This window comes from Botryllus schlosseri, chromosome 11 (assembly GCF_051294905.1).
Source record: "Botryllus schlosseri isolate E-star chromosome 11, Bs_hap1, whole genome shotgun sequence".
NCBI classification, from domain to species: domain Eukaryota; kingdom Metazoa; phylum Chordata; class Ascidiacea; order Stolidobranchia; family Styelidae; genus Botryllus; species Botryllus schlosseri.
In genome coordinates, this window is record NC_137246.1 from 26,909,584 (window position 1) to 27,032,204 (window position 122,621).

The 122,621-nt window shown below is 40.2% G+C and overlaps 2 protein-coding genes across 3 annotated transcripts; one reads left to right on the top strand and one right to left on the bottom strand.

Moving 5' to 3' along the window:
- The first annotated feature begins 3,070 nt into the window (after positions 1 to 3,070).
- On the top strand, positions 3,071 to 76,501 carry LOC145450037 (uncharacterized). Its single transcript, XM_080328496.1, has 14 exons — positions 3,071 to 3,155; positions 18,979 to 19,121; positions 21,205 to 21,287; positions 25,363 to 25,511; positions 49,702 to 49,917; positions 69,488 to 69,609; positions 69,830 to 69,959; positions 70,016 to 70,156; positions 70,224 to 70,303; positions 72,833 to 73,073; positions 73,139 to 73,231; positions 73,292 to 73,396; positions 73,460 to 73,498; positions 75,979 to 76,501. The coding sequence occupies exons 1-14, from the start codon at positions 3,092 to 3,094 to the stop codon at positions 76,041 to 76,043; spliced, it is 1,671 nt and encodes a 556-aa protein (XP_080184622.1). The 5' UTR covers positions 3,071 to 3,091; the 3' UTR covers positions 76,044 to 76,501.
- A 2,420-nt stretch (positions 76,502 to 78,921) lies between these two features.
- On the bottom strand, positions 78,922 to 101,880 carry LOC145450036 (GMP synthase [glutamine-hydrolyzing]-like). 2 transcript variants are annotated; one of them, XM_080328494.1, is made up of 12 exons: positions 101,563 to 101,880; positions 100,453 to 100,653; positions 98,735 to 98,927; positions 97,281 to 97,438; positions 95,938 to 96,107; positions 95,067 to 95,203; positions 91,388 to 91,592; positions 89,806 to 89,953; positions 85,113 to 85,220; positions 84,297 to 84,458; positions 80,059 to 80,169; positions 78,922 to 79,293 (listed from the first exon to the last, which is right to left on the bottom strand). In XM_080328494.1, the coding sequence occupies exons 1-12, from the start codon at positions 101,734 to 101,736 to the stop codon at positions 79,039 to 79,041; spliced, it is 2,022 nt and encodes a 673-aa protein (XP_080184620.1). In that variant the 5' UTR covers positions 101,737 to 101,880; the 3' UTR covers positions 78,922 to 79,038. The 2 variants fall into 2 exon arrangements, with proteins under 2 accessions (XP_080184620.1, XP_080184621.1); XM_080328495.1 differs by lacking the exon at positions 85,113 to 85,220.
- Positions 101,881 to 122,621: the final 20,741 nt, after the last annotated feature.

A 122,621-nucleotide genomic window follows, 5' to 3' on the forward strand; every position in this document is an offset into this window, starting at 1 on the left:
ATCAGAACTTGAGCATCACGCTCGGTGAAAAGCTTGCCCTTAACTCATCCACTCAAGCTTGATGCTGACCGATCGAAGGCAATTAATTATGCAATCGGCAAACATCTGTTGGATAATCCGATTTGTGCGAATAATTATAGAGACGACAAATTCCATGTTATTGGGAGGGGTCGTTCACACTCCCATTTGTGTGCCTTGGAGTCGACTTTAATCAAAATACACCAACCAAAACTCTGTCAACAGAAGGAGTTCGTGTACCCCCTGGGAATAGTGCACTGAATGCTCTCTCATTCGAAATTTCATGCTGGTGACGTCATATTTTGTGATACGATTGTTGATATACAATCAGTGGCGTATCCAGGGGGGATGGGTTTAGGGCAGGGGTGGCCAACCTTTTCAGCCAAAGGGCCACATTTGATTGACGAACTATCGCGCGGGCCACTAGCCGCGTTAAGCGCGAAAATTTTTGGAAGTTCATAGGTCAATAATATTGTCACTTGACTATATTGCGAGCCTGCTGTATATCGCTGGGCTCAGTTTGCAAGGAATGGACTATTCGGCGCCTGGACATATCGATATCAAAAGCTTCGACCAACATGCGTCAATCATTTTGTGCCTATGTTTCATGGTCGCATAGTCGCAAGTTCGTATACGTTGAACGACACTTTGTCTCGTAATCGCGAATATAGTTAGACTCAATCTGATACATTAGGCATTCTTTCATTTTCAGAAAGGGGTAACAATATTAAAAGCAAGAAATCAAGTGACAAAATGTTGCGCGAAACATGCAGAAAATTTTTACTTTCGATAAATCTATCGCAAATTATTCTGCTTTATTGTAGTGTACGAAGATCTACCAAAATGTGACCGGCTCATCCGCTCATGGATCTGCCAATGCGTCGGAACTGATATTTTTGTCATCACATTCAAGTGTTGCGGCCAGACTAATCAAATTTTTGGTTGGTCTTGCAAGTTCACAATCTGTGCAATCCAGTTTCAATAATATTACTAATTTCGGAAATTACCTCGCGGGCCACTCAAAACCACATGTGGCCCGCGGGCCATGGGTTGGCCGGCCCTGGTTTAGGCGGTCGGACCCCCCCTTTTCAAAACTTAAAAATTGATGTCAAATATAGCCTCTAATATTTGCTAATTCATTAGGTAATTAGTCAAAATATTCGTTTTTACATGTGAGAAGGCGAATATGGTGTCTTGATGTTATTCGAGGGGACACCCCTACAAAATATTGGAATTACGCGCTGAATTAGTCAAAAGGATAAAATAAGTCATTATATTTCGCTAATTCCCTACGAATTCTGCGCTTGTTCAGCTACATTTCAGCTGTGGCAGTTGCTGACGTTCTCAACTTTCTTCCCTCGATTTCTCTCTTGCCTTGCTAAAATGAGAGACGCATTTTAGGAAAATCCAATCTAATTGGCCGACGCGATACGTAATTGCAAAGACGACGTTGTCGGCAATCAACATCGCCCGCGAATTCGCTGCACCTGCTTGCCTTGAAATCCTAATTAAGACTTGCACGGCGTGTTGATTGATCAGCGAGACGCAGACGCGGCGGCACCAGTACAACAATGCTGTTCTCAAATCCACATTGTTTTTGCGATTATATGCGAGAAATGGCCTACGATTGACATTCACATTTCAAAATACAAGCCTAGCAATCCACGTTCCCGATTGTTAGATGGCTTGCTGTCGTCCAAATACAGGCCTATGTTGTCGCTGAATGGGAGAATTGAGTAGGCCTAGTAGTAAAGTTAACCTAATTATATCGGCTGACCAGTTTCTCTGTCGATCAAGTTATTATCCCAGTGTGTACTCTGTATGAATTGACTGACTTGCGTGCTTGCAATTAATGTCTAATGATCTTCTTCTTCGCGCGTACTACACGCTCAGCCATACGGCTAGTAAATCCATCGAAAAGCACACATTCGTGTACGATGTACACTGTTAATACCGCATCTCTCTGTGGCTATCGCAATCGCCCTCGTTTATGCTACTGCCCTATTCCGCTCTTGTTCGTCCGCTGCGATACTACCGGCCGTGCGCATAATATCGTCAAAACCCAACAAAATCGTGCATTTATGGCCGGAACTAGGCGTTTGGAGACGGGCGGCGTTAGCCGGCTCATGACTAAATGTGAGCATTTACGAATTTCTTTCAATCATACCGAAAAAGAAAACGCAATTTTCAGGCAATGTCTGTATCGTATTCGTACATCTCCCACTCACCGCAAATCTCTTTATTATTAAACTCTAATATATCGTAAATATCCGCCATGGCGTGGAGACGAGTAATCGTAATCATGACGTCATAATAGCCAATTTCGTAACATAAAAACCCCCCTTTTTCGCGCCCTGATACGCGCCTGTATACAATGTTCTTTCTTATTCTCGGTTGCCAGTAAATTACATTACTGTAGCTGGTTGAGTGCAATATTAGCAGTGTAATCATGCACTTACCTCGGAAAAGTAACGGACAGAAATTTTTTTTTCAAGTTTACACGATAAGTTAGCTGTGCGGTAAGATGAGACAAAACCATGGGGGTAAGTTGAGACTTGGGTATCAGAGGGCTTTTCTATTGAAGGCCTCGCAAGATTAAAAATTTACTGTTGAAGGCACACAAATTGTATCATTTATCTAGTAGTTGACCAGATATGACATTACAAGATAAATAATAACGAACTCTTATTGTTGCTGGATCCCATGGATAATTGGTGTTCGGTGTCATTTAAATTCGTATATGATGTACAAATTCTTTTTAGAAGTGAATTATTTCATGATTATTATATTTTATTCACGATTTTGCTAGTTGATTCATCATTTGGTATGAATTGGTGGTGTAATGAGCAAGAATTGCTTGGTGTCTCATCTTGAACACAGTGATAAATAGTACAGATCACACAGGCTTTCCATTGGTACCAGAATTAATCCTCAGAAGGCATTACTCTTTGAGTGTCGTTGAATTATCAGAAAAGTGTCTCATCTTACCCTCCTCTCCCCTGCTATTCAAATTTATGATTTTTATACAGCTATGTTTTTCTGTCAGGGCAGGTTAAAATTAGTCTGTACCAAAATGAATTGCTGGAGTTGCGGAACCTTGCTGGTGATTAGCATCTTTCAACTTACGTTCTGCCAAGGTAAGTTCTGTGGATTGGTTGTGTAAATATTGTAATTTTAGCAAAATGTATATATGCTTGATTGCTTGCATTAGTAGAGGGCAGACATGCTACTTCTGGGTTTTGCCTCCCAAATCTTGGTTTTCCCGTTCTCTTCCGAGAATCATCCGGGTTTCTGGGTTTTTGTCCTTGAAATCTGTTTTTCCAACATCATGTTACGCATTCCATCATCATTCTACGCTAGAAAATTAATTATATTAGTAAGATCATAATGTTGTAAATGAGCATACTTCTATTCGCCATTGTTGATAGATTTTGGTGTTATTGCGACGTCAGAGTCTTGGAGCACTTTCACTATGGCAGTAAAATGACATGCTTTGACTTGATGCGATGGAGCTTCGATGATTACCGACGTACTGACTTCCCAGGTTGCTGGAAGTCATGAATGCTAGTATCAGTCCAATAAATTAGTCGTTTTTCAATAAATAACAGATATAACTGTATATTATGTACATGGGTTGGGTATCTATCCGAGTATATTCACTTCCAGCAGCAGAGACATTCAGTCACTCAGAAAGACAGTCGGACACCCCACGCTATTAAAGGGGCGCTGCACTCTAGGGTGGAGTGAAAAATGGAAAATTTTGAATTTCAAAAAGGACACTTGATATGTGGTGCCAAAGATCAAAAAAATAATTTCTACAATAATTTTGGGCTCGTGCACCCTCTAGTGGTCGTGCAATTTCACCAAACGAGCCAATGCCTAATTTTGCTATATATTGATGACCGCCTACGCTAGAAAGCTGATTTTGGGCTTAAAAGACGCAGAAGCATCAAGTTTATATCTCACTTCCACAGAACTTTGTCTTAAAAATAAGAAGAAAAAAGTATTAGTCTGCACAAACTTTGAAATCGTGTTTCGTATGAAAATGATTTCATCTGCTTTCGAGACTCAAGATTAAGCCATCTATACGTTTAAATCAGGGGTTCTCAACCTGGGGGGCACATCTGAAGGGGGCACGAAGAAGCGGTCACCTAAAAAAATTTTCAGCGCGATTTACCTACAATGCAGGCGTGTTTCTCTCTATATGTAGACCCAATTTCATATATTTTTATTCTCTCATCAACATTCATAACCGTCCATACCACCAAACAATCTGTTGGGGTTGCTAGCATCCCAGTTGGATTTTGTGATATGACGATAAGGGGGGGGGGGGGGGGGGCGCGAAATTTTTCACTTTCAAAAAGGGTGTCGTGTCTAAAAAGAGGTTGAGAACCACTGGTTTAAATCCTGACACATGGGCAGATGCTGAGAAATGCTCCTGCTCGAGAAATGACAAACTTTTGATTGCTGATGGCTGTTCCATATCTTTTAGATTCAAGTTGACAATTTGGTGGTATGATTTGGCCTTAATGTTTATAATTGGGATTTTTAAACAATTTGATTCTAGTGTCAACATCGTTTTATGGTTTCGGTTCATTAACATATCATGGAATTGCAATTTATGTGCTTTCAATGTGGAGTTTTCAGTCAAAAGATCAATCACTACACGCCTTTGGTATCGTATCCACTCATAGGCGCCGACTTTTATTTTTTACGAGGTGGCGAAGTCTTGTGAAGTCAGAATTGTTTCATATCGAAGACGTCATTGTCGCACTAAAATGCTCTTTACAACATGCTGCTGGTGTACGTGCAGCGTTAAACCATTCGCGAGACGTTTTAAGATCAACCTTGCACTCATTAATATCAAACCATGCAGTCGAGTTATTAAATGGAATCTTAAAACGGTACAAAAGTCTGACTGCAGCTTGCGCTACCAGTCCGTACGACGGAATTCATCAAACAAAAATCAGAATTTACGTCACTGAGAATCACGAGCAACACGCCGTGTGAGTAACGAAATACACTACGCAGTGGCCTGCCATGTAACACACGACGACTCTCGAATATTTCAAGCAGACAATAATGATGATTACAAACAGGGATATCTCTGAATACAAACCCGCAATCGCGCAGCCAATCAGCAATTGTCTCTTGTGGTTACTTGCTTCGCGTTGCTTCGCAACGCGGAAATTATTTGCAGATTAAAAGAGCGATTTGGGTGACATTGGTGCATTTCTCGATTTATGTTCGTGAGGCATTTTAGGAGTACATCGGTCAATTCGTAAATCCAATTTGCATATCGATGGCCGCCAGCACATACTAATCGAATTACGTGTTGACGGCCGCACAAATTTCCTTCTGTGGCCGCAGCCTGGCCACTCCTTGGCAAGAATTAATTCCACTTCCGGGCGCATGCCGCGATCTTATCAATAGAAATCCACTGTCTTCCTAATACTCGATATTGTTGTTCTCGATACGAGTACATCCAGCAATCAAGTTTACCGGAATGTAGAAGGTTCCCTGTTCAAACGAATCAAATAAAATAAGAATTTGTGCCACCCAGAATCTTGTGATTCGTCAATATTTGACCATGGCATGGCCTACTGCACGTTAGTAATGGAAGGAACACTGAAAATGACTTCGTGCGACAATTTCGGAGTACGAATGTATCAAGCTGACAACAAGAAAGATAGATGATGGTAAATGAGAAAGCGTGTATTCTAATCAGTATCGCCACGAATGGGTTTTTAGTCTGACACCGTATTTAGTAGCTTTCGTCGCGACAATTGTTTTCTCGTTATATATGTGTTTAAGCTGTATTGCTACATTTCCCAGATAATGTCACTGACAAACCCTTGTTAAAAGAAACTAATCTGCGCAGAAAGGAATTCCAATTTGCAGCCACACACCAGTACACTTTATATTCTTTTCCTCCATTTTTCCTAACATATGCTCTTACATTTATCCTGTCAATCTTACAATTCACTGTTGCGTTACGATGTATGAAATTTATCGCCAATCTACTTCGATCAACTGCAGTAGACTCGATGATCAACAGATCACTTCGCTGCAGCTTCATCTTGCAATCGTAAAACATATTGGCCAATCCTATGAACTGTAAATCGTATTCGTACACATCTCATTTGCTTTGATATTGACACTGTAACCATTTTTTTTGTATGTGTCCGTGATTCTGAAGTTTATGCTATTTTGTTGCCTGTTTTGTTATTTTGCGATGATGAATAAAAAATTCTCTCTCTCTCACACCAACACACCCTCCAATTTCGCGCTCCGATTACCAAGACTATCACGAAGCTACCTATAGCTCACTAATGGTTTTGTAAACGAATATGGGCGCACATAATTTAGATTTCAGAAAGCAGAACGTCTATTTGGGCACCTGATCGGGAGAGGAGATCTAGGATGGTGCTTCTCATCAGACGCTAGGCGCGTAGCCAGTCGAAAAATTAGTGGGATTTGGATTTTTTACCAATATAGCATCAATTCAATTCGGGTCAAGTACGTGTGTAAATGGTGATCATATAGTCTCTTCGTGTTGACGAGAGTCAGGGAGTGCTGTCAATTAGCGAATCCCTGATCTCTGGTGAACAATGAAATATGTGGGTGTATTACGCAGTCTTGGCGACAGTTTTCGGAAATCAAAATGTCCGCGAACTTGATGGCACCGATTTCAAACCTTTGTCGTCCTCAAGCCATGATACACATCTTTAGATCGTTACATTCAAGTATTAGCAGTCAGGGCGGGCAACATAGAGTCCGCGGACCGGATCCGGCCCTTGGACAGTTTCCCGTCTTACATGATAATTTGGCCTGCAGCCCCAGTCTGCCGAGATTCCCCACTACTTGCTTAAACGTATTATAATGACCATATGTTATTATATACATGCGAAAAGACTTGCATTATCGGCATTTACGATGTACTCAACCCTAATAAATTGATATCTTGGTAAATTTGGAGTACCGGGCTTACCGAACGCCTTGGAATCATAATTAAGGATTGCACCGTGTGTTAATTGATCAGAGAGAAGCAGACATAGCGGCGCCTGTATGACAATGCTGTCCTCAAATCCACATTGTATTTTTCAATATCGGCGAGGAATGTCTTTGATGTGGCATTGCTGTCATTAAAATACATTCATTAAATACGATTGATTCCGTGTATCTGGGGATAAATGGGCGAATAATATATTGATTCAGCAATCCGGCCCGCCAAAGTACTAAAGGTGTGGCCCAATTCTTCTCCTCAATCAAGTAATGCTCAAATGCGTATCTCCACTCAACTAAGTATCGATCGATACTCCGCGTTGAGTGCGCGCCAATTCTCGCTGCTCAGTTAACCCTTTGCGACCGGCGTACCAGTATACTGGACCGCGATTGTTTAACACGGAGGAGTCGTTATTTATTCTAAGATAGCTCGACCGGCATTACTTTCTAAACTGTAACAATCGATTTATATGGATAGCTATTATGAATACGCATACATAAGACCATGTACAACCTATTATGTCAATGTATATCCTGCTTGAAATGCAGATTGCACACGCAAAACGTTTCCCGCAAAATTGAATTTGTAATGATGTTTGCGTGAATGAACGCCTGGAAACCATTGTATCTTCCGTGCTAGACGTCATATAACCAATTACAGTTATCTTCTATGGCTTGTTGTTGGTCATACTATTCTATGAAAGTCCTTATATCGAAGATTAGCACATGTTTCAAATCGACGTGAAAGAAAGCAATACCTTATTCCGTGAAAATCATGGCTGCGTAAGTTCATCCGACTCGTTGCGGCTTCAAACAGATGTACAATTGCTTCAGGCAATTGCAAATTGTACATATGGTTGGCCATTATCCTGGCATATTCATCAATATTCCTATCATGGGGTTTAGTATTGTGTAACTAAGCCGACACCAGCCCTAACACTACACAGATAAGGGTGAGAGTTAGGCTATTTTGGTACCAGAGCCTGTAATAACAACATCATATAGAGGCAGTTATATATCTGTTTAGATGGCACACGGTACTGTTGGCTTCTATGACTACTGTTGATCATACATGAACATTAGCCGTGTAGAATACAGTGATAATCGATGTGAAATAAAGCAATAATGTATCACATGAAATGACTTCTCGAGCGTATATGGGCACTGGGCAGTGTCGAGTAAGCCAATACGTATATACTTACGAATCCATCATGCAGTTGCAAGTTACATATAACAAGCCACTGGGGTTGATACCACTTCAATAGCATCAACCCCAGTGGCAAGTTACATATAACAAGCCACTGGGGTTGATACCACTTCAATAGCATGAAGATATATAAAATAGTTACTATGTTATGTAGAATTGGAAGTGAATTGCCTTCCGCGAGATTACGCGATTACATAATCGATTACCCATCGGCGGCGGCCGCGTGATTCGTGCTTATCATGTCTACCTTTCCAAGATTGTAGCGCTGGGCTATGAAGCGCTATAGTAGTGTCATAGTGTGTAATGTCTCCTTGGAACATAGAGATTCATGCGGAACGCAATCAGGTGGTCATATACCGAGAGAGGGCCTAAGTATGACGTGAGGAGATATAGAAAAACAAAATTGTATTTTATTTTCAAGAAATCGAGAACATTTCTCGCACACTGCTATCTCCTCTGGCGTCTGAGCCGTAAGAGTATCTCAGACCCCTAGGCGGCTACTTCAGGTTTACGGCAATATATTGGGCGTCGATTTAAGCCATATGGATGACATTTTATCGTCTTTTTTGTGGATGCAGTAGGTCAGTAGGCCGGCCGATTACAAAGGGTTGAGTATCGATTTCCAGACGTCATTTTCCGAAAGTGTGTTGCCATATTTTTTCAACTTTGACCCAGACATGCGTGGATTATTTTGTCATGACAACGGGACGCTTTCCTCGTTAATTCGTCACAAAACCTACTACGTACACGTTGATCTGATTGATTCGGGGTCCGTAGGTTAGTTATCTATTGATTTACCTCATCCAGACCCTTTCAAGATGGCCCAATAGAAATAATAGTAATCCTTGAAGATAACCAGAACATTCCTTTGCCCCACGGAAGTTTATTTGCAAGATGTTACAAACCCATTAGAAATTTAAAAGATAAGTTTCACAGCAGGTGACAACGCAAGTGCAGGCCTCAAAGAACAAAATAATGCAATCATATCGTGTAAATAAATTGAAAATTCACATATCTCAAGGGTTTCTATCCAATTGAAGGTCCTCTATGAACGATTCACTTAGCTCCTCTACGATTAAACTTTGCCATATTCGCCCTACATTTTCTCCCTGATATATTCAACATTTCTTGTTTCCATAAAGCTTACTGCTGCTATGTTGGGGAGAGTCTCGTCTAAATATTGAAAGGCCATAAGGTATAGTGACTCAATCCCAACACTGATATGTGATATCACCAAAAACTCTATCAACTCAGATTCAAGATGAGATACTGCAGCTACTTGAATTGTGGGAGGACCATTCGTAAAGTACCGGCAGCGTTAAATTCAATAGCTAGCAGCGACACCAAACTTTTCGATTTTGCTTGACGATCGCCCTTTGCCGCCATTTCTGTAAGGCAGTTGACATGACTTTTATATAATAAAATTACATGGAACGAAATCCATCCAAGCGCCATCTCACTCATTCACTCAACGGAACTTTACGCTAGCGCATTTGAGAAAGTATAAGTTATCATTCCGGTATACCGAGATGCCGTACGGTACGGCAATAAGTCGAAAGGGTACAGAAGAGAATTACAAATACAATTATAAACACAATATTCACCAAAGCGCCACTGATTTCATATGCTCAGCAGAATCTCACATCATGTGTTATCGGCGATTTACCTATACGACAATACCGATACTCCGGTATTTTGCGGGTGTTGCTTACAGTTGGCTTCTGGCTGGTGGAAATTGACACTTAAGTCTGGTGGTGCGCTGACTTGAATTTGACTGCTGATTCGAACGCTTTTGAGCGTGAGTATACTTTTTGATGTCAAGTTGAGTAACGGAACATTTCCCCTTGCTCTTCACTCTAATCACCTAGGTGATCGTGAAATATATCCAGACGACTGAACAGAAAACGTACTTTAAAATGCTCATGTTTGCTTCAAGTGCAACAAAATTTATAAAGAATATCTGTAATTGTTAATGCAGGGTGTGATCAGACTGGTTGACCCTACCCAGTACCCAGAGTCATATCGATTATACCCTGTCCTACACCGTTAAGTTTCTTTTTATAATTGCATGCGGCAATGTTATTTTCGTTTTAGTTCGACGAATCAATAAATATTTCTCTCTCGTTCTTCAAGTTTTCCACATGCAGATACCAATTTTCGGACCATCTGTTTGTAGTTAGGGTGCTTTGTGATCTTCCAAAAAGTTTTATTAGCTACATCCAAGGACAGTGCTTCTCATTCTCAACCGCGAGTCCGCGGACTCAAATGAGTCTGTGGTAGGGCCTAGATGAGTCCGCGAGCACAGGGATTTTAGGTTTTCGTTTGAATCTCTTTTTGTGCGCTTCTTATTGTGCCGTTCACTCAAGATTGATAAGGGGCATGCGAAATGCCTTCAAGTTTATAAATTATACTGCAATGAATGAAGTTTTGAAAGCAATATACCTCAAAAAGCGATGTTTTGCCATGTATATTTCAAATGCAAGAACAGCGAAACATAGAGCACTACAATTAATGGCTCAGCATTCCAAGCAATAATAGTTCTTCTGAAGTTTTCTGTGTCTTGGGCAAGCCAGTTGATTGCTAGTGTCAGGGACGTATTCAGGGGGGGGGGGGGTAATGGGTGTCCAATATCCCCCCTTCCCAAGCTCAACTATCCCTCCTCTTGAATTCAAAATCTAGCTCTCTGTTATTATCTTAGTATTAATTACTTGATGCTCATTTGTGATTAGATGCCCAATTAGCGTTTTCACCGAACAATAAATGCGATGATACCGGTACCCCCTTTTCTCCTATTCTTCTCTCGTCTGTGACAGTGTATCTTGTTACATTGCCGCCGAAGATCTCGTTCTCGCCGTTGTGTGTTCAAATAAGCACGCGACCTACGCTTGTATCATTAGAGATAGTAGATCCCTACAGTACCAAGACAGATTGTACTAATGAAATGTCCGGTATGGAATCTATCATGTATTGATCCAATTTGCGATGATTTAATTCAGCTGTTGTGTAGGTTTCCAGATTTCCAGTCTTTTCGGATGTCAGGCCTCTGGCGCATCTGCTGATTGTCCTGTTTTAACGCACTTGGTGTGACAAGAGAGCATGCGGCAGATAAGCATGTGACATTTCAGCATGCGACTATTCAGCATGGGGACACCTGAGCATGTTACCACGTGAGCATGCGACACATCAGCATGGTCACAGGTTAACAAGGTGTGAAAAGAGAGCATGCGGCAGATAAGCATGCAACATTTCAGCATGTGATGCTTGTCTGCCTCAATCTCAACGTATGTCACTGCCTATACTTCGTCGTCACATCTTTCCTGGATATTCCCTAACCTTTTCATATGACGTATGACCCTGTATACCAGGGGTTCCCAACCTTTTTGGCTTCATTCCCCACTTCAGATTTATTCCGAGCCTTCATTCCACACCAGGACCGTAAACGCGCGAAGCGCTAAAATATATATATAATTCATGTTTGAATCGGTCAATATGATCGGGAATTGCATATATTTTGCTTTCAATTTTTTAGCCCCTCTCTGCCCACGTAATCAGCTTTACCGGTAGAGCTGAGTGAGGTGTGTTGGAAAAGGTAGGACACCTAAATATGAATTGAACATCTTCAAGCAGACCCGTTGATATATTGACTTTGTTACATGATGCTATTTCGTGACCTATGTCTGCTATGTTAAAAGATACGGAAATCGCCAAAACTAAAAGGCACACTCGTTTTCAAATTGGTATTGCTTTAATGGCAAATAATTTTTTCCCTGCGGGATGGCATTTGTCCTGTGGGGTTCAGATCGCCAGGACAGGAACATTCGGCGCCAGCCATGTAGCCGCTTATGGACAATTAAACATATATGTATATTGTATAATTTGTATATATATCGAAGTTTTCGGTCACCACAAGGGCATTGCTTCTCGTCCAAGGTCTTCTCGCTGCTGATCGTTCTTGCACACTTCTCGGAGTCACATGTTACATGGTCCATGACTTCATATGTCTTGGTACGTCGTTGCGCAATACTGGCCGACGCCAAAGTCTCCATTTCTATAAATTCTACATATTTTCGTCAGGGGAAGGGTACCGAATATTCAAAATATTAGGCAATATTAAATCATGCACCCAGCGCAAAATTTTTTTTTGAATAAGTGACATAATAATTTATGTTGAATCACGAAATCATTTTGGGTCCCTTCGAGCTCGGGTTTGGGGTGCGGCAGTTACGGTCCTGTTCCCCGCTACCCAACACATTTGTCATCATAGAGCAGCTATTTGGTAGTTCGACTACACAAGATACACAGCCACACCAGTACGCAAGACAATTGCCTATAACTGCAACGTAAAACGTAACCAGTAACACTCAAATTTCGTGAAAGCGTTATTTCACGTCAAAACTAGTCGTGCTGGATGCGTTTGTGACGCCTTCATCGGCAATCCAGAGTTAAACATGATGTTTTGTGAACGCCGAGCAATATAATTTTCGGTAAATACATTCCAGACCAGTTAACTGGAAACGGTAATTGCGCATGTGTTTCCGTGAATATGAAGACTGTCATGTAGATAATTTGGAACAAACGGGTCTATTCCCCACCAGAAACCATTGAATTCCCCACCGTTTGGGAACCACTGCTGTATACGATGTGACTTGTGAGCTTCCTTCGTGATCATGGTCATGGGTAAAGGCAGACAACGCATCACGAATGACTGATAATGCTGTTTATCGTATCCCAATCTAACAATAAGGATTGCGAACCTCTGTCCGAAGTAAATGGATAATTGTCTGAATTAACAGGATTTTTACGAGCAAATTCAACTTTTATGTTTCGTTACGACGATGTCCAAATGCAGCGAAGTAGCATCAATTTACTCGTGTAAATGCCAAATAATGCATGGGTTAGATAAACTTGTTGCTGATGACGAAGTGATGCGTATGGTAGATATTAGCCGCCGCAAGCTACACTTTCTACGTCTTGGTCTGTAACGAGTTCGGTTATGCTATCAATTAGCGAGTCCCCGCTAATCCATATGAACTCTTATTATAACGAATCAGGTCGATGTCCAGTCGATGCTCGTTAATTGGAGGCACTGGTACTAATAATACGAGTAGCTGAATTGCAAATAATTATTGGAGATGCGATTGTCATTTCATACAGACGCTTAATAAACCAGATTAATAATGTAAATGCCATTTTACATTAGTCTCTTCCCAACAAGAAACCCCTAAATTCCCCACCAGTCGTAATGCTCAATTGTGGCATGCGAAGGTGTTACAAGCAGAAGTGTCGCAATGCGCAATTTTTGCATGATTAAATGTCGCATGCGGAAGTGTCGTGATGCTCAAGTGCCGTATGCCAAACTGTCACCATGCTTAAGTGGTCCTGTGCTCTTGTGTAACCATGCTCATATGTAAACATTGTCAAATGTCCCCATGTGGATATGTCCCCATGTTCATGTGTCCCCATGCTCATATGCTCCAATGCCTATGTGTCACCATGCTCAGGTGTCCCCATGCTGATATGGCACCATGCCGATATATCCCCACACTAATGTGTCGTCATGCTAATGTGTCCCGACGCTCATGTGTCTCCATGCTCATATGTCCAAACGCCAATGTGTCACGATGCCGATATATCCCCACACTAATGTGTCACCATGCTCAGGTGTTCCCATGCTGATATGGCACCATGCCGATATATCCCCACACTGATGTATCGTCATGCTAATGTGTCCCCACGCTCATGTGTCCCCATGTTGTTGTGTAGTATGCTCAACAGTCGTTTTTCATTTTGTCGCATGCTCAAATGTCGGGCAACCAGTGAAAACATCGGAGGGTAGGAAAATTTGGCCGCTCCGTGACTTGCGGCGAGAGATAGTGCTACATCAATGTTCGATGTAATGTTGTAATGACGAGAAGTTATAGTCTTGAGCTGGACAATTCCCAATTGTCACTTTTGCACCACAAACGCATTTAGGAATTCATTTTGATTGCAAGCCTAAGCTTGCGCCGGGCCACTGTTATTCACGTGATGCAATCACACAAGCTCGAGCGTTAATTGGTCTTTACCATACGCCATCTTGGCAGGTAGTAGATATCATATTGATTTAAAACAAAATTAATCCAGATCATGTGCAAAAACAGTTTGAACAATTGACACAAACGGCAACAGACTATAAATCATTTGTGTATCTTAACTGTTCGAGTGATCGTATTTGAGCTCAAAATAGAGAGATCTCCCGCTGTGCTGTAATATGATCTTGATAACATCCTCGCTCCGGTAATTAAGGTCAAGATAGGTATCTCTGTCTCTCTTTCTGCTGTTATCTTAGCTTAAGGGGTCACAAACACGAGTAAGATTATCTGACCGTTGTAATATCTGCTTTGTGCATACATTTAACCCGATCAATCTGTTAATACTAGGAACATCCTCTCCTTTAAAAAATACCCCCCCCCCTTTTCTAAAAATACTCCCTTCCCCGTATATTTTCGGCTAGATACGCCCCTGGCTATTGTCACAGGCAAAACATGTATGCTTTGCACACCTGTAGCATCTCAAGTTCAAGTTTATTCATAAAATTTCATCTCTTCAAAACATCACAAGACTGCAATGCCATGAAGTATAGGAAGATGCCAAAACTAGTAGTCTGACTAGTCTTCGAGATCAGACACCCACCTGGCTTTGACATCAAACATGTCAAGTATAAACAGCCTCATTGCCAATCTATAGTTGTCTATTATCAGTAGAACTTGAGATATGGACCGCATTACTGAACCGTTGCTTGAATTACAAAGCCGACAGATGTGGAAAGACAAGTTTAAGTGGCTTCTTTGACTCATTTTGGGCACATGTTCAGTCAATCGAGCGAAATCTTTCAGATCTTTGTGAGCAAGCTGCAACAGCTCTTTTGCCATCTCCAACCACATACCTGTGTGAATCTGGCTTTTCAACTATGACGATGATCAAAAGAAGTACCGCAATAGACTTCAACCAGAAGATGACATCAGATGTAGGCCTTGACAACCATAATTCTAGAATTCGAAAACATGTCAAGCAAGGACAAGGACTGTGTGTTGAGTGAAAAACAGTGCTTGCTTTTTTCCTCGATAACGTATTAAACTATCTTGGATAGAAATAAAAAAAACTTGTACTATTTCTTATCTGTGCTTTCCGTCATTAGTTGATTGATTCACGGTGATGACGCTCCCTCTCCTCACGTAGTGCTGCGAGTGTGTAATTCGTTGTCAGTTGCTTTAGGTGTTCAGCCTTGCGTTGTCGTATTTGAACTGTTACTACTGTGTATCTCATTTGTCTTCTCTCTAGGCCAGAACAAAACAATTTTTTGTTGATATATAGCTTGAGTCCGCGGATACATATACGCGAACTTGAGAAGAGTGCAGGGGTCAAAAAGGTTGAGAACCACTGGCATAGAACAAGAGTGAGCAATTATTTTTCTCCAAAGGAGAAGCAAAAAAGGCGTTCGCGAGCCAAGTCAAAACTTTTAGCTATGTTCTCCAGTGCATTAATTTCATATCTAAATTGAGAGCAGTGAATTACATTGTTTATAAATGCTGCTCAGTGCTCCGGGCTCAGTTGATGTGTGTTGATATTATGTAATGAGAAAGTCACAGTTGATAAGGTGGAGTGGAAATAACTTTTTTTTCTAAATCGAAAAAAGGGATTCTTAAATCCAGACAAATGACCTAAAACTTCAAGAAAAATTGATTTTAGGGGATTGCCCCTATATTCCAGGCGGCAACCCCCCTAATTTCTGCGCAAGGGGGGATAAAATTGCCCATCTTGACAACTGCTGGCCGTAGAGTCATGATATATAGCTCAAAAGCTGCCAAAATATAATGTTTCTATCTGTCTTAAGAAGCAAGCTTTCGCTATTGTGAATTCAAAACGAGTTACAGCCAAAAAACACTTAAATTTTGAAGCGGGTAAAAGCGGGAGTAACTAAGTTGAATGCTAGTGTGATTAAATATCAATCTCATTGTGTAAAAGCTCACTGGTGAGGGCTGTTATTCCATCTATTTTTAGAACAGACTCGTTGGCTATTCATCTGGTCCTTGTGGGCTACCTGGGGGCCTTGGGCACTGCATTGGCAACCCCTGATCTAGAACTCTCAAACTCCTATCCACGTTTTGAACATAAAAATGTATTTTGGATACTATAAAGCTCCTAACAGTGTGCCTCTTTGTTAGATTGCATTGTTATTGAGCAAGCTTGGAGTTATTCTGGTGTTGTTGTCACGAGACCGACTTACATCATATTTCTTGAACACGGCGACCTGCTCGGCACAAACTAAAAGGCGGGTTTATCCCCGACTCCTGTAAACAAATAATTAGTGCTCCAACCCTTGAAAATTTACTTACATTCAACATTTTTGTAGAAATGTTCCGACGATGTAAGCAGTATTTCAAAAAATTACAGTGGTTACTAAAATTCATTTAAAATGTAGATTTTATGCTTCATGTGTGACCTTTTAGATTGCAAAGTCTCCCTTTCCAGTTCCATCATACTAAATGAGGGTTTTCCCGACAAAATGTTTCGAACTAGGTATTGTATCTTGCCCGATGTATGAACCCGTACCAAACATTGCTGTTACTCATCTGGTCATGGGTGAATCAGACATCTGAAGCTTCGACATTTTCCAGGCGATGTCGTTATTGATGAATTCCGGGAGCAGCGAATTCAAACGGTCTTTCTTGAAATTCCACCTTCTCTAACTGACTTCTTGGCTTTAGAGCTATTCCAAGCAACGTTATTGCCTCGAAATATCGATTGCTGGGCCTGACAGTAGCAACGTTTTTTTTCCTAAGATCAGGTGAACCAGGTGGGTATTTATTCTTGAACTCCAGATGGAACTGTCAGTGGTGTGGTTTTGAAAAAATCTGCGAAAGCAAACCCTGTTTTCGCTGTTTAATTCCACTCTCGTCACGATTTGTTCAAGCCGGTCGCGGTGAATGTAACTCTTTTTAAAAGTGTACTGCTAAGTGAGATTCTCTTGAATCAAAGTTCAGACGAACACCGATTATCGAAACAATAACAATTTCAACTCGAGCATATTAAGAAACCAAAACACATCAAAGAATGAGTGATCAATTAGAAACACTATTGGAAACAGCAATATCTCTAACAGTAAAAAAAATAAACATATATTCTAGGACACCTACCGTGATTTTCCATGTATAATCCACAAAAGTTTCACGATTCTTTGCCCTAACAACACGCTTGAAAAAAATCTCCCCCGCTAAAAAACTTGAAATCACAGTTTTCTTCATGTTTGTTTCCAATAGCGCATCACTTTCAGTCATCGTGCCCAGTAATTTATATTATCAGTGTAACGCGCTACCAATTAGCAAAAAGCGTGTTGCCAATTAACGAGAGTCGTCTGCACAACACTCAATCTCCTGCTGAGTTGGTTTGCCGTTCGCAGGGAGCAAAATTAGGTCTTTCATTGATTGCTGAATGCGCGCGCGGCAATCCTCGCTAATTCATCGACAGGCCATGTGCGCAAAATGTAATCGCTTGTGTAATCAGTCGCACCTGCAACAGGCGTGGTGTGCACGACATATCCGTTGGCCTGAGAAATCGCATCTGACCTTGTGCACAAGATGTCGCGTCGCCAGCCTCGTAGGCTTTGGCTACTATCTACTATCGTATAGAGCCAATACCGTTACTTGTATAATGATTAGCAATGGCATTTGTAATAGGCCTCGTGTGCAAGACGTCGCGTCGCTGGCCCGAACTATCGCGTCGCTAACCTCGCAGGCTTAGGTTGCTCTCTACTATCGTTTAGAGACAATGCCGTTAATTGCATAATGATTAGCGATGGTTATGTCATGATTGTTCCACAGTGACATCGCAAAACAGAACACCATCGTGTACTAAAACACAGCTGTTCATGTACTGCGAATGCAGGGTGCGTACTATACATGGGTACAGGGTTTTTCCCAGAATCTGCATACCATGTTAAGGGTGAGTATTATACATGGGGGCGTACTATACTTGGAAAATTATGGTACTCCGAATTTCAGTTTTTACCGATTTTTGATCTCTCGAAACCATGAGATGATTTCATTCCCCCTCCATGCCTTTTACCGTCATAGTTTTGACTTTGAGACATATATAAAAATTGTTCACTGCAGCGTGGTAGCAACAAGGAACAATTTCAGAGCCTCTTAACTTTGAGCTCGTTGAGAATTTGGCAGAGAAAATTTGGATTCAGTATATCGTCGCAGTGCTATCAAGGTATAATTACACATTAACTTTAGGTTAAGTTTTCATCTTCTTTCAGCCATATATTGACCCCAATTAACTATATTATACTGAGACAGGAATATATATCTATGGCCAAGATGTGACCTAAAAAAATTTTGAAAATTTCGAAAAGTTGATTTTTTTCAAGTTTTACACATAGATCTTCAAAATTAGAAAACTGGGCATAAATGCTACTTTGATACCACTGCGACGATTTATACTATGGGCATCTCTCGCTGTGCCAAGTTTTATACACCTTCCCCAACTTTGGTGCAACCCTCTTGTTCATTTGGCGTCGAATTACCCCGCATTATCTGCTGTACACCAGTGCGGGCAACATGTATTAAGGTTTCAAATCGGAAGTGCTGAGTCAGCATCGTTCTTGTAAGTTTGAATTTCATGTCACAAAGATTTCCGGTCCTCAGTTTGGACGAAAATCATGTAAACTATGAGGTCGTATCATTTATTCAAGCCCATTTCTTCAGATATCATGGATGTTAGCATGTACCAAGAGGATCCAGGGGTTCGTTCGATCGGATCAAATGTTACTGTGCGTTCTGTAATATCAAACATGTCTGAAATAACGGACGCTGTGTCAATTACTTTATATCAAAACGGTGGATCAATGGTATGTATTTCTCATAAATGGAAATTGATTCATAGTGAAAAATTTACCTAAGTAACTATCCTATCTCTCTCTATAGAATCTAGTCATCCTTTTCCTCACCCTTACTTGAAACTGTGAAATACTAGGGAGAAATGGACAGCAATTTCCAGTAATACGTTTCTTTCTGCGCTGTGATATTTATTTCCCTTCAAGGCTTTTGGAAAAGTATTTCATCCTTTTATTTGCTCAATAAATAAAGATGACCATAGATGTTTGTTTATGACCAGCGATATTGTGCTACATCTTCCTCTATAGATGTTTACTGGAAATCGCTGGATTTTAATGAAATTAATCGCAAAATCAGGATCAGTCAAACTATAGTGGTTGTAAGCCTGGGATTCCGGGATAGGGATGTCCACGGGTCCCCACCTTGGTAATTGATAGCACCATGTAACAAAATTTAGTTGAACCGATATTTTGATATTTACTATACCATATTCCCCAGTGAAACATATTTCTGGCATTTATTTGCCTCAAGTGTCGTTTAAAAATGTGTTTTAATCTTTTTGAGCTGCCCGCACCATGTTTTTCAAGTTCCTTTATTGAAATTCTTATTACTGTGATGTCACATTGATCCATCATTCAATTCATAATAGTTGGTTGTTAGCAACAATCATCTTCTCAGTCTCAGTTACTCAGTATTGGCTGCAGCAAGCTAGCTCAAATTCCTTTTCGTTTTGTTCTGATTGTGGATCTAGTGAGTATAATCTTATCATTAATGTCAACATCACAAATGTAATCTGCCTGCTGGTCGATTTTGATATTTCTGTGGTCTGTATATGAGTTTGAAACAGGTTGAACATAAAATATAGATAGAAGTAAGGTTTATATGCTTATTAACTTTACTTTGGCATGAAGATTGGGGACAATGATAAAAACTGGGCATTTCATGCGCTTTGCGAAACATGTGGATGAAATATGGACGGATGTCTAAAGGGAGATCAGCATGCAATGTCATTTGTTATTAAAGAAGCTGAGGGGGAATTCGAAACCTTATAGAAGACTGTTATTTCTGCATGGGTGACATTCCAAGGTTCAGAATAACTAAAAATGACTTGACGTTGCACATCCTTCTATGCCATCTACTCTTAAGCACCTGTTCCGTATTGCAGTAAGTTATCTCTGCCAAAACTATCAGGCAAAAAAACGCTCCAGAAGACTCGACAGGGCTTAAAGATACAGAAAATGACTCCGATGACGACTTCAACATCTCCCTTATAGATATAAATCTAAAACCACACATTCGCAACCAACGCAAACTTGATTATTTAGTCGGGAATGACTAAATTAAACGCGAAAATTCTGACTCCAAGGTTGAAACTTCCTTTTGTTAGTGGATTTGAACGTCCAATAAGGAATTATTCGTATTATTACAGGGCAATTTTGAGTAAAACGAGAAATCACAAAAAGTGACATTTCTCAAAGACTAGGGACATTTCCAAAGAAATTTTTGTATTTTAATGGTTGGTTTGGACTAGCAAAACACAATACATAAGAATTTTTACTCAAATAACATTTTGCAAAATTTTGGTACATGATGTTAGTTTTGGTCCATAATAAGAGAAGTTTTCTCATTTCACAGACGCAAGTCACACAAACAAAACCACTTCTGACGAGTTTTAGCGTGTTGATTTGTTACTTATGCATGTATAAGTTATATCTGTTCATATTAACCTTTTCATTAGCGTTTTTTTTACCTCCAATAAATAATTATTGTGAATAATACGGAGCAATTATGAGTAAAATAAAAAATTAGAGAAATTGCATTTCTTCAAAATTTGGAACATCTCAGGAAAAATGTTGGTATTTTTGTGATTAGATTGAAATACAAAAACACAATACCGGTACATGAATTTGTTTAGTCAACTAAAACTTTTGCAAAATTTTGTTACATGGTGTATTTCGCGACTGCATTTATTCTTTGCGCATGTTTTTCTTTCATGAACTATGCCGAATAAAATATTGAGACACAAAATTGTATTTCAAGTTATCCTACTAAATTGCTTATTCATCAAGTCTAAGTTTTCCGATAATTTATCACCAGGGATTCATTACATATAGTGACTGGGAGAGCACGGAGCCTCCACAGGATAATCTGGATGCTGTTCCTCTGGATCTCAAAATAAGGTGAGAAATATTAGATGGATTGCATGTACCAGAGAGATACAATTAGAAAATTCAAAGTTTGAACCGTCACACAGGTTGAAAAGCACTGCACTAAAGCATCCCAATGGCCTCAAGCGATACTCTCATAATTGCGAATACAGTCAGATTTAATTCTGTAAAATTATGCGCATCTTTTTTGAGAGTGCACATTAAGGTCATGACTAGAAAAAAAATTTCGCCTGTAGCAGGAATTGCTCAGCATTTTGGTATAAATTAGAAAGATTATAATCATTTTCTTCAAATCGGAAAAAATGTCCCGCACAAACCAACTTCAATTTTCGACACTGGTCCAAATATAGATAAAATTTACAATTCAATGGTATTCTTTGCTACAAATTTAATCTTCATCTATGTCCTTTTGTACTGGTAGTAAAGTTCATACATCGATTTGACTTCTCTTTCTGTTATTATGTTATTGCCAGGGACATCTACAACGGAAATATCCGACTTCCAATGGGATTTTAAGGCACTTTATCGCTGCAGGACATTCGAGCGCAAAAATAGCAGCAAATAATCTTTGGTATACTCTAGAGCCCGATCGATATTGGATTTTTGGGTCGATACCGATGAAACCGATATCTCACACCTTGACCGAGAACCCCAATACATTCAGCCGATATTCAACAAAAGAATTGGATATACATAAGCACATTTTCAAAGCCTCATAGCATTTATTTGAACATCTTTACAGCCATTGTTATATTTGAACATGAAATAAGCTAGAAAGGCTACATCTGGACACCTGTTAAGTGTAACCTTGTAACATGTATCAATATTCTCAATCTAGCGGTCAAAGATTATAGTTTTCTGACTTCCTACCGCCATGTTATGACGTCACGAGAATTGCCGATAATTTTGCAGCTTCAATGGCTGATACCGATAATTCTGTCGAAGTGTGATATTGTCCCGATATTATCGGCGAACCGATAAACGGTTGGGCTCCAGTATATTCCATCTATAGACAGACATCTGGTTTGAATACCAGGCTTCCTGACACGCATTTGCGAGGAATAAGCATGATATATGAAGAGATACTCTTCATCTGGGGACTTGGAAGTACCAAATTATAGCCCTTGAGCTCCATCTCGCATTGCGTAGAGATGGAAGTTTATGCCAACGGCTTAGTGGTAATCTACCATTTCCTTTGAAAGAGCGACATGCTCTGCACAACACAGATAAACTTGAAATCATCCCTCCATCCTCAGTTTTCTAATATTTTCATTTGAAATCCTGGCTTGATGGATTGTACCAAGTTTTCGTAGCATTTTACCATATCATCTCCAAATTTGTAGCTGAGAGTTGGATTGACGAACTCTGATATATGCTTTAAAGAATCGATAATATTATGTTGGCAACCAATGTATTGTGGTTTATGAAAACCCTTGCTCATCACTGCAATTTGCAGTTTCACAACAACGCCATTCCGCCGCCCAGTATCAACAGTCACACATATGATATGACATTTTCAAATTTTCAGCATATTCCTCTAATCGGTTTTCTAGACCGCTGAAAATATGTTGAGTTGTTCTACTTTCGCCTTTTCGAGCTCCCAGTTCGATTTGTGTCAGACAAGTTGAAATTATATGATCCATACCGTCTACATCTAAAATCGAAATTAATAATTATTTAATAATTGTTTAATTTTGTCTGTAACAAGAAAACGATAGAAATGATTCAATCTGAGGGATCAAATTTCACCAAAATACTATTTTAAATCTTCGCAATTGGAAATGTGTCAGTTAAATTCAAATCAGTCGGTGTATATATTATATAGTCTGTGTCTACAAAAAAACCTATCTTTCATACCGTGAAAACTGAAAAATTTTTGTGCGGGAGGTTTTTGTTTAACCAGTCTTAACTTTTGGTAACTTTGCAATCAGGACACAAAAGTTCATCGTTTGTGTCTACAGGAAACACAAAATTTCGAATTTTTTTCTAGTCATAACCCTAGTGCGCATGCGTACAGTATATATACATTATTCGAGAAATGTAGTGACAATAAATCACGCGAAGCGCGACAAAAATTTCCATCTTAAGAACTCCAACCATATTCAATATACTCTACTTTATGTTGATTAACGAAATACTTTTGGTTCGGACAATAAGCTCTCTGGATTTTTTTATATTTCAGAAATCCAAAATTACACGAATTTGTGAATTTTTGGAAGGGGCTTCGCGGTCCCCAGTTTGGGGACCATTGATTTATAGTATTGTCGGCATATTTTTTAACGACCAGTTGGTTAATCCTTACCCACAATACAAGCTACAGGAGATCCACTATGTCTAGACTTCAACTGTCAGTTGGAAATCTGTCTTTATTTATAACAGTTACTCCAGTCCAGTTCTACGGAAGAACTGATCCCATGCAACTGTGTGCCACTTTGGCTGATGGGACTGTCACATGATGGTAGATCATTCTACCCTCAAACGGAGATCATTAAAGGGAACAATTTTTGAGTTCTGATTATAACAACCTCTAAATTTCAAGACAGAAATATTTCAATATAGGATAATTAAAATAAATATTTATCTCGTGAGTAATGTAACAGAAACAGAATGTGAGAAATGTGATCGAAACAAAATGACTCCAGGTTCGAATTCAGCACCCTCAAATTAGGGTAAATAAATCAAAAATAATCTGCAGCAAAAGTTGTGTATACTATTGTAATTTACCTCTTAGTGAAAAGGGGCATATAATTACAGTAGGCTACGGGTACACTAAAAAGTCATATCCTATTACTGGACTCGAATGAAAATATCAATTCTGGATTCGTATTTGACTAGTCGAATCATTTTGCCCAGCACTACTTATGAACAAAAAAATCATTCCGCAAATCATGGGCACATAGTCTGAATTTGATCTTGCACAGCAATATACTTCCCTGAATTTGGTGTTAACTGTAAATAGGTACCTTGCAGTGTTGGGATGACTCGAGTCATGACTTGACTCGAGTCACTTTTTCGTATGACTTGACTTGACTCGAGTCACTTTGCTAAAATGACTTGACTTGACTTGACTCGGCGTATCAGAAATGTTCATTGACTCGTGACTCGGAGCAAAATTCACGAGTCAATTTCAAGTCATCAAGTAATCGGTGTCGATAAAAATCACTATATCTTACATATGTCCGGATTGTTCGCGCAACGCTGGTGTAACCCGTGAGAGCGACCAATCATTCGTGCGTTTTGCTCTATCTTCAATGTTATCTCACAAATATATTGATCGCAAGCGAAGTGATCGAAGCTGACATCATACGTTGTCGTAAACTATAGTATAGTAAAGTAATTTAATAGCAAAATGTCTATTTCTGTTCTGTGTTGTCAACTTAACCATACCTCTGGTTTTATCGAAATTCAATTCGCAAATAGGTCATATAGTCCTCAACCATTGGCGCAGGCTCGAATTGTATCATATCAATTTGCAAAAAGGCAATGTATTGTCAATCAATCTTGTCAATCCGTTTCTCTTTTCTCTATTTTGGATGGTAACTGTAAACTGAGGCTGTGCAATTACTTACGTACTTCGTTAGTTCTACTTATATGTGAGCGATACAGCGCCTTACTTGCGTGTATATTTAACTCTAACTCGTTTGTCAGTTCAAAATCAATGACCACTCAATCTGTATTTTAGACAGCAAGCAAAATACAATGACGTAATCACGCTTCATACCTCGAAAAGCAATTTGACTTGAATTGTGACTTGACTCGTGACTTGACTTGACTTGACTTGACTCGCCTTGACTCGAGTCACCTCCGAAAATTGACTGACTTGACTTGACTCGAGCCACTTTCGAAAATCGATTGACTTGACTTGACTTGAGTCAAAATGTGCAATGACTCGATTTGACCCGTGACTGGAAGGCAGTGACTTGATCCCAACACTGGTACCTTGTCGCCTCCCACACTGGTACCTTGTCGCCTCCCAGTCCATACCGATTTTACTGTTGTGTTTGTTGATGTATAATTATTGTTATCCCATACCCTTTTGCCTTGACCCTATCTATTCATAATGCAATATGCATGATGTATTTTTCAGTTACTCCACAGATGCAAAAAGCTTCACGCGAATAATTACCTGGTTCTTCAATTCTTTGAATCATGATGACAATGGAATTGTATTGCTGACTGAGGTGTTTGCGAGTATTACATATACCGGTACTGCTAATCTTACGTTAATTGTCTTGCGTGAGTACAAAACTTTGTTTCATTATGCATTGCTGTCTGTGTATATCTATTGGTGTGGCAAATTGAAGCCACCAGTACTAGAAGTGTTTCAGCCAGCATATGGCGTCAACTGTGATGCCGTGAATTCTACAACTAAAATCAGTTTATGCAACTAAAGCAAATTTCTTGAAAAGCGATTAATTTGATGAATGGAAAGTCCAATATGCCCGATTCATATCTACCATACCTTAATTCCCTCAAGGCTGTATCAGGCACTTCAAAATGGTTATTAAAGTTCTGTCAAGTTTGATCAGGCTAGACCAGTGGTGAGTGGTTTCCAACCTTTTTCGACTCATCACCCCCTCATCAACCTCTACACAAATTTTCGTCCCCCTTATTTACGGATCTGAAAAAGAGGACATATAATCAGGAAAGTTATTCTCCCATGTCTGATCGCTGATGAATGTACTGGAAAAGGCCATTTTTCAGAGATGGTAGGAGCTCGGGAAGCCTGTTTCCGCGTTTACTTTTTATTGAGCTAACCTTTTTTCGCGTCATATCGTCACAGTGGAATCAAAGTGACTTATGTCCATTTTACACATTTTGAGAAAATGGACTTTAGTTTTGATCTTCTTTCATCCACATATTGAACCTGATTGAGTTTGAATCAATGAAATAGACATAACCATGGTCAAAATTGAAAATTTTTCCAAAACTTGACTTTTTTCAAGTTTTAAAAATGGACCTTGAAAATTTTTCAACTGGACATAAGTCACTTTGATTCCACTGCGACGATATGCAGAATAAGCCGTCTTCACATGCATTTTTGTCCATGTTAAATAAATATAGGCATTGTCTACTCATCCGGTACTGGACAAACAATTTCTCGGGCCATTCGTCCGGCACTGTGTGCCGTGTCCGTAACTGAGCGTTGGGACAGGTTGTCCGACACATGAGCGTTAGCATGCTACTCATGAAAAACGACAGATCAGCATGCTTCACTTTGGCGTATGACTTAACAAACCTTATACCAGCGGTCGGAAACCTATGGCTTGCGAGCCATATATGGTTCTTTTGAGTATAAAATATGGCTCTTTTTGCCAAATATTTAGTTTCTACTGAATTGATCAATATTGCAGAAAGTTGTTCGTAAATTTTCATCACGACCGGAATAATTATTCTCGTGATCGCAGTGGCGTATTCAGGGGGGGTAATGGGTGTCCGGTCCAAGCTCAAATATCCCACTTCCTAAATCTATTTCTATTGATCTAATATTTCTCATCGGTAATCCCCGTATTGCCACGTGGCACCATCACGCCATCGATCGAGCAAATAATGCAGTGCGGTGATGTTTTTTTTTCTTGTATTGTTCTCTCGTCTACGGAAGCCCGAAAAGCGCATCGTCGCATGGCGCTCTCGCCTCATCTGAACGCTATTATCCAGTTACAATAACACTCGCATTAGACGCCACGAAATTGCGGTACTGTGCGAGTTGGTTTTCATGCTTAACATTTTATTATCAACAAACGTTTAGAACATGCGTGCTAGGCTTTTATCATCATAGATAGCAGATCCCTACAGTACTAAAACAGAATGTACTAATCAAATGTTCGATGTGGAATCTATCATGTATTGATCAAATTTACAATGATTTAGTTCTGTTGTTGTCCTGTTTTACTCATAGTAAGGGCATTTTATGAAATATTTCACAAATCTGTGAACTATATTGTTACCAAACAATTTCTTCACCAATATGTCTGTCAAGGTCTCTTATAACATGTGTTAAAATGTTGAAGTTCGACTCTTGTGGGAAACCCAGAAAAAAAAGCTGTTAAATTTGACAAATTTGAAAAAATAAAAATAAAATGGAAAAAATATCTTCATCGGCTATAAGTAACTAAGGATAGGTTTAATAATGGTTTTTCATGTTTCTCAATTGATTGTTATAATTGACATTTTACTTCTGGCTTTGTTGTAAAAATATATGTAAAAGTAATGGCACTGATGGCATAGTTATACCGTCATAAGTACACCGTTCAGTACTTCTATACCGAACGATTCCACAAATTCTGTATACTGTAACACTGGGTAACACACACATATATAGGCTTAAAACCAGTTCAGTAATTCCTTAAATACAGTACTATAAGCCATGCAGCAAGGTCTAAAACGGTATTTTCTGTATTATTCCGTTCTATAAGATCGACACAACTGTACCGAAGTAGAAAAGCGGCTATGAACGCAGCGCGGCCTCGTGTGAGTTCATTGTCAATTATTACTGAATGGTGTTTCACCATAATTTCTGATCCTTGGCATATGGATCAGCTTGGATCAGACGCTAATCTATCCAGGTAACACACTAGGAGCAGTGGTTTGGGTTATTAAATCCAACAATCCTGAATTTCAACATTTCAACTGGAATGGCTGGATGAAGAGAATCGGTGGTAATGATGCAAAACAGCGCACACAGATCGAGTTCCTTCCAGTTATTGAAGGAGACCCTGATGACCTCAAAACCTTCTTCAAGAGTCGTAAAGAGTGCACACAGCGCGTTGGGTAGCTATAGTGACCGTCGATCTTCCGGTTCGACTGAGGCAGAGAAATTTACCAGTCATTCCAAGGTTGAGTGGTTTTCACCTATTGAGATCTCATCTTGGACCAATTGGTGACAACATGGAATATTCTGGGCTACTAGATGTGATCCAGTTGATCTATGCTGGAAGCACAACAACCATCCACATCATGGATGGAGGATGTTTTGACAAGGCAACCCCTCCTCACCTCCTCGTCGATGCAGCTATCTTTCAACATACCATGGAAATTGCCTTAACTGAGGATAAGCGTGGGGACATGAAGTCCTCCATGGAAAAGGTGACTTGGGGGGAAATGGGAGCCAGACACTGAGACCCAGTAGTGCGAGTCTTTATCAGAACCGAGTGACTCGCAGACCACAATGGGAATCTGTACTGCATTGTTACCAAGATGCTTCACACCTGCAGGCCATCATCAGTGGTTCTCAAACTTTTTTCGGCACGCCCCTTGATAAAAAATTTCGCCCCCCCCTCTTATCGTCATATCGAAAAGTATTAAAAAGAGCAACATATGTTTGCAACCCCAATGCATTGTTTGGTGGCACTGGAGGTATTATGGCTGTTGAGACACTTCTCAAATATGTATTTGTAGTTGATTACTTTATTAAACATAACCATGTGCAATGATAACATGTAACACATAGATATTTTAGCGATTTTGGTGCCTAACGCCTTCTATTACCCCACTTGATCTTAGCTGGAATGGACCTGACCACAACCTAAATCAAAAACCAATGCCAGCTGCACGCATTTACCAGTCACACTTCATTCAGGGACATCTTCTGATTAGTGCAAGGTTCGGTATCACTCAAAATCTAGCATCAGTCTGTGGATGGTACGGCGGAATTATGACATTTCAAATCGAAAGGCCTAATTAGGATTATTTCCATTGTTGAAACTTCGAGGTTTCAGCACAAATTAAACTCATTCCGCGTTAAAGAAAATCATTTCTCTCAAGCGGCTTCGCGCCTCCCCTCAGATGCTTTCTCGACCCCCCACCCCCAGTTTGAGAACCAGTGCATTAGAACGTCTGCCGCCTACGGGAACCACGTTGGTGAACCCACAGAGGAAGAATGAGCAACAGCTTTTCTGGCAACAGATGTTGGGTGCTCACTCTCAGTCATCTATCAGATATCAACCGGCGAATGGAGGAGGACGTCAGTGGATATGTACCCGTTCACAGAGAGCTTACCAAGACACAGATGAAGCGAGATGCAGGGGCCATTGAACTTGTCCTAAAATGGTTTGAAGAAGTGAAGCCATTCGTCAACGATGGATAAAAGGGGTTGCTCGCGTATTTCTCAACCGGATTCACAAGTATTAGGGTGATGACGTAGTCGAGATGCTGATAGAGCAGCGAAGTTAGGATAGCCATTGGCCATGCAGATAAACCTTGATGAAAAGTCAGTGACGCCGACCATGGTTGTCATGTCAAAGGTCCAAGCAGGGTTGTAATGACTCGAGTCTCGAGTTTTTTGACTCGACTTGACTCGAGTCATTTTCTAAAAAAAAAAGGATCTGTGTATTGATTCGACTTCTCGAGTCATTACGCATGACTCGAACCAAGTCATATGACTCGAGAATCAGAAGTAATTCCGAAGAATAGTAAAGTAACCAAACTATTGGGATATCGTCTAATAGTACTTGTACTTGGAAATGAGACCAGAAACTGCTAAAAGTGAGGCAAACTAGTTTATTATAAATGCGAACTAGTTTATTATAAATGCGAACCACTCGATATCACCAAACAAAGTTATAAAAAAGGGGATTTAACATGGCTTTAACTGGAAACTGAGCAGTCAACACAATGACTTGGACTCGGACTCGAGCCATAATACCATGACTCGGACTCGACCCTCTGCTTGCCGACTTGGACTCGGACTTGACTCGGTGGTGAATTGAAAATGAATCGACTTGACTCGAGTCAAAACTATAAAATTGAGATTGACTTGTAACTCGGAGCCTTATGAGTTGGTTACAGCCCTGGGTGAAAGACCTGTCATCGCAAAGAAAATGTCCTAAGGTTTACGAGTAAAACATTGACATTGACTCATTGAAGTTGTTCAACCGACTGATCATTTTCTCCCCGCGGGATATGGATGTTGCGACAAGCTTGCAGTATGAGCTCGCTCCTTTCCCGCGGTCCCTGTTCAGCAACCAAGATCAGAAGATGAACAAGACTACCAAGACCAAATTTTCGAATACAACCTTGTAGGCCTGTAAGACTAATCAACTATGCTGGACCCTCATAATTGATGGTGGATGGCTTGGCTTCCTGACATGGTGAAAGGAGGTCAACGTCAGACATGACAGGGAATTGCCAACAATTACCCAAACTACGTGCAGTATCTGGGCCGTTGCTTTCAGAATGTCATTGTGGTCTTTGATGGTTACAGCAGTTCACCAAAACATACAACATGTTCTCAATGAAGACAGCGACAGGGGTGATCAAACCAGAGACACTACCTCTAACAGAGGGTGCAGCTTCATAACGTCCACTCCGCGAGTACCTACAGACCTGGGATTGGATTCTTTTACAGAACTTGTCTCCGAACCCCGGCGATTACGGGTGGACAATAAGCGTGCATAGATAGGAGCCTGATGAGCTATTGTAGTTCAGAAGCTATAGTTGTCATAAAGATTGCAACAACCGAATATCCAGCTGCAAGAAGAATGAGGCCACGTGCATTTCAGCCTGTGGAGTATGTAAAGACCCTATAACGCAATAATTGCAGTTACGATGATGTTGAGTCCGTAGAAGGCATAGGCAATGCCTGTTGAAATGTCTGATATTGTGCATGTGAAATAGGCTACCTCTTCAGTGAACATAGCTTTGCGAAATATAAAGACGATTTTGTGCATGAATATAAAAGTAGGCGTGGCGTTTTTTTTACAAAGCAGAGCCTGTAGTGAATTTTAAGTGTTAGCAATCAATTGAGAATCATGGAAAACCATTATTAAACACGTCCTAAATTGCTTGTGGGCGATATAGTTTTTTTTTATGTATTTTTTTTTAATTCGTCAAATTTAACAGCTTTTGGGGGGGTTTCCCACAAGAGTTGAACTTCAACATTTTAACACATGTTATTACACACCTTAACAAACATATTGATGAAGAAATTGTTTGGTAAAAATATAGTTCACATATTTTCATAAGTTTCCCTTACTATCACTTGGCCAGTAGTAAAAACATTGGAGGCTAGGCCGCTCCGTGACTTGCGGCTCGTGATAGTTCTACATCACTTACAATGTTATGTTTAGTTGTACTTAGTTTTGTATATGCGAATGAAGATACAAACACGAGTAAGATTATCTGACCGTGGTAATATCTGCGTTTGTGCACACATTTAACCTGATCAATCGGTTAGAACTAGAACACCCTCTCCTTTTGCGGTAGATTTATCTAAAGCAGGGGAGGCCAACCTTTTCGGCGGAAGGACCACAAGAGATTCACGAACCATTGCGCGGACCACTAGAATGTCTATTTTTATTCGTCTGATAGAAGCGAACCAAATTAGGTAGCGTTGAAAACAAGACTTATATTACTACGCTTTAAAATTGATAACAGTTATGTCATGAAACTTTATGTGCAAGCGTGCATCAATGTCCTGTAGGGTTGTTCAAAATTTGGAGAATGTTTGGAATACTGCGTATCCATGCCTTACTCAGTAGATTATTGTTAAAAAACAATAATGGGCCTTAAAGAAGCTCGCAGGAAAGCCGGTAAGATTTGTCTAAATGTGTTTGACAGTAGCCGTCAGTGAGTAGGCGGGGCATGAACAAAGTGGGCTGGCAAACAGAGGCCAATAATCTTGATTGGTTGAAGCCGGTAATAATAAGCTACTGATTGGCTGAAAGACTGACTTTGTGAAAACTGCTGGTAACGATTTCTGTGTGCTGTTGTGCTGTCGTTTCTGTTAGGGGCATTGCAGACCAGACATGGGGTAATCGCGATTAGTAATCGTGATCGATAACGACGATTACAGCATTTTGAAGTAATCATAATCGCAATCGATTACATTCGAAAAAAATCCGAAGTAATCGTAATCGACTACTTCCCATATCTAATCGATTTTTTGTGAAAGAGCGATTACTTTTTGTTTGTACAAGGACTATGACATAAACTGAATATTCGTGAACAAGAATGAGATAATATACCACGTTAGCGCTTAGCGATAGCACAAACGTATGTTTTCAAACGCCACTGACTCATTATTACGTCAGAAGTATTAGCTCCGTACTTAGTAAACAGACATGCGATGGACATTGTAGTGTGATTGTAAGAACACCTCCCGTGGTGTATATCAGGTTATCAATACACTACAGAAGCCGCCACCTCTCAGCAAGATATTGATCACCACTCTGCCTATAGTTTCAAATAGTAACTTATGTATTGATGTTTGGTTGTGCTTAGTTAAACGCAGTTTACCATTGCTGCTTGGCGAGCAGGAGGCCTACGTACGCACTTGCACCTGACGAAGATTCGGAATTTTGTACTCGTCGAATAAAACATTGCAGTGTCCACAACGAAGCATTACAAATAAACAGCTGCTGACATATACCTAGATATGCTTAGCCGTTCCTCGTAACAGCAGCTCGCAGTATTAATATGTATTAAGTTGAAGGCAGAATTTTTATGTTAACTATATCTTATTCTCATATAACTACTTGAAACGGGCGTCAATTGTTATTTCACAGTTCGTTACTTAGCATTTGGACCTGCCGCCATAACCATCCGCTTATATAGCCTGACATGTTAGCGTGTGTTGTAGCTAGAATCAGCAATTCCCCTATCTAACCGTTGGTCAATTTTCAAAACTGAATTTTGTCAATAATATTGGTAATTGCATTATATTACTATTCATTTATAACCTCTCTGAGCCCCGAGTGTCAGATTGACCTGTAAAGCTGGGGCACGTAATTCATATTCATAGCATCTGGTATGTTGTTATAATTACTGTATGTTGTTAATTCGCGACCTCCAGTCCGATGTATAATCAAAAGATATTGTACTCGCCCAAACGTAGCAGACTAAAAGAATATCTTTTGTGAGACGCACAATCCGTTTTCAGTTGGATTTCTTCACTTGAAGTAAGACAATCAGAGCACTGGGCCGGGTTTCCGCCCCTTACCAAGAACAAAAAACGCTCACTCGCAGGGACTCACACCAGCTCCTCCAAGCTCAGGTGCGTTGCTGCAGTGCACGCAGAAGCGCCAATCTCCGCGTCGAGACTCGGAATTATTAACTATAGATTCCCGTTGAGACGCCGCGTGGGCGAAGTAAAGCAATGCCCCGAGCGACTGCGTTCGTATGTTCCTTGGGGTCCGCCGACCCATGTTCAACTGCTGCTCATATGAAACCAGCTTCAACTTTCAAATCTCTCATTTGGATATTTGCTACAGCGCAGTGGTGGCCCAATGAACGGGCGAGCTGAGCGAGACTTACCGGGGCCCCCTATAAGTGTCTATCCGTGACTTATGGGGGGCTTTGCACCCCCAGACTCCCCATTCGCATATGTTATTATTATCTATCTATCAAGGTTTGGCCATGTGCTGGATTCGGCCATGTCTATTTTTTCATGTGTGCAAGGATAGACTACGTTTAAACTAAGTAATTCTACTGCATGCAGAGACGTGATGATTATCGGGATATGGTACGTTTGTAACAAATCCAGAGATTTGATGATGATTGACACATATGTACGGAATCATATTCTTGCTTTACACGGATTTCCATGTTTATTCGTTATTATCCTAGAAAAAAGCACATACTCCAAATAGGGGAGCCCTTCGACCAGGGCGACCGCCCACTTCGCCCACCCCAAATGCCACCACTACTACAGCGATCGCGGGCGACTCATTTGGTCCGCGTTGCTGACCCCTGTACTAGGGACATTTGAATCGCAAAGCTCGAAGAACATTTTCAAGAATTGATTAAATTCTCGAAAATATTTTATAATTTATATTGGCTTACAAAATACTTTTGAGTCCCCTTCGAGCACGCTCATCACCCTATTAAGGAATTTGGGGTGCGGCAGGTAAAGACCTGGCAATAATGCAAATCCACTATAAAGTTGGGTAATTGGTATGTTATGACGTGATAAGCAAATGACACATGATGTATGAAGAAAGTTGATATCTCATTAGGTTTTTTCATCGCAATCCTTGCATTGTCTTCTAATATATCATTTAAGATTATAGTCCTAAGCAAAACAAACGTAATCGTAATCGCAATCGATTACATTCCTAAAGTAATCACCCCAAGTCTGTTGCAGACATGATATATTGCCTTTGGTAATGTTGTCATCGAGAGTCCATAGTACAACATTGCAACCCTTCAAGTTATTATCTACTTGCAGAATTTGTATAACAGTGTTACTAGGTATTGCACAGGTACTCTCGCAAGTACTATTTACAGAAGACATTAAAAAAGTACGCTGCAGGATCATTGTCAGGTACAAGTTGCAGATTAGAGCTGACTTACCTGCCGTCTCCAACTGTCTTCCTATGCTGTTCCACAGCTTGAAGCAGACTATCTCTTTGTTGTTCATTGTCAGTCAAGATTGCAGCATAGTCAGTGCTTAACTTTACACCTACACCTGCGGCATTATTATCGACTTTGACAGAACTGATGTAGGAGCTCATTCTGGTGTAGGGATCAGATAAGTTCCAAACATCAACCGGTTGAGTTAGCCACGCCCCAGAGCAAAGATCAAATATGTACCACGACTGCGCCCAATAAAATCAGACAAAGTAGTGTCCTTGTTGATCTGTACAGTTGCACTTAATGAGGCCGGGCCCATTCTGAAACTTGAAGTTCGCTCTATGCCTGCCGGAGTGTCTTAGCCGTATTTTCTCGGGTTCAATGCTTTCACTCGGTGAAAACAAGGCATATACAGCTGTTTCCTCCACGATATACCAGTCATACTTTGAAAGCTTTTGTAAAGCAGCTTTGGAAACTTGTTCATCGTGTTCCTTGCAACTCAACATGTCCTCGGTGAATCGCAAGTCACTACCGGTTGCATCACGACCAATGCTGGAATCAACCCAGGCAGGTATATAAAAGTGAACTAAAAACAAATTGAAACGATGCAGTAGTTCTACTTCTTCAGATTTGTAATGTAACTGATAATCCCACATGAACATCTCCTGAGCATACATAATTGTGCCTATTCATCTTGCATTGTGTGTTGCACCAGGTTTGTGATGATGTATATCTTCACTTGCACCGAGAAAAGCAAGAGCATCAGTCACACATTGTCTGTAGTCATCCCGTGTGAAGAAATATTCTCTGGCCAGTGGTAGCTTTGAAGTTATCAACTGTCATTGCTGCTCGTTCTTCAAAACAATTAGGAACAGTCAGAGTCTTGAATTGCTGTTTCTGTCACAACTGTTCAAGCTCTTCTTAAGGTGGGCATATCAGGTGATCACACCATCTTTCGTGCAGGTTTTGAAGTGATCGCACCAGATGTGATTTCTGCATTGTCGCAATCCTCGCCATTTTCCACACTGTCATCATTACATCATCGACCACCAAATTACATAGTTCTTAAGTAGGAATCACCTGAGGACAATGCTCTTTCAGATGCAGAAAAGTATCTCATTGCTTCTTGTATAGTAGGTAATCTCGAGCCACAGATGTAATCGCCAGAGCTGGTCAAAGTAGCCAAGAAAGCTACTCAAGTAGAAGTAGCGACAAAAAAATCTACTCAAGTACGAGTAGAAGTACTTCTTCCGTAAGCAACCTGAACTACTTCAAGTAGAAGTAGAATTGACAGACTTTAAATCTACTAAAGTAAGGTAGTAGTTTTGAAAACAGTCCTAATTCGTTCGCATAATGGGCTGTCAGAAGCTGCAAATTGAGCTCTTTGAATAGTACGGAGAGCATGATTGGCATTGTTGCATCCCAGGAGGCATCAAATTTCGACAGAATATAAGCATTCTTTCACATTATGGAATACAAATTCTGGTAGTAGGTAGGTAGGTAGGTATGTATGAGGGGTCAGTGGGCAGGCCGTGTTATTTTTGGCATTTCATGAGCCAGATGCCAAAACTGCCAAAAATAAAAATTTGAAAATGCCAAAAATAAGCAATTTTTGGCATATGCCAAAAATAACACGGCCTGTCAAATAGTGTATTTCGTTCATGGTGTTGTGTTAACAGGACCACGTTACAAGCGAGAAGAGCGTTTGTGAAAGGCAGGTTTCTTAATCTGGGTTCAGCCCACCAATTAGGGGCGAAAGCATGGTGTCCTAAATGGTGTGGGCACAGCGTGATTGAACGTTTGACTGCATTTGGTTTGCGTCATACTTTCGGTTTGTCCAAAGGCAATATTACGACCATTTTTGACCAGCTTGTTGAGCACTAAATTTGATAAAACGGGTATCAATGAGAAGCTGCCGCAGCAGTACTGATTATTAAAATATAAATTATATTCTGCTCATGGAGATGAAACCCCCAAAATTAACCACGATTTTTGCATTGTGATAGAGTTGAACATTGTGAAGCAACAAACTGTCCGGCAATTTCTGAGCTGCATAGTCTCGTTTTGCCAGACAGTCTTGTTGCGTCAATGTTTTTAAGCTAACCTTCCCAGGACACTTCCATGCGAGTTGGTAATATTAAAGCCACCTGAAGTGACAAAAATCCCCCGAAAATATATCGGTAGACTAAAGGAGAAATGATAGTCGGGCTACTAAATAGAATGTGTTGAGAGACAACCCAGGAAACTCCTGGAAAAGGATTTCAAAAGAAAATTCTTTCCGCGATGAGATCGATGGTACTGGCGAAGTGATCTCTTTTCATGATGCATGGAAGCCGGTTCGGCCCTCAAAAGATTTTTAAGCTCTGAGAACCTTTTGTGGATGACTGGCAACATTCTTTCCCTCAACGACTGCTGTTGAAGCCGATATTTCCTAGATTCGCTGGGCGAGAAATGAATTTGGGAGAAACTTAGCTGACCTGAGTTTGGAAGCACTGTTACAGTGCAAACGATTTAAGTCTATTCAAGAGCTGTAACAATCAGCTGTTGAGCGTGTTTGTTAAGCTTTTCTTTTTTGTTGCTTATTGGCACCGAGTCCGATGGATACTGCACAGTCTGTGGTTTCGTTTGATATTATTAACCTATGAAATCGCTAGTTTTTTTTTCTTATTGCTTGTTGGCACTGATTATACGTGGATGCTGCATATTTTGTGGTGTCTTTTGACAAGCTAGCCCAAATAAAGCGTTTTTGTGACTAATTCGAGGCTGAAACTATCTATTTAGAGGCGATGCCAAAACTGCCAAAAATAAAAATGAAAAAATGCCAAAAATAAGTTATTTTTGGCAGTTTTGGCATATGCCAAAAATAACACGGCCTGGTCAGTGGGGCTTAGCTACTCGGCTTTTAGCCCCAGGACGATAGGCTATCTGGCAATAACTACTCCTGTGCTATCTGAAGGAATTACAATTCTTTATATATCCCTGCCACTTGAAATGGTGAATTCGATGACCGGTCAAATTCTGCTAGTGATGTGAAAATGCGATACTAATCCTTTGTTTACAAGAAGACCCCGTTTTAGAGAATATCATGGCATTGTGTGGTACCCCATATTATGAGGCCTCAAGTTTAGGCGAAGAGCAATACGGAGTAGTTGTATCCGATGCGGTTTCAACACTTTGCGCGATTAGTATGCGTTAATAACAAATATTGGGGATCGTAAAATTTATATTTGATGTATCTTTATATTCGGAAAATAGCGGCATTACTATACACTTTCTTTTATGCTTCAACATGTATGTTCTGCAGACAAAAAACTGAAAGTAATTAGAATTGGAAGTATGATACTCGAAATTGAACGTGAAATACAAATACCACTTCTAAAAAGCGGAAAATATATTTCATGTCTTTTGTCCATAGAGCTTCAAAAGTGATCTGCTAAAACAGGTGTGACGTTAAAAAAAGCCGGATTTTCCGGATTAGCAAGACACGTCATGGGCTGCTAGATTACGATATGATATGTAATTGCTAGAACGCGAAATAGTAGTTTCAAACATTATTTTGGGCTAGTATATTTACTGTGATTGCATGCAAAATACGGTCAGAAACATGCAAAATAAGGTCAGTCGCAACATGCAAAATAAGGTCAGTCACATGCAAAATAAGGTCAGTCGCAACATGCAAAATAAGGTCAGTCACCATAATGTTAGGGTTGGGTTAGCGTGTTTAGGGTAGGGGTGAAGGTCTTTCAGGGTTGGGGTAACATCATTAGGGTTGGAATAGTCCGCGCCTAATGCCAAATTTCAAATCAAGTTTTTTTTATGGAATCAGATATAAAATATGTTGCCTATAGCAACTTCAAATCGAAATTTAACTTTTGCATATAAACATTAAGATTTCATATCCAATTATGGATCTAAATCTCAAATGATCTGTACTTCAAATCCATATTTCAAATCCAACTTTTTTCAATTAAAAATTTAATTTTTTTTTTCTATAGTAGTCTTACTGTCAATTTACATTTTTCATATCAACATCGAAATTCCCAATCTAGATCCAAAATCTAAATATGTTTGAATGTGGGCTCTTGAGCAGTTCTGAGTGACGTGCACAATAAGGACATTCACATGCAATATAAGGTCAATCGCTACATGCAGAATAAGGACAGTCACATGTAAAAGAAGGTCAATCGTTACATGCAGAATAAGGTCAGTGTACTCAGTGACATGCAAAATAAGGTCAGTCGCGACATGCAAAATAAGGTCAGTCACATGCAAAATAAGGTCAGTCGCGACATGCAAAATAAGGTCAGTCACATGCAAAATAAGGTCAGTCGCGACATGCAAAATAAGGTCAATGACATGCAAAATAAGGTCAGTCGCGACATGCAAAATAAGGTCAGTCATATGCAAAATAAGGTCAGTCACATGCCAAATAAGGTCAGTCGCGACATGCAAAATAAGGTCAATTGCCTCATGCAGAATGCAACCCTCCTCACTAATGTGGCTGGCCCCTGGTTACGCCAATGCTTCGGACTAATGTTTTAGTCATCATCAGATTTCACGGTCAGGCTAATCAAATTTTTGTTGACCTGGCAATTTACCCGATTTTATAACTAATTTCGAGAATTATCTCGCGGGCCACACATTTGCCGCCCCTGATGTAAGGGCAAAATTTTGTTCACGCTTCGCACAATATGTTGTCTCTCGATTTCTTGCTTTTAACATTGTTAGCCTGAGAAAGTGTCTACGTCTATTCGTCTGGTACCGGGCGAGTAGACACTTCCCTAAATATATCTCACTGGACGTTCTAACATTTTTGCCCCCAGCCACCCCCTCGTTTCTCAAAATCGCCCACGTTGAGATCCACTAGTGATTACTATTGTTTGCTAAACCATTATTGGGTCCTTTCAGTTTGCTACAACCAAGCCAAAAGCCTGAATGGTGTAACGTCATAGTTGACTGCTCACTAGAATTGAAGAGCGTGGAAAATTGCTTTGATAGTGAAACATAAGACATAGCATCTTTGTATGGATTAGATGAGTGGTTCCCAACGTGGGCGATATCGTCCCCCCCCCCTCTTAGAGGGTGATTTGGCAATCTAGGGGGACGGAAATAACAAAGGGGGCAAAGACGTTGCAACTTTTAGTCAAATATGATGAATTATATGCTTGGTTTATTGCTCAGTTCAATTTATATGAGATCAATGTTGATAGAAAACTGGCTCAATACTTGACCCATTCCAGCCTGCGATACGTGAAAAGGATTTCAAGTCACGTAAATTTGCCACATTACGCCTATTTCATTTATTCACGAACTCTCACGAACCATCGGGGAGTTGGCGTACGTTTATTCTCAATAGATATACCGCAGTTGTTACATCATAATCAAATATCAGCTGTTTCTGCGTGAGCCAGCAAGCACGAACACTTTCTGTTGAAACTGTTAATTAGTGTGTCGTTGCGAAGTATCCAGTATTTCATTTATTCACGAACTCTCACGAACCATCGGGGAGTTGGCGTACGTTTATTCTCAATAGATATACCGCAGTTGTTACATCATAATCAAATATCAGCTGTTTCTGCGTGAGCCAGCAAGCACGAACACTTTCTGTTGAAACTGTTAATTAGTGTGTCGTTGCGAAGTATCCAGTGTTGCCCATTGGCGCATATTGGGGCCACATTTTGAAATATTGACATTTTCACGTTAGCACCAGAAGTTCGAGTTTAACACGTTGGCACTATTTTCGCTTGTTCAATTTTCTTCAACTATCACTGTGAAAATTTGTTTTCAACATATTAGATAAGTAGCAAGTGCTACTTACTCACGCACCCAAGGAAATATTTGAGGTTGGTATACATAATTTAGACCTGCAGTAGGCATACAGGGGTATTACGTCCTAGAAATCGTTGTCCTATAGCCTATTACATCGATATTATAGGTCCTCAGTCACTTTATCTGCTACCCACTGCAAAACCCGATTTGTTATGCAAGTTATCATTTAGGCTAGCAGACATCTTCTAGCTAGGATTTATGAACCCGCGCCGAGTGTAGATCTTGAAGACCTATATATAATTCGTGATGTAACTAAGCATACTGATATATTGGGAAATTTTCTAGTTCGTTTACTTGCCGATTTGGCTGTTGAATTGTTGACGTCTGCAAATGTAACTTGACGACCATATGTGCACGGAAATGAATTACACCTAAGTGTAGCCTACTTTCTTGAAGCGTAATTTTGCTGTGTAATTGAACCATTGAAACTGATTTCTATTAATATGTAGAGACTTCTCGGACAACTTCGTCTGATAAAATCTCTCAAGAGAAACTCGTCGTCTTTTCGTTATGGCTTATAATATCTGGAGTAAGGGGGGGTTGAGTCGAACAATTAAGTTTGGAAGCCTACACTGGCGTGAAAGTGCCGTGAATTTATTTGCATAGCTTGAGAGCGAATTAACTTCAGAATGTGCTGCTTTATATTCTCAAACTATCTTACCCAGTTTACTTATACTATACATATACTATACATATTCGTTCACGATTTTACTTATTGAATAAAGGCAGCAAAACATCTTTCAAACACTTTGGAAAAATTCTTTTGGTATACGTCACTTGTATGTTAACAATATGATCTATTGATGAACTGCCGATATGATCATCTCTTTAAAAGCGATTGGATACGTTGTCGAGCCAAGGTAGTCGCACAAACTCCTGTCAAATACTATAAAGAAGAAACTTCAGTGACATCAATCTCAACCGATGACCTTTTTTGTAATGAAATGGTGCGAATTGTTGTCAGCACCTTCTCTATGTCATACATGCCCGTAGGAATGCAGCATAGACTAACTGAGTCTCTAGTCATAAGCAATGCTCTCTAATTTTTCACGAGTCTGTGCGCATGCGCACTCACCAACTCAATGCGCGATCCCTTGGACAGCAGTGCATAACGACTAAAAAAATGTGATCACTTTTATTGGACTGCCGAATTACCCACTTTTTTTGTTAATTTTGTGGTGTTGACTAGAAAAAAAGGTGAGCACTTCGGCTTTCTTGTGCGCAGCTTAGATTTTCTGGGCGCAGAGACCGTGTCAGCACTGCGCAATTGTGCACGCGCCCAGCTTAGAGGGAAGAGTGGTCACTAGATGTTAATAAAACTCACATTTGGGTCGCCTTCTTATAGAGGGGAGATGAAAATGTTTTGAGCTTGGTAAGGGGGCGATGAGTCGAAAAAGGTTGGGAGCCACCGGATTAGATCAAGGACATAAATAAACTACGTCCTTTCCTTTCTGACAATGCGGTCAAATATGATGTGCAATAATTTTCCATAACATTCCAACACAGGACAATTAACAGGGTGCATTCAGTGGCGTAGACAGTGAGGGGAAGAATAGTTGTTCATTTTCCCCATTTCTAAGCTTGCTTAACCCCATTTTGAACCCCAAATCTAGCTTTGATATTTCCTGTGCCCATTAGTGATTAGATGCTCGATGAGCGTTTGTGCATAGTGAGCGTTTTCACCGAAAAATGAATGCGATGACACCCCCTCTCTCCTATTCTCTTGTCTGTAACTAGAGTAATTTGCAACAAGTATAGTACGCCCCCATGTATAATACGCACCCTTAAAATGGTATGCAAATTCTGAGAAAAAAGCCTGTACCCATGTATAGTACGCACCCAGCATTCACAGTACATGAATAGCTATGTTTTAGTACGCGATGTTGTTCTGTTTTGCGATGTCACTGTCAAACAATCATGACATAACCATCGCTAATCATTATACAATTAACGGCATTGTCTCTAAACGATAGTACAGAGCAGCCAAAGCCTGCGAGACTGGCGACGTGATAGTTCGGACCAGCGTCACAACGTCTTGCGCACTAGGCCTATTACAAATGCAATTGCTAATCATTATACAAATGACGGTATTGCCTCTAAACGATAGTACATAGAAGCTAAAGCGTGCGAGGCTGGCGACGCTATAGTTCGGGCCAGCGACACGACGACGTCTTGCGCACGAGGCCTATTACAGATGCGATTGCTAATCATTATACAAGTAACGGTATTGCCTCTATACCAGAGGTCTCAAACACGCGGCCCGCGAGACCATTTTGTGCGGCCCGCGGTGGCATTTTTGATTTCGGATATTCGACGATATTTAACTGCCAAGTATCCTTTTTTTTTATTTGAGAACTAGAAATTCGCTCTAAAACTACTCATCAAACTTCACTATTACATCACATTCAAAAGGTGCAGTGGAAGATCAACTATCATGTCACATTACTTGTTTATGATAGTAAAACATGACCCGTTGATGATTCGTGAGTAAAAATTGTGATTTGGACTTGGTGGCGACCTTTTGTAGAATTACTCGAACTCGGACTCAATAAGTGATAAAATAAAAATTACTCTAGTTGAGTCGCGTCACACGTTACAATCAGAGAAGGACTTATTGTGACACGAAACGCTGTGACTTGGTACAACCACGGACGCAACAAACTGTCAAACTTGTATGGGTAATGGTAATATATCCAAAGATCTTAGCTTATTTCAGGGGTCACCAACACGCGGCCCGCGACCTGATTTGAGATTTCGCAAGAAAGCTATAAGAAAACCAATTTGAAATGTTGAAATTGACTACAGTTTCAACATGTTGTTCTTGTTGTTTCAAAATAAGCTATTCTCTTGTGCCCACTTCCACTATTCGTCACTGGCTAAAACGGCTGTGGTGATGGCAACAACATTCCATCGAGGGAGAATCAGCTGATATGAATGGGCATTGGGCATATTGTCTTGACTTGCAATCGCCCAAACACTGCCAAGACCGAGACGCTTAGAAAACGGCTTAGGGCAGTGGTTCCCAAACAGGGGAGCGCGCTTCCCTTGTAGGGGCGCGAAAGCATCTGATGAAGAGGAGGGGATGCGCCCAACTGAGAAATTTTTCGCGCTCGGCGCGATTTACCTCTAATTCATAGTTATTGTTCTGTGTATAGTCCGAATTCTCTTATCAGCAGTCATAACCTTTCATGCCATCTGACTAGCCGTTGGGACATGACGATTTTTCAGTAACATAAAGGGCGAAGTGTCTAAAAAAGTTTGAGAGCCACGGGCTTAGGGCTTCTCCACAAGATAAAGCTTTACGTAGATATGGTCATTCAGCTAATCACGTATTTCACTTGTCCCAATATCGATTCCTTAGTCGCTGAAAATCGTTTCCAGGTATCGTGCACAGCTCACAGTTCATAATAAAATAATATTGATGATAATGATTTTTGTTTTATTTGTATCCCTTTAATAAAATATCATTTCTTTTGTGGTCAATATGCCCATCGCTTATGTTAGGTAGCTCACCGTTGTACCGACATAGAGTGTTAGAACGCTGTTGCCTATTTTTCATCGATATCGAATTCATGCGACCCGCGGACTCTACGAAATTTAAAAAGTGGCCCGTGACCCGTTTTGAGTCGGCGACCCCTGGCTTATTTAGATATCTAAGCAGGTCGATATGTCAACCATTGGCATTGTGTTGCCCTCTTGATGTGTAGTTAGTTACATACTGAGTCATCTTGGTTATCTTTATCCTTGTTATTATCGCCAATTAAATGTGGCGAGTATAGAATAGTTGTAGCATACGCTTCACAGCAGTAACACCAATTGATTCTTCGGCGATGGGACATTTCTATTGCTGCGGCACAGTAATCATTATATTCGAGTTGTTATAGATCTGATCCAGTGACGTACAGTCCAATGAGGCAGGTGAGGCAGTGCCTCACCTGTCGTCAGGGCGAGTAAGTGAAAATTGTGAAAAGCCTCCATGAGTCGATGGATATTGATATTTTACATCGATGTTCATAAATAACTGAATTTGAACATTTTTTCGCACAACATCATCAGTTTGCATAATTATTATTCAAAAATACAGCGCAAAAGGAGAGTTGTGGCACAGGTGAGGCACGGGCGGGCATATAATTTATATATATTTATAATAATTTATACCGGTACCTGAAGAGATAGTAATTATTATCCGTCTACACTTGCCCATTTAGCACAATAGCGACCAGCCCTACATGTATTGTATAATGTGGAATTGCGACGGCTATCAGTGTGCGAAGAAAATACTCTCTGTATCCGCTGCTGTTGTTATTCACATTTAAGATCTCTTTATCAGGTAGGCTACCGTACTTTATGCGCATGCGTGTTTGTTTGTGTGTGTGGGAGGGGGGGGGTCCGTGCCTCACCAGTCATGAAACTCACCGCACGTTACTGATCTGTTCCAATATTTGAAGGTAAATCTAACGCCGATTCAATTTGGTTTACTTTGGTAATGACACGATCAATAGCCTTGTCATCATGAGTATGCTCGAAATCAGGATTAGGCTGTACTGATGCCATGATCTAATATCAGATCGATCTTTTTAAAATTCCAAGATATTCTTCCTATAATTGTAACACTACATCAAATGTCCACTAGCTGCAAAATTTCAACTCGACCGCTTTCACGATGTTCTGATGCATTTGTACTCTTGCATGGTGTCTACAACTAAATATACAACCACCATGCCAAGTACAGCAACAATTGTATTAACTCTTTCGCCGCGGGTGGATCCTAGAGGATCCATGCACAGTTTTTCACAAACACGCTTCAATCAATTAACGACATCTTGCGTTGTACGGGTCATGAACGGTTACAATGATCGTCTATAAATAGCAATTGTCGATACGCATACGACCAGCTATATATAACCCGTTGCCTTATGGCATAACGTGTTCAAAATACAGATGGAATACAGAAAAACGTTTCCCGCAAAATACAATGTGTAGCTCAGTTCGCATGAATGAAAGCTAATCTTATAATTCCTCATATCTTCCGTTCTACACGTCGCAAGAAGACACAGTTGTCGTTTTAGAGTAGTTGTTGATCGCAAGAGTTCATTGCAACCATAATATCGGGAATTAGTTGGAAAGAACACGCCTCAAATTGGTGTGAAATAAAGCAATATTCTGTTACATGAAAAATATAACGAAAACTTCCCAGTTGCGGTGTGCTCAACTGCGTAAAGATTTCAAGCTCAGTAATGTCTTGTTTGAATGCCGAAATTGATATGTAAGACAACCATGTGGTCATTCACCATGGGAAGGATTATGTATCACCTCACGTGAAAACGAAAAACAAATTTTTCTTTCAGTTTTGAGAAATCACGTAGACTGGTTTCAATATCATCGTCACCTCTCTCGCCTGAGCCTTCCGAGTAGCTCAGTTGGTTAGGCTGCTATTTCCTGATCACGGCGATAAATTGGGCGTCGGTTCAAGTGTGTGTGGAATGTCAGTCTGCAAGGTCCCGTCAAGGAAATACATTGAATCCCCATTATTGGTGCTGCGGCGAAATCAAAAAGTAGGAAATTGGCCAGCGAGCACATTTTAGTTTGAGACCTCTGCTCTAGACGATAGTAGATAGTAGCCAAAGCCTGCGAGGCCGGCTACGCGACATCTTGCGCACGAGGTCAGATGCGATTGCTCAGGCCAACGGTTATGTCGTGCATACCACTCCTGTTGGAGGTGCGACTGATTACGCAAGCGATTATATTTTGCGCACATGGCCTGCCCATGAATCAGCGAGGATGGCCGCGCGCGTGTTTAGCAATCAATGAATGACCTAAGTTCGCTCGCGTGCAAACGACAAACCAACTCAGCCGGAGATTGCGTGATGTGCAGACGACTCTCGTTAAATGGCAACACGCTTTTTGCTAATTGGTAGCGCGTTACACTGACAATACGAATTACTTGGCAAGATGGCTGAAAGTGATGCGCGATTTGAAACAAACATGAAGAAAAGTGTGATTTCAAGTTTTTATCGAGGTAGTTTTTTTCAAGCGTGTTGTTCCCATGTATAATACGCACCCCCGAATTTTAGAGCAAAAAAATCGTGAAAATTTTGCGGATTATACATGGAAATTATGGTGATATAATCTGCAAGTAACATACTTTTAAGACTGAAATTGAGACAATGAAGAGAAAATAAACAGACACACAGTTAAAACACAGGAAAATATATTTCCCAGGTAATATCTATATCTGAAGTATTTTTGGTTGCGCGGATATAAATTTAACGAAATCAGTGCAATAAATTGTGTATGTTTTCTCCATAAAGCCTTATCATATTTGCTTTTCAGATGATGTGGGAGAGTGTCTATGCTCTTCTAGCAAGCGAAGTACCGGTACTATTATCAAGGCATTATTAGTGACTTTTAGAGTCGTCACTCAATCCCTAAATGTCACCCCATCCTCACAAGACATGCCTTGAACATCTTATCAGGGTTGTTACCAAGTCACAAGGCTCCGAGTCACAAGTCAATCCCACTTTTATTGTTTTGACTTGAGTAAAGTCGAGTCATTTTCAAGTCACCACCGAGTCAAGTCCGAGTCCAAGTCACAGAGTAGAGTGTCGAGTCCGAGTCATACTGTTTTAACTAGAGTCCTAGTCTAAGTCATTGTATTGACTGTTCACTCCCGAGTTAATGTCAAGTGAAACCCACTTTTTACCAGTCAGACTCGAGTGAACTTTTTCGTATGACTTGACTTGACTCGAGTCACTTCGGAAAATTGACTTGACTTGACTCGGAGGTTCAAAAATGTGCATTGACTCGTGACTCGGAGCAAAATTTACGAGTCAATTTCAAGTCATCAAGTAAACGGTGTCGAATAAATCACTGTATCTTGTGTATGTTTGGATTGTTCGAGATACGCCGGTGTTGTTTGTGAAAGCAACCAGTTTTTCACTGATTATACGTTACACTATCCTCCATTGTTATATCACAAATAAATGACCGCAAACTAATTGATCACAGCTTACGTTGTCGAAGTAGTAGTAGAAGATTAATCTAAATAGCAATGTGTCTCTGTTTCTTAGACGGCTCAATGCTTACGTTGCGCAGTGCTCACATTTACCAAGCCTCGTGTATGATTAAAATCGAACAAATATAGGTTGCGCGTTTATATTCTTACGGTTGTGTAGGCTATTGTACCATATCAATTTGTTTCAACTTCTCGAAGCTTCGTATTAGGTCCTCTATTTTGGCAGATAATAACAGACTGTAGCATGTAGCTGTACAGTTACTCACGTATTTTATTAGCGGATCTACGTGTGCGTTAAGGATACAACGTCTTTTTGCATGTATATTTAACTTGATATTCGTTATTTGATACAAGATAAATGACCAATTAATCTGTCTTTCTCACAGCTAGCAAAATTCAATGACTTTGAATCATATCTCATACTTCGAAAATTCAATTTGACTTGAATTGTGACTTGACTCGTGACTTGACTTGACTTGACTCGACTTGACTCGAGTCACCTCCAAAAAACGAGTGACTTGACTTGACTTGAGTCACCTTTGAAAATCGACTGACTTGACTTGGCTCGAGTCAAAATCTGCAATGACTCGAGATGACTCGTGACTCGAAGGTAGTGACTTGATCCCAACACTGCTTTTTACAGCCGGTGATATCGAATACTTCGCATTCATATTTTACTAATTCTTCTCATTTTAATATTTTCTGGTAACATTTTCAAGTATCAGCAGTTCAGTACTGATAGACAAAAAATTAATAGTCTGATAACTTTACTATTCTTCTAAATCACAATGAAATGCCTGTCTTTGTAGACCCAGTCTTGAGTCATGACTTGGTCCGAGTCATGCGCAATGATTCTAGTACAAGTCGAGTGAATACACAAATTACTCGAGTCGAGTCATTTTTCATTTTCAACAAAACGACTCGAGTCATTACAACCCTGCATCCTAATGTTGGTTGACCCGAGTTCACTACATATAAATGCCTGGACTCCTGGAGGATGATGTTGCTCCACTGAATGTCGAGAATGTTTTCTCATAAATCGTGATTCACGTGGTGGAGTAATATAGAATTCATGAAGACCAAATATCATAATCCCTCGCGAAGAAAACAGCCACAAGCTTTGTTCTGATTGTGAGCCTGAACCCAAGCATGGCTTCTGTTATTGTGATTTTACTAGAGCACATACTAGAGCGTTTATTGGTCTTTACCATCTCAACACAACAAAAATGCTACACAATCTTAACAAATGGAACATATCACATTCATTCAAAACTGATAATCCAAATCTGTAGAAACTAGCTATGAACTATTGATACGAAAGGCAAGGAATGTACCTAATTTGCGCAGAAGTTGAAACTTAAATTATTAATTATAGAACTGTTACTCACCGTCAATACTTTAAATCCAATAATTTTATCACCAATAACTTTGCTTCTACTGAATTGAATTGAGCCAAACAGGCTATGCATTGTTTTTTCAAACAACTTCAATTTCATGGGATTGTCAGTGAAATTTGAAAGCATTCCGATTTTTCAAACTCCATTAGCTTAACTTCTACAGGTTGGAATGAAGCCATATTTGGTGTGCAGCGTTATATGAGAAGAACTAATAATGTTATTGACTTATCAGTAAAATTTGTAGAAAAGTTATTTTTGACCAACCCTATTGAAGGGCACTTGATGCGCACACCGTAAAATGAAAATATAGGTGTCTGTCATTAACAGAAAAACCACAGGGAAGAGCTATTTCAAGTCACATCAGTACATGTGAAGTATGTCCTGTTGATCGTGATAGTTTCAATTTTGGTACAATCTATATCAGGGATATCTAGAACTCTAGATATCTTCTGGATATCCTCAGATCTGTATCATTTAGAAAGTATCCGTTCTGTTCTCTACCTGTCGCTCATCTTTTGTTGCAATCAAATTTGGTATGTGGAGCTGCCCTTTCAGCAGAACATAAAATATGATCACTTTCCACGAGGGCCGACTGTGAATGAGTGGAAGCTCTTTTTATAAAACAGCACTATATGATCGCTGTAGGTTAACTAATTGGATGCGAGATAGCAAACTGGACAGTTGAATATTGAGTTAATGTATTTTTCTAATGCCATATTTTCGAGCAAATTGCATAGATGTAAATTTGAGTTATGTATACAGGTTGCAAATGTACAGGAAAGTTGCAAGTTGCAATGACCCTTAAAACATTGTGTTGTTGTTGTTTTTCTTTAGTTTTATGTGTTTTTAATTTATTTTCTTCTTGCATGCAAAATAGTGTTTTCTTTCTATTTAGCATGCAAATATGAAGTGGTTGTCGACACCGAAGGCAATGGGAGTAATTACACCATCACTGCTAATTCTGTAACCCCTGGATTCAATGATCAAGGGACATGCAGTTGTCCTGATGAAGGAACGCTGTTTCATGCTGACGGAACTATAACCAATACGACAGCAATATGTGGGTATGACGCAAGTTGGTTGGGGTGTAGCAATTCTCAATGCTGGAAAGGTAAGTTTCACAATTGCCTGAATGGTTATGGTTTGACTGGTCAAAATGGATGCATTCCTACGTTAGTTTCCTCTCTCCCTCTCCCAGTACCGGTACCAGAGTTGTAGCAACTAGAACATTTTCAGCTTTTTCAAATCATTAGATTTAGAAGTACTGAATTCACAAAAACATGAATATTGAATTTTATTCCTAATTATAAGGAAATATAACAAAATCAAGCTTATTCCATATTCCTAGTCTAGTCTACATTGGTGCCAAAAGATATTTCCGTTTGGACAACAGTGAAAGGAAAAAGACCCAATATACCGTCAAACACATTCAGGGGCGTAGCTAGCCGAAAAAAAGAGGGATGGCTGAAAAAAAGGGGCTAATTTGAAAAACGTGATTTATTAATTGTAACTGCTTTGTCACAACCTGTGCTCGTTTTTAACATGAGACATCATCATCCATAAAGCATGAACGATTGAATGGGCATGTCCAAAAAAGAAATTCGAATGCTGAAATTCACAGGGCCATAACCAGGCCGTGTTATTTTTGGCATTTCAGGAGCCAGATGCCAAAACTGCCAAAAATAAAAATTGGAAAATGCCAAAAATAAGCAATTTTTGGCATATGACAAAAATAACTTCATGACACATTTGAATAAAATATTCATTTTATTCCCGAAGCTTTTCGGCTGACCCTCGTCAGGGGGAATATCGTCAGCAATAATACGAGAATTCGAATAACTATGTTCAGCAACAATATGTATCGCTAATTATGACGTCACAGAGATAACATACAAAGTTGGGAAAACGAGAGAACTGCAGCGTTGGCATGGAGACAGCGAAGCAAAACAAGTTAATGCGCGATTTTCAAATGATACACAAATTCTTTCTGTTGGCATAGACTAGGTTTGCTCATAGTAATGATGGTGGACTCAAGAACAGACAAATGAAATAAATTGCGACCCTTAGCCAATATAGAGAACATGTCCTCGTGATAGTTAGCAGCACACGTTTGATTTTCTAGTAAATGTTTGCCTATAGAAGATTTTTGACCCATGGCCTGGTTACGTTCAAGAACAAGCGGATTGTTAAGCTGAGAATTTGAGATATAAGATTTGACAGACGGTGGAATGTGTTCTTTGATACGGTCCTGCAACCGTTTGGAAGTTCTCCCTACGTACCGACAATCACAGTGGCACTTGAATTCATAAATTACGTTGCTTTGTTTTATAGCCGGGAGAACGTCCTTTCTGGTTGCAGGAAACATTGGTATCGTGGTAAAAACAACATTGGTTTTCACCGCTGGATAACAGCGGTAGACTGCTGAAGTTATCTGTTTCTCAAATCGATAAGAAACCGGGCCAATCCAAGGAAGATGAATGTACACATCCCTATTTTCACGAGAAATTACTTCGGGGGTTTCTTCTGGTTTGGTATCATTCCAATGACTTAACTTTTTACTTATTGTCCGCTTAATAACATACTCTGGGTATCCGTTGTCAATGAAAATTTTACGGATGTAGTCAAGTTCATTATTCAATTTGACCTCGGAACAAATCATCAACGCCCGGTGAACCAAGGTGCCGATTAAATTGATTTTACGACTTTTTGGGCTGAAAGAGCTCCATCGAAGGTAATGACCCGAAAATGTGGGCTTCCTATAAACGGAGGTAAGGAATTTGCCGTCCCGTTTCTCCACAAGAACGTCAAGGAATGACAGGCGATTGTTAATTTCTTTTTCCGACGTGAATTGCAATGCTGGATGTAGTTTGTTCAAATTTTCCAGGAAACTATCACAGTCTGATTCATTATCGAATATCACGAACGTGTCATCGACATAGCGATGGTATGATAAGGGCGGTTTAATACCAGAAGAGAAGAGCTTATCTTCATGGAATCCCACAAATATATTGGCTAGAATAGGACCCAATGGTGATCCCATTGCTACACCATCAGATTGTAGGAACATGATATTGTTGAAACTAAATTCAACAGAACACACAGCGTTTCTCATCAATTCAATGAAGGTAGCTCTCGAGAAAGGAGGGGGTATTAGCTTACCGTTATATAGAGCATCAGCGCAAATATTCAACGTCTCATTTAGTGGTACGTTGGTGAAAAGGCTCTTTATGTCGAATGAGCCTAGGAAATTATCGCGCGCGGATAGCTGTGAGCGACGCATCTCATCAGCGAAGGTAAATGAATCGCGTACGCAATGCGACCCGTAAAGTTCGCGAACAGGTTCCAGTATGTTGATCAACCACTTCGCCAACTTCTGTTGCATTGACCCAGTCATGCTGAGTATCGGTCTGAGTGGCACATCGTCTTTATGCGTCTTCGGTAATCCATACATACGCGGTCTTTGGGAGCCAACAGGCCTGATGGAGTCATATTCTTCAGTGGATATTACGTCATCGTTTTTCAAGATTCGAAGGCGTCGTTGTAGTCGTCTTTCAGACTTAGCAGTATTGTCGTATTCCGAGACCGGGCCAAGTACAACGAATTTGGATTTATCCTCGAGAATACTCATCATCTTTGAGACGTAATCTTTCTTGTTTAAAATTACCACGCCAGTACCTTTATCTGGTTTCGTTATGTGAATATCGGGGTTGCTTCGCAGAGATTTTATGGCACGGAAGCATTCCTTTGTCATCAAGAAATCCGCTTTGTCAACTGGACATCCACAATACGAATGTGCCAAGTCCGTAAGTCTTGCTTTGAGAGCTGGCACTTGATCGATTGATTTTGCTTCACGGTGCTTCAATTGAGCTAATAGGATCTCAAATTCGGCGAAAACCTCCTCACTCTTGACATTAATTGGTGGAATGCAGAAATTTAAACCATGCGATAAAGCAAACTTTTCGGTCGAGGACAGTGCGTAGTCCGATAAGTTGATGATATTCTTCTCATCGGGACAAGCGACACTTCCGAAGCGGTCAATGACTAGCCGGTTTAAATTTCGCTCGTTTTTAGATAAATTAATATCCTCTTTGATCGCGTCAATTGATGCGAGGTATCGGCAAAATCGAACTAGGTCAAAGAATGATAAGAATCGCACTACCTGTCTTTGCTGAGTGCGGCAGTCACGACGAAGTTTCAATACCATAGATTCTTTCTTCCCGATTTCATCAAATAAAAACGCGCGCTCCATGTTGGGATTGAGGCGGGCACGAGACTTTTCTATCCTTGCTCTCAAGAATGCAGGCAACGTCTTCTTAGCGATACAAGCCTTTAAAAAGGCTATTGTTGATAACGTAGTTCTCAAACGCCCGCGAGTCTTTATCAGCGTATTAATGATGTTTAATTGCTGATCGCTGTACCTTTTACGGAAGTACACAAAGAGACGCTTAGGAGTACAGAACTTCATGACACATTTGAATAAAATATTCATTTTATTCCCGAAGCTTTTCGGCTGACCCTCGTCAGGGGGAATATCGTCAGCAATAATACGAGAATTCGAATAACTATGTTCAGCAACAATATTTATCGCTAATTATGACGTCACAGAGATAACATACAAAGTTGGGAAAACGAGAGAACTGCAGCGTTGGCATGGAGACAGCGAAGCAAAACAAGTTAATGCGCGATTTTCAAATGATACACAAATTCTTTCTGTTGGCATAGACTAGGTTTGCTCATAGTAATGATGGTGGACTCAAGAACAGACAAATGAAATAAATTGCGACCCTTAGCCAATATAGAGAACATGTCCTCGTGATAGTTAGCAGCACACGTTTGATTTTCTAGTAAATGTTTGCCTATAGAAGATTTTTGACCCATGGCCTGGTTACGTTCAAGAACAAGCGGATTGTTAAGCTGAGAATTTGAGATATAAGATTTGACAGACGGTGGAATGTGTTCTTTGATACGGTCCTGCAACCGTTTGGAAGTTCTCCCTACGTACCGACAATCACAGTGGCACTTGAATTCATAAATTACGTTGCTTTGTTTTATAGCCGGGAGAACGTCCTTTCTGGTTGCAGGAAACATTGGTATCGTGGTAAAAACAACATTGGTTTTCACCGCTGGATAACAGCGGTAGACTGCTGAAGTTATCTGTTTCTCAAATCGATAAGAAACCGGGCCAATCCAAGGAAGATGAATGTACACATCCCTATTTTCACGAGAAATTACTTCGGGGGTTTCTTCTGGTTTGGTATCATTCCAATGACTTAACTTTTTACTTATTGTCCGCTTAATAACATACTCTGGGTATCCGTTGTCAATGAAAATTTTACGGATGTAGTCAAGTTCATTATTCAATTTGACCTCGGAACAAATCATCAACGCCCGGTGAACCAAGGTGCCGATTAAATTGATTTTACGACTTTTTGGGCTGAAAGAGCTCCATCGAAGGTAATGACCCGAAAATGTGGGCTTCCTATAAACGGAGGTAAGGAATTTGCCGTCCCGTTTCTCCACAAGAACGTCAAGGAATGACAGGCGATTGTTAATTTCTTTTTCCGACGTGAATTGCAATGCTGGATGTAGTTTGTTCAAATTTTCCAGGAAACTATCACAGTCTGATTCATTATCGAATATCACGAACGTGTCATCGACATAGCGATGGTATGATAAGGGCGGTTTAATACCAGAAGAGAAGAGCTTATCTTCATGGAATCCCACAAATATATTGGCTAGAATAGGACCCAATGGTGATCCCATTGCTACACCATCAGATTGTAGGAACATGATATTGTTGAAACTAAATTCAACAGAACACACAGCGTTTCTCATCAATTCAATGAAGGTAGCTCTCGAGAAAGGAGGGGGTATTAGCTTACCGTTATATAGAGCATCAGCGCAAATATTCAACGTCTCATTTAGTGGTACGTTGGTGAAAAGGCTCTTTATGTCGAATGAGCCTAGGAAATTATCGCGCGCGGATAGCTGTGAGCGACGCATCTCATCAGCGAAGGTAAATGAATCGCGTACGCAATGCGACCCGTAAAGTTCGCGAACAGGTTCCAGTATGTTGATCAACCACTTCGCCAACTTCTGTTGCATTGACCCAGTCATGCTGAGTATCGGTCTGAGAAAGAATTTGTGTATCATTTGAAAATCGCGCATTAACTTGTTTTGCTTCGCTGTCTCCATGCCAACGCTGCAGTTCTCTCGTTTTCCCAACTTTGTATGTTATCTCTGTGACGTCATAATTAGCGATACATATTGTTGCTGAACATAGTTATTCGAATTCTCGTATTATTGCTGACGATATTCCCCCTGACGAGGGTCAGCCGAAAAGCTTCGGGAATAAAATGAATATTTTATTCAAATGTGTCATGAAGTTCTGTACTCCTAAGCGTCTCTTTGTGTACTTCCGTAAAAGGTACAGCGATCAGCAATTAAACATCATTAATACGCTGATAAAGACTCGCGGGCGTTTGAGAACTACGTTATCAACAATAGCCTTTTTAAAGGCTTGTATCGCTAAGAAGACGTTGCCTGCATTCTTGAGAGCAAGGATAGAAAAGTCTCGTGCCCGCCTCAATCCCAACATGGAGCGCGCGTTTTTATTTGATGAAATCGGGAAGAAAGAATCTATGGTATTGAAACTTCGTCGTGACTGCCGCACTCAGCAAAGACAGGTAGTGCGATTCTTATCATTCTTTGACCTAGTTCGATTTTGCCGATACCTCGCATCAATTGACGCGATCAAAGAGGATATTAATTTATCTAAAAACGAGCGAAATTTAAACCGGCTAGTCATTGACCGCTTCGGAAGTGTCGCTTGTCCCGATGAGAAGAATATCATCAACTTATCGGACTACGCACTGTCCTCGACCGAAAAGTTTGCTTTATCGCATGGTTTAAATTTCTGCATTCCACCAATTAATGTCAAGAGTGAGGAGGTTTTCGCCGAATTTGAGATCCTATTAGCTCAATTGAAGCACCGTGAAGCAAAATCAATCGATCAAGTGCCAGCTCTCAAAGCAAGACTTACGGACTTGGCACATTCGTATTGTGGATGTCCAGTTGACAAAGCGGATTTCTTGATGACAAAGGAATGCTTCCGTGCCATAAAATCTCTGCGAAGCAACCCCGATATTCACATAACGAAACCAGATAAAGGTACTGGCGTGGTAATTTTAAACAAGAAAGATTACGTCTCAAAGATGATGAGTATTCTCGAGGATAAATCCAAATTCGTTGTACTTGGCCCGGTCTCGGAATACGACAATACTGCTAAGTCTGAAAGACGACTACAACGACGCCTTCGAATCTTGAAAAACGATGACGTAATATCCACTGAAGAATATGACTCCATCAGGCCTGTTGGCTCCCAAAGACCGCGTATGTATGGATTACCGAAGACGCATAAAGACGATGTGCCACTCAGACCGATACTCAGCATGACTGGGTCAATGCAACAGAAGTTGGCGAAGTGGTTGATCAACATACTGGAACCTGTTCGCGAACTTTACGGGTCGCATTGCGTACGCGATTCATTTACCTTCGCTGATGAGATGCGTCGCTCACAGCTATCCGCGCGCGATAATTTCCTAGGCTCATTCGACATAAAGAGCCTTTTCACCAACGTACCACTAAATGAGACGTTGAATATTTGCGCTGATGCTCTATATAACGGTAAGCTAATACCCCCTCCTTTCTCGAGAGCTACCTTCATTGAATTGATGAGAAACGCTGTGTGTTCTGTTGAATTTAGTTTCAACAATATCATGTTCCTACAATCTGATGGTGTAGCAATGGGATCACCATTGGGTCCTATTCTAGCCAATATATTTGTGGGATTCCATGAAGATAAGCTCTTCTCTTCTGGTATTAAACCGCCCTTATCATACCATCGCTATGTCGATGACACGTTCGTGATATTCGATAATGAATCAGACTGTGATAGTTTCCTGGAAAATTTGAACAAACTACATCCAGCATTGCAATTCACGTCGGAAAAAGAAATTAACAATCGCCTGTCATTCCTTGACGTTCTTGTGGAGAAACGGGACGGCAAATTCCTTACCTCCGTTTATAGGAAGCCCACATTTTCGGGTCATTACCTTCGATGGAGCTCTTTCAGCCCAAAAAGTCGTAAAATCAATTTAATCGGCACCTTGGTTCACCGGGCGTTGATGATTTGTTCCGAGGTCAAATTGAATAATGAACTTGACTACATCCGTAAAATTTTCATTGACAACGGATACCCAGAGTATGTTATTAAGCGGACAATAAGTAAAAAGTTAAGTCATTGGAATGATACCAAACCAGAAGAAACCCCCGAAGTAATTTCTCGTGAAAATAGGGATGTGTACATTCATCTTCCTTGGATTGGCCCGGTTTCTTATCGATTTGAGAAACAGATAACTTCAGCAGTCTACCGCTGTTATCCAGCGGTGAAAACCAATGTTGTTTTTACCACGATACCAATGTTTCCTGCAACCAGAAAGGACGTTCTCCCGGCTATAAAACAAAGCAACGTAATTTATGAATTCAAGTGCCACTGTGATTGTCGGTACGTAGGGAGAACTTCCAAACGGTTGCAGGACCGTATCAAAGAACACATTCCACCGTCTGTCAAATCTTATATCTCAAATTCTCAGCTTAACAATCCGCTTGTTCTTGAACGTAACCAGGCCATGGGTCAAAAATCTTCTATAGGCAAACATTTACTAGAAAATCAAACGTGTGCTGCTAACTATCACGAGGACATGTTCTCTATATTGGCTAAGGGTCGCAATTTATTTCATTTGTCTGTTCTTGAGTCCACCATCATTACTATGAGCAAACCTAGTCTATGCCAACAGAAAGAATTTGTGTATCATTTGAAAATCGCGCATTAACTTGTTTTGCTTCGCTGTCTCCATGCCAACGCTGCAGTTCTCTCGTTTTCCCAACTTTGTATGTTATCTCTGTGACGTCATAATTAGCGATACATATTGTTGCTGAACATAGTTATTCGAATTCTCGTATTATTGCTGACGATATTCCCCCTGACGAGGGTCAGCCGAAAAGCTTCGGGAATAAAATGAATATTTTATTCAAATGTGTCATGAAGTTCTGTACTCCTAAGCGTCTCTTTGTGTACTTCCGACAAAAATAACACGGCCTGCCAAATAGTGTATTTCGTTCATGGTGTTGTGTTAACAGAACCGCGTTACAAGCGAGAAGAGCGTTTGTGAAAGGCAGGTTTCTTAATCTGGGTCCAGCCCACCCATTAGGGGTAAAAGCATGGTGTCCTAAATGGTGTGGGCACAGCGATATTGAACGGCTGACTGCATTTGGTTTACGTCATACTTTCCATTTGTCCAAACTCCAAAGGCAATTTTACGACCATTTTTGACCGGCTTGTCGAGCGCTAAATTTGATAAAACGGGTATCAATGAGAAGCTGCCGCTTTACTGATTATTAAAATATAAATTATATTCTGCTCATGAAACTGGAACCCCAAAAATCAACCACGATTTTTGCATTGTGATCAAGTTGAACATTGTGACGCAACAAACTGTCTGGCTGTTTCTGAGCTGCATAGTCTCGTTTTGCCAGACAGGACTCCAGGACTCTTCCATGCGAGTTGGTAATATTAACGCCACCTGATGTGACAAAAGTCCTCCGAAAATACCTAGGTAGACTGAAGGAGAAATGATAGTCGGGCTACGAAATAGAATGTGTTGAGATAGAACACAGTAAACTCCTGGAAAAGGATCGGGAAGAAAATTCCTTCCGCGATGAGATCAGATGGCACTGGCGAAGTGATCTCTTTTCATGATGCATGGAAGCCGGTTCGGCCCTCCAAAGATTTTGAAGCTCTGAAAACCTTTTATGGATGACTGGCAACATTCTTTCCCTCAACGGCTACTGTTGAAGCCGATATTTCCCAGATTCGCTGGGCGAGAAATGAATTTAGGAGAAACTTAGCTGACCTGATTTTGTAAGCACTGTTACAGCGCAAACGATTTAAGTCTATTCAACAGCCGTGACAATCAGCTGTTGAGCGTGTTTGTTAGGCTTGTTTTTTTTGCGTATTGGCACCGATTCCGATGGATACTGCACATTTTGTGGTTTCGTTTGATATTATTAACCTATGAAATCGTTAGGTTTTTTCTTCTTATTGTTTGTTTCTTATTGTCTTTTGACAAACTAGCCCAAATAAAGCGTTTTTGTGACTAATTCGAGGCTGAAACTATCTATTTAGAGGACGATGCCAAAACTGCCAAAAATAAAAATCGAAAAATGCCAAAAATAAGTTATTTTTGGCAGTTTTGGCATTTGCCAAAAATAACACGGCCTGGCCATAACTGTCGCACCCCAACCCCCTCTTTTGGATAGGGCCCAAAATTATTTCGTCGGTATACACAAATTGTAGAGTATTTTTCAGATATTGATATATCTTTATTCAAATTCTCTTCGGTCGTTGCTCGATCTTTCCGTTGAGATCAGCATTTATTTGGCATCAGCCGTCACCGTGTCACGACACACGTTGATAATACTTTGACAATGACATTTCGGCTAACATGCGACTCTGTGAAATGTGATGCCTAAAAGCTCGTCGGCGGTGAAACCTTCACCTAAAGTACTGTCTCATGTTGGCCGAACCGATTTATATATATGTTCCGATTTCACTGATCCGTAACTGTTCGGAAGGTAGCGATAAAGACAATAAGCTTTGTAGTATCCCAAATACCTTTTAATGTCCTAATATAAAACCTATTAATGCAGGGATGGGCAAACTTTTGAGCTCACGGGCCGCATTCAACATCTGAATCCATTTGCGGGCCGCACTTTATAAAATTGGGGTTATAAACCAAAACGCAATATTGGACAATGGACATAGACAATGGACATGGAGATAATATGTCGTCGCAGTGGAATCAAAGTATCTTATGTCCGTTTTACACATTTTAGGAAAATTAACTTTGAGTGAAGTTTTCATCTCATTTCAGCAATATATTGGCCCCGATTAACTTTGATAATGGCTAAGATATGACCGAAAGAAGTACAAAAATGTTCAAAAAGTCGATTTTTTTCAAGTTTATAAAAGTGAGCTTCAAAATTTGAAAACTGGACATAAGATACTTTGATTCCACTGCGACGATGTGTGCTTATTTAAAACAAGCCTAGCATTGCTTTGGTGACACGTACACGCGCCAGAAACAGTGGCGAAATTTTATAGGTTAGGCTACCTCAATAACCAATTTGTCAAAACTATAGAATTATGTCTAACTCATTTAGGATTTCTGTAATGTTCAGCAGTTGAAACCTTTCAAACTTCGTGGGCGTTGAAATCGGGCTGTCGCGCAGAAATTGAACATAACAAATAATATAGGAAGTATTTACCTTAGAACACCCCTTATGATGGTGAAAGATTTCTAGCCCCCCTTATCGTCCTATCACAAAGCGCTACCAGGATGATAGCAAACTAACGGATAGTTTGATGGCATGGAAGGTTACGACTTGGATGAGAGATTTGGAAATATGAAATTTATACTACATGCAGGGCACCAAGTACGAATCAAAAATTTATTCAGTTAGGCTCCGCTTCGCACCCCCTTCAGATGTTTTCACGCTCCAAGGTATGTGCGCCCCCAGTTTGAGAACCATTGCCTTAGAATTATCATCGTGAAATATACTAAGAAAAAGTTTATTCAGGTCTTTGCATTAATTCGATTTTTAGTACGCATTTCATCAATATTTTAATAAGTTTCATTGGACTCTCCGCAGTTTGCCCACCCCTCTATTAATCTATAAAAATATGGATTAAGAGAATTCAAAATGTATCATATTAAACATTTCTTCGAATTATGACCAAAAATAAATAGATTATTGTTTACCCGATACTTCCCCATGTTTTTCAATTGGAAGACGCTAGTCTCATTGTGAATTTGGTATATTAGGTGATTTTATATTGATAACACCTTAAGACAGTGGTTCTCAACCAGGCGCGTATCCAGAGCGCGAAAAAGGGGGGGTTTTGCGTTACGAGATTGGCTATTATGACGTCATCATTACAATTACTCGTCTCCACGCCATGGCGAATATTTACGATATTCTATAGTTTAATAATAAAAAGAGATTTGCGGTGAGTGGGAGATGTACGAATACGATACAGACATTGCCCGAAAATCGCGTTTCTTTGACGGTATGATTGAAATAAATTCGTAATTGCTCACATTTAGTCATGAGCCAGCAAACGCCGCCCGTCTCCAAGCGCGTAGTTCCGGCCAGAGATGCGCGGTTTTGTTGGTTTTTGACGATATTATGCGCACGGTCGGTAGTATCGCAGCGGACGAACAAGCGCGGAATAAGGCGGTAGCATAAACGAGGGCGATCGCAATCACCACAGAGAGGTGTGGTGTGAACAGTGTACAATGTACATCGTACACGAATGTGTGCTTTTCGATGGCTTTACTAGCCGCACGGCTGCGCGTGTAGTACGTGCGAAGGTAATTACACCTTAATTGCAAGTACGCAAGTCAGTCAATTAATACAAAGTACACACTGGGATAATAACTTGATCGACAGAGAAACTTGTCAGCCGATAACTATACTACTAGGCCTACTCAATTCTCCCGTTCAGCGACAACACAGGCCTGTATTCGGACGCCACCAAGCCACCTAACATTCGGCAACGTGGATTGCTAGGCTTGTATTTTGAAATGTGAATGTCAATCGTAGACCATTTCTCGCCAATAATCGCGAAGACAATGTGGATTTGAGAATAGCATTGTCGTACCGGTGCCGCCGTGTCTGCGTCTCGCTGATCAATCAACACGCCGTGCAATTCTTAATTAGGATTTCGAGGCGAGCAGGTGCAGCGAATTCGCGGGCGATGTTGATTGCCGACAACTTCGTCTTTGCAATTACGTATCGCGTCGGCCAATTAGATTAGATTTTCCTAAAATGCGTCTCTCGTTTTAGCAAGGCGAGAGAGAAATCGAGGGAAGAAAGTTGAGAACGTCAGCTACTACCGCGGAAATGTAGCTGAACAAGCGCAGAATTCGTATGGAATTAGCAAAATATAATGACCTATTTTATGCTTTCGACTAATTCGGCGCATGATTCCAAGATTTGGTAGGGGTTTTAGTACCCTTAAATAACATTAACACGCCATATTCGCCTTCTCATACGTAAAAACGAATATGTTAAACTACTAAATTAGCAAATATTAGAGGCTATATTTTACATCAATTTTTAGGTTTTCGAAAAGGGGGGGGTTCCGACCCCCTAAAACCCCCCCCTGGATACGCCACTGTTCTCAACCGTTTTCACCTCGCGGACCGGTAGTTCTTACAACATTGAAATCTACCCTAAATGTGATGCCGTTTTTCTGCGAGTGTGGTACTAGAGCACCGTGGCCAATCGTTTTGCTATTCACAGCCGCATTTCGATTACATATTTGGCCTACGTCCGCATTCCAGGACATAATCATAATGAACTTGAAATGCCCATTTTGAACTGATTATGTACATTTCTGGTGAACTCCGAACTAATCTACTTTTTCACATTGTCTTACTATACGTATCGAAATCGCTACATAGTGATAATGCTAGGAATAAGTTCCGGGAACGGTTATGGTCGTCGAACGCGAAAACTTTTTACGATTCACAAATAAATTTTGTCATTAACCCTTTCTAATTGGCCGGCCTACTGACCAAAATTTTACTACATCCACAAAAAAGACGATAAAATGTCATCCATACGGTCTGAGATACTCTTACGGCTCAGACGCCAGAGGGAATAGCGGTGTGCGAGAAAATGTTCTCGATTTCTTGAAAATAAAATACGATTTTGTTCTTCTATATCTTCTGACGTCATACTTAGGCCCTTTATTGGTATATGACCACGTGATTGCGTTTCACATGAATCTCGACGTTCCAACGAGACATTACACGCTACTATAGCGCTTCATAGACCAGCGCTACGATCTTGGAAAGGTAGACATGTGATAAGCACGGATCACGCGGCCGCCGCCGATGAGTAATCGATTACGTAATCACGTAATCTCGTGGAAGGCAATTCACTTCCAATTCTACATAACATAGTAACTGTTTTATATATCTGCATGCTATTGAAGTGGTATCAACCCCAGTGGCTCGTTATATGTAACTTGCAAATGCATAACGGATTCGTAAGTATACACATATTGGCTTATTCGACACTGCCCAGTGCCCATATTCGCTCGAGAGGTCATTTCATGTGATACATTATTGCTTTATTTCACATCAATTTGAACTGTTTTTTTACACGGCTAGTGTTCCATGTATGATCAACAGTAGTCATAGAAGCCAACAGTAACTTCGTGTGCCATCTAAACCGATACATAACCGCCTCTATATGATGTTGTTATTACAGGCTCTGGTACCAAAATAGACTAACTCTCACGCTTATTTGTGTAGTGTTAGGGCTGGTGTCGGCTTTGTTATACAATACTAAACCCCATGATAGGGATATTGATGAATATGCCAGGATAATGGCCAACCATATGTACAATTTGCAATTGCCTGAAGCAAACGTACATCTGTTTGAAGCCGCAACGAGTCGGATGAACTTACGCAGCCATGATTTTCACGTAATAAGGTATTGCTTTCTTTCACGTCGATTTGAAACATCTCTACGTGCTAATCTTCAATATAAGGACTTTCATTGAATAGTATGAACAACAACAAGTCATAGAAGATAACTGTAATTGGTTATATGACGTCTAGAACGGAAGATACAATGGTTTATATTCCAGGCGTTCATTCACGCGAACATAATTACAAATTCAATTTTGCGGAAAAGGTTTTTGCGTGTTCAATCTACATTTCAAGCAGGATATACATTGATATAATAGGTTGTACATGGTCTTATGTATGCGTATTCATAATAACTATCCAAATAAATCGATTGTTACCGATCAACAACTGGAATGCAGATTCAAAATTAGCGTAAGATATACCTTATGTATACTATTAGATCAGGGATGGGCAGCCTGCGGCCGTAGAAGGGAATTTGAGCGGCCGTCGACGCCTAATTCAATTATAGTATGTGTTGGCGGCCGTAGACATGCAAATTGCAATTATGAATTCACTCCCGCATTTTCGAGAGATTTTAATTAATCTTGTAATTTTCCTCGCCCCCCCCCCCCCCCCCCCCCCCCGCGCAATTCAACAAGACTTCATTTTTCAATTTTAATGCAACAGCGCCCTTCTTAATCTGAGCCGGAATGGGAATTGGCAAGAAATAACAATTCGTTCGCGGCCCTGAAAAATTTTCGCGCTCCGCGCGACAATAGGCACCTCCCGGCAACTATTCATAACATGGCCACTCGCGATTTCGGTGCGTACAATAGGCCATTGTGAAAAGTAGAATAGTCCTGAGTTCACCGGGAATGGATATGGACAGTTTACCATAGGAATTTTGCGTCCAGATCGTTCATTGCGGCTATGCCCTGGAATGCGGCCTTACGCTACATAAGCAATCGAAATGCGGCCGTGATTATCAAAAACGTTGCCCACCTCTGTATTAGATGATGTGCTCTTTTTGACATGACGATAAATGCAAGGGGGGTCAGGGGGGGCGCGATTTTTTTAACCATCTCCAAGGGGGGCGCGTGTCAAAAAAGGTTGAGAACCACTGGTTTAGAAAGTAATGCAGGTCGAGCTATCTTAGAATAAATAACGACTCCTCCGTGTTAAACAATCGCGGACCAGTATACTGGTCCGCCGGTCGCAAAGGGTTAATATTCGTAGTTTCACATGTTACTATCAACTATTTATCCTTTCTCAGCCAATGCGATCAGATTCATCGGTAGAGTGCATGGAGGGAGTGATTTTGAAAATTTAGGCACATATAAATGATGATGCATCTTCGGGTGGGTCAATTGTTATTGTAGTAGGGTTGCCATGGTTTAGAATTCTTAAAAAAGGACAATTTTTCAAAATTTTCAAACTTACAATACCGGAGAAAAATTGGTTACTTTACTCCAAATTTGTAGTTGGTTAATAAAAAAGGTCATCACTTCAATTCGACTCCGATTTCACCCACTTTTACTTGAGTTTAATGGTCTTGACTAAAAAGAAAAAGAGGTCGTCTTTCTGGCTCAACTACCGAACGACCATCTTGAGCATTACTTGAGTACTTATTTCCTATATCTCAGTCCAATTATCACATACATTTCATCAGAATCTCCGAAAAAGTGGGCATTTGGGCGTCGTTCAAGTACACTTTCAAAAAAGTCGAAACGGAGGAGGACGTATGATAGCCCTATATTATTGTCACTTTGTTGCGTGTTGCGATTTCTTGACATCCCATCAGGATTGTCGACCAGAAACAAATTTCTTTCGTGAGGAGCGCACGATTCCAAGTTGGTATTTCTATAGGGGGTGCATCATTTTCGTCCGCTGTTCGCATCTGTTTTGTGGCGCTCGGATTGCAAAGGTCGCTACGCTTATATTGGAATCGAAAAAGGGCTTCGCATTGAATCATGCGTAGCGTAAAGAAAATTTCAAGATTATATAAAATATCTTAAAAAGTCGGGAGGTAATTCCGCATAAAATGTCAAATTATATTTTCAACCGTGTTCCTGTCTTATATTCATATCATAACCAAGGGTGGAGCCCAATTCTTCTCCTCAACTAAGTACTGCTTAACTGCTTAAATGCGAATCTACACTCAACTTAAAATCGATTGGTACTCAGCGTTGAGTGCGCGCCAATTCTCCCTTCTCAGTTAAGTATCGATTTCCAGACGTCGTTTTCTGAGAAAGCGTTGCCAGATATTTTTTTGCCTTCGACCGCACATGCGTGAACGATTTTGTCATGACAACACGACGCTAACGTCCCTATTTCGTCACTGATCTACAAAGTAGACGCAGTTCTCCCTGATTTATCTCATTGCAATGAATACCCTCAGGGGCCTCAGCTGATCCACACTCTTTGAAGATGACCCCAATAGAAATATATAAATCCTTGAAGATACCCGGAACGTTCCTATGCCCCACAGAAGTATATTTGCAAGATGCTACAACAAACCCATTCGAAATTTATGAGGATAAATTCCTCAGCAGGCTAATACGTAAGTGCAGGCCTGAAAGAACAAAATAATGTATCTATATCATGAAAACAAATTGAAAAATTACCATATTTTCCGGATTTCTTTCCAATTCTCTCTGAACTATTCACTTTGCCCCTCTACCATTCAACTTCCCGAAATACCCGGACCTACCCGACATTTTCTCCCTTAAATATTCAGTATTTCTTGTTTCCAATAGCTTATTGCTGCTATCGTCTAAATTGGCTTGAAGGTATAGCGACTCCATCCCAACACTGATGTTACCATGTAAGAACTCTATCAGCTGATCGAGGTTCATATTAGAGGTCTGTTCAAGATGCTTCGTCTATCTATTTAATTGTGGAAAGAGCATGCGTAATTTTAATAATACTCGTTAAGTTATATTTTTCATCTGAACAAGTCACACACAATGTAGAATGCGATAAGACACAATGCGATAAGACACAATGCGATGTAATGAACAGATATGAGGATATCGAACGGCACGCAGTTGCGATCTTTTTTTATACTGACATCCGCCTCGACCTAGAGTGCCCGATGTCACCGTTCTTTTCGATGTTGATCTTTTTGAAGCCACGGCCTCTTCTAGTTCTTTCCATTCCTTGTGAGTGCTTTTCTTCGTCGGGTGTTTTTCTGGACTTTTTTGTCGCTGGCGACGGCGGGGGATGCTAGCGCATTGTGACTGCAGAAGTTACCATTCCGGTATACCGAGATGCCTTACGACCAGAAGTCGAAAGGGTATACAGAGGATAATAACAAATAAAATTATAAACACAGCATCCGTCCAAGCGGCACTGATGTCATTCGCTCAGCAGAATCTCACATCACGAAATAGTGTGCCTAACTACCTATATACGACAATACCAGTACTGCGGTATCTAGCGGGTGTTGCCTGCAGTTGGCTGCTCGACCGTGAAAATTGACACTTAAGGCTTGTGGTGCGCTGACTTGAATTCGAGTGCCTATCTGGACGCATTTGAGTGTGAGTATACTTTTTGGCGTGAGTTGAGTAACGAAATCGTTGCGGAGTAGTGAATCGCCATTCAGCAGAGAAATTGGGCTCACCTTAATTCTAATTGGTAACAGCTTTCATATGACACCTTGCTTATGAATTTTGAGTTAGATATAGTGGTGCCATAGAGTTCAGAAATATTGTTACGCATCACTGATTTTAACATACTAGTATGTCAATTTTCAACTCAAGATTTGAACCTTGATTCTATAATGCGGAGGGGAATTCCTAGTCAGTGATGAACATGTACCACCAATTATTGCTTACCAGCCTGTATGGAATCGGTGTCATGTGCTCACACTATGTTTTATTTATTTATTTTTTATTTTATTTTTTATTGAATTACTTTGACTTGTAGAATCATCGCTGCTCACATGTTATATTAGGCAAATCATGTCGTGATTCCAGTAGGGCTTACGAGCCTACAACATGCAGCCTGTACAAGTACTGATTTTAGTTGTAATCATACACAGGTTCCCACTTATGTTGAGTAAGCACAAAATTTTCATTATTCAAACTGCAATTGCTCTAGAACCGATCAATAAAGTTATAGTAATTAAATTATATTATACTCAGAATTGGGTACTTCAACTGTACATGATATTGCAGAAAAATCTGAGAGGGTGTGAAGATGAATTTAAATAGTATTTGAATGTTGACTCGAATTACTGATAGTGGGTAAACCCAGAAGCACCCTTGCAAGCATAATGCACATGCAATAAATGAATGTACTTTCCGAGCATGGTAATGATTATCTACTGAAACACATTATCATATAAGAAGTAGAATAATGGCAAAATCAGATAATCACTGAATTAAAATAAATTAATTTAAAAATGACCTATCTTGCATTGTGCACCCGTTATTATATTTTTAACCATGTTGCTCTCAAATCAATAATGAGGCCCGTATTCGGAGACAGGTCTCTATCTCATACTCAAGTCGTGCTCGACAGACCAAAAGCTGAGTCCAGCTTGATTCGAGATTGCGTTTGGTATTCGGTAAGGATTTTGAGTGTTGCTCGGCTTCAAGTCTCTACTCAATAGATTTGACATCTGATGACTGCTTGCAGACGTGTGCGGTTTTGATAAATGCTCACGATCTGGCAATAAGTGGGTTCAGATGTGATGTTAGTTGCCTGGTATTGCCTTCAATTACGTCAACACATTATATAAGAATTATACGTTGGATTTATAGATGAAATAACACCGCTCAATAACATGACTAATTGATATACCGTAATAGCCAAAGCATACATTTCAGTCAACAGATGTTTGCGCGGTAAAAATGACCTTTTTTAATCATCGGGCCCAGATTTCTCCTAACGGGGAATTTCGGCCAAGGGGGGCACGAGATAAAAAAGGTTGGGAACCACTGAGCTAGGGTGAGCTTAAGGTGAGCTCAAACGTACCTGGCCCCAAGTTGATTCATAAACCAATGGCACAGCTATTACCAAATTGTTTCAGAATGCCACAAACGTTCAACTGTTCAAAATTGCTAACATATAAATTATTATCTTCGGCACATTATCGGATTCTCAAATGCTTTTTTCTCCGTATACCACCTGCCAGCACTCAATGACATTGAGTTGTGGATTATAAAAACTCAATCATGATGATGAAACAAATGGAGCTACGTGGGTATGAATTACTTAAAAGGAGTGTGTCCTGGGGCATAGGTAATAATCAATGTTCGATATCCCCCCTTCAACTTCGAAATCTAGTTCCATTGCTCTAATATTTGTCATCGTCATGTGATCGATCGACCAAACAATGCGGTGTGGCGATGCCTTTTAATCGTCTGCAGAAGCGTGAAAAAGGCATTATCACATGGTTCTCTCGTCTCGTCTATTCGCTGTCATTCAATAATGATAATACTCAGTCGCATCACAGGCCACGAAGTTTAGATTACACGCGAGTTGGTTTATTTCCGTTAGTTTATTATCAAGAAACGTCTAGAACAGTAGTTTTCAAATTGGGGGGCATGAAAGCATCTGCGAGGATGCGCGATGCCGCCTGAGTGAAATGATGTTTCTTGAACTAGGAATGAATTTAATTTGTGCTGAAACTACCAAGTTTTCACAATGGCAACAATCCTAATTGTATTTAGATTTTAAATGTGATAATAATGCAGTATCATGCACACACTGATGCTAGATTTTGATGGCTACCGAACCGTGAACTAATCAGAAAATATCCCTGAATGAAGTGCAACTGTAATTACTCAAGTCATGACTTGATTTGTAGTGACTCGACTTATTCGAGTTGTGTATGGACTTAACTTGTACTTGAGTACAAGTCAAGTCCATACACAACTCGAATAAGTCGAGTCACTACAAGTTCCCTGTATTATTTATCAAATTTAGTATATCTTACCAAAGAGTTTTGTGTACTTTATACTCAGCAAGCTGCTAATGTATATCAGAGGAATTGGAAATAACTTAATAATTTATACCTAATATGTGAACATGTAGATAAGGATGAAGATCCACTGTGCTGGACTACACTCTCTCCTTGGTGCATATTATCATCTTGTCTCAGCAGTACAACATATTCTCTTGTCTCAGCTCCAACGGATGTCACTGTATCTCAAATCAACGACACAGCAGGCGAGACGAGTCCATTTCAATGCAATTACACAAACAATTTCCCCTACGTTTCAGGAGTGCGTTACTATATTGATGGCACTGTAAGTAAGATTCAAGCTGGTACTAAAACATTTTTCACAATGAATGAGATTTGTAAACATGTTAGTCGTTGATCACCTGTAGTTTATTCTGTTTCCAGCACCAGTATACAGGATATGCATCTGCCTGCAATCATAGACGTCTGTCCCAACACTGAGTTATTCTGTTTTGAAGTACTGATATTACTATATTTCATGTTCATAACTGACATATCTCATTAAGAGCATTACGGAACACCACACATTGACGTCTGCAGACCACGGCAAGAATTTATCATGTGAGGCTGTTTCAAATTATACTGATGCAACAGGAAACAAATCAGAATCTGATATAAAAGAAATAATCGTATACTGTGAATTGAATCTATTACCCTCTATGTCCCTTTTTTCTAACATTATTGTTATCCAGTTCCCCCGGAGAATACATCATTGTCAGATGACTGGGTTACCATTGGATTGACAGAAACTAGAATTCTGAATTTTTCTTATATTGCTAATCCAGAAGATATGAGGATTACTAAAGAATTTACACAATCTGGTTCAGAATATGGTATGTCATGGTTAACAGAGCAGCAGTATTTAGATACGAATTGCAAATCGCCTAATTTTACTTTCAGGAAATAATGGTGGATTGTTTTATTGGGATGGTGAATGTAAGAAAGATGTGTGGTATGTTGATGTGCTCGTCGTGAATCTGGTGAGATGCATTGCTCAATGAATAACTGTTGATTTATCTTAATCCGACCCAGGGGTATAAGAGTGTGTAATTTTACTGCGGAATCTTGTAATATTATTCCTGGTGAAACTTGTCCTGTTGGGATAAAGCAGTGATTCTTGGCCTTGTCTCCAGCGACCCCCCCCCCCCCCATGGCGCGGAAACGCTCAGGGGGGGCACTGGAATCAAATGGGCTCACAGTAGATGGTGTACTAAGAACAAATGATTATATAGTAAAACAATAGCTCTATATATCCGTGATTACTCATTGCAAACTAACATTCGACAAAATCTGTCAAATCAAAACGTTTTTCGTTGCGCTCATTGCAAAATATCCACCGACAATATTTCCATGAACGTAGTGCTTTATTTTAATTCATGTCAAATGAATTTGGCGTACTTTTGGATTGCCAATTCCCCGTCGCACTAGCTACTCCAAGTCGTTTCGAAACCTTCCTATCTTTTCATTCATTCACGGGCCGCACAAAATGTTCTCGCGGGCTGCATGTTTGAGACCCCTGGTTTAGGGTTAGCTACCGCTAGCTGCTACTGCGCTTCCTTTAAATTTGGCGTAGTTCGACATATCGTGATTAGGGCTGGGCAAAATCAAGAACCTGAGTGATTCGATCTGAATCGAATAATAGGCTTCGTCTCGAGTATCACTCATTATGACATCACAGCACTATGAATGATGTCGAAACCTTCCATGCTACCACAAAGAATATATTGCCAGTTCTATGTCGCATTAAACATGATTTGGTATTTTTTCAACTTTTCATATCACTTCATGACAATGCTGTGGATCAAGGGCGGGCAACATACGGCCCGCAGACAGTTTCCCGTCTTCCATGATAATGTGGCCCACGGCCCCAGTATGCCAATATTCCCCACTACTTGCTTACTACGTCAAATTTTAGTGACTGTATGTTATTATATACGTACTGAGCTCATGTGTAAGTTCGTCGAAGCAAGAAGACTTGCTTTATCGGCATTTATGATCTACGCAACCCTAATGTTTTTTTGTGGTAATCATGGTGTTTGTTGAATACAATGGTCATTTGAACCAGGCTGATATTTCCTATTTTTGATTCTGTAACCGCCGACTTGTAGCACGGCACGCTTCTAGGCTTTTGTAAGACACCGCTTATACAGATGAGATGGCGAGGAGGTGCCTAGATAAACTCCAACACTTGGGTAGGAATTCTGGAGTCGACCTCGGTTGGACTCGAACCCGCAACCCATTGGTTGTTGCAGCAGTGGAAGTGTGGATTATACCATTACGCTATCTCGCCACCTACCCAACCCTAATCAATTGATATTTGGGTAAATTTGGGGTACCGGGCTTATCGACCCCGGTAAAATCTTGCCCCGTGTGTTGATTGATCAGATAGAAGTAGACATAGCAGCGCCTGTATGACAATGCTGTTCTCAAATCCATATTGTCATATTTGTCATTATCGATTAGAATTGGCTTTGAAATGACATTGCTGTTGTTAAAATACATTCATAGGAATTATTCCTTGTATATATGGATAAATGGGCGAATAATGTATCGATTCAGCAATCCGGCCCACCAAGTACTTAATTTTCCTATATCCGGCCCACCGACTGGAGGAGTTGCACGGCCCTGCTGTGTATAGATAACAACTTCACAGATTCCACTAACAGGCGTAACTTTTTGGAAAGGAGCATATAATTTCAGTACTCGAAAAAATCGTATCTTGCTACTAGACTCGAATCAATTCAATCAATCAAAGAATTGTTTTTGGACTTCGGTATAAATTATTGCAACAATGCAAAGCATCGCCCAAGATGCAATAATCTTCACATCAAAACAATGATATACATCACAGTATCGTCAGTGTGGTCTGTAATATACACATATCCAAAGTCAAGGCAATAAGTAGTGAAGTATGGGGTCCCGAAAGAATACGCGATGTATAATAATTACAATCTAATTATTTGTCAACACTGTCACTGCAATACACTGACGGCATAGTGTGAAGCCCCCAACTTTTCAAGCTTGTTAGAACTCGAAATTTTATACAATATTCATTGTGAATGCAAATGACCTCATATCGCCAATTCTGAGAGTTGGAATCATAATTGCCACGCAAGAGAGAAGGTATCATTCGTAGGGGGCTGAAAGTTTTCAAGAAATGTGGCTCAATTGGTTCCATCCAACTTTTTTCATGTGACAGTGACTGCAGTCATTTTCAGGTTCACTGCTCCGAGTACTAGCCCATATACACTCACAATTTTGAGAAAATAGGGATATAGGATTATATTGATCTGATATATCTGTCTGGGTCAAATGGTGGATGTACTACCCTTAATTTTTGGATTACTTCACTGCAAGTAAAATCAATCAGTTCACAAAACTCAAATTTATCAACTGTAACTGTTGCTAACCATGGCATGTAGCTGCGGGTGGTCACTTTGCATTACTTGAATGTACACAATTTCCACAAACTTTGTGTTGTGAAAGATACGTTGATATTTTTATAACAGACTTCGACTGATTATTATGGAGTGTATAATGTGTGTGCAACAACTTTGAAACCCCGTGGAAAAGATTGCTCAAGGCTATATATTACTAATGAAACGTCAACCACTAAAGCTCCAGATGCTACAGAGTTTTCATCCCCTCAAACAGCAACTAGCATTGGCATTATAGTCGGGGCAACGATTGGTGGTTTGGTGGCCGTACTTGTAGTCATTGGAGCGATATGTTTCTGGCGAAGAAATCGTGGTAGAACTTCATGTAATTATAACATTTTCGAATAGCATTCAAATATTTGCCAACACTTTGCATAGATGATGTCAAGGAAGAACGAATCAATGAAATTTACGAAACCTCTCCAAACCAAGGACCCAGTATTGAAGCAGTCTACGCTGCATCAGGTGAAAGTATGAACGCAATGGATGCTCTTGAATTATATTTCCATGCAACAAATGTATTACATTTAGCTTCTCAGCATGAGATGACGACCAATGTCGCGTACGAAGCGTCCCCTCACCAACCAGAAGTTCAAGATGTGTATACAACTGTCAAACGTGATAAAAAAGGAAATGGTTCGTTGAATTTGTACTTTAGGAATTACAATTATGTTTCATTTCTGTCCTATATATTTTCAGGTCATACTGAGAGACCATCAGAAGATAAATCCAGTCCTGGTAAGTCTTGGAATGCACTCTACATTTCATATATTTTGTACCAATGTCAGCTGCCACATGTACAGAACTGTAAGCCTGTATGCATTGCCAGTATTTTTTCAGAAAGCTTCACTTATAACTGATACGAAAGGTTCTAGCTTTAATGCCATATCATTTCAAATCACGGCTCTCAGTACAAGGAAGATTGCTGTAGCTTGGACCTGGGCTAGGAAACTCATTCTATGGGATAAATCGTACTAAATTTACTGGGCTATTACCAAGAATACATTGCCGCCTGCCCTATTATCGTGAAATATACGGTAACTGATGCACTGATTAGCCAGGTGGATCTAATATGGACTCGCATGTCAATCCATGTCATGTCTGCTCCACCGAGATGCTTGTCCACAAAGCTGAACGTGGGCTAGTTTTGTTAAATTGACTTTTGTTTGCCCAATCAATGAAGCAAACATGAATGTGAAGGGGATCTGACCTCAATTTCAATTTTTATGTCATTTTTTCACCTGATTAACGATTCCTCTCCATTACTTTATATATGATATGATACACTCGTGGTGTGGCCTGGGGAAAAACCATCTTGTCCGATTAAATTTGTGGTTATAAAAGCCATTAGGGACGCAGAACTTCATATTGTTAATTCTATTCACCATGTTACGTGATGTTACTGATGTTCGCGAGTGATGAGATTCACCACTTTTTGTGAATTTGTTAATATGAAGGTATGGTTTCATAAAATTCAGCTTTCCTCCGTTGCACCTCAAAGTGAGGTCTCTCATTGTTGACATTTCCCTGCCCCTCCGCGATTTCATTACAGGCCTGTGTACAGGTACAGTTGTATGAAGACCAGGGCTGTGGAGTTGGAGTCGGAGTTTGACTACTTTTCGCTTGATGGAGTCAGAGTCGTGAAAACTGTGGTGGCTGGAGTCGGAGTCGTGGAAAAAATACTGACTGGAGTCGGAGTTTGTGAAAATGACCTTGACTTTGACTCCGACTCCACCTTCTTTATCATGTAAACCAGGGGTCGGCAACCTTTTGCTAGTGACGGGCCAAATTTCGAGTGTACAACGTTTTGGCGGGCCGGAATTTTTCTTAATACTATATTTTCCGCTCACTTCGGTATAATATCCTACATTGCTGCAATCTCAATCATACCAATCATAAAACTTCAAGAACGCGGAATAAATACGACAATTGACGCAACTTGCTTTGTGAAAGGTTTCAACTTCTGGTTCAGTCAGATGTCAGATGAAGTCAGATGAAGCAAGAATCAGACCATATTCTAAATGGGCGTCCGAGATACGTGATCTTAGCTTTCTATTCGTGAATTTGATTGTTCAAGACTATTGCAATCGATGCGATGTCTTTTGCATCGTTTGATAAGCTGGGATAAAGATCAATTTCAAGAACGTACTCGTTGCCAAAGTCATGCAGCGATATGCTCTTTGTATGAAATTTTTCATTCAATCCAACTGCATCGCATTTCAAAAATGCCCATTTGAAATTTTCAGACAATGGTATTGGCGTCCACATTAAATGGAGTATTGAATAGTCAGAATTTATTTTGTATAGAAGGAATGTCGGAAAAGCGGGTGAATATTCAGTAATTAAATTTCGTATCACAGTTACAAATATAGTGTTGGTACTAGGTTTTCTCTCTCCAGTATAGGAAAGTGAGCATAATTTACTATGTACTGCTGACATTTCCCGAGTCGCAGATTTGATTCAAATGCGCCTCAACATTCCCCCCCTAAGTTGCAAATTCAATTTGTTCAGATGTGATGTTAAATGTAGCCTACCAGGAGAGCAAGATTAGATACCCAATTTCGATTACAAGATTATGAGTCGGTGATATTTGTATTTTCGGGAAAGATGCTATTTCATTTCTCAGTTCATAGACTCGTGCAAGCATAGCTGCTCGACTTAATGCGCGAACATGGCAGATATACATCACATCGCCATATTGATTCTATGATTCTAGGTATCTGTCGCAACAATGTTCAGTTTGTGAGACAAAATGATATTTACAGTTTTAATCATTGTGGCCAAAATACTTCAGGTTTGTAGTATTGGCGCACAATGCCTTCTGGTGAATTAAACTATGAATGACTAGCCAACGGAGCTGAAGCTTTACTCAGACTTATTTTACGGCAGCTACTGTAGAATTTCTTGCAATCCAAAAGTTGTCTTCCAGAGCTCAGAATTTACTGAATCCGGTCTTGATCGAAAGCTACTGTCGCAGTCGGAGTCTGTCCATTGAAAATGCGTGGAGTCGGAGTTGGAGTCGGTGATAAAATTTATCGACTCCACAGCCCTGGCATGAACTATCGATTGTTATCATAACCATAGAAATATTACTAGTGGGAATCGTAGATGTGAAATAATCTTGATAGCAGTTGTTCAAAACGTCTTGTTTCTGGTTGGTTTCACTAGTCAAGAACCTTCTAATGTGGGATCAAATTAGTGAAAAACGATATTTCCAGCTTCAACATCGGTTGAACAAAATGCTCCTGTCGTCAATGACGTGTACGCTGTAGTAAAGAAATGAAAGAATTCCGCCAACTGACCTGGAAGTCAATGCCCTGCAAATGTCGTTTATGAAAGTTATTTCATGCAATTTCTGGAGTCGACAATATTGAATCGATTTATGCGTCTGTGCATTGGTACGAGATGAGCGTTGTGAATGCGGAAGCCTATTGTCATTTACTGTTTTCATTGTGAATATCTTGTTATCTTGGCGATAATCAGAGTTACCATATTTTGTAATCCGGAAAGGAGGACACTTTTTATAAATCAGTTAAGTCAAATTACCCGACTAGAAAACTGCTGAATTCTGTAATTTGTCTTGTTCTGACTAAAAAAAAGGCCATAATTCCGACTCGAAATACCCACTTTTAAACGGCACTGCTGTGGTGTTAGCTAAAAAAGAATAGAGGTCATTTTTCCAGACCTACTCCCTACTACTGGCGTTTTTTAGTTCAGCCCGTTAATTAGACTGGCTGTCAAAGCTATAATAAATAAAGAATTCCCAAAACTGACATTCAGGCGTCCTCTGACATTTTTGATTTCCAGAAAAACGAGGACAACCTAAAGGAAGACATATATGGTAACCCTATGATAACACAATTTGCTACTACTGTTCATATCTGTACTCAGCACCAATCTTTATTGTGATTTCACGCATGCTGATTTTTTCTTATATTTGTTTGTCTCTGCCTTAAATTTTCTGCTAAAAATAATTTTATTTATCATGTAATCTCATTTAGATTAGTATATCTATGCCGAGCTCCAATCATCAGCTATGCATAGAATTTTGAATTTTCAACAATATGCATTTGTCTGAAATTGACGACATTGTAGCCAATAATGGAATACTGGCTTGACGCCTTCTATGCAACATCTCCCCATGACTTCAGATTGACATACCACTGTTACCAGGTTCATCTCTCAACTAGTCATTTTTACCTCCTGGTTGCTCCAACTCTGTCCCAGACTGATAACATAAACTGATAACATGATTAATTTATTTTCCAATAGTCCAGTGGAACTTCATATTGTAGCATTTTACTGATCATTACTCTTCGGTACTGATATGTTGTCTTTTGACTGTTATTGACATCCACGGATAGGGCGCCTGAGAAGTGGGGAATCCTGGTGTCCCGAACTTTTATTGTGAGCCGGCTGTCGGTAAAAGTATACTTGAGACTTCGAGAGTCATGTCTGTAGTGTTAATACACTCTCATTTTATGGAATTCTCTAACCTGCCGACATTTGTGGTTACACAGAAATCATTTCAATATGGTATGTTATGGTATACCTTCCACAAGACAACTGTGAATTGACTTGACCACAATCACAATGTACATGAAGTGTTGCATTATATGTTATGGTTTTCGAATTACAAACTCACGATAATATATCAATTGGACTGAAGATACATAATGCGTGTTCAGTTCACTGTTCATAGTGTAACAGAGATTGTGTTTAGACAGGATAAATAGGTAAATACAAACCATTTTCCTAACTGATAGTGGTAATGACAATAGCTTTTCATAAAAATCTCCCAACTATGTAATAAAGTTGGCATCATGCCCACTGGAAATGATACAGTAACATCGATGTGTTGATGAGTATGTGTAACGCCTCCGCAGGTGCAATATCTGTTTCAGGCGCTGCGAAAATAGCCGCCAAAGTATATCAATCGATGGCTGATTCAACTATAAAATCCTGCTCGATAGATCAAGCGAGCTTGGAGAATCCAACTCAAAACGCGTTGCGAGCCATTTTTCAAATTTCGTAGAGGCCGCAAGAATGGAATATCGAGACAAAATAAGCCACACAGTTCAGCAACCACGTTTTTATAACTTCAACGCCATGCTCATGCTCTTTAACACGGGCGAAGGCATGACTACCACTAAAGAAGTAATAATATTTTATTAAAGACGTAAAAACGCAACGACAAATTTCATGATCATAAATGGGCCGCGTGTCGGTGGCCCATGGTATGGTGCAAAACGAGTCAAGCTTGGTGTACAGACTTTAACCACTGTAATGCTTATCGAAATTCCGGCACAGTGATTTGATATGAACCACCGCTACTGCAACTGCACTCGATCCACTGAATACACACCATAACGTACTCCATATCATGGCTAGGCATCAAAGGGACTAGAAATCGCCTAGTTTATTTATCAGTTCCACTGCGTTCATTGCCCCGAATATTTCAATGACTTCTTTACCTCGGAATCAAAAGCACATCAGTACAACACGCGCGTCCACGTCATACAAATATCATATGATCGACCGAAAAGATCATCGCTCTATCAAATATGCTGGACCGGACCCGAGGAACAGTATCTGCCGGCCATCCGACAAGCATGCCCACATTCCAAGCCGAAATACAATCAATTACTACTAAATAAATACTAGTCCATCCCAGGGATTTCTAAAACTACATTTGGTAGTTTTAGAAATCCCTGGTCCATCCTCAAGATTACTGGACCACAACCTGACCTATCGATCTCGCCTTCCTTGACTGCCACCCCCTTTTTATATCTTGTTTTCTCTATACTATCTGATTGGGTATGATTCCAAAGATTACTTCAAGTCGTTTCGACACCTTCCTATCTTTTCATTGTATCGCAATTTTTGTGGTGTATTGTACTTATATAATAATTGCGAACCGAACTTGATTTTTGGTGTATTTCTTTCTCATTCACAATTTCATTCAACTTCCAAAATTTTGCTAATTCAGTAACTCCTATTTTAATCTAATTTGGATAAATCTTATGTAGTTCTAATTCTAATTCCAATCTAATTTGGAAAAGCTGAAGATTAGTGTCCAAGTATACAGTATAGCAATATAAAAAGTTGGAGTTACACTGTCGTGGAGATACATCCTTACGACAGAAATGCTCAAACAGTAAGTTTTTGACTCAAATTTATTGAATTTGACATAACAAGATGGAGAAAAGAAGCAAACATGGGTTGACTGCCATGTATGAAAAAACGACACCAAGTTCCCGAGTCGATCATGGTTTACTTCATTCCCATTCCGTGGTACCAGGCGGTTTCGCCGTCAAATCCAACATCACCCTTGATATGCCGGTCACGTTTTCAATTTGTTTCACCATCTCAAGTACGATCAGCTCAGGGATGTGGTGATCTCCCGGACAAATCGGCACACCAGTCATGAAATCTTTGGTGAGAAACGGACGTAGAACCACCGACCTTTGACACGAAGGCGAACGAATGATCAGATCTCGATCAAAATGCAGCGGTACCAATATCACCGGCATCTAAAGACAAACGACAGCATGCTTTCAAATATTTTTGTTTTAACAATAAATAATCAAATACACTTCAGGAAACACACATTTTGCATTTCAGCAAACCCTGAGATACAACCGAAATATATATACCTCACAAAATAGAAGTGTCAGGAAATAACAAGGACACGCCAATGCGGGCAATTGTATGAAGAGGGGAAGTTTTTACTGAAGGCATGGTTGTGGGATACTGTGGCTTTTTCTGCAAGCATGCATGCATTGGATTTAGGCTACGATACGTAATTAAATTTATCAACAATTCTGCCGTGTCCCGAAGAGTACTTCCTACGGGCAACTGATGTGTGTGTTGATCATAGCAGACCACAGTAACCACTAATGAGATTAGCATAGCCTTTCAATTTTTCCACGCAATGAAAAAACACAAAACAAGTGTCCGAACACCCAGTCAGTATCTATATCTCACAAAAACAATTGACTTTGTGTACTAGTAGTACTGAGTGGTGCAAGTGCAATTATGCAGACTATTTCAAAATGATTCCAGCGTGGTTACTATACTCAGGAAACTACTTATTGCTTGACAGAATATAAGGTCAAACCTAGGAAATTATTCAATCAAGTCTCAGAAACCACACTCAGGTAGAAGCACAATGTTAGTGAATTATTTCCTGGTAGTTGAAGGAAATTGACTGATTACCGGTCAGTTACCGTCAACACAAAACTATTGTTGTTAGCTACAGTGTCGAGAAATCTAAAACAACCTTCGTCACAACATACCTGACTGATTTTTGACAGCAATAAATTTTCCTCGAGAAGTCTATGAGCGACAAAGTCACACTGGCGTAAAGTTGCCAGAACGGGTGCCGACAAAACGGTTGGCGTAACATCCTGTAGAAATAATACAAGTCTCAGAAGAGTAATTAATGTGCTACATATGTTGTATAGCTTCATCACATAATTGGACCTAGGGTCAACGATTTGGGTGTCAGAGTCAAGTATCAATTGTGATGTTCGAGTCAAGTAGTGAAAGGCAATAAATTAAAACACCAAGAGTAATATATGAACTTGAACAATGAAAAATATAGTCCCAATACTTTATTTCAACTAGTAAAGATTCCAAACCTCAACTAAGCAGTATTTCAGCATTGAAAAACATGTTGCACGATGTTTCGAATGTTCACGGAACGACATTCCTATCAAGTAGTTATTGACCCACATTATCTACACAAAGAGCTATGATATAGCCACCGTCAAGAAACGCAAAATTATTTTATGTGAATTGAATTTCTTTGTGGCCACAAACAAGATGCATATTTTTGAACTATTCAAGTCATTATTACTGGTGCTCGAACACTCGTCGACTCGGAAGTGAAATACTCCGCGGTTGACACGGAATTGATCACCCAGGCACTCGATTTGCCCAGCCCTGGACAAAATCCGTAATTCCAAATGTATAAACTGTAAAGAGTTTTGATTTTTCGAAAGTACATCTCTGCAGTAAGCTACAGAATCCAATTGCTTGGCAGGGAATTTCCTATTTCCCTTCCTGGCATATTTTCATGACGTGGATCACGTTACTCAATAAGGAAGCAACCGCGTGTCAGGTTTCGTGGCTTATGCATATTCAGCATGACGCCGAAGCAGTTTATCAAAAGCAGCCGCACTTTTGACTTGATGCATAGATATAATTCAGTAGTAAGCTATCTTGAAAATTGCGAAACGTGCCCTGGTGTAAAGGACTCAAATGATTGCATCGTCAATAGCGCTGGACGAAAAGATTTGAGTACTCAAATCTGAATTGAGTATTATTACTAATGATAGGACTCGAATAGTGACAAGATGATTTTTTCGAGTAAGAGTTTATTAATCAATGAGAATTATAGTTTCGATATTATATTTTCCACTGTGTAAGGCTGTAAACCTCAAATGGCCGTAAAAGGCATACGAAAGATGTAGTACAAAGCAACATACATTAAGCAAATACGCTTTTTGCTGGACGCCCTGGATTGACATCATATCACAAGCAATGCCTGACCACCTACTTGCCATATGCAATTGTCCATGTAACATCATGTCCAGTCAGTTAATTTGAAGGACGGGATAATGGTTTGATTAATCTGCGAATATGTCACTGAATTCACATTATGAAGATCAATTATCCGGTGCAAACAATCAATAGACCTCTGTAAATGCTTTATTGGTTTTACTCGACAGTACCTCTCAATGGTAGACATTTAGGCGCTTCTTCGATATACCCCCGAGATCAAAAGTTATAAATGGAATAATAAATTCATTCATTTTCAACTCATTCAGTTTCAATTCCACAAGTCGTATTATTAGTGTTACGCGGGGCGCGACCAATTAGCGAGATTCGTATCACGACGATTGCGAAATTATGTCATTAATTGCCACGCACTCGTCGCTGGACTGAGCAGTGAGCAGTAACGCGGCGCGACAATTCTAGAACACGAAAGACAGACAAGAATTATGATTACAAACACGCGCTGTCAATCAGTAATTATCCCTTACCGCCAACACAGTGGGTTTTTAATTGTATTGAGTTGCTTGCTATTTAAAACATCGATTTCGACTGCATTTTTGCATGTCCCGATATACGTTCGCAAAGCTTAATTGGATTAATTTTAAGGGCACTGGAATAAATTCCAACTAGCAGGCACACAAAATTGAACACTGTTCAACTTTTAGCTCCGAGAATATTTATCACAAAAATGGTCCACAAAATACTTCAAACACAGCTTGCGGCCCGCCTCAATGCAAATAATTCACCTTAATTTGTAGAAGGTGAACGCACATTGGTCGTCAAATCGCGATAGTGTTTCGAATCTACGTTTCTAAAGATGAGGTCGAATTTGTACATCAAATAAGGATCGTTAGATTGCTGAAATCAGCCTCAGTAGGCCTACGCTGTGCGAAATACTTGAAGTGATCAATTTTATTGGACTGTAAAATCGGTTGGCAAGATTGCGCTGATAACGAATTTGCAGACATGCCGCAAACCTGCAATAATTACAATTACAGAGTGTGCTAGTCATACCTGAATACCCAGATTCGGCAATTTGTTCAGACGCGGGCATAAGTTTTAATCAAAAAGATACATAAACACAAACAATACTACAGTCAGAGATTGTTACTGTTTGGAGAAAGTGTATCTGCGGACGGTAGCGAGCCTACATGCGGACGCACTAAATCAAACCGCCGCCGATAGTGCACGCACACGAGATATCGATGACCCATTTCGCATACAAATGATTCTCGCTGATTTGCAGTACGCAGCATCGATAATACGAATTAGTGAATTGGCATTTCAAAAGGACGGGATTTCTGGTTATAAATGAGAAACTCCCTGGCTACGCACCTAGGGTTTTAATGCCAACAACGCGCTGGTTAATATCAGGCTGGGACCTACGGCCTACGTAGGCTCCGATCAGCCAGTCGAATGTGATCGTAAAATGGTGCGCTTTTAATTATCCACGTGTTATACAGTGAGAGCAATATGGGCGCATGCCGCGACCTTATCAATAGAAATACATATCCCAAAGGTTTGGAATTCGATCCGCGATATGATTGCGCTAGCTCGACAGGGTCCGTCCAGCAATGAAGTTTATTGGAACAGAGAAGGTTCCCGTTAAAACTAATCGAATAAATTCAGAATTTACGCCACCGAGAAGCTCGTGTGCATCAATATTTGACGACGTAATTCAACTGCACAATGCGCGGTATTAATAATAAATCTAACACTGACAAGTGACACCTAGGGAATACGAGTGTAAGAAGCAGACAAGAATTAGTAGCCTACAGATGATAGCAAACGAGAAAGCGCGCATCTAATCAGTAATTATTCAACTTGCGTACAGCACAATGGGGTTCCAACTTGGAACTTCCTAGTCTGACATCGCGACAATTGTTTGCTCATTATATCGAGGTTTGAGCTGCATTGTTGCATTTACCGATTAAAACTTGGCTTGGCAAAGCTTTGTTAAAGTGATGATTATGCGCACTTTGCGCAGGAATGACTTTCAATTCGCAGGCATACACAAACACAATGTCCTGTTTCGCGCTCCAAGCCTCCAATTAAAGAGACTATCACGGGACTAAGAGAATTATTTTGTAAACGAATATGGGCAAAATACAATTTAATTAAGAGATGAGAACGTGAATTCGCTCCTCTGGTCGAGATAGAAGATGGTGTTTCTCAGCGCCAGCGTGTCGAAATCGACGTCGTAAACGGGGTTGCTTCGATTGTCTGCATGATTACTAATCACGGATTACAACTTATTGGGGCGTTTTAAGCACTAGTTCGTCGTCGCCGACGAAGTTGCGTATTCAAATATTCGCGCGGGTATCTGTTAATGTTAAATAGTTGGCATTTACGCGCTATCACGGACTCGCTAATTGACAGCGCTGATGATCTGAAATCACAGACAGCGGGCGTTTATTCCAATTGTATGGGGTGGCCGCCACCCCATAAATGTGTCATGGGGTGGCTGCGCCACCCAGTAACTCGGCGCCTATGGTGAGGGATATTAGGGTTAGATGTGATAAAATCCCCGAACCAACGTCCGAAACCCCCAACCCTAATATATTTTATCCCCCAACCCTAACATCCATCATCTTCCAACCCTAATATCTCCCACTCAAAACCCTAGTATCCCGCACCCTCAACCCTGATATCTCCCACCCACAACCCTAATATTGGGATGCCCTAACCCCAGCCCACTTCCAACCCTAATATCCAGCACCCACAACTCAAATCCCATCCCAATCCTAAAAGCAAAAAAGAATTATTTTTCCGTTTATAAATTTTGATCTCGGAAGTATATCGAAGAAGCGCCGAGATTTGTGCATATGTAGCCAGCTCTAAAAGCCACTAAGTCTGCTGGGCATGTCCTGATGACCATGTCAGGATCACAACGGAAATCACATCTAACATCAATTTCCAACACAAAAGATTACGAGACAGAAAGTAGATTGTAAAACATCTGCGCAACTCTTACCTGAATCGGATCCTTGACAGAATCTCCAAATATGAAAACGACCCTATTCACATTGTGGCAAATTCGCGGGATGATCTTTGCAAAATACATAAGCACACCCCAATCGATGTTTTTCTGCGGTGACGATAGCCCAGCCACATAGCTGTACGTTCGTCCATCACCCTAGACATGACACAAGCGGTCAAACAATGTATATTCACTTCGAACTATTGGATGCATAGATGCCGGACGCTAATTTTCCATAGCTCACAAAAGAGTGAAGTCATAATGTCGCAGAATGGATACATAGGTATTGCAAGTGTCAAATAATTACTATCAAAGCGACTAGCAGACGTTTAATATCACCAGCTACTTGAAGTTGTCTGTATATGGTGACAAAATCACGCTACTTTCAAGCAGGGTACCCAGCCGGGAAGATAGGTGGGTTGAGAATGGTTTGGAAATTTTGTACTTTGACCAAGGTAGCAGCCTATTACTAGGGTTAAGTACATGAAGAAATGCCTATAATAAAAGAATCAGATGGGCTTCCTCATGCTGATAACTAACGCATATTATTTATATAAGCCGATTTGGCAACAGAATTGTAGGAATGCGGTATACCCAAAAATATACGAGGTTTACATGCATACAGCGCCTATGAGTGAATGTATCACTTCAATGAAATAGTATGACTTTGAGTTTGAGACAATGCACTCAATTAGGGTTAACCCTAGCTATTAGCTGTGAAAACTTTATTTGATGTTAGGTTTAATAATTCTACTTTGTTTGCAAACGACAACTGGTTCAATGGGCAACAAAACAATATCATTTCGTTACCTGGACGCCCACGCTTTTGATTGGCAGTAATATTGCTTTGACCGGAAACTTGGATGATAGTTCCGATAACTTTTCTCTCTCTTGCTCGCTGGTCGCAGCATGGACGTCCTGGAATGCACATACGTCATATTACAATAAATTCATTAAACCAGAAATATCACAACACGTAGCGTAATCAATGAGCCAACAAGGTACCAGGGCAGTTAAGAATGGGACTTTGTCAAATATTTTATTTGTATTAATAAGTTTCAGAGCTTCCTGGAGGTACAGAACTTCAACATACAATAGAATAATATATTCATATTGAATTGAACCCGAATATTTTCGACTGACACTCATCAGTAACTAGTAGAGAATTGGAAAGTAGGCCTACATTGTATATCAACCATCCTCTCACCAAATAGGACATAACTGGCATCAAATTTCGAATAACCAGGGTGAAGAGATACTGCTTTTGGATGGTACATAAGTTGTATAATAAGTAACATAATAAGTTGCATATCTTCCAACAGTGGTATACGGATAAGGTGAAGTAAAAGTTACACAGAACAGAATCAGATACTTGACTAGTGTGTCCAATCGATCAATGCAAAGCTTACCAATCTAGTCTGACAACAATCCTAATCTAACGTCATTGGTGATGATCACTCTGTAGTAAGTTAGCTAATTACAAAAGAACAAAAACGTGATTTAATCACTCAATGCCACATTTTGCCAAACTTTATTTGCATTTATAAACTGCAATTGGGTCTTTCCATCTAGCAATCAAATCAAAGTGACCAGTGGTGCAAAACTGTGCTAAAATGAAACTGGTAATTTTTGTCACTATATGGTAAGTTGTTTATGGCGAATCAATTTCAATCCTTGTCTCCATCAAGAATGACAACGTACCAAGAAATGCTGTTTACACTATACAAGCTCACTTGGAGATTAAACTATGCGCCATTTGACTAAGGTTCAATACGAGTTTGTTACAAGCCTGTATTTGGCAAGGTCGCTCTTTTGGACAAACAAGTTTCCCCGTCACAGAATGTTAAACAGAAAAGACTTTCCCTTTTAACATTTTCCCAATTCCATTGACTTAATTTAAGTAGGCCTACAAATCTTCAAGAACTCATCGGAACGAAGTCGAAATATTACAGTTTAATCACTTCTCCGTCTCCGGGAGTCGTGGGAAACAATTTCGCCAAGTAATAAAAGTTTTATTGAAGAACAGCATCTATCAGACAGAGACTTTTTAGAAACTATTTCGTCATTCAACTTTACCAATTACTCAATTTTTAACTGTGGCTTAGCATGCAGTTATCTGCCACTAAACAGGTTCCCATTTTCAGATGAATTAGGTAAGAATATCCATCAAACATCCTACAGGCAATAGCTCATCTAACTTTCACATCTACTTTATCAAGCGTTTTCTAAACTTTTTTACGCGACCCCCCTTAGTTAATAATCCAGATACAAACACCCCCTACTGCCCAACATCGAAAAAAAGCTGTTTATTGCTCATACAAACTACGTTCCACTTAATATAATTCATAGGCAGCACGCTACATGTTATTTCAAAGCCACAACCCAGTAGGAATCTCAGGACATACACTATCAAAGCAGCCAATTTCCCTTCAAATGTCATTGTATTTCATTGTGGTGCATGTGGTGCTTAAAAATTGAACATACTTGTTGTACAGGCGTTTATATATGCGTGTACGTACAATAAGCCTCGCAGGCTAAGAATTCTGTTCGTTATGATTAGAGCCCGACCGATATTGGATTTCTGAGCCGATACCGATAAGACCGATATCCAGTACCTCCACCGATAACCCCGATATATTCAGCCGATATTCAAAAGATACGGAATCTAGCTCAAGGCCCATATCTAACACCTCAGAGCATTTCTTTCAACAACTTTACAGCCATTGATATGCTTGAACATGAAATAAATGATCAAGGAACTATAAAAATATTTCAAAAGCACCAATCCAGCAGTTACAGATTACAGTTCACGAAGCACAATTTTTCGGCCCTTTCTCCAAGGAGTGAACTTCTGTGGTCTTCCATAGATGATGTACAATGTACATAGTACTAAACACAGTGAGCAGTCTTTCACTTGGTACCATAGTTAGTGGCACAGCAAAAATTGGAAATCTTTCTTCATTTCGGTTTCACCGCTCCCTTGCAGTTGCAGGGGATCGTTCCTTCAATGGTTTCACCAAATATTGATTTTTATATTGATATTCTTCTGGCAATGCACCTGGAGCCTTCAGCACATCATTAACAAATAGCTGAAGAGAATGTGCATAACAACTCAAATTGTCCACGTCTGCAACTGCTCCACCCATCCCCCTTCGCCTTGACCATGACCAGCATTTCAACAATCAATCGATCACTATTTTACGCTCTTTTGTCAGAATTGGCCAATGTCATCATGGAATCAAAATGTTCCTATCAATTATTGGCTTTACTCCACGTTTGCTTGATTTTCTTGCCCTCTATGCTCGCATATTTCCCATGATGATGGTGACCCCGCAGGCCTCAGTCAGACGACCTCATACATTACTGGTGTAATTAGCTCTGTTGGTACCGAACCGAGAAATGTTTCGACGCGACGATTTTCTCTGTCATTACGAGGGTCAGTCCAGCATGATTGGAGGTCTAATTTCTCTTACTGATTGAAATCTTCTGCAGACAACTATCCATCCAGCTGCTCTCTGTCTTTGGTGATCGATTACCGCAGGGGGATTCCCTCGAAGTCAGTGGGGCATAACGGTGGTTAGTTATCTATAATGTTTTTCATATAGGCACGCCTACTGCCCTGTATGCAGTATGCACTATATGCAGCTTGGCCATTTATTTTTATAATTTACCGTCCTCACGTCTTCTATCGATTTCTCTGACTCCCTGCCACCATGTTGTGACGTCACGAATATGGCCGATATCTTTTTACCTTCAATGGCCGATACCGATATTTCTCTCCAAGCGTGATATCGACTCGATATTATCGGCGAGCCGATAATCGGTCGGGCTCTAGTTATGATTGATTGGTGAAAAACTCAATATTGCATGCAAATGAACATCTATGGAGAGGAATGGTGACGTTTTCAGATTGCATGCGCCTTGTGCGAGAGAGAACGACATGACCACATATCGATACATCTCTTCTTAATGCTCAAATAAAGATATTACCTAAAAATGAATATCCCACACACCAGCACCGAATTTGGGAACCACTGATTTGACCAGTACAATATTACACAAATGTCACACATACTTGAGATGACTAATTCTGTAGTTATGGACCTACTATTTTAATGTGATATACAAGAGATCAAATGCTAGAGTTGGTGAGATATCGGGTATGGTTTAACATCCGGACCAAAAATTTTCAGAAGTTTACTATGACGTGTAACTGTCATATCAGAACAGAACAATGACCATTTTCACAAAGAGATCGAATGATGCAAGGTGTCGTCCTCAAATGTTCTACAGTTCATCACAAGTCTTCGGTATTGTTCAGTTAATGGAGCAAAAATGAGTATTTCGGGTCATTGCGCGACGTGCGTATTTTGATGCATGCGTAACCGTCATGATAGTTTAGAACAATGAAGGAGCTATTTCCTGTATGAACGAAAAGTCAATGACACATAACTTGGTATGGTTGACCCTAAGAACTAGCCATTAAGCAGTTACGCGATCATCATCGAATATTGACTCAAAGCACCCTATATAGAAGTATTGAAAACTTGACTCTCTGCCGCCACAGTGGTGATAGCATGCTAGTTTACTGTTATTGGACGAATTCATTGACGCAATATAGTCCTATGTGAAGTCCTTATACTAAGACTCTATTTGCTATATCAATAGAAAGTCTATGAAAAGAAATTCCGTTTGCTGACCTCAACGAATAGTCCGCAACCAGTTGCGAGACCAATTTCAAATATTGACACCAAACACGCTACAGAGTAGAATTGAAAGAATAGGTATCTGCTTCTATGCTATGGTAGTTGTATTTGTACTGGACGAATTTTATCAAGCGGTGTGAAGAGATTTCTGAAAATAATAGGCCTACCATTGAAAAATTCAACCTCAGCAGGAAATGATGGCTGCATATTAGTGCACTGGAACGGGATTCATTCATTTATGCAATATCGATTAATAGATTATGTTTATATAGGTACAATGAGTCGCCTGTTTGCTATATCAATAGGAAGTATATGGACAAAAATCAGTTACGTTATCAAAACAAATATAGACTCTAAGCACAGCGCACACGGAAACAACAAAATAATGATTCTCTACCACCATAGTGTTGGTTGCAAATTGTTTGACTGTACTGTAAGAAATGAATGCTATTTCGTGAACAGATTTCTGAAATAGATACTCATTCACTCCATACCAAATACAGTCATGAATTGAGTCAATGCTTCGCAGCACGTGTGGTCGTATGAATCAGTAATGATGTCACATTTCCTCATAATTGAACATTGGATATAGATATATACTTTTATGAACAGTATATACAATTTAAAATTTGTAACAATGCTCCATCCCAGTGGTTTTTAACTGGGATTAACACAAACCCCCTAAGGTTCACTTGACGTTAGGGAAGACACTCATCTCGTGCAGCATAAGTAACACTGATTTGCAGGTTAGTTATTTAGGTTCAGAAGCACTGGTCTATCCTAACAGGCTACTGTACCTGCAAGAGAGCGTGCGGCTTCTTAATGCTGTTGCTGTAATCCACAATCAACCTTATGATAGTTTGCGTCTGTGAGAAGTCCGGGCAGATGTAAGGTTCTTCTGCACAAATCACACGAATGGCTAGCCCTGGACCGGGAAACGGGTGTCTGAAATGTAAGCCATAATATAAGGCCTACAATGGATCCAACATCCTCTTCATCAGAGCCACACAAATTTGACGGCAACATAACACAAGATAGTGATGTGATCTCTTATTCAAGAATGATAAGAAAAGTTAGAGTCTGAGAAGTGTGCACAGAGTGAAAACCAAAAACCCTATTCAAGTATGTATGGCCTATGTCCAAAACTATTTGATGTAACCTGGGGCTTATTAAACACTAAGTGGTCTTTAGAGAGGACATGGATACCAAATGCAGTCAAATAGAGTGATATTTCCATTCCAGAAACCCTAAACTATATCAGCACATACAAAACTGCTTCAACCTTCATTCGAAGTATGCGATTCATGGCACTGGTTTCATTCTGGCTTAACAGCGCCATCTAGCGGATCAGCTTCAACAGGTTTCTTTACTTTCCACAGAAAATCGAATATTCGAAGAATATAAATGACAAGCCGTCATCAAAACAATTCACTCATTGTCATTAACACATTCAATATATATGACAAGACTGTTTGGGCTATATTTATTAACATGAAGCAAACTATTCTAGATTTATGGCCAACACATAGATTGATCGATTTCACCAGTTGGAATCTGTGGATTAGAGCTCTTATCTATGGCTTTTGCAAAATGACTAGCCATTTTTATGCTCTGACCTGATTCCGTCATATTCATTCTGTTACCTGAATGTTACTCCGCGGAGTGCATAGTTTTTTATTAATAATATATCAAAAATTTAAACCACTTATGGTTAACTGGTTATGGTAGGCTGCGCCCCCAAAGTGGCAAAAACCTTTTTGCATTGTTATGAAAAGAAGCACTGTGATCGGTGTATGTGCCGGTAATCTTCACCTAAATATCAAATATTGAGCTTTGATATTGCAGCAGCAGCCTCTTATTTTGTCTGGGTTAAGTTTGCTCCAGAACGTCGAGAAATATATTATTTATATACAATTATGCTAAAAGAGTTTGTTGAAGGTACAGAACTTCAATATACAACTGAATAGTGGCATTCATTTTGAACCCGAATATTCTCAGCCCAAGCTTGGTCTACAGAAGAGTTTGTGCACTTCCTAAAAATAGTACATTGAACACTCTCTTTATTCGAAATTTCTTGCTGGTGACGTCATATCTTGTGATACGATTGTTGGTATACAATGTTCTTTCCAATTCTCTACTCGTTGCTGATCATTACCCCTGACAATATGAATACACCATTTAATTGTATACAATTATACATAGGTTCATGACGAGAGTGAAAAGGGTGCAGGGGTGCATGAGTTCGTCAACAAACCAAAATAGGATGAAAGAGCCCTGAACTAGCTGGAGCAGTGGTCGAACCGGACCAATCTACTAAATGATTTTACAGTGGGCTGTTTCTGTCATGTTTGGCACCGTACGCAGCATATAGAAACCAACCTGAGAAGCATAGCCTCCGGCAGATTCAACTTGGCCCCGAGCTGCCTCACTTCGTCTTTGTGAAAATCTCGCAGCGGTTCGATTATTCGACCTCTCTCACGCAGCAATCGTACGAGATGTGTATCGTTATGATGAGTCTTGATCGCGTCAGCGCTCACGCTCGCCAAGTGGGAAGCAGATTCTATCAGGTCGGGTCGAAGAGTACCTAAAAGTTGAATTCAGGGTTGAAAGGATTCAAGTCATGACTCAAACCAAGTCCATTTCTTGCTGACTCGGGCATATCGTTAAACTTGTAAAATGACTTGACTTGAGTTAGTTTGTGTATTGACTCGACTGGTACTAGTGTCTCCTCTATCAGTACTGTGGTGTTGGTAATCATTGTTTAGGTAAATGCTAAGTTGCTTCATATTTAGGGTTACCATACGTCCTCCTTTAGGAGGGTTTGTCCTCCTTTTTCAGGTTTTTGAAAATGTCACCCGAGGACACCTAAATGCCCTCCTTTTTTGGCAATTTGTCCCTTTACTGTTTTTAGAGCTAAGATAGTGGATAGATTCGAGTGAAAATGGGCATAAATGACGCTAAATAGGAAATTCGTGGTTTGAATGAAAGTGACGACCCTTTTTCTTTGTTTTTATTTAGCCAACCGACCACGAAGTGGGAAAAATTTACCATTTTTTCCAAATTTTACTCCACAATTCGAAGTCGGAAAATTTTGAAAAAGTGTCATCCTTTCCCGATTCCAAAACATGTTAGTCCTGTTCATATTACACCAGCGTCTGTGTGGTATGGCCATTCATTATATGCTGAGATGCTGTAACCTGTACGTCTCGCTAATATCAAAGTAATATTGGACTCAAAGTTCTACCTTCCTGAGCATTGGATTGGGTCTAAGTTAGGACCGATCATGTGTTTGTATGGTGATTTTAGGAGTGAGATAAATGAGTACAGGTTAGGGTTGTTCAGAATTGACCGACTTTCAAAAAGTCCAGGTTTTCAGTCCGATTCCCATGCCTTATACCTTAAAAACATATTCTGGCTACTTTTTTTTGTAACTCGTCCCCTGCATCCGTGTGCACATTGAGCTGGAAGAATAGCAGCTGAAAATAGGGGATTCCCCTAAAATCTGAGTGTCACGATTTTACCTAGCCTAGTTAAAGTGACATATAACATGGATTTATGCAGCTGTTGCGGTTTGGAGTGCTACAAAACCCCACTATATAAGGCATTCCTAGTTCAGGATATCATTTCCATGTCCCACACTGCCTTAGAACTGCTCAAAACTACCTAAAACTGATGGCATTTTGTTGGATCACATATCCTACACCCCTCAAACCTACCCGGCACTGTTCATCAATTTCCTGGATCCCCATGCGCAAGAATACAACTGTAAATGTAACATACACTCACGGCCACATAATAAACATCACAGGAAACGAAAAAATAAGGCAAAGAAAGAGATCAACTTGGCAAAATATTACATAAATCAGGTGGATGAAATGGTTGCTTTCGAGAAATCTGCATATCTGTTCCGGTGATCTTCCACAGCTTGTAGGAGGCTCGCTCGCTGTTTTTTGTCATCCGTTATGAACGCAGCATAGTCGGAAAGTGCTACAGGAAAAGCACAGGCTGATGCATCATTTGAACTGCTGGAACTTTGGAATTTAACAAAATCTGTTAGAGCTCTTGTGTTTGACACAACATCCTCAAACACTGGTAAAAACAAAGGAGCGGTTCCGTTACTTGAAGAATTGATTAACAGGAAAGTTTTCTACAATGCCTGTCGCCATCATATTTATGAACTGGTCATTCGAGAGGTTTGGAAGTGTTTGTTTGGATCGACAACCACAGGCCATGAAAACAGGATTTGAATACCTTCAAGAAGAAGTGGAAACATATTGATAAATCAAGATACTATAAAACGCTGAAGTTTATTGAAGGCAGCTGGTTGGCGATGAAAGCTGATGAAGTAAAGCAAGAAATAATTCCACTGATGAAACCCAATGATGGAAAGAAGAAAGAAGTCTTGATAAGAGATGACTACAGAGAATATGCAACAGGCACCTTGGCGATTTTGGATGACAAATATGTTCATCATCGTTTTCGCAAGCCTGGTGCTTCTCATAGCGCTAGATGGATGAGTCAAGTCCTGTACTGTCAAAAAATGTTCATGTGGAGTGAGCAAATGGACTATTCTGAAGAGTTCATTGAAAAGTTGGAACGAATCAATACATTCATTGCTTTGTTTTATGTTCCAGCTTGGTTGAAAACTGGTATTGCATGTGACACACCTTGGAATGATCTCAAATTCCTTCATGACATGAAAAACTTTTCATTATGCGATCTCACTGTTGCTGATATGGCATACAAGAAATTGCGAAAACATCATTGGTATCTAACTGAGGAAATGGTGGTATTTACCATGTTCTCGGCTAATCCAAAGATTCCTGACAAACTGAAAAAAGCGATGGCTGCTAAATTGCTGAAAATGCCAATCCCTGAAAAATTTCGCAGAGGTATGCCTCTCAGTCTGATCTCTGACTCTGTCTCTGAGTCAATGAGTATGGACGATTTGATTGGGCCAGAATCGTGGTTTCTATTTGATGCTATACATGTGGAACATGATTGGTTGAGCCTTCCAGTTTCGGAATGGCATACTGATCCGGATTTCGTGATTGCTCAAGAATTTGTGAATACTGTTGAAGTAGTTAATGATGCAGCGGAGCGTATGGTAAAATTGAATACCGACTATGCTGCGTTCATAACGGATGACAAAAAACAGCGAGCGAGCCTCCTACAAGCTGTGGAAGATCACCGGAACAGATATGCAGATTTCTCGAAAGCAACCATTTCATCCACCTGATTTATGTAATATTTTGCCAAGTTGATCTCTTTCTTTGCCTTATTATTTCGTTTCCTGGGATGTTTATAATGTGGCTGTGAGTGGATGTTACATTTACAGTTGTATTCTTGCGCATGGGGATCCAGGAAATTGATGAACAGTGCCGGGTAGGTTTGAGGGGTGTAGGATATGTGATCCAACAAAATGACTATCAGTTTTAGGTAGTTTTGAGCGGTTCTAAGGCAGTGTGGGACATGGAAATGATATCCTGAACTAGCAATGCCTTATATAGTGGGGTTTTGTAGCACTCCAAACCGCAACAGCTGCATAAATCCATGTTATATGTCACTTTAACTAGGCTAGGTAAAATCGTGACACTCAGATTTTAGGGGAATCCCCTATTTTCAGCTGCTATTCTTCCAGCTCAATGTGCACACGGATGCAGGGGACGAGTTACAAAAAAAAGTAGCCAGAATATGTTTTTAAGGTATAAGGCATGGGAATCGGACTGAAAACCTAGACTTTTTGAAAGTCGGTCAATTCTGAACAACCCTAGTACACGTATATTATGAATTCGAGGCATTTGATATCACTCTACAGTTTTGAGGAAATCAGTTGATTCAAGCTCGAACTCAATAATGAACGGTGAACTCTATGACTACGACTAGAGTCTGAATACTCGGACTCGACAGTTGCTTAACCAATATGGAGTTAGTTGAGTTCCATTCAATACCCAATTCGGTTTCTAACACTCGAGCACTGTGATATCCACTGTTGATTAGCAAAGAAGAGACTGGACTGACGGTGTCTTAACAATTTCACAAAATCTTTCCATAATACCTTGAGCTAAAAAGCACTTGTCAATATCGAGTCCCAGTTTTTCCGCTTCCGCGTTGACGATGTGCATGAAAGTGTCGCCGATTATCTTCCTTTTCTCTTCAGGGTCCAGAGTTTGGCAGAGTACTTTGGACTTGTATCTGGATTTGAATTCAATTTGACTTACCAAAGATAATCAAAGTAGTCAGCGTTGTTACTCAAGTCAAAGTAGGCTACCCCTGTGAATTTCTACTCAATTACAAGTAGCAATTTTCAAGACATGTCGAAACAGCTTCAAGTGTATGTAAAAAGTGTCAAGTCTAGGAAGCACTCAAGTAGAACTGGTCGAGGGGTCGCATACTTGCAGCAGTTAATCGAAGGTGGCTACTTTTGGAATAGAAAGATGCATCTTCGCTACTAACGTAAAACGACTGATGTTGCTACAAATAGTTACAGTAATTCCGCGGCAATTTTGCTTATAAACGTGACACTGAATTATCACAAAACCACTTTCTTTTCAAATTCCTAATGTAAAAAGCGAATATTTTTGCCCAGAAAACTGTTCTAGTCGAATTGAAAGTAGTCCTACTTCAGTAGCCCTGAAAAAGTAGAAGTAATGTTACTGGCAACCTTTGCCGACTACTTTTATATTCTTACTCCTCGATTAATCAAATTTTCATGCCTGTGACGTCACATTTTGTGATATAGTTGTTGGTATACGATGCTCTTTCCAATTCTCTACTAGTTGCTGACGATTACCCCTGACGAGTGTCAGCCGAAAATATTTGGGTATATTTCAAAGTCATTATATTATTCAATTATTACTTACCACCAACTCAAATCATTACTTAATTTCAAACAGTAGTCCATAAAAACAAATCTATTGAATACCCACTTTCTCGGTTTCGAACCGGCCCTTTGTTCGAGTAGTTCGATGCTGCTGTTATAGAAGATGTGCGACGCCTTGATCAGTTTGGCTTCCACTCCGGCACGTTTCAGAGACTCAATCACCAAGTTGGACTCGTTTTTTCGTAAGAAGCCATTGTCGACATGGATAGCCACCACCTGCAAAATGTAAATATGGGAGGAAAATGAAATAGGGAAACTGATACTAGATCAGTGGTACTTAAACAGGGTTCGCTGAGCCAGTTCATTTTGTGCACCAGTCTTCCATAGTACCGTAATTTATTGGATGCGGTAGAGTTTTGTTTTGTGACGAGGGCTTCCCTAAGGCTTGCGGATTATCGCCAGGGTTCGCCAGGTCAGTAAAGGTACAGAACCATTCTAGACTTCTAGTCTGTTTGGTTACGTACTCACCTATCCTATAACTGGATTTACATTTTACATAGCGCATAAAATTAAATGACCTTGAAAATAGATTTGTTAAAACATTACATTCGGGATACTGCAAATTATGGGCCCCTTATCTCCTACTTTATCATGGATAAAGACTAGGGGCCGATTAGCCAATCTGAATGTCAGAAGAAGGGCAGGGCACTACCACTGAGCACTCGAATTTGCGATGAGTATCAATTGTAATGATTCCTGTGGCGATAGTAATTTTTTTATTTTAGCGCCGTAAGCAAAATTTACACTTTCACACCCAGAGTAAATATGTATAGTGAAAATATAGTTTCAATACTTCGTTTTCACCTTTGGAGTCTCAAATCCCCGGTCTCAGCATCGAAAAAATATTGTGGAAGGATACAGATATTCATGGAACGGCGATTTCAGTAAGTAGTGAGCTACCCATAACAATGGTCACAAAGAGCTGCCTAGAAATAGTCAGTCATGGCCCATAAATAGAATTATATGGAATATATGTAGCTGGCAACATTTTTGTTACGGCCACAAATAAGATATATATTTGAACTTTGAACATTGTTACTGGTATGTTGTCGTAATATATGGTGCTTGAATAATTGACTCGACTCGAAGCTTAAAACTCGCATTTGAATCACCTAGGTACAGTACTCAATTTTGCCCAGCCCTTCAGACTTCCCATCGATTGGACATTAATATATGTATGAAGTCTTACAACGTGCACATTACCAATTTTGTAGCACCTGACATGGGTCATGGTTCTTGACACTATTTGAATTTTTACAATTAATTGGATGAAACTATGCTCAAAAGCAGGCCCACCTTTGACAACGTTAGGTGTCTTAAGTTGAAGGACAGGCCACGAAAAGGTATACAGACAAACACACCTGGAAAGCAGAAATACCATCTTATTACCTGCGACGCAGGGAGGGCTTTGTAACACAAGGCCGCAAGTACAGTGGAATCGACCCCACCGCTGACCAGGATCAGAACCTTGGAAGAGCCGGCAATATTTCGGATTTCTTCGATGCAAGTTTCTTCGCGATTTATCACAGTGTAGTTGCAGGCGAGTCCTGAAAAATATCAAGTCAAGAACCTGACTTGATGAGAGTTCCCCTGATATGTTATATTTTTAGCCATTTGAACTGATACCGAGTAAACAAGCACAGTTGTACAAAGTGGCCATTGTTGTTACTCGGCTAGAAATACAAGTAACGTTAAAAATTTCTACTAAATCCAAGTATAAGTAGCAATCTCCAAGTAAGTATATACTATATAGTGAGTATTCTAAGCCTAGCTTTGCCTAAAGAGCTGAAGACTAACCACTTGAGAATTAGTGAAAATTGGCAGGACCTACTTGAAGTACTTTGAAAAGTGGAAGTACTTCATTACTAACCCGCTCTGTACACGAGTAGATTATCATCTTTCCAGACTTCTCGATTTTGGGCCCAGAAAGCAAACGAGGGATTTGTTTCAAAGTGATTAGACGCCACTATCACAATACCTCATATATTCAATAACCCCTCTGAATCAACTTACTAAATGCTAATTTTACAGCACTGCTTTTTTTTAAATCAATATCCGATTTTGCTTTCTCGCATATCGTTAGGAAATATCCAGTAAGTACAGTAGATAAATAGACTCTCACATGCCCCGCTACATTTCATAGGACTACATACAAGCTGCAAAGCAAGAAGCTAACATGGCCATAACAAGATATAAAAATGAAGAGAAACAAATATCCGACTCTACAGAAACCTTTTCCCCACAATGGCGTAAGACGTAATTTTCATTATTCTACAATAACAGAAGAAAAATTTCATGGTGTAGGAGTAATAGAGAGGCCTGTTAGTTTAGCATTTGTGTGATGTTTTGATTGCCTGACAGCTACAAAGTTTTATTCAGATGCATCAATGAGATTTTGTCTCTACCAAGGCTCCTTTTAAGTGTCTTGGATTACAATGTAACAATGAAGCACGAATTACTTTCTACTTTACGAAAGTCTGCATGTAAGAAGTAGTTTGCCTTTAACACTGTTAATCAGAAGTGAAAGTAGTCTAAAATCATAACCACCTAGTAAGTAGTACAAGTAGGTCAAGATCTACTTGAGTACTCTCAAAAAGTCGAATTACTTTGCTACTAACCACCTCCGGTACTTCACAATTTTATTGCATATTGAGTAAAACATATTGGTATCTAAGGCTGAGAAAGAAAGAAATCAGAACCTTAAGGCCAACTAGTTGTAGTTCTAAGTAAGCACAGTAGGAAATGGGAAAGTCATTCACTTCCAAAACAATCCCTACAAGATGAAATGACTGTCGGTACCGGGAAATTAAACGATGTTTCGCCATTTTCAATTTCAATCACACCTGATATCTTGCTTAAAAACGTCTTGAATATCTGAGTGCCGTTCGAGGTCAAATCCACCTCGGGATGAAATTGCACTCCGTACAGATGCTTGCTTTCGTTGGCTATGCCGGCGACGAGATTTCCAGACCTCGCGATCACTCGGAAGTCGTCCGCAACTTTATCGATTGTGTCACCGTGAGTTAGCAACACTTCCTGGAAATAAACATAAATTCAAGTCAGTGGTTTGAACTTTTTTTTGGTGTCGGCCGCATTTCAAACTTCAGAGTAGGCTACATGGTAAGACGCATCAAAATCGTTCAAAAATAACTTTTTGCTTCAAACTTTACTGGCCAGTCTATAAAATTGTTGGTTAGTTAAAAAAAACACTGTACGCAAACTTAGGCTCAATTCCAACTACAATTTTTAATTTTTCAAATAAATCGAGAATTCCCAACTCAACTAGATTCCCGGTTTTCACCAGCAGCCTCGAGTGGCTTAGACATAACTGTAACGAATTTTAGCATTGATATACAGAAATTGATGGGAACTAATAGAAACAAACATCATCTGTGTGTTATATTTTTGTGGTTTATGGGGTCAATGAGAACCTCAGTTGGGAATCACTGAATTAGGTCAAAACCAAACAAAGTGAGTGCTGGGAGAAGTGCAGGCAATGACTTAGCAAACTTCTTAACACTGATTGCCCTAATTACAAGGTCGGACTAGGTCATATCCTCAACAGTGTCAATACAGTACCAAGAATAAAACGAAAGGAAATGAGATGCATAAGAAACAAGATGTCATAAATTTACAGGATATAGTATTTTTAATGCTAATTGATATCATTTCCCAAAATTGTGAAGCTAATTCCAAAAGGATGTGGAAAGTAAATATACATACTTTTTTTGCTACCACAAAGAATATATTGCAAGTTTCATATCACATTAAAGATAATTTCGTTTTTTCGACAATGCCTATTTCAGTGCACAATGCTGTCATTTCCCCAAACGCGAGTAGCATTGTAACAGCCTACATGCTCCGTATGCTGTGATATGACCAATCGAGGTTTCAAGGGTTCCACAGTTAAAAATAGTATGGAAACTAAAATTTTTGTTCATGAACAAGCACTTAGTGGCAAGAAGCACATAACTTGAGTAATCTGATAATTATCTCTCATTACTCAACTAGAATCATTAGAATTAATACTCCCAAACTCAGATTAGAGCATTCGAATCTTTCTGCCCTGCCCTACTCGGCATAGGCCAAGCATAGATCAGGCTTGTTTAGCGTCTAGACAAGTGATCTCTCTTTAAGTGTCACCATTTCGCATTCATAATATTTCCACATTCGTATTTTTGAAAGGAAATATAAATAGCCCTATATACCTGTGTTATTTTCTTTCATATGGTTTGTTTGATATAGATCAAAGAAATATTTGTCGGATGATTCAATAGCGCAGGGCTTCTCAACCTGGGGGCCATGAGCTCTTTTTGGGAAGTCACGAAAAAAATAGTATTTCTCTAAATTTTCATCTCCACAACTACCGTACTTCAGTAACTGTACAGACCAGACTTTTCAATTAAAATGTTACTTTTTTTTTTTTCAAGGATTAAAACCACAATATTATTGAGTCATAGAATTTTTTAAATTTGGAAAGGGGGCCATGATGTAAAAAATATTGGGAGTCTTTGCAACAGAATGTCATTCAAATATCAATCCGCAGTATCCCGTAACTCACCTGATCGACAGACATTCCATAGAACAACGAGCAAGAGGGATCTATTTGAATATCGAATTGACCATCTTCACGCGTCGGCTTTTTTTCAACCGTTCCCCCATGCGCGTCGTTTAGAATATGCAGCCCGTAGCATATTCCCAGCACGGGAATGCCCAGAGAAAATATTTGATTATCGGCCTTCAGTGGTTCGCTGTCTTTCACCTGAATAATGGAAGTAATGAATCATTGGTTATATCATTATTTATAAGAATCGCGGTCGGAATAATTTATTTTCAAGGAACTCTAGGAGGTACAGAACTTCAGTATACAATCAAATAAAAATTTCATATCAAAATAAACCTGAATATTTTCAGCTGACACTCGTCAGGGGTAATCGTCAGCAACTATAGTATAGCATTCAAAGGAGCTTTGTATATCAACATTCATAACTGTTGATATATAAAGTTATATTCAGTTCTCCACTAGTTGCTGAGGATTAGGCTTATGCCCGATGAGCATCAGCTAAAAATATTTGGGTTTATTTCATTATGAATATATGATTAAATAATTTTCTCAATGAAAATAAACTTATTGCTCAAAAAAGTGCTACTAGGTTATGATTTTGATTGGTTGAATTTGAATCAACAGATCTATTTAATTTCGTATCACGCAACTACCTTGTAGTTGGTATGCTAATGACAATCATCAATCAGTGAATTTTATCGCCAATCCAGGGCTTCAAAATATGTTAAAATGTATGAAATATACGGGTACAGTAATATATATATAGGCCTACCTACTCAGTAATGAAGGGAGTCTTTAGTTTGTGAATAAAATGAACAGGTGTGGGATTTGACACATATTGAATGGACACGTAAATCAATCTATAAGAATTCAGTTGACTGACTATATAAAATGAATGACTAGCAGCAAACGCATTGTGCATTCTATATATTAAGAATTCACACTGCTTCAGTAACACCAGGAAGATAACTTACACAATCAGACAAGGAAGTTTTTATGAATGGTTCAACTTCACGAACTCAAAATAGAAACCGGCACAGGTATTTTGCGTGGGTTTAGAAAATCAGGTACACATGATGTCACACAATACACAAAAATGTAACTCACCGATGACGGGCTTCCTGATATAACGATAGCTTTATATCCGGCTTCTAGTATAGCCGCTGCAGGCGTGTCTAGCGGTCTAATGTCAGAACACACGCACAATTCTCGTAATCGGCGATCAATTACTTTACCATACTGGGACCCCGCGTCTAGAATCACTACTTTTTCGGGAACCATTTTGTAATTTTTTTTACTGGTAATGATCTGGTGAAAGAGATTTTCAATACAATATAATACAGTAAAGCAAGTCACAACATTTCATGAGATCCCACGTAGAATTACAGCGTCAGGACACGGTACCGGTACAAGGCGTATTGGGAGTCATGGGATGATTTTGCTAGCAATCCGTATTACCGCCAGAGCGAGGAAGGTTGGTTCGATTGGTTTGAAATAAGGACAGATTTGTTTGAAATGAGGAGAGTCTCATGTTTGAAATGAGGATAGTCATGTCAGAAATAAGGATAGTCATGTTTGAAATGAGGATAGTCGCTTTATTCACTAGAAAGTCAGTTGCAGTACCAGGCACGACTTCCCAGTGGTAACCCAGTCAGAATACACCCCAGACACGATGTCCCATTGGCAGCACAGGCCGAACACACCCCAGACATGATGTCCAAACACGCCCCAGACACGATGTCCGATTGGCAGCACAGGCCGAACACACCCCTGACATGATGTTCAAACACGCACCAGACACGATGTTAATAAGGTTAGTCATGTTTGAAATAAGGTCAGTCTCGTGTTTGAAATAAGGATAATCATGTTAGAAATAAGGAAAGTCATGTTTGATATAAGGATAGTCATGTTTGAAATAAGGCTAGTCTCATGTTTGAAATGAGGATAGTCATGTTAGAAATGAGGATAGTCATGTTTGAAATGAGGATAGTTGCTATATATTCACTATGAGGTCAGTTGTAGTACCAGGCACGACTTCCCAGTGGTAACCCAGTCCGAACACATCCCAGACATGATGTCAGAACACACCCCAGACACGATGTCCCATTGGCAGCACAGGCCGAACACACCCCAGACATAATGTCCAAACACGCCCCAGACACGATGTTCAATTGGCAGCACAGGCCGAACACACCCCTGACATGATGTCCAAACACGCGCCAGACACGATGTCCGAGTGTCAATACAGGCCTAACTCGCCCATGACACCATGTCTGAATGGCAACACAGACCGAACACGCCCCAGACACGATGTACTAGTGTCAACTCAGATCCGAAAACAACCCAGACACCATGTTTGAATGGCCGAATATGCCCCAGACATTATGTCCGATTGGCAGCACAGGCCGAACACTGCCCAGACATGATGTCCAAACACGCCCCAGACACGATGTCCGGGTATCAACACAGGCCGAACACGCCCAAGAGACTACATCCGAGTGGCAACACAGGCCGAACACACCCCAGACATGATGTCCGAACTCGCCGCAGACACAATGTCCGAGTGTCAACTCAGTCCGGACACAACCCAGAGACCATGTTTGAATGGCCGATTTCGACCCAGACATAATATCCGAACACGCGCCAGACACGATGTCCGAGTATCAACACAGGCCGAACACGCCCAAGACACCATGTCTGAATGACAACACAGACCGAACACGCCCCAGACACGATGTCTGATTGGCAACACAGGCTGAACACCCCCGGACATGATGTCTGAACACGCTCCAGACACGATTTCCGAGTGTCAACACAGGCCTAACACGCCCAAGACACCATGTCCGAATGAATAATTGACCATGATATTGGGAATTTTATCGAGCGATCATTCGGAACTATGCCGATTTTCAGATTTCAGACTTGGACGGCTATATTTATGGGTGGTTCCGTTGACCTGCTAGCTTTAAAATTGTATTTCCGGAATCAAGATCGGTATTGTTAAATTGGAGTTTCAAAGTTAATACATGAGTTCGGCCAATACTAATGTCCCTTGCATTTATTGCCGGTCGCCTGTGTTTGCCGCTGGGCTCATTTGACAAGGACAGGAATATTTGGGGATCACACATATATATATCGAAGATTCCTGATTACACGTCTATAATTGCAAGTGCAGATGCGAAGTCGACACAGACGACACGTTCTCTCATAATTGCGAGTATATCAGACTCAATTCGGTAAATTTTCTGGAGGGGGTGCTAAAAACAAGAAATTGAGGGACAATAAATCGCGCTTAGTACTTAGAAAAATATCAGGTCAAATGAATCTACCACGAAATATTATACTTTATGATCATACACGAAGATCTACGAAAAACAAGGCGAGCCCCGAACTACGCCAATGCGTCGGAACTAATGCTTCAAGTTACTAACAACCCAAATTTCGCGGGCAATCTAATCAAATTCACCCTGCAAATTCACAAAAAATTACATAATTTGTCGCGCCGATACATATAAACGTTATATTACATCATGTCTGGGGTGTGTTTGACCTGTGCTGCCAATGGGACATCGTGTCTGGGGCGTGTTTTGACATCATGTCTGGGGTGTGTTAGGACTGGGTTACCATTGGGAAGTCGTGCCTGGTACTGCAACTGCATGACTTTATAGTGAATACAGCGACTATCCTCATTTCAAACATGACTATCCTTATTTCTGACATGACTATCCTCATTTCAAACATGAGACTAACCTCATTTCAAACATGACTATCCTTATATCAAACATGACTACCCTCATTTCTAACATGACTATCCTTATTTCAAACACGAGACTGACCTTATTTCTAACATGACCAACCTTATTAACATCGTGTCTGGGGGGGGGGGGGGGGTTGGGACTGTGTTGCCAATCGCACATCGTGTCTGGGGCGTGTTCCGACATCATGTCTGGGGTGTGTTCGGCCTGTGCTGCCAATCAGACATCTTGCCTGGGGCATGTTCGGCCATTCAAACATGGTGTCTTGGTTGTTTTCGGATCTGAGTTGACACTAAGACATCGTGTCTGGGGCGTGTTCGGTCTGTGTTGCCATTCAGACATGGTGTCTTGGGCGTGTTAGGCCTGTATTGACACTCGTACATCGTGTCTGGCGCGTGTTTGAACATATCATGTCTGGGGTGTGTTCGGCCTGTGCTGCCAATCGGACATCGTGTCTGGCACGTGTTTGGACATCATGTCTGTGGTGTGTTCGGTCTGTGCTGCCAATCGGACATCGTGTCTGGGGCGTGTTCGGTCCGTGTTGCCATTCGGACATGGTGTCTTGGGCGTGTTTGGACATCATGTCTGGGGTGTGTTCGACCTGTGTTGCCATTCGGACATGGTGTCTTGGGCGTTTTCGGCCTGTGTTGATAACCGGACATCGTGTCTGGGGCGTGTTTGGACATCATGTCTGGGGTGTGTTCGGCCTGTGCTGCCAATCGGACATCTTGTCTGGGGCATGTTCGGCCATTCAAACATGGTGTCTGGGTTGTTTTCGGATCTGAGTTGACACTAGGACATCGTGTCTGGGGCGTGTTCGGTCTGTGTTGCGATTCAGACATGGTGTCTTGGGCGTGTTAGGCCTGTATTGACACTCGTAGATCGTGTCTGGCGCGTGTTTGAACATCATGTCTGGGGTGTGTTCGGCCTGTGCTTCCATTCGGACATCGTGTCTGGGGCGTGTTCGGACATCATGTCTGGGGTATGTTAGGACTGTGTTGACGCTAGGACATCGTGTCTGGGGCGTTTTCGGACATCATGTCTGGGATGTGTTCGGACTGGGTTACCACTGGGAAGTCGTGCCTGGTACTGCAACTGACTTTATAGTGAATATAGCGACTATCCTCATTTCAAACATGACTATCCTTATTTCTGACATGACTATCCTCATTTCAAACATGAGACTCTCCTCATTTCAAACAAATCTGTCCTTATTTCAAACCAATCGAACCAACCCTGTAGGCCAGAGCGATGCATGACCATTGACCAATGAGCACGCCACCACTGGCGCTTTTCGATCCCACAAGTAAATAGGTGTTCTGGCGAATCACTACAGTACACTGTGTGCATCATTATATTATGTCGGTTTGAAATTCTCTGATAAATGTGAGAATCGGCGACGGTTGGATTATAGATAACTAACCTACGTAGGTTAGTTATCTATAGTTGGATCCGATTGGATTATAGATTACTAACCTACGGAGGTTAGAAAGATATAGTCGGATTCCCAATTTTCGGAATCTAAATGCATCCGGTACCGACTATCAATTCGAAATCCCGTGTCCAATAACCTGCGGCTGGTGAATTTCCAAACTCCGGAATAATCCTATTAAAATCAGGCCAATATTCATGTTTCAGAAGAAAAATCATGCTAAATTCCGACTTTCCAAGCAAATTCATAATTCTGATCTAATCCGGTCTCCTTAAAAATCGATGATTGATATTGATTCTCCGATTCATGAATCGAATTTTGGCCATCTCTGGTAAGAATCAGTGACTCAAGTCATGAGCATCATCCGGATTCGGAGATTATTCAAACTGGATTTTGCACACTTTTCTGGCAGTCGGACAGGATACGGATTCAGAATGTTTCGGATGTATCCGGATATTTGTAAACAGATGTGCGTTTCCATTGAAAACCAGAAGAAAAAATCATCAACTAGATATCTAAACACGGACAGCGGACCATTGTTATAGGACTGGTAGCACTCTAAAGTTGTTCTGTCGCGTTTCCAACAAAATTAAGATCAACTCCTACCCATAGACTATGCAAAGGCCATGGCCTAACTATATCTCAGGATTCTCAGCTCAGCTGACGATTCATATTATTCAATCTAGATTTTCCGGATTCTCGGATGTCATTATCGGATACCTTTGGAGCTCCTTCGGATTCGGATTGTTTGATACAAACGACAGAGATTAGCATGGATTGGGATTAGGATTTGAAAAAAAAACGGATTTGCAAGATTTTGTCGGATTTGGATTGGATAAGGCTCGAGATTTTTTCCTGAACGGATTAGGATTTGGATTGGATTTACCGAATATCTGGGAGATTGATATGTCGTGTGGCGAATGGCGACAAACTTTATTCAGGTTAGTAATTGATGTACTTATGGGACACTACACTAAGGCACACTGTTTGCCAATGAACATTAGAGGTGCAGCCCTATGCTAATAGTTATCTTATATCAAGAAACTTGATATTTGCGAAAGAAAATTTTCCAATTCTTCCTTGCATACATTAGTAGTTTTTCTGAATTTCATGAGAGAATCGGATAAGAATTGGAGATAGTTTTGAATATACAAATATTATGGATTCGAATGTGGATTGGGATTTTAAGTTTCGGATTTGGATTGGATTATGACATAGAAATTCTAAATCTGCTCATCTCTGATTTAAGATGGTGAGAATCACTATAGATAACTAACCTACGTAGGTTAGTTATCTATGGAATCACTGGCCAGGCTATAAGAGAGAGAGAGAGATATGGGCGATATTAATTGTTTCGACCAACTGAAAAGATAAATCATCTTGACGGATGAAAACAATTGCCAAAAACTTATCGGTGTTGAACATGGTCAGATCAATATGATTCTGAGTAGTAGTGTGGAGACATGGATAGTTTACGGACTGCACAATAATCTACCGGATTTCTTTTTATTTGTGGCCGGATTCGGAGCAGGATTCGCACTGTTTATGACAGGGCTGGAGAGGGTAGTGCGCAGGATTTACCCAGATCCTGAGTCGACATCGGAAATATTTTTTTATTCTTAGCCTGAACCGGATTTATACTTTCCCTGATACGACCGTAGTCAGATCTGACCCGGATTCCATTTTGAAGAAACGGGATCGAAGTCGGACCGGGGAATTTTTCCATCCGACCCACAGTATTGGGCAGGGTGACCAACTGGTCTGATCACACCAATGATTTATATCATTGGATCATAGCCATTATTGGATCACACCCTATGTAAAAATTTCAAATCTTATATGGATATTTGGTTAGGGCTGGTTGGGATAAATATCGTAATTCAACTCAGTGTAATACAGACAATGTAAACACAGGGTGGGATAAGGGGCGGGTCAGTAAAAGGAGAAGTGACGGATAAAATATTTTTAGAAGTAATGCTGGTATAACTGGGTTATCATATTTTGGAATCCGAAAAGAGGACACTTTGATGGTTACAAAAGATGTATTAGCGGGCGAGAAAACGAGTGATTTAAAAAAATTACGGGAAATCTTATTGGGCTGACCAAAATTAGGTGTGATTTGTCCAACTCGGCTCTCTAAAGACCCGCTCCCGCGTAAAATCGGTTGGCGTTGACATCATTCTCTTTTTTAGTCAACCTTGCCGTCACTGCCGTCGAAATTCAGATTTAGCGTTATTTGTGGCATCCTCAAAACTATAAAGGAGGACTATGGTAACACTAGATGATGAATATAAAGTAGATAGTGTTAAAAAGCGTTGAATGCACTATACCAGTGGTTTCCAACGTTGGCGATATCGCCCCCAGTGAACGATTTTGAAAAATGCACGTACACGACTTATTTTGCATATTACGCAAAAGTTTACTGCAAAAATGGTCAAATCAACGTAAAGTGGACGCGGAAGCCGGTTTTACGGAAAAAACACCTTTCTTTTTTAGTGAACTCACTTTAGCGATCATAATTTGGTGAATAAATTTCCCGTTTATGCCCGTTTTTCGGATCCGTAAACATGGGTGGGCGAGAATTTGTGTCGAGCTTGATAAGGCGGTGATGAGTCGAAAAAGGTTGGCAACCACTGCACTATACGAAGAAAGAAACAATAGGTCGCTTACTTTTCCGTCACAAGCAAAGATGATCGGATTCTCAAATTTAGAAATCGGAATCAACCTGGCTCCGGCTGACCATAATCAGGACCGTAACTGCCGCACTCCAAAACCCCCAATTGGGGGCCCGAGCTCAAAGGGGGGCTAAAATTATTTCATTAAAAAGCATATATTATAGAGTATTTTATGAAAATTTATGCAACTTTTTCAAAATATTTTCGCGCCTGGCGCGATTTCAATTTGCCAAATATCTTGGATTGTTGGGTATTCTTACCCCAAGAAAAATACGCAAAATTTATAGAAATGGGCATTTCGGCGCTGGCCATTATCGCGCCATGATGCAGCAAGACATATATAGTTTTAGGCCATGTAACATGCGACTCCAAAAAGTGTGGCAGAACGATCGGCAGCGAGAAAACCTTGGCCGAAAAAGAATGTCCTTGTGCTGACCAAAAACTTCGTTATATATACAAAATACATATAGGTTTAATTGTCCATAGGCGCCTGTGACTGACGCCGAATGTTACTGTGTCGGCAATATGAACCTCACAAGACAAATATCATCCCGCAGGTAAAAAATTTATGCCAGTGAAGAAATAACAATTTGAAATCGTGTGCGTCTTTTAGTTTGGGCGATTCTATATTTTTGATATACAAGACAGAGGTCACGAAATAACATCATGTTACGGAGTCATACCAACCTGCCCTACAGTTTCCAAGACACCTCACTCAGCTCTACCGGTAAATATGATTACGTGAGCAAAGAGGACACGACATCGATAGCAATTATATATGCAATTCCCGATCCTATTGACCAATTTTACCATGAATTATCGAAAATTTTCGCGCTCGTGCTGGCTCACACCAAGACCAACGTTTTTTTTGGGGGGGGCTGACGAAGTGCTGTTACGGCCCTGGCCATAATAAATAAAATAAAAAACTGGTAAATTTCAAATTCAGAGTCCCGAAATATCGAGCTAAAATCAGTCACTTTTTTATATTTCAGTGGAAAAATTCGGCTCAGGATCAGGATGACCTATGCAATCTGGACTCACAAATGGGTCCCCGTTCAGTTTATTCAAATATAGGTGGTTAAATAATAGCCTGCGGTCGGGAACATAGATTTAATAATTTTTTACTGGAGTAAAATCCGGAAATATTGGTTAAATTTTCGACGATATTGTGGTTGGTGAAAGAAAAAGGTCGTCACTTTCGTTCGAACCACGAATTTCCAATTTCGCGTCAGCTATATGCCCGTTTTCACTCGAATCTATCCACTATCTAAGCTCTAAAAGCTGTAAAGGAGGACAAATTGCCAAAAAGGAGGACATTTAGGCGTCCTTGGAGGACATTTTCAAAAACCTGAAAAAAGAAGGACGTAGCCTATGGTAACCCTGTTATAAGCGAATCAGACCGCAAGGAGGAACCTAGATAAACCTACAACACTTGGGAAGGGATTTTGGGGTCGACCTCGGTCGGACTCGAACCCGCACACAGCGACGTGTGGTTAGTTGAAAGTCATGGAATGTTAATGATGCATGAATGGATATTAATTCATGGAATGTTGCCCGGGCGTCTACAGGATGGAACGTACCACATTTCGCAGAATTCTAGCATGTGGATTTAGCCTTCAAGTCTTTATAGGGTTGTACGATTTCTTATCTGTAGTTTCCATCATTAGTTGATTGATCCACGTTGTTTACGCTCACTCTCCGTACGTAGGCCTAGTGCCGTTGTGAGTTGCTTTATAGGTGTTGGGTCTTGCCTTATCGTATTTGAACTGTTCCTGCTGTGTATCTCATTTTCCTTTTGTTACAGAATAAGTTTAATAAAGCCTATCTCTATGTCAGAACAAGGATTTAAGATTTTGTGAAACTGGATGAGGATTTGAATTTTGACATGGAATTTTAGATTCTTCATTAAACGAATTTGAAACGAATTCAGGTCTCTATTTCTCATGGATTTGAACATGATACCAGATAGAAATTGGAGTAATATTTGAAACTAATACCTGCGACAAGATTTGAAATAGAAAATACATCAGAAACATCTCCTCGGGCTGGCCAGCGTCCTATGACCACTAGAGTGCGCAACCCCTAAAATGAATATGTGCTCTTGTGCTGTGCTGCGCATGAGCGATCTCATCGTCTTCTTGTTGTTGTGAGTTGTTGGAGATAATCACACACCGTTAACCCTTTGTGGACGAGCGTAACAAATTCGGTACATACCGAATTACATCATTTTGTACTGACTTCACGCATACTTGACACGGCCACGACGGCCGTCGCAGAAAGTACACATTGCGAACTTTCCTTTGACGCCTTTTAAAATAGAGTGTTTGGAGTGAAAGGTGGGTGTCCCGGACGTTGTTTATTGCATTGGCATGTCTGAGTGAAGTCAGTGGACCCACGTTCTTTGTTGCTTCACGGTCGAAGGATTTGGTGAGTATATTCGTTTATAAAAATATGTATAGGATTCTTTACACCATAAATCACATAGCCAGAAGTGTTTTGGATCAATAATGTGTTATTCTTCTTGGCAAAGTTGAAAATGGGGAGTGATGCGAATTTGCATCATTAGCCCTTTGTTCGTAAATTCTGACAACATTCCTACTACTGATATATTTCCATATGGAATAGGTATTCACGTGAGAAAAGAGGGAATTAGATTCACCAACTTCACGAGTCAAGAAAGTGCCTTGATACATCACATAATGACAACGAATATGTAAACTAACTACTATAATAGTGCCAAAAAGGTAACAAATATTCTCAATAACTTCAATCAGAAATTGCTGTTGCAGAAATGGATACCAGATGTTTTTATGGGGAAAAATCACTCATGAAGTGACGGTAAACTGGAAAGGCAGTAAAGATGGTGGCAGTGATTCTGACGATGAAGAACGTTCTACTGCAGCAACTTCTGCTGCTATGTGATAAATGAGTTCGGATGAATCCTCTTCTCCCGATGAATCTCATGAAGATTCCTCAATCGTGTTTTCAAAAGTAGAGAAAGGGAAAACACCGGGTCATATTGCATGTACACCGCATGAACCGATACGAAAACCTATACGAAAAACAATTCAAGGTGAAAAGATCCCTGGCTACTATTTTCCTATATGGAAGCCAGAATTGCTCGAAAGTGACTACTCTATTTCTTCTCCGCACATATATTTCGAATATTTTGTTGGAGCGGAATTGCTGGACTGGATTGTTTATGAGAGGAATTTATTTGCCGTTCAAACTAATTGAACGAAGGCAATACAGGTGACTGGAGATGATATTGAAAAAGACTTGGGATGTTGCATGCATATGTCTATCGTGAAAATGCCAAGATCCTATATGTAAAGGGCCAATGTTACTAGATATGATAAAGTTTCTGATATCATGTCCCGAGATCGATGGAAGCAGATCAAATCCTTCTTGCTCATATAGTTCATCTCGCGCTCATGTAGTTCATCTCGCATGTGATTTTTTGCAGTAGGAACTGTGCGATCAAACATACTGTGCGGCTGTCAATTCAGTAATGGCACAGACTTCATGACAAGGAGAGTGAGATTTGAAGTAAAGGAGGTTTCTCTGGACGGCGTTAGTATTTGGCCAGTAAAGTGGTATGACAATCGCAGTGTGATACTGGCCAGTACCTTTGTCAAAGCAAATCCTGTTAGTAAAATTGAAAGATGGGACCGGAAACGAAACAACGCTCACAGGTCGACTACCCATTTATTATCGAACAGTACAATTCATTTATTGGTGAGGTTGATCTTCTGGATGCCTATCTGGCTTATTACAGAACATGTGTCCGCTCAACAACATACTACATGTAATTGTACTTCATTTGGTTGATCTTGCTGTCGCCAATAGTTGATTGCTGTACAGACGGGACTGTGTTTTTGTGCAATTGCCGAAACAGATGCAAAAATGTCTGCTTACTCCAAATTATATGCAGAATACCTGGTAAAGTATGGAAAATTAGTGACAGAGGAAAAAGACGGAGGACATCTCTCTGTATCCAGCAGGAGTATCATAAGAAAAGGAAAAGAGGACCAACAAAGCCCCCCCCCCCAACGTGACCAAGTGGGTCACACGCCTTACATGGACATCAGGCAGAGTTTCAAGAGACATACCTATGAAAAACAACCTATTATAAAATGTGTCAAATGCCATGTACATCTGTGCCTGAACAAAAACTATAACTGTTTTGCTAATTTTGACCAATAATTTCAATTGTCAAAATTGACCTGTTTTGTTTCGATTTTTGTCGCGAAAGCCTGATGTCGCAAATTTGCGACAAACATTTAAAATAATAAATAATGAAAGAAAAATTTAAATTTTGTTGATCAATGTCTAAGTTGAGGCAAAACAATTAAAGTTACGCGTAGAAATAATTTTTCCAACCATAGAGAATATATTCAGTCCACAAAGGGTTAACATCGCTGGTCAACCCGCCTCCAAATCGGAAAATGCGAAATACCTCGTGGTTTTACTTAGGCTTACCATATTTTGAAAATGCAAAAAGAGGACACTTTTTCAGAAATTTGCAAGATACAAAACCGGAGTAGAATTCTCAAAAACCGGCGAATTTTTCCCACTTTGCCGTCGGTTGACTAAAAAAAAAAAAAAAAAAAAAAAAGGTCATCACTTCCGCTCAGAGCTCAAAAACACGTTTTTCACTCCACTTTGCTAGGTGGATGACTAAATAAAAAAAAATAAAAAAAAAGGTCTTCATTTCGCTCAGAGCTGATATCACCGCTTTTCCTCCGAAATACCCGCCGGAGCTTCACTTCTGCGCTAATTTGCGGCATATCACTCGCAATTTCCTCTATATCTGACCTAAATTTTCAAAAAAGAGGACAAAATCTCAAAAAAGAGGACAAAAGGGCGTCCTCCGAGGACACTTTCAAAAAAGTCAAAAAAGAGGACAAATTCTCTTAAAAGAGGACGTATGGTAAGCCTATTTTACTGGACTCGATCTTGTCCGAGAAGAGTCGCGCATCCAGCCACAACAAAACAAAATTATCACGGAACTGTGGTCTGTTATACAGCCTTAGAGACTACATGCCAGTTTAGGTCATTCTGATACTATTAAAATCATTATTCCAATCAAAATTCCAATAGTGCATCATCTGTTGGGGGCTGCTGCCAGTATTAGCGCACTAAGGCCACTGCAAAAATTGCAACATCATAGGTCCTGGGTATCATGGCCAGGGCCCTTAAAGGGCCATGATGTGCGTCCAACAAATCGCTACTTAGAAGTATTCTAAACCTAAAAGATATGTGCACACTAGAAATTGTCAAGTTTGTGTATCAGTCCCACTGCGGTCACTGTCCCGAAAATGTCAATGACTTCTTTACCTCGGCACCAAAAGTGCGTAAGTATGGCCTACCTACACAGATGTGGTCACCTGGTCAGTAACTAAGAACTTCTACTTTTTCGAAGTACTCAACTAGTTTTCCCCTATATACGTATACTTGCGCTACGTACTCAAGTAGATCTAATTTCCCGCTACTTCTACTTCTACTTCGTAATTTTTTTGTGATATACTTATTTACTTTTCGCTGTTGTCAGTTTGTCAAGTAGAAATTGTTTAATCCTTTAATCAGATTGATAGCCTGGGGAATTTCGGGACTGTTATCACGAAGTACAAACATTTAATTGTCATAAAAGTTAAGTAAAGCCCAGAATTTTCGTCGCGCTTCGCGCACAGTAGATATGAAGTGACAAATAACCCTATGTTTTCACGAAAGTATCTGTGAATATAATTTAGGTAAATGGTTGCGTGGTTCCGCTCACACCGCATTATGTCACCCATAGGAAATATTTCCGCACAGTGAACATGGCCCATCATAACGTCTGAAACTACCGTTTCACAATCTAGAAATTACCTATCATATCGTACTCTACCAGCAAATGACGCGTCCTAATCTGGAAAAGTGGATTCTTACTTTTTTGAGCGTTAGACCTGTTATAGCAGACTGGACTTACTGGAAAAAGCCATTTTAGTTTCAATTCCCAGTATCATACTTTGAGTTCCAATTGATTTCAGTATTTTTTGTCTGGAGAACATACATGTTGAAGTTGAAGGATAAAATCATGTGTAGCAATTCCTTTACTTTCCGAAAATAAAGCCACACCAGCCTATATGGCCTTTTTATACGGTCCGCCATATTTTAATTAACGCATATTAATCGCGGAAAGTGTTCACCGTATCCGATACAACCCCTCCGTATTGCTCTTCGACTAAACTATGGGTCCTATAATATAGGGAGGGTACCATGCCATGATATTTTCTAAAAAGCAGTGTTAACAAACGATTAGTTTCGCTTTTACATGTCAATATTATCATTTGCATCCCATGATACGGACGAATGCTTATTCTGTCGAAAAATTTATACCTCTCTGGGATGCATCAATTTGAATCAAGCTCGTCTCGACACCTTCCACACAACTCAATTTGCAGCTTTTGACAGTCCATGCGAACGTCAGTCAATCCTACTTCTACTTCAAGTAGTTTAGGTTGCTTTTAAAGGTATTACTTTTACTCGTACTTGAGTATATTAGTTACTTCGCTACTTCTACTTCTGCTTAAGTAGCTTTCTTGACTACTTTGACCACCTATAAGTACAACACACGCGCGTCCACGTCGTCCAACTACCATAAGCTCGACGGAAATGATCGCTCTATCAGATATACCGGGCCTGATTTGTGGCACATTATCTCGCCAGCTATCCGACAGTCTTCAAGCATGTCCCAATTCAAGTCGCAATACAAGCAATTTATACCGAATAAATGCTATCAGCCCTGACATATCGATGCAGCCTTCCGTCACATGCCACCTCATTTTGTCGCTTGTCTTTTTGTGTTATCTTCTTTTACTCTTCAGCCAGTGTTTGCATGCTGCCTCCTCTTTACATCGCCTGTAGGCCAGATGGGTGCCTGATTTCAAAGACTACTCCAAGTCGTTTCGACACCTTTCTTTCTTTTCATTGTATCGCAGTCTTGTGGTGTTTTGAAATTATGAAGATTCGTAATAAACTGAACTGAACTGACCTGAACTTAACTAATATCTCGCCAGGGATTTCTAGATATCTAAATATCTGGGTCAGACAACGCGACATATAACATACTTGCAAGTCACACAAAAATTTGGAAATAACAATAAGGTGGAAATTTTCATCCAAACCCGGTACCGGTGTATAGGTGAAACTTATCCGCCAACACAAGTCGAGAGTAAATTAAGTTTGTGCACTTGACAGTAAATCGTACGAAACGCAACAATTTTAGAAATATTCGACAAAAAAATTTTCATGCGTACCGAGTACAGTATCACGCATATTATACCATAATTACCGAACTCGAGTTTAGTCTATCCGACACGAATTACCGGTACCGGTACCGGTAGGTAATGAAAACGGTGTCGTCGATTCCATGCGATACGGGATCCTGCAATATCGTAACGTTTGTTATTTTAGAATTGTATCATGATAGATATAGAAAGACATCGAAAATTTGACTTACCTACGATGAATCTTTTCGCCATTAAAATATTCGTGGAATCGCTCAAATACGTTATAAACTAGAGCGAATTATGAAGACATGTCGTGAGACGGACTCTGTTCCGAATTTACGCTTCTTTGTGAACCGCACAACCGCACAATTCTTTTTCGTGAGTCGCAGTCGCGGCGTGGCCACAACCCTGGGTCCTGGTCAGACTTGGACAATTAGATAATAATTCTAGTTGCCTAGACTAATTACAGCGAAATGTCGGTATTAGGCTATAATTCTAATCTGATTTGTGACACATTTCTATATGCGCTCATTTTAATTCTAATCTATTAGGCCAATCACGGTTTTTCTGAAAATACTACAGGAGAACTGTATCACGCTAAACGGCCGAAGCTTGGCTCACATACGTTTTCCATTGTCATGAGTATGAACTATGATTTTTATTGTATTTCCTTCTAATTCGGAATTTAATTCAGTAATTCCAATTATAATATAATCCATAAAATGCGTAACTAATAAGCTACACCTCTAAATCTAATCTGATTTGTAAAAGCTGAAAATTTCCCACCTGTCCAACTGCGTTCCTGGTGTAGGCCATTTATAGTACCGAACAGTCGAGCTCCGGTATGGAAAACCCACACGTCGTTTTTGAAGCCCATATTGTCTCGCGAAGGCGAGTATATTTGTACAGGATCAGGATTTTGGATTCTAACCGGACAGGAAGCAGGCAAGTTTTTCAGAAACAGACCATGAAGTCACTTTCTATCTGTTTACTCCGATGTTTCGTATGAGCTTGAACCTGACCGGTTTCTGCGTTGTAGCATACCAATATTTCGGAAATTCCTTAATAGCTAGGGTTACCAATTAGGCCTACCACACGTCCTCCTTTAGATGAATTTGTCGTACGTTTTTTAGGAAATCGAAAATGTCCTCCGAGGACGCCTAATTCCATCTTTTTTTTGGAAATTCGTCCTTATTTATAGCTTTGACAGCCAGGGTAATGCACAGACCAAACCGAAAAACTCCATGAATGACCGAAATCGATAATACGGACGTTCGAGCGGATCATTTGAGAGTATGAGTATATGATACGTTGTTAACCAAGTTCGCATTCCTCAGAAGTCGTGTTTTATTTATTTTGCAAAAAAAAATGAACCAACATATTCAGAAATGGGCCGCCGATAGCATCCGCTGAATTGGCATTCTTGTAATAGTCATTGGTGCTTAATTTTCGTTCCACGACCCCACTGGGTCGCGACATCTACTTTGGGAAACCCTGCCATATATGATTCCAAATGACTGTGCCGCTAACATAGTTGCGGTTGTATATATCCGATTTCCAGTTGGATTATAATAATCAGTCTCAGTCTAAGCTATAGTTTCATTTGGTTATCGTTATCACGAGATTTCAACCCAGCCGCCGAATATATCCTGTCGGGTCACATGCAGCCCGCGCGCCGCGAGCTGGTAGCGCCAGAGCCGTTTTAGGCCAGGGTGTATGTTTGTCACGGCTATCTTGTCATTATATCTCAATTTTGTGGTGTTTTGAAATGATATGAAAATAATTATAACATTGACCAGAACCAGAATTCCCTACGTATTTCAAAGCGCTACACATATACCACAAAACTGATCCACATTTGATCAGAAATAAGATAAACGAATAAATGCAGCAAACTTACCGAGCAGTGGATGTGTAGCATAATGACGGTTTTCATTCAATATGCGACTTCGGAGCGGTTCCTGCGTTCATGTTCAGACTGGAATGATATGTAGGCTATATTTGCAAAATTGGTGCGACAGCAGTTTTCAAGTAATATCGGTTCTCCTTCTGCACACTGAAACATTATTTTTACTCTGCACAACTATCAGATCGACGCTGCCTTTTTTGCCTTCGTGCTAGTGACGTGCGGTGGGATTCATGATTGGAGAGACAGACTCCTTTCAGAATCAGCTATAAAAGATAGGTCTATAGTTAATTCCGTTGTCGACTTGTTTCTTACGACATTCATCACTCTACACACGCGGGATACGTAAGAAAGTAAATCGTATGTAACGTATCCACAATTGAAGGTAAGTTTATGGAAATAAGAACAGCTACATCGGTAAGAGAATAAGGTATATCTGCACTGCACCACATGTCATCCGTCGCAAGCCGCAACGTCATACTAGTCGGCGCGATCGACCGGATCACGATCTGATATAGATATACTGAGCTCGCCTTCCGGCACATGCCACTTCATTTTTTATGCTTCTTCTTTTTTGTGTTATCTTCTATTACTTACCGCTTCTTTACATCGTCTAGGCCGCTAGGACCAGAGGCGTGACTAATTTCAAAGGCTATACTCGAAGTCGTTTCAACATCTTCCTATCTTTTCATTGTATCACAATCTTGTGGTGTTTTTGAAAGGATAAAATTACAATAACCTAAACTTAGCAATTCATACAACACCACCTGTTTGCGGAGTTGATAGCGGATAGCACATTGTTTGTGTGCTGCGACTGCCAGAGTGTTGCGCCCACAACCGGTGCGGTCGGTTAATTTGCGGCTCGTCTTGCATTGTTTCAATACACTGCCGTTGTACGTAACATGGTAATTTTCACGTAAATTATGGTCGGTGCGATCATAGCATTCTATTGATACCAGATATAAATTCTGAACGCGGGTCGCTGTCGCAGGGGAGGCTTTTAAGCATAGTGTACCATATGGTGTGGACACAAGCAAATCTCACGGTTCACTGCGATTGACCTACGTCACCCTGTCCATTTGGCAAAGGCAATTTGACTGTAATTTTTGACAGAGCTTTCAATTTCATAAAACGGGTATCAATCGAAAGCTGCCGCTGTACTGATTACGAAAATATAAATTCATTCCGCTCATGGCCCTGGAACCCCCACAATTAGCAAATGAGCGACGAGCTCAGCTGGCGCGGTGGCAATGGGCAATGACCTTGTGTTTCGAAGTGCAATTGCGTCGCAGAGAAACGTTGCGCTCTTGATACTTACCATAGGCGCTTCGGTAGAAGCGAGCACCCATTACCAGCATTTACTTGACTTGTAAGGGTAGAACTGGGTCTACAGAATGCATTAGAAGAGTAGGGCCACCATATTTTTGTGGATCAAATTCCGGATACTGTCTAGCGCCCACTAGCGGATTTCAAAATGATGCATGACTTATTGCCTGTCAATATGACGTCACACTAGTAAAGCTTTGCCTATCGACCAGAGATGAGCATGGATTAGGATTAGGTTTTAAAAAAACAGGATTTGTAAAATTTTTTCGGATTTGGATTGGATTTGGATTAGACATTTTTTTCGGAACGGATTAGGATTTGGATTGGATTTACCTATTTTCTGGGAGATTGAAATGTCGTGTGGCGAATGGCGACAAAGTTTATTCAGATCAGTTATTAATGTACTTATAGTTACTAAGTTATCTTGAATCAAGTGAATCGTTGGCTGGGAAAGAAAATTTTCGAATCCCTCCTTCGCATAAATTAGTATTTTTCTGAATTTCCAGTTGGAATCGGATTAGGATTGGACATGGACTTGAATATGAAAAAGTTGTGGATTAGGTTTTGGATTTGGATTTGAAGGTTCGGATTTGGATTGGATTAGGACATAGAAATTTCAAATCCGCTCATCTCTGCTATCGACCAGGGGTGGTCACTGGTCACGATCCGGATCAAGAGCCGCTATAATGTTAGGTCGGTGCATTTATGTGGTTGTGTCTTGTAACCATGGGGCCGAAACAACATTTTTCAGCTGCCTTTTCGCCCAAATAAACACTGATGTTTATCCCACCATACGGTAGTCGATACAAATTCCGGGGGGAATTACTATATGCATTTGGTTTCTATATGTATTCGGTCGTTAAATATTGTGAATGAAATCTGTTAACATTGATTCTTCCATATATTACTATAAAATTTTGATTTTCTCCCACATGATCAGATTTAGCGATAGAGCTTGCAAAGGACGTTGACTTCGAAAACGCACATTGTAAAGTCATGTCACACGGATAAGACTATTTATGAGCCTAAATGCCGGTCCGCACCTGCAGGCTGCACAGTGCACATATGTTTTTTATGGTCGCGATTCTATTTCTAATTTTAAAATGTTCTGTGGTCCAGGTGAAAATTTGCTTACTAACAAACGGTCTGCACCTTTGCCCAGACTTAATCTTCCCAGAATAAAGGCAAACGACCCTCAGGTTTAGAACCACTCACTTTATCTTTGACTAAAGCAACTAAATTCGGGTTACCATATTTTGGAATCCGGACGTATTGTAGGACACTTTTTAAAAATCATAAACGTTAGTTTTAGGAAATTGAAAACTACTTATTTCTAAATATTTACTGGAAATCTTGTTAAGAAAAAGGTCATCATTCATCGACTATCAGATGACCTACTCGAACTCGGAGGATATTTTCAATCTCCTGAAAAAAGGAGGACAATTCCGTTCTCATGTAATTGCGATTAGAATTATATAGGCTTATTTCAGTAAATGATGGCTATTTTTATTTATTTGTGATTGCATTTTTAGCGAGGGCGGTGGTCTACCTATTAGAATCAACGAAGGTGGCAGTAAAATCGCACGCAGCGCGAAGAAAAATCTCAACAACAATATCGTTTACGCTGATTTATGAAAAAATTCTGATCTTATTTCAAGCCTTCAAAATTCCGAACATTTAGGCATATTTAGAGTTTCCTTCCCGACGCAGTTCGAGCAGTGATATTCCGGACATGTCTGGAAAATTCCGGACGTATGGCAACCCTACATTAAAGCCCTAGGAATTTTCGCGCATTCTCCTTCAGCTTATAGAGATTTTTCCGCCTAGGTAGCGATACACATTAAATATTGTCTTAGCCCACTTGTTGTGTATAGGGCCCCAGGCACACATGGCGCTGTTGATGGCGGGTGTCAATACTTTCTACAGTCGCACACAATGCTACCTCTAATTTTTGACGAGTCTGCGCGCACTCACCAACTCACTGCGCGGTCCGTTGGACAACAGTGCGTAACAAAAAAAGGTCATCACTTCGGAGTTTTGAGCGCAGCTTAGATTTTCGGTACGCAGAGACCGTGTCAGCACTGCGCAATAGCTCACGTGCGCAGCTTAGAGAGAACCTTGGTCGCGCACATTACGAGCCTTTCGTTGACCTGAAAGGATAGTAGGGTACTTGGTGGACAGAATGCATTTGGCCCTATGAACGTATTCAAGTCATTTGCCTTTACCGTCGTCCATGAGCACTGAGCAGCCAGGGATACAGCAATTGGCCACTTAATATATTTTTGCAAACTTTGCAACCGCTTCACCACAAATATCTCATTTATGTAATGGCTAAGGTGGCACCAATAACATAATACCACAAGAGAGGGATGGACATTCTAGTCAGCAAAGCGAGATTTTGCAAGTCTCCAAATACCTCACGCTATAAGACTGTAAATCAGGTAAGTGTGCTCGCTTCTACCGAAGCGCCCATAGAAAGTATCAACATCGCAACATTTCTCTGCGACGCGATTGCATTTCGATACACAAGGTCATTACTAGGACTGGGCACAATGATTCGAGTACTCGAATCTGAATCGAGTTTTAAATTTAACGATTCGAGTCGAGTAGTGAAAGACGATTTTTTTGAATACTGAAATTATACGCTCCTCGCATCTGAAGGTTAATTTACGAACGAGAATTATAATTTTGATGAACATCCTATACAACATTGTCAACAAGTGCAATGAAATCGGCATGATCGAAAAAATACCAAAGTATCTTTAACGTGACTGATAGCAGGCAATATGTTTTTGCAGTTGGCATAAAGGGACATATATGAAATTTGACATGGTACATTTTGATGTGACGCCATAATGAGTGATACTCGAATACTCGATTCGACTCGAAGCGTAATACGTGATTCAGAATCAATAAATCACTCAGAAATTTTGCCCAGCCCTAGTCCTTACCCATTGCCGCGACGCCAGCTGAGCATTGCGCCACTATTGAATGTAAACATTCTATAGTGCCACTTTTGAATGACCGTATAATTTTATTCGTTTCGACATCCTCATAATAGACATTACGTCACATTGAGTCTTGTGTGTCTTATTGTACATTCTGTCTCTTGAGCGGACGACAATACAAAAAGCTTGCAATTTTTAGTAATATTTTGGATTAAACCTATTCTCGTCGTCTAACTACACTACACTATAATAAAGCAGAGCGCTGTAAATTGTATGAACAGGGGAATGCATTACGCTTTATGGATCACTAAAATCCAGTGTCGTAGTCGAGTCAACTTTTTCAGTCGACTCGACTCAGTAACTTTGCAAAAAAGACTTGTCATGACTTGACTCGGCGTTTTGAAAATTAGGATTGACTCATGACTCGATCGTCACTGGAAACAAAACTTTTAGAATCAAGTTCACATCAAGTTGACTAAGTTGCTGTTCCTCTGTGTATGTATTTTCTCGACACGCTGATATGACCTATGTGTAAGCGACCGGTCATTCAATCAACGATTTTGCAGCCTGATTTTACTCAGCCTCCGTCCGTATATATGTTACACATAAATTGACCGTAAACGAAGTGATTATAAGAGCGTGCGGTGTCGTAGTAAATTGTGGTAGTAATCTATCCATAGCAGTGTCTTTCTGCTCACTGCTAATCAAAACGAACTAATGAAATTTGCCACCATAAATGCTAATATTTTGTAAAAGGCTTGAAATTTCAAAATGTAATAACTTTGCTTCTACTGGTAGGAATTGAGCCAAATTTGGTGTGCAGCCGTATTTAACAGTACGTGTTGAGTTA

Coding starts and splice junctions, on each gene's coding strand:
- LOC145450036 (XM_080328494.1), bottom strand. CDS start 101,736: ATGGTTCCCGAAAAAGTAGTGATTCTAGACGCGGGGTCCCAGTATGGT. Junction 91,593..95,066: donor CAAGTGCTTTTTAGCTCAAG/GTATTATGGAAA, acceptor TTCAACTTTTAG/GTACTCTTCGACCCGACCTG. Junction 84,459..85,112: donor TCAAAAGCGTGGGCGTCCAG/GTAACGAAATGA, acceptor TGTCATGTCTAG/GGTGATGGACGAACGTACAG.
- LOC145450037 (XM_080328496.1), top strand. CDS start 3,092: ATGAATTGCTGGAGTTGCGGAACCTTGCTGGTGATTAGCATCTTTCAA. Junction 49,918..69,487: donor CAATTCTCAATGCTGGAAAG/GTAAGTTTCACA, acceptor CTCTTGTCTCAG/CTCCAACGGATGTCACTGTA. Junction 73,074..73,138: donor TTTCTGGCGAAGAAATCGTG/GTAGAACTTCAT, acceptor CACTTTGCATAG/ATGATGTCAAGGAAGAACGA.